This window comes from Mesoplodon densirostris, chromosome 10 (genome assembly GCF_025265405.1).
Source record: "Mesoplodon densirostris isolate mMesDen1 chromosome 10, mMesDen1 primary haplotype, whole genome shotgun sequence".
Taxonomy (NCBI): Eukaryota; Metazoa; Chordata; class Mammalia; order Artiodactyla; family Ziphiidae; genus Mesoplodon; species Mesoplodon densirostris.
Window position 1 is genome coordinate 92,226,409 of NC_082670.1, and position 144,179 is coordinate 92,370,587.

Genomic DNA, 144,179 nt, shown 5'->3' on the forward strand with positions numbered 1-144,179 from the left:
GGAGGTCCAGTATGTGCCAGTAGAACTTGCCAGTTATTGTGACAACCCAAAACATCCTTCCCACAATTCCAAATGCATCCTAGCAGGACGATACCTCACCCTCAGCGGAAATCGATGGATTTTTTTGTGCTCGTTCACCTGCAACATCTGCTGTGCACACCTTGAGCCTGCATCCTGCCATCTCTTAGGTGCCTACTTGGCCAGAGGTTCCAGGTGTTTAAATATTCTCATTCCTAGAACTTTAAATACAATGGGATCTCAAAGAATTAAAATGTAATGCTAATATGAGAACCATTCGGAATATATCTGAATTTTAGATGATTTATAAGGCAACATGGAACCTTGTAGAATCTCAGGGACATTGTCATAACTGCTGTTCCTTGTCCCGTGGCCAAGCAGAAAAGAGAGTTAATAGAATGTTGGCTGTCAGTTCATGGTGAATAATAAGAGGAGGTGTCCTCGTGCTTCACATTTATGATTGGGGATGCCCTGGAAGAAGAGTTAGGAAACTCTGGAAACTTGATCTGGTGATTGTGGCTGTTAAAGTCTCAGAAGAATTCATTTCTACACTGGCTTGTGAATATTACTCTATACCAAATCTATGTCAGAAAGAAAAATGTGCATTTATGTATATATGACTAGCTCTGTTTTATTGTACTAATTATCACAGAGCTTTTTTGGGCACCAATTGTGAGCCAGGCATTGTGCGAGTTTCTTCGAATGCTTTGTTTAATGTAATGTCCACACAACCAACGGCTCTGCGGAGAGCAGCAATACAATCCCAGTTTGCATGTAAGGGAATTAAGGCTCAAGAAATTTGTGCCACTTGCTCATGATCACCTAGCCTAGATCATGAGCGGCAGAGTCAGATTTCAAACCCAAACTCTAGAATTCACTCTGTAACTTGTTTAGACAACGTGGATCTGGAGTGGTTATCCTACAGGTACCCACCAAGTGCCAGGCCCTGCATTGGGAAAACAGGACAGAGATGTCCCTGCCTGATTGGATGTATGGGTAGGTGCACGAGTGCGTGGATAGATGGGTAAAAGTAAATGATGGGGCAAATGCATGGAATAATGAGAGAATCCGATGAAGAGAAGATGGAATGGGAGAGTAAGTGAATGAGTGACGAAATTGAAGTAAACGAGGGAATGGAACGGAGTGGGAGACAATGAATGAATGAACGAATGAATGAGTGAATGAATGGATGAATGAGGAGGTGAGAGGTTTTTAGGCTGCCCTACCTGAAGACGGAGCGCCTGGCGGCTGGCGGGTGGGCGGACGGACGGGCGGCTACTCCACACAGTACGGTAGGCGCGGGCTGCTCCTCCTCGGCCTGGCTCACGCCTCCCCCTCCCTCCCCTTCTTCCTCCTCCGTCGCGCGCCCGCTCGCCTGTCGGCCGCCCGGACCCCAGTCCCCGGCGGGCGGGCTGAGGAGGCGGCCGTCGCGCGCCGCTGCCCTCGCCCCGCCGCCGCCGCCCGGCGCGCCACGATGCGCAGAGGGGCCGCGCCGCCCAGGGGCCGCCGCCGCCGCGCCGCACCATGAAGCTCCGCAACAAGGCGGCGGCGCTGCTCCTGCTCGCGCTGGCCGCGCTCCTGCTCGCGGGGCTGTCCCTGCGCGCCCGCCGCGCCGCACACCCCGCGCCGCTCGCTCGCCTCGCGTCCGACCCGCCGCGCCGCCCCGCGCCGGCCCCCGCGCGCCTCCCGGGCCCGGGTGCCCTCCCGGGGGCCGGCCAGAGCGCTCGCCGGCGCCGGCCTCCGCGTCCGCGCCCCCGAGCCAGCCGTCGGGGCGCCGCGAGCCTGAAGAAGTTGGCGAGGTGAGTCGTGGCAGCCCCAGAATCCCATCCGCGGACCTGTGTCTCCCTCCTTCCACCCGTGTCCGGTCCAAGGGAGGCTGTGGGCTGGAGGGACAAACTCCAAGTTCACCCACGGGCTGCCCACTTTTATTTCTTTCCCGACTAGAAATGAAAAACCGTCTTCGTGGAGTCCTGTTAACAGCGCAGTGCTGGTCATCAGCGTACCTTTTGAAAAGAGAAGTGTCAGGGAAAGTGGTCTGCATGGTACATTTTTAACTGTCAGGGCAAAGGATTTTTTTTTTTTTTTTTTGCATTCTTGCAAACATGCTCCCTTTGTCGAATTTCTCAAAAGCCATCACGATTTAAGAATGCTTTATCTAACTCTCATGTTTCACTGGAGAATTTCTACCCAAAACTTAGATCTGATTGAGTTGGAAAAGTTAGATGTTTACTAAGCACTGGCTGCCTCTCACTGAACCGCGAATCTCCCCCTGTGCTTAGAACAGAAGAGGCGCTCGACCTGAGTGTACTAAGAAGTGTTCTCCTTGGAAGCGTGGGGCTTTCCCTGTTCCTCCTTTTTCAGACTCATGTGTGGTCAGAGCCCTGCAAGGAAAACATCTTAGCCTTCGACATTCTGTTTGATATCCTCTTTATCTGCACAGAGCTTAACCCGCCACAGCTTTTCATCTTTGGCTTTAGGGTTGCTGGAACACCCGCAGGTTAGGGATTTGCGTTCATTTCCTTTGTTGTGGAGAGCTTTTTAACAATCCCCTTGTCTTGTAGCCCTCTGTTTCCTCTACCCTTTGGAGACTGTTGATGTTTCTAACTGCCAGTTGCAACGTCCACATTTGCTGGGCTCCTTAATTACTCGAAACGAGTGGAAGACTTCTTTTTCACCGTAATGACTAAATTTGGTTTGGCGTTTTTACTGTAAGTGAGAGAAAAGTCAGGAAACCTAGTAAGTAGCTGTGTCAGCTTTTGTTTCTCCTCTCCCTGGTAAGAAATGTACAGATGGGTATGGACAAGTTTTAGGGGAAAAAACCCCAGTGATGTATAGAATTGCTTTTAAGTCTATTTAGAACCATTTACAATCTCTTATGGATGTATTCACTCTTTAAAATAAGGATATTTCTGTTAGGAAGTTAATAGGGTTTTCCCTCTTATGTACTGAGGTTTCTTGTAATGGATTCTATTATGGTTTAACTACAAAGTTGCTATGATTTGTAAGTTGATGGGACAACTTGGAAGATAATTAGAATGGACACCATTTATCACAGCTAACTTTTTACGAGGCATAGTGTTAACCACAGTACATTAAAATAGTCATTATTAACACTAAGGTTACGTTCATTAACTACGCCATCTGCACCATAACCCTAGATAGTGGTTCTCCTGGCATTCTCTTTGAACCAGCAGCACCAGAGTTACCTGGGGCTTTGTTGGAAATGCTGAGTCTCACCCCTCCCCTCCTCCACCCAGGCCCATGAAATAAAAAATCAAGAGGTTGAGTTCAGTAGTATGTGTTTTAACAAGCCCTCCTCTTGTTTCTGATGCACACCAAACTTTGAGAGCCTGCTCTGTGAAGTAAGCACTAATATTATTTCCATTTTACAGATGAGGAAAATATTACACAAGGTTTAGCAATTTGTCCAAGGTTCCATGATGAGGATAAAGATCCCAGCAGTCTTGATACAGGTTGAGCCCTTTCGTACTAATGCAGATGTCATACACTAGGCTTGCCTGCATTCATAATTTTCCTGAAATTTTTCTGAAGAAACATCATAGATTTTTGGAACTGTCTTCATCCTTCAAGGTGTTGGGAACATTGGGGCAGCATCTTCTTGTCTCTGTCTGAACAAATTGGCTCTGACTCAGAAGAGATCATGAACAGAATCCAAAAGGTTGTTTTCGGGAAGGACTATTTCCATGAGCAACAGTATCTCCTGAAGCCATTTTTCTTCTAATCGTATCTCTTAGATTATCATGGAAATCATGAGCAACACCATAAGAATAAAGAACAACATTTTCAAACTCAGGAAAGAGGAAAAAACAAAAAGAGCCACAGGAAGTCTCAGGCTCGAATGCATAAACATGAAAGTCTAGCGTCCTCTGGCGAAGTTGACGTTTTCAGGGACTTATTAATGTTTCTTTTGCTACCTGGACAGAAATAGCGACAGCACTAAGGGAGCAGGAGGAAAGATCTCTGCATGGACGCCTTTGTTTCTTTCCTAATCCTGCCTGGGTTAAATTTTTGTGGTTTAGGAGGAATTTCATTTTGGGGAGGGAAAAGAAAGCCTCATGTTTTCAGAAAATGAGCGCTTTAATCTCTTTACATGGCTTGAATCCAGAAGAGACGAAGGCTATGTACGTGATCTTGTATCTCGAGCCTGGGCAGTAGTCGGCAGCAAGCGTGGAGTTGGGTGGGACCCAGTCCACCACCTGCTGACCATCCTCAGACCAGGCTGCACTGCTCCCCCCGGGGTCCTGGTGTAAGTGAAATCCTGCCACGTCAGCACAGCAAGCATGGCACTCTCCTTCCACATCTTGTTTTCATTTTGGAGAAGTTTCCAGGGACTTGCCTAGTTAGCAGGCAGACCCTACAATTTTATAACTAGTCATTTGTATGCAGTCTGTCCTGTGGTGGGCTCTCCTTTCTATAAATATAAAGCTGGGAGGTAAGGTCTGAGTTTTAGGTCAAGGGTGGGATCTGAAAACGTACACCACACTATAAGTAGCCATTCCAGTGCACAAGAGAAATGAAATCTTCCTTCTATTTTGTTTTTTTTTTTGGTGATTTAGACCTGGCTGACTTCCAAAACAAATTTGAGACGACTAACAGTAACAGAGACATATACAATAAGGCCATTGAAGTACTTATGAAACATGAAAAGTCATAAAGAGGAGTGGGAAAGAAGTACTTTTTGTCAAAAACTAAGGCCACTGTTTTTTTTTAATTACTAATTTTTCCAAATCTGAATTCTATTTATTTTTAATTTTTGCTGCGTTAGGCCTTCGTTGCTGCACGCGGGCTTTCTCTAGTTGCGGCGAGCAGGGGCTGCTCTTTGTTGAGGTGTGTGGGCTTCTCATTGCGGTGGCTTCTCTAGTTGCGGAGCACAGGCTCTAGAAACACGGGCTTCAGCAGTTGTGGCTCGCGGGCTCTAGAGCGCAGGCTCAGTAGTTGTGGCGCACGGGCTTAGTTGCTCCGCGGCATGTGGGATCTTCCCGGCCCAGGGCTTGAACCCATGTCCCCTGCATTGGCAGGCATATTCTTAATCACTGAGGCCACTGTTGTTATGAGGATGAAGTGTTCAATTTAGCTCTAACGGGGCTTCACTGGTGGCGCAGTGGAAAACCCGCGTGCAGCAGCGAAGACCCAATGCAGCCAATAAATAAATAAATAAATAAATAAATTTATTTTTAAAAAAATTTTAGCTCTAACCTTCCTGGCAGCCATGTCAAAAAGGGAACGATGATGGGCTGCCTTATTTTCTTTGAATGATAAGGGGAAAAGTTTATCAAGAGGGATCATTTATTCTTCATGGAACTGAATTCTAAAATGAGAATTTTACATTAGTATAGACTTCGGATTTCAGAAGTCTATCTCTCCAGCTTGCTTCTGAAAACTCCTCTTTGAGCCTACATACGGAAGAGGAAGTTGAATATAACTGCCCATCTGTGTGATAGGAAAAAGAATTTGGCATCTGGAATCCAGAGGATTGGGTTCTAGTCCTGAGCCATTTCACCCTAATTTGCTTATCTGTAAACGAGTGGGTCGATCTACAAGTTTTCTAAGATCTCTTCCGGCTCTGACATTTGATGGTCCTGTGATGAGATCAACAAGTTCAGCTGCAAAGTCCCGACAATGACTGTTGCTTAGCCCTTTGTGCCATCTCTTGCAAAATCACTGTTTCTCATTTACTGGCTGTAGCCTAGAGCTCCAACTGATTAGTCAGCCTCAACCCCCTCCTGAACTTTATTCTTTGTCTCTGTGTTAGCCTGGCTATTGCTGTTTTCTCTTAAAATATGGCTTCTAAGGGAGAGTTAGGCTACCTCTGTCATTTTATTCCACAGTCATTCAGCAAATGTTTATTGCACATGTATCCTGGGGCAGGTACTCAGTGTGCAATGGTGAATGGAGTTGCTTCCCTCCCAGAATTTGGGGGAGGGGGGAGGGGGAGGGGAGACAATACAGAAACAGATTACACACTTGGCAGCCTCTGGAGCTGCCCCGAGAGGAAGCGTGCCTATTTGCTCATCAAGAGACAGCACTTCCTGCAGTTCTCTTTGGTCTCTGAGATAAGTCTTCTCAGAGGGTTCAAGCCTGAATTAATGTCTTACTAAAGAGGGATGATGTTATACAGCAAAAAGTCAAGTCTGTGGCCATCCTATAATTAGCTGGTTGCCCCAGAACACATTACAGATCTCTAGATCTTGGGGACCATCTATGATATTTTGTCACTGTGATTCCTGATTCTTGTCCAATTCATTTTTGTTGATTGGTCCATGAGACCCCTCTTTCACCCTCTCCGTGTATTCAGTTAGTAAGCCCTCTTGGTTTTATCCCCAGATATAACCCCAATCCCACTATATCTACCACTTCCATGCTACCACTGAGCTAAACACCATAGTTTGACACACGGACTACAGTAGCTTCTCTCTGGCTTGGGGTTTCCACTCTAGCGCCCTCTACAGTCCATTTTCCATACAGCTGCTGGAATAATCTTAAATATGTAACTGGGTCACTTTGCTGGTTCCAGTGCCTAACTTCCCATCATACAGAGTAAAATTCAATTTCTTAGTGTGGCCTTTGAACCCTTGTTTGATTTCAGCCCATTTAGCTGTCTGACCTCATGTCCTACCCTTCCCCACTTCACTCACTCTGCTTCAGCCACACTGGCCTTCAAATGCACTCATTCCTACCCCAGCACTGTTTACTTTTTCCTGTGGTGGAATGTTCTTTGCTCACATCCTTGTGTGGCTAGCTCCCTCATTTCTTTCAGGTCTGCTTTCAGATTCTGTCCTCAGAGGGATCTTCCCAGCTGCCTTAGAAAAAAGGACCCTGCCCATCATCTTCTACCACCTTACTCTTATTTCGTATTTTTTTTTAAATAGCACTCATCATTGTATGAAAATCCTACTTTGTTTGCTGCTCCCCCCTTCATGCACACTTCATCTCTTATTAATCAATGTACCACTGGCACCTAGAACAGAGATGATTTCACAGTAGGTACTCAATAAATATTTGTCAAATGAACTAATGAATGAGTAAATGCAGCAACACCCCCTTGTGCCAGCACTATATTGTTACTAACACTTTACTTATATTATTAAGTTACATGTTATCTAATAATATTCAAAACAATCTTACACCCTTTAGGAAAATAGCAAGGGTCTCTAATAGTAACATCCTTCCGGGCTTCCCTGGTGGCGCAGTGGTTGAGAGTCCGCCTGCCGATGCAGGGCAGGCGGGTTCGTGCCCCGGTCTGGGAGGATCCCACATGCCGCGGAGCGGCTGGGCCGTGAGCCATGGCCGCTGAGCCCGCGCGTCCGGAGCCTGTGCTCCGCAACGGGAGAGGCCATAGCGGTGAGACGCCCGCGTACCGCAAAAAAAAAAAAAAAAAAAAAAAAAATAGTAACATCCTTCCAAGAGAGGGAATGTTTTTCTTTTTAAGAGGTTTTATTTTTTAGAACAAATTTGTGGAAAAATTGGGGAGTATGTAGTACAGAGAGTTACCATATACCCTGTACCCAATTTCCTCTCTGATTAAAAGCTTACACTGGTATAATACATATGTTATCATTTATCAAGTAATAGTGATACATTATTACTAATGTTTAATGTATTTAGATTTCCTTAGTTTTTACTTAGTGCTCTTTTTCTGTTCCAGGATTCTATCCATGACACCACAGTACATTCAGTTGTCATGTCTCTTTAAGCTCCCCTTGGCTGTGACAGTTTCTGAGACTTCTCTTGTTTTTGATGACCTTGTGAGTTTTGAAGAGCACTGGTCAGATATTTTATAAGATATTCCACTGTTGGAATGTGTCTCATGTTTTACTCATGGTGATAACTGGGGTTATGGGTTATCTGGAGGCAGACCGTAGAGGTAGAGTGCCATTTTCATCACGTCCTATCAAGTGCGTATACTATCGACATGATTTAACGTTGACCTTGGTCACTGGCTGAGCTAGTGTTTGTCAGCTTTCTCCACTCTAGACTTACTCTTTCCGCCCTCACTATACTCTACTCTTTAGAAGGAAGTCACTGTGCATAACTCACGCCTAAGGAGTGAGGAGTTATGTTCCCCCTCCTTGAGGGCGGAGCGTCTCTATATAAACAATTTGAAATTCTTTTGTGTGGGAGATGTTGTGTTTCTTCTCCCCCCTTTATTATTCAGTCATAAATCAGGATGGACTTGTAGATATTGATTTTGCGCTTTGAGTTACAGTCCAGTATGACTTTATTTTGTTGCTGAAATTGTTTCCATCTGGTGATGAGTAGCTCTTTCACTTGGCTGGTCTGCTCCTTTGGTAGACCCCCATCACTGTGTTTCGGCTTTCTGTTTTCAGTTTTGCCTTTCTGAGCACTTTTTAACTCTCTGGCGCTACAAGATGCTCCAGGCTCATCTTGCTTCTCTGGATGAGGGAGTGTTTTTATTTCCTAGAAGCACCAGCAAAAGTTTTCTCCTATCTCATTGGCTTTGGTTGGTTTAAATGGCTCCAGTGTGGATGAGGAAATGGGACGGAATAGAGGGGTGGGATGGGATTAGCTAATTGAAGTAATCCAAGCCAGGGCCACCCCTTGAGTTAGGGATGAAGCCAAGACCACCTAAACCACTGGGGGGAGGGTGATGTAATAGACTTGTCTTTGGCTCCTGACCTCCATTCTCCCACCCCACCCCCAGTTTGACAGTGAACTGTACCTCCAGGCAATGGTCTAAGCCTTCCATGACAGTCCCATCCCTGTCATAGTGTAAACTTTATATATCCAGGGCTAAGACATAATTTCGTTTCTCTGGCAATAGTTACTGGTCTACAGGTGTTACATGACCCAAGCTGGCCCAATCAGCTCCTGATTAAGAAGGGAATGGAATAAGAAGGGAAGGACTTATTTTACATTATTGGACAAAAGACTTTGTCTCTAGATATGAACAAGGAAATAAATAGTCCCAGTTGTCACCACGATCCTTAGAAAACCAGCTTTGGCTGAAGTCATCACTCTGGGCATTAGAGTAGAGAAAGAAGGAGACTATGGGTCCTTGAGGACAGTACTGAGCCCTGGGATCCACAGATCCAGAGGCCTGCCCTATCTAGGGCCCGTCTCTTCCACGCTGGAGTTAAGGTTTCTGTTATTTGCATCCAGAATCCTCTTAACAGAACCAGATGGTTCTTTAAATCAAAACCTCAGTGCTGCTGATGGAGAGAGAGGGGAATGGCTATAGGGGGCACACAGGAAATGAAGGTCCATCACACCCTGGAGTGGCCATTCTGTGCACCTGACCTTGTCCCAGGTGGCAGGTGATTCCGGGATAGGTTCCTAAGCCAAATTAGAGCCTTTTTTTAGGGATTTAAAAAATTGGGGTCAGAGACAGCATAAGGGAAAACTGTTTCTAGTGGCTGCAGCTATGTCTCTGCCAGGTGGAGGAAGCTGGTCTGCATGGAAAGTTCATGGACCCAAGATGAGCTGGAGGGGTGAGAACCAACATCCAGCAACTGGGGTGGGGGTGGGTTCTGATGTTGTGCCCAAGGTCAGCTTCTGCCCTTTGCCACTGTCCCGTCCCTGTCCTAGCTTCCATGAATTGAGTTTCTGTCACTCACCACCATAACGTCCTGACTGATGTGGATATGTAGCACCTACTTTTAGCACCTTTAGAAAATTCCGTAAATAGTGGCCATATTGACACATCTCCCTAGAAACTCCATAGGTGAGAGTCCTTGGAAGAAAATTTGAGAACAGATTTGTTTCCTTTGGAAATACTTCTCTTCATGTTATAATTTACTGTAAGAAAATAAGAGGTAAAGTTTTATGTTATATCTATCTTGCCACCATTTAAAGTATTAAAAAAAAAAAAGAAAATAAGAGGCTTCAGTTGAAGACGGAATTCATTTTATGTTCCCCTCCAGATCTTCCCCAGTGCTTGATTTATCTCATACGATGAAATTTCGAAAACTGGCCCCTGGAAAGAGGAGTTTCTTGACTTGATGCCTTTATTGGGAGTCCGTGATTTTTTTGGCAGCCAGGAGCGACTGTGGTGTATTTGAGGGTGATGTTTGGATGCCCCTCCCCCCGACCTCTTTTAGCAACGTGGAAGACTGTCATCTTCTGGTAAAAATTCATCATGGTTCAATTTAGAGTCCCAGCTTTCCATAAATAGGAGGCAATAGAGAACACATAATCTGAAGCGTGATTTCCTTTTATACAAGAGGAAACTGAGGTCCAAAGAGCTAAAATTGTAATAATGCACATAAAGCCCCAAGCACAGGGCTAGCTCATGGTGATCACTCAGCAAGTGACGTGCTGTTCTGAGTACTGTTAGTGTCCATGGCTGCTTTATTATTTAGAAACTGAATCCTAACTAGATCCAGCTGACTGGCTGTGTGGCTTTGAATGAGTCAGTGCTCCTCAGCCAATCTAGGCTTTCTCCTAAGTTCAACGAGGAAGTGAAACGATGTGAGTCAAAGGCTGGCACGGTACCTGCAACACGAGAAGTTCTCAGCAAATGTTAGCCAGAGCTAAGATGTGGATTTAGGCAGGCTTTTCCCTGGGTTGTGTCTTGAGGAAATGAAGACAGCTTCCACATATAATGAATGCTACCCTAACCCCAGTGTCCTGGTCCTTAGTAAAAGCTCGGGGAATAGATGGGACAGGACCCTTTTCACTGCCTCTGGTTGAGTTGGGCGATGGTTCTGGAGACTTTGAGACCTGGAAGTCAGGCGGTCTGTAGCTTCGGTTTCTACTCAAGGGCAGAGGACTATTGTTTCTGAGCTTAGAAAAGCAGAGGGTAAGTGAAGAGTCTTCGGGAATTAGGAGGTGTCCTCGGGCACCAAAACACAGAATTTTGTTCACAGACAGTGCTCTTCAGGGGCCTGTGTCTCTGCTTGGGCTTGAACCCTTGCTCTGCTTTTTCCTCATCCCAATTTTGTGGGAATTAAAAGGAGCCGGGTTGTCTGACCACTGGTTCCAAAGTAACAAGCCTTAGTGTTCAAGTATCAGATTTCATCCCTCAGGAGGAGTGGGTTAATGGATGTCGGTGTTAATGTCTGAGAACTTTTTAAAATGTACAAACACTTCAAATCTCGTTTGCAATCATGTAGAGTATTGACACTTAAATTTTTTGCTGCTCTGCCTTGCCCATTTTGGGCATGGACATAAAATATTTGGAGAAAAATGAAGGCTTCTGATGCATCTAAGTTAATATTTAATAATAATGATGATAACAACTAATATTTAATGATGACTTAAAACATGTCAGGTACCGTATGAAGTGCTTCACCACGTTATTTCATTTAATCTTCGTAACAACCTAAGGGGTGGGTACTATTACTGGATAGGTCAAATTCTTTTTCATTTGGAGTGATGGAATCCCAGCTCATCAGCTGATATCATTTAATCATAAAAGGGGATTTACTAGCTCATTAAACTGTGATGTGCAAAGGAGGTAAAGCTTCAGCCATGGGTGTGTCCAGGATGTGTGACCATCTTGCCTCCATCTTTTAACTCTGCTTCCTTCTGTGTGGGCCACACTCTCAGGTCAGATTTTTCCATGTGATAGTTCCAACGGGTCTGGGCTTAAGTCCTCCTGCTTTAGTAACCTTGAAGGGGAAGACTTCATCCAGCAAGAGTCCCAGGGCTGCCTCTAACCGCCCTGGCTTGGATCACATGCATACCAAACCCCTGATGGCCGCACCTGGGGGAGGATGCTTCAGTCCATCCAAACCTCATGAACTGAGAACAGTGGTTTCCCCCGAAGAAAACTGAGGTGCTCTTACCAGAAACACCTGGAAATGGACGCTAGTAAGAAACACCAAAACCGAAAGCAAGGGGCCACTAGAATCAACAAGCCCTTTTTACAGATGGGGAAACTGAGGGTGAGAAGTAGTTAAAGTGTTTGCCCAAGATGCGACAAGTGGCAGACCTAGAATTTGAAGCCAGGTCTGTGTGCATCTAGATCCATATTGCTTACAACCATACTGTACTTGGGAACAAATCTTGAAATTTGAAGTATTTGATGGCTTTCCAGAATCCCTTTGAAAAAGATCCCTTTGATAAAATCTCTTTTCTTTTTTTAAATTTGAAAATTGTTCATATTTGTAAGGGAAAAAAAACAGATTATAAAAATTATCCCATTCTTGGGCCTCCCTGGTGGCGCAGTGGTTGAGAGTCCGCCTGCTGATGCAGGGGACGCGGGTTCGTGCCCCGGTCTGGGAGGATCCCACATGCCGTGGAGCGGCTGGGCCCGTGAGCCATGGCCGCTGAGCCTGCACGTCCGGAGCCTGTGCTCCGCAACGGGAGAGGCCACAACAGTGAGAGGCCCGTGTAACGCAAAACAAATAAATAAATAAATAAAATAAAAAATTATCCCATTCTTTAAAAGTTTTTACATATTTATATACACACACCCACATATAGTGGTTATAACTCTGGAAGATGGTATACCAAAACGTTAACAGAGGTTATGAAGTTGGTTTGGTTACCCCTTGCCCGCCTTTGCTTGTCTGTATTTTACACTTTTTTCTGTGATAAGTATATGCATTACTTAAATATTTATAAAATAATTTAAAGTATATTAATTATCATAAAAATTTAAAATCCCTATTTGCCTGAGGCATAAGAGGATGGAAATTAGCTGGGGAGACCACTTTTCCTTCGTTTAAATTGTTAAGTCCCTTATGCTCTTTTTCAGGAAATGAGATAGAGGTGCTCATTCGCAGAATATGTAATCCTCATGCTTCTCCCTCGTATGTCACCAGACATTTATTTCAAACCAGCGCTGCTGGTCCATATTTTTAAAATCTCAATAACATCTTAATTTGAAAAGAAGAGGGAGATAGAGAAATAGAATCCCCTGTGTGTCAGCAACAATTACGGGGGGAAGAATGAAATGAGAATCAGTCCAGGCAGCATCGTAGAGTTTTGGAAGGAGAAGAATTATAAACCCATTTGTGCGTGACCTCAGCTAAGGGCGAGAGGATGGATTATGGAGGTGGAGATGGTGCAGGTGTGCCCTGCGAGTCACACCTGGCGGGGCTGTGGGTGAGGACTGAAATCCAGTCCACCTTCGGATCACTGAGTCAGGAGCTCTGAGTAGAGATAAAGGCTTCATCTGCCTGGAGGAGCTCCTTTTCTGACTCGCTTGTGTGTGACCCCAAATACAGCATCATAACTAAAAGCAGGGCTTCTTAAGTCCAGCCCCCTGAGTTTGAATCCTTGCTCTGCTACTTCCTAATCATAAAGCATGTATATGTGTACAATGATGGCTAAAAGCAGACACACACACCTAGAGACGCACAAAGTCACCAACTTTGGACATTAAACACCTACTGTGTGTTAGACCTAGACTTTGTTTAGGAACACAGCCATGTTTCAAATATCATGATCCAAACTAAATACAAACTATTAGTAATTGGATGCACTTATCAAATGATTTTATCAAGCCTCCCCCTCATGGCAGATATTTTTGGCACTGTGTCAACACTGTTCAATGTAATGCTGGGACTTCAGGCTTTTCTGTCTGTCTTGGAAGATTAAAGATAGTTGATTTAACTCCAAACCATGGGTCGTTAAAAGTGATTTAACTGTTAGCACAGTCCTGAGCATCACGTCTGGGTTGCTACGTGAAGGCTCTACTTACAGCTTCAGTGCGGAAATTTTTTGTCAGGGGTCTCTCGTGTTCCCAGACCTGTGGTTTGTGAAGAGCTTCACTAGTGCCTCTGGCTGCCAGCACTTAAGGCAGATAGAAACACCCATCACCAGACGCTCCTACTAGGGGCTGAATCAAGGTATTTCCACCACTCTGACCGCATTTGCAAACTTCTACATTCAGATAGCCATGGCTTCCTCTTGTAAGAGATTCCACTAGGGGAGAGGGGAGTGGCATTCTGCTAGTCAAGTCTTCCCCTAGGGTGAGCATATTCAACCTCTTAAAATTTGTCTGCCTCCCTCCCCACCCTCACATTTCTGTGTTTCCTTCCCTGTTCAAACTCGTCACCAAATGTTTCAGGCTGTGTTTGAAAGAACTGTGATTTTTTTCCCATCCAGCTCACACTGCCGGCCCGTATCATAGCATCAGGTTTACCTGAGTTAAGTTAGCCTGTCAGTTAAGAAGCAGCCCTGGAAACAGAGGTAGCAGCAGACGGCAGAAAAGAGGGTCTGAGTAGAAGCAATTACTCGCTTTAATAACTCAGTGTGTTTTGCAGTAATAGGCTCCAAAGTAAATAGCATACACACAAATGCCGTATTTCATTATTTATACACTCCAGAAATTGAAGTTTAATTAAGGCACACGCTTGAGACTTTTTAAGCAATTAAGGAGACGCTTCGTCTTGGGCAGTGCGGAGGTGGTGAGGCTGCTTCTGCTCTGAGCCTTCTGTGTTATTATAAGCATCATTTCTCATTGGATCACAGGGCTGGCTTAAGCCAGGACAATGGGGGCGGTGTTTTCCAAGCCTCAGTTGTTCCCACGTCAGTATCATGATTCTTTTAACATGACTACACTACCATATGCTGACTTTAAAAGGAAAAAGTTTAAATCTATCCTTGTTGTAAATGTGTGCCTTTATTTATTTAATGAACAACTTTATTGCAATATAATTCAAATACCCTTAAAAGGTGTATGTACACTGTGGAGGTTTTTAGTTTACTCACAGAGTTGTGCAGCCATCCCTGCTATCCAATTTCAGAACAGTTTCATCACCCAAAAAAGAAACCCTATACCCATAAAAACAGCCACTCCCCATTTGCCCCTTCTGTGAGTCCCTGGTAACCACTAACCTGCCTTATGTCTCTATGGATTTTTCTATCCTGGACTTTTCATACATATGGAGTCATAAAACATGCGGTCTTTTATATTTTCACGAGGTTCACAGTTCACGGTTTTAAAGGTTCGTACATGTTGTCACATGCATCAGTACTTCATTCCTTTTTATTGCCAAATAATATTCCATTGTATGGATATACCACATTTTGTTTATCCATTCATCAGTTGATGGACATTTGGGTTGGACTTTTTGGCTATTGTGAGTAATGCTCCTATGAACATTTACAAATGTACACGTTTTTGTGAGGACATATGCTTTCATTTCTCTTGGGTAGATACCGAGAAATAGGATTGCTGGGTCATATGGTAGTTCTATATTTAAAATTTTGAGGAACTGTAGAACTACTTTCTGAAGTGGCTGCACCATTTTGCAATCCCACCAGCAATGTTTGAGGGTGCTAATTTCTCCACATTCTGAGTATAATTGTTTTTAAAGGAAATTTTATAACATCACCATGAATTGTCAGCAAAAACATAAACAGAAGGTAATTGTCAAATCAAACACTAAGAAAACCAAACAATGTTGTTCATTTCTAACTTGATACTCCTGCTGAAGGTTCTGTATCTAAAGTCTGCTGTCTTTTCAGTTGAAAGGGAGGATTAGGCAACATTAGAAAGGTGTTCATGGGACTTCCCTGGTGGTCCAGTGGTTAAGACTCCATGCTCCCAATGCAGGGGGCCTGGGTTTGATCCCTGGTTGGGGAACTAGATACCACATGAATGCTGCAACTAGGAAGTCTGCATGCTACAACTAAGAAGTCCACATGCCGCAGCTAAGAGTCTGCACACCACAACTAAAGATCCCGCATGCTGCAACTAAGAGCCAGCACAGCCCAAAATAAATAAATATTAAAAAAGAGAAAAAGAAAGGTGTTCAAGACGTATTAGCACCAACTGAGACTTTCTTATTGCATTGTTGAAAAAGAACTGAAAATGGAATAACTTCTCACTATGAGACTCAATGTTATTTGATGCAGTGTCTAAATGATAACTGAAACCTAAGCATCACCGCTTCAGAACACAAGGAATTTGGAGGCACTGATGCCATATGCAAGTGTGTTTCATCTTGTTTCAGCAGTCAGCTACACGGTTACCTCATACAAGGAGCTCAGAGGTGGCTGAGCTAATGTTTATTACGTTTTTTTGTTTTCCTTCTCATGGTATGGTGTTTTCCAAGAACTCTTGGGTAAATTTGAGAAACTGTCAAAATTACTACATTCTTGGGCTTCCCTGGTGGCGCAGTGGTTGAGAGTCCGCCTGCCGATGCAGGGGACGCGGGTTCGTGCCCTGGTCTCGGAGGATCCCGCGTGCCGCGGAGCAGCTGGGCCTGTGAGCCATGGCCGCTGAGCCTGCTCGTCCGGAGCCTGTGCTCTGCCATGGGAGAGGCCACAACAGTGAGAGGCCCACGTACCGCAAAAAAAAAAAAAAAAAAAAAAATTACTACATTCTTGCTAGGATAATAGCTATTAACCCAGTAAATCCATTCCAGGGAATGTAGTATAAGGAAATAATGCAAAGAAAGAAAGAAATCTATTTTTTAATATATATAACTGAGAACAACTGGAAACAACAACACAGAGGAAATGATGATAAGCCATGGTGTTTTAGCTGGATGGAATAAAATGATGGTCATGAAGACTTAAAAAGTAACAAGAAAAATAAAAGAAGCAGATGAAAAAAGTAGGATATAAAATTATATGTACAGCATTACTGCAGCTGTAAAAATATGTATTCAATGGAATAAAGACCAGAATGTAACATTCAAAAACACCCATTTTTTTATGGGGCAAGAAGTTTTTTCATGTACCAGCTTTACTATTTCAACACATGTTTTACATTTTTTAAATTGAAAATGTGCATTGTGTGTTTTATTCCAGTCTTTTATCTAAAGATATTTTCTGTTTATTGATACACTGTCTTATATTGACTGTAAATAATATTGTGTACTTGCTATAAATTACAATGAAAGAATATATAATCACCAGCTGAGGTTCATTTTTGGAATGAAATAAACAAAGACCATGATAGAAAATAAAAGGGACGGTGCTCCTTCAATGAGGTGTCAGGGGAGTCCATTCTACTGTCCAAAAGAGAAGGAGGCAGCTTTGCAAAGAGCTAGGGAAGAACATTCCAGGTGGAACAGTTTGTGTGAAGGTCCAGGATATGAGCCCAGCACTAGGTGCTTCAGGAAGTAAGAAGGAAAAGGCGCAGGGTGTTCAGCTCACAAAACTGAAGGATCGGGAACCATCTTTTTTTTTTTTTTTTTTTGCGGTACGCAGGTTTCTCATTGTTGTGGCCTCTCCCGTTGCGAAGCATAGGCTCCAGGCGCGCAGGCTCAGTGGCTATGGCTCACGGGCCCAGCCGCTCCGCACCACGTGGGATCTTCCCAGACCGGGGCACGAACCCGCGTCTTCTGCATAGGCAGGCGGACTCTCAACCACTGCGCCAGGAGGGAAGCCCAGAGAGCCATCTTCTAAAGCGCAGATGAAGTTCCGAAGAATGTTGAGGAACGGGGGTGAGGAGAAACACTGTGGGCAAGCAGCTCAACTCAGTGAATAAAGAGGAGTAAACCGGCAGCTGAGAGATGACAGCAACACGGAAGGTGGAATAGCTGCATCCACGGACTTCGCCATGGAGACATGGTCCGTGTCTGGGCGCGGCAGCGAGAAGCAAGGAGAAAACCAGCCCCGCCTACTGCCCTGAGGCCCCTAGGACAGGGCAGGAAGAACGGCTGCCCCTCGAGGGGTTTGCTGGGGAGGTGGCGTCCTCACAAGGCAGCATGTTTTCATTAAGGCAAGAGGTGAAGAGGAGGCCGTGAGAAAAGGCAGAGGATAGAATGGGCGTTCCTGAGGGCTCGAAGAGTTTGGGAGAGAGAGGAGAGGTGAGAGGTCAGCTCAGATGATGAGTTCCTGGCTGGCGATGAACTGCAAGTGGTTGTAGTCCAAGTGCAAACTCCAATATGCAAACTCCGGGGCCTCACCCCAGACCCACGGAATCAGAATCTCTGTGAGCTGGGGTTTCAATACTAACAAACACCTCCCGTGATGATGATATGCAGCCAGGTCGGGAATCCGCTGTGCGAGATGGTGTCTGGTGTCTCCTCCACCTATGAAACTGGTAGAGTGATGGAGATTTGATCAAGGTCCTAGCAGTGAGCTACAGAGAGGGAATGGATTCATGGAGCATTTCAAGGATGACTCCTGGTAAGAATATGAGAGAGGCGGAGTGAGTCCAAGGTGATTGGAAACCTATTTTTAAGACCTACCTTAAGACACTTTTGATTGCTAAGTTGTAAGTTTGTTTCAAACTGACTTAAGTAGAGGAGAATTTATTGGCTTGATCAATGAACTTCCAGGGTTAGGGTCAGTGCACCTGGATTCAGGTGCTCAAGTAATGCCACCCGAGATCTGACCCACCATCTTGTAGCTCTGCTTTCTACTCTGCTGACTGCCTTCCAGGCTCTACCAGTGTGGTGGTCAAGGTACCTGCCATCAGCTCCAGCCTCAGCAACAGGTCTTTAAAAATCCTGGACAGCAAATGTCCACTCCAGTCTTCTTTTATAAAGTGTAAATAAGAACATAGTTAACCACCAGTCAGAGCAGGGGAAGTACAGTTCCCCATCTCCCATTTGCCACCAACACCTGGTGACTCAAGGGGTTAAGAAGTCCTAGGTTCATAGACTGGACTTCCCTTGATCCTTGCAGAGCCTTCAGGTGACATTTGAGAGGGGCTGAGTGTGCTGTTGGTAAGATCTGGTGAAAGGCACACCATTTCATCACCCTTAAACTTGACTATTCCGTGTGACCACACAGCACAGACGCTTATTACCTGAAGCCCAGGATTTTTAATGTAACGTGAGAGGTAACACAGTAGGGGCAGCAAAGGTCTCGTTAAACCCCAGCCGCTGATACTTGAACTGCCACCAGGAGAGGCTTTTATTTGTCTTTTTTAGTACCTGTCACCAGACACCAAAAAAGATTGCAGGCCCCAGCCCCTGCTCTGTGTACCGTGCAGTCCCATATCACTGAAGCCTGCAAAGAAAAGAAGTGGCCTGCTGTGCTGCAGGGAGGTGCAAGCTTTTTTAATCAAAAAGAAAAACAAAGTATATGTCAAATAGTTTGGGCATAGGAATAAAACAGACAGTTACGTCATGAATTTCTGTGAACCCTGCACTCATCTTAAGAAATAAAAACTTAAGTCCCTGGAAATAACCACTGCCTTGCCTTTGATGTTTCTCATCCTCGTGCATGATGACTTTTACTCCATATGTCTGTGAACAACATGCAGTGCTGTTTTGCTGGTTTTCAAGCTTCATCAAAATGGTCTCATTCTATCACTGTCCTGCTACAAATTGCTCTTTCTCCTCTTTATCCTTAAGTTGACACGTGACTTTCTGAGTTGTTCGTTTTCACTGCTGTGTAGTATTCCACTTAAACTTGTCAAATATATTCATGATTCTCCTGTGCGTAGACAGAAAAGTTTTTTCCAACTTTTCACTATTATACACAGGGCTGCTGTGAGCGTTCTTGTGTGGGTCCTGTGCAAACGTGCAAGAGTTTTCTTCAGGTCACATACGTAGGGGTAGAACCCGAAGAGTGAGGGCGTATATATATATATCTTCACTCCGGATAGATGTTGCCAAAAGGCTTTCCAAAGTGTTTGGGTCAACTTACACTGCCACTAGCGGCATCTGAGCTGTCCCCCACCTCCATATCCTCTCTGAGATGTGTATGGTCCAACTTTTATTTTTTATGCTTTGCCAGTGCGAAAATAACGTGGAATCTCTTTATTGTTTGAATTAGTATTTCCCTCATTACTGAGGTTAAAACTTTTAATTTATGTAAAAGCCCAAGGTGTAAAGCTAAACTAGGCGGAGTTGTTCTCTTTGGGGGTGGGGTTATGGTTCGTATTTAAGATATCTAAGCTATTGTATTTATTATTTTAATACCTTTGGATACCTGTGTTTTTAAATATTGCACATAATTTTAAGCAAGTGAGTTTGCATTAAATCTCTTTCGTAGCATATTTTGGCTGGTATTTTGACTGTCTTTTTTTTTTAATTGACTGTGATTTTAGCATTATCTGTGACACATCCTTCCCACCCCTTTACATAAATTGGTTGGGAGTTGGCTTTAATAGCAGGTATGAAAACCCATCCATGAAGCTGAGTGAGAGAAGACGTCTGAATCCTGAAGGCAAGGGTTCTTGAGTTCACCAGGCATGCTCCTGATTTAGTGTCTTTACTCTGACTGTCCCCTCTGCCTGGAATCCTCCTCACCCAGAAAAGCACGTGACTCCCTCCTGCCCTCCCCACTGTCAAGTTGTCATCGGGTCTCACTTTCTCAGTGAGGACTTCCCTAACTTTGCACTGTATAATATATTCCAGCCCATCAGCCACTCCTGTATCCCTCCTGGCTCCATTATCTATTTCCTCCTAGCACTTACCACTGGATAACTTTCTATGTAAGTTACTTAGTTACTAAGTTACTATGGAAGTTACAATAGTTTGCTTTGACCATTATTCTTTCTTTGTCTTTTTCCTACCACCTGTAGAATGTAACTTCTGCAAGGGCAGGTTTGTTCACTACTGTCTTCCTGGCACCTAGAACAGCATCTGGCACATAGTAGGCACTCAGTATAGATTTGTGGACTAATAAATGGGCTGCAGTTAGCAAGGCAGAGAGAGCAGAGAAGAGCATTTCTGAGAGACAGTGTATGTGCCAAGGCCCAAAGGCAACCCAGCGTGGTCTCATGACTAGGAGTGAGCTGGAGAGCTGCAATATAAGTGTGACTGTGATTATGCATGGCTGCCCATGCAGGCGGAGTGTGCTAGAGGCAGTTACAAGAGCTATAAGTAGGAGCCACAGTCAGCAGTTCGGACTTGACCTTGAAGGCAGTCGGGAGCCTTACATGATTTTTATCAAGGGAGTAACACGATCCTATGTGCATTTTTAGAAGAACGTCACTCTGGCACCCACAAGAAGGAATCATAGGATGGGGGTTGAGGATCAGACTGGAGACAGGTGGACCATCTAGGGGGCTGTCATAGCGATCAGGTGAGGGAAGATGGTGATCTCATCAGGTAGCAGCAGGGGCATGGAGAGACGTGGACAATTTCAGGAGATACGTAGGACATCTCTACTTGTCTTTTCCTCCGATCCCCGAAATAACTAGAATCTCAGTGACTCCCCGAATCTGAGCTTAACTAAGCCAGGAGGCTGTGCTTCTATTCAGTGTGCTCTTAAGTAATCAAACTGGAAAGCTATCGAAAGTGCTCCACCCACATCTTCAACTTTCCTCTTGGTGAAAGAAATCTGGAGCAAGGCTGCCTTTATTTGAGCGAGCAGTGAATAATGGAGCAGCACGCTGATTGAACTCGAAGCTTTTGGAAGGAAGGTAGCATTCCACGTCCAAGTTCCCCTGGTCTCCAGATCTTTTGTGCAAGTAAATTAGTTTCATTTGTCTCAGGGCACCTTTTCCAGGCCAGCTTCTTCCAGCTTGCCTGCAAATGTTTCTCAGTGGTGTGTTTGAGGCTTGGCTGTGTCTCCTTGTCTGGAACAAATGTTTTATTACGAGGAAATAGCTGGATGATGATTCTGGACTTCTTGGACCCTATTCCCCTCTCAGCTGTTGACTGGATATTTGATACCTTGGTAATTTTCAGCTTAACCTGCCCCTTCTCCTGCCTGCTTCTCGTTAATATGCATTTCACACTGGAAACTGAATTTCATACCTACCAGCTCCGCAGTCTTGAGCGACACAGTTAGGATTAACACCTGTTTCTTTAAGACTCTCCCAAGATGGAATGGAGGCCCACGTGTTGTTTTCTTTGCTCACTTCCCGGGTGTGCACGATTTTCCTTTGGTCGGTGGTCATGCATTCCACTGCAAGCTAAAACCATCCAGATCATGGGAGTATCATGTTGCTCGTTTCACATGGGAAAGCCACCGCCCACCTTCCTCTTGTTCAAGTTGTGTTCAAATCTAATTTCCATGGCCCATGTGAGTGGGAGCTCCACAGCCCTGTGTCAGCTGTCAGAGTTTAGCAATACCATTTCCAAACATGGGCCAGTAGGCAGCCAGCAGGCACTAGACAGCTGAATGCTGGCGGAAAAATCCTCAGACACCTATAGCGGTCCAAACAGTGACTCATCCTGCTATTGCCAGGATAAATATGGGAATAAACGGTATTTTCTCTAAGCAGGAAGAATTGTCAAAATGCTTATCATTTTATAAAATATAACAGATTGTGCCTGTTCATGTTTTGAAATGTTCCAACCCTTCACTAGCTGTTTTTTTTTCTTTTATGAGTTTAATAACAGCTTTCACCTGTTTTTCTTCTTTCTAGGAGGCCTGGAGAACTCAGGAGTTTCCAAGCTGTGCTGCCCCCCGAGCTCTGGATCCACCTGGCCGTGGTGGCCTGTGGCAATCGGCTGGAGGAGACACTGGTCATGCTCAAATCGGCCGTGCTCTTCAGCCACAGGAAGATGCAATTTCACATCTTCACCGAAGAATCTCTGAAGCCCGAGTTTGACAAGCAGGTGAATGTGCAGGAATTGTGGCACGATGTTTACTGAGTGCAGACAGACTGCATTGCGGGAAATGCATATCCTGTTTCCTAATTATTTTGCTGCATACTCAGCTGTGCGCCCATGAACCCTTGACTCCGAGCCTTACTGTTCTCATCTATAATATAGGGATAATTACACCCCCTGTAGAGAGACATGGTGAGGTTTAAATGAGATGATGCGCTTAAAGCACTTGACCTAGGGCTCCATCCCTCCTGGTGTTATTGACATTGTTCTTAGTGGGAGTCACGTAGCTAATTTTTATCGATGTATGTATGTTTTTTGAATGACAAGTAATATACGCTCATCAAAATAAATTCCAACAGTATAGATGTTATAAATTAAAAAGGTAGAAGACCTTGCTACTGTTCTTTCCCACACAAACTGTCAGAGTCAACACTTTTTTGTGTGTGTGTGTGGTACACGGGCCTCTCCCTGTTGTGGCCTCTCCTGTTGTAGAGCACAGGCTCCGGACGTGCAGGCTCAGCGGCCATGGCTCACGGGCCCAGCCGCTCCGCGGCATGTGGGATCTTCCCGGGCTGGGCCACGAACCCGTGTCCCCTGCATCGGCAGGTGGACTCTCAACCACTGCGCCACCAGGGAAGCCCTAACTCCACTCTTGCTGTGTGATCTCGGGCAAGTCTTGTGGGCTTTTTGGGCTTCGGTTTCCCCCTCTGTAGCTTGGGACCAGCAGAAGTGATAGAAGAGATGCTTATCTGTAATCTTGATAGGCTAACTCAGGCTGCAGTGACAGCTTCCAGAAAGCTCAGAGACTTTCCACATGCCTGCTGCATGTCTCATGCAGGCACAGCAGGGTCCCTGTCCACACGGCCCCCTCAGCCTGGGACCACAGTTGACAGAGACCATTCATGCACGTAGCTGCACCTGCTGGAACATTTGGCCTCTGCAGTTCTTGAGATGCCACTAAAGGAAAGATTGGGACTGTCAGGTCCCCACTGTGCTTTTCACTCCCTCAACTTGACAGTGATATTTCTGCTCCTAATAACTGTCCAGAAGCAGTTGGTCACGAGGCCCACCCAACTCCAAGGGGGCTGAGAGGTATCCTACATGAAGGAATGGAGGAAAAGTGGCTATGGGTCAACACTAGTCAGGTCATGTACAATATCCATTGGACAAGTATTTATTGAGTACCTCCTGCATGCTAGAAGTTGGGGCATGAGGACAGAGCAGAACAGAATACAGGCTTGGACTTAAAAAAGACAAGAGAAGGAAGATGTGTATGTGTAACTATAGATGTGTAACAGATTGTGTTTTCCAAAGGACCTCCAGTGGTCCCGCCTCCTGTTATTCACACCTTTGTATATTTCCTTCCTGCACTGCCCCAGGCCTGGCCTGTGTGACCAGTAGCATAGGGAAGAAGTGAGGCTACGTCACTTTTGACATTAGGTTTAATAAGGCACTGCACCTTCCATCTTGGTTGCACTCTTTCTCTCTTGGAGGTCAGCTTTTATGTCAGAGCAGCCCTTGCAGAGGCACGTGTGTTAAGGAATGAGGCCCCTTGCCGACACTCGTGTGCTTGAGCTTGGAGACAGGACCTCTAGCCCCATCCAGCCTTCACATGACTCACCCTCATGAGAAGTCCTGAGCTGGAACAACCCAACTCACAGATTCCTGACCCTAAAAAATGATATGAGTTAATGAATGTTTGTGGTTTTAAGCTACTAGCTTTTGGGGTAATTTGTTATAAGGCAAGGGCTAATACAGATACGTCTATATATATAATATGTATGTGTATATAAAATAGAGTATGCCAAATGTCCTGAAGCTAGATCATTGAAAGGATACAGCTTGTGCCTGGCTCTCTCTTGGGATGCCTGGCCCTGGAACCTGGCCACCATGCAGTGAGGAAGTCCAAATTCGCCCACACAGAGAGGAGCTGAGGTCCCTAGTCGGTAACTGACCTCCACCACCAGACATGTGAGAACGAGCCTTCAGATGATTCAAGCCCCCAGCCTCCAAGCCTTCTAGCTGAGGCCCCAGACATTGTGGAGCAGACTCAAGCCGTCCCTTCTGTGCCTTGTCTGAATTCCTGATCCTTGGAATCTCTGAGCATAATAAATGGTCGTTTTATACTACTAAGTTTTGGGGTAATTTGTTATGAGCCATAGTACCTGGGACATCATAAATTAGGAGCTAAAGTATGGGGAAATATTGCAGATACTTGTGAAGTTGAGCCACGTTTTACGTTGCCCTGCTGACTTTATCCCTCTGATGGCTTATTTCCTCAGTTCTTTGTTAGACCAGTGAAGCTCCATTGGCAAAGGAGATTATAATAGGGTGTTTACATCACGGCAGGGCATATGGAGCCACCCCTTTCTTTTCCATGCTGGGATTATGGTGCAAGTTTAGATGTTAAATATTGGCTCTTCCATAAGTCACCGAACTTTTCTCAGTCTCAATTTCTTCATCTGTATCAAGCAAAAATCTATAATAGATATACAAAAGGGACAAGTGATTCTTGCTCTGCTTATTGCAGAGTGTAATTGTGAGGCTGAATCAGAAAACCTATTTATTCTCTCATTCCACAAAGATTCCTTGGAACATCTCCCTGGGTTGGGCACTGTGTCAGCGCTGAAGCTATAGATCAGTAGCAATTGGTTTCCGCTCAGCCACATGAGATGCTGGTGTGGAGGGGCAGGTTATACCATCCTTCTGAAGGCTGTCAGTTTCAACACTGAGGTATTGTGGGAGTATCTAGAGTGTCTTGTGATAACTTCCGGAGATACTCAGGGCCACATACCTCAGGGTCAAAACAAAACAAAACAAAATGCTAATTGCCATGATTATCCCTCTGGAAACGGCATTGTGGACGAGTTCTGTATATTTAAGTTCTATATATTTAAGTAGACGAGTTCTCTATATTTAAGTAGAAATTTTTTTAAAGCTGCTTAAGTACACTGTCTGGTGGTATTTACTGTCTATGTTGTTGGTATTTAATATTTGAAAGTTTCATTTATTTTTGTCATCTCCCAGTATAAAAGCTGAAAATGCCAGCTGGTTGATTTCTTAGCCTCTCCAGGCAGTTCAGGATCAAATATATGATTTAAGTTTGGTTAATTTGTGCTCTTGCCCCAGACTCAGAATCAGGAAGTAGTACGACACAGAAGCGGGGATGGCCACCAATCCATTCTGGTGATAGGTGGGGCCCCGTGGGGCATTGACATCGTGTGTGTGTGTGTGTGTGTGTGTGTGTGTGTGTCTGTGTGTCTGTGTGAGGCTGTGACATAGGAAGAGGTGTCAACAGGAATTTCTAGTGGCTGGAGTCAGTATACTATTCAAATATAGACATAGAAACAAATATAAATGGACTGAATATTCCACTTAAAAGACATGGATTGGCAAAGGTAGATAAACCCTTCTAGAAGATAGGATGCTAAAGATCAAAGAGTCAAGGAAATCAGTAGACTGTGGGACCTTCCCGTTCTCCTTCCAGGATGATTTTGGGCTGTTGTGCAGCGGCACAGTTGTCCCGGGTATTTGTGTCCAGTGTCTGTTCTGATTGGTTGGTACTGTTGCACTGAATGTTCATGCCCAGTGTCAGTTCTGATGCGTTCGTGCACTTGTATTGGGTATTTATGCCTGAAGATTTCTCTCCCAAATATCCATCTCAAAATTGCAAATTTAAAGCATTACCAATGGTGTGGTTTTTCAAAAAATTTTATGCGACTATATAAGCAATATATGTACACTGTAAAAAAAAAGTTATATTAGTGGACAGAGAGTAAAAATGTAAACTATCAAAAAAAAGTTATAAAATCAGAAATGAACAAAATCAACCATCATATTAATGCTGAGGAGAACAATTTTTGTGTATCTATTTACATTTCTTTTCTTGTCATATCAACATCAGAAATGGGATTATATTCTATATTTTCTATCACTGTTACTTACATTACTGAATTTCTTCTAAAATAGGGGTTGACCAACTTTTTCTGTGAAAGACCAGATAGTAACTATTTTAGGCTTTGAAGGCTGTCTGGTCTCACAGCTACTCACTTCTATTCCTTCTTATGAAAGCAGCCATAGATATACCTAAACAAATGGGTTTGGCTATGTTCCAACAAAACTTGTATTTATGGACAGTGAAATTCAAATTTCATGTGATTTTCACATGTCACAAAATGTTATTCTTGTTTTCATTTTTTTCAACTATTTAAAAATGTTTAACCCATTCTTTGCTTGTGTGCTATTTGTAGCAGGCTGGGTTTGGCTCTTCCACTACCATGGTTTGCTGACCTTTTTCTGCAACATTGTCACTAGTAGCTGCATAGTATTCTGTTGTGTAAGCCTATCCCAGAGCTTATTTCACCAATTTCTTATTTACCTTGTTTCCTATTTTTCACTGTTACAAACAATGCTACAGTAAACAACCTTGTAATAAGTGTGTATGTACTTTTGGAATTTTTCCTTAGGATAAATTCTTAGAAGTGGAGTTACTGTGGCACTGGGAAGGCATTAACTAAAAAGAATTAAGAAGATACACAGATACATATGCAAATAAGCATATGAAAGGATGCTTAAGATCACGTGTCATTAAGGAATTGCAAATTAAAATGATGAGATACAGCTACATACCATTAGAATTGCTAAAATCCATAACACCGATAACACCAAATGCTGAAGGGGATATGGAGCAACAGAAATTCTCACTCATTGCTCGTGGGAATGCAAAATGGTACAGCCAGGTTGGCAGATGGTTTGGCAGTTTCTTAGAAAGTCAAGTGTAGGCTGACCATACAATCTGGTAATCGCACTCCTTGGTATTTACCCAAATGAATTGATAAGTTGTCCACACAGAAACCTGCACATGAATGTTTAGAGCAGCTTTATTCATCGTCACCCCAAACTGGAAGCAACTAAGATGTCCTTCAATAGATAAACAGGCAAGCAAACTGTGATATGTTTATACAATGGAATATTGGTCAGTGATAAAAAAATTAAGCTATGAGGCTACAGAAAGACATGGAGGATCTTTAAATGCATATTGCCAAGGAGAAAAGCCAATCTGAAAAGACTGTATGCTGTGTGATTCCAACCATATCACGTTCTGGAAAAGACAAAACTGAGAGACAGTAAAAAGATCAGTGGTTGCCAGTAGTTCAGAGATGAAAAGGAGGGAGAGAGGAGGGATGAATAGATGGAACAGAGGGAATTTTTAGGACAGTGGAACTATGCTGTATGATACTATAATGGTAGACACAGAACATCATGCATTTGTCAAAACCCGTAAAATTACACGACACAAAGAATGAACCCTAATGTAAACTATGAGCTTTTCTTAACAATGCATTGATATTGGTTCATCGGTTGTAACAAACGTACCACATTAATGCAAGATGTCAATGATGGGGAAACTGGGGGGTGGGAGGGGAAGGAGAGAGGGTATATGGGAACTGTCTCTGTACTTCCTGCTCAATTCTGTAACCATAAAACTGCTCTGAAAAATAAAATCTATAAATTAAAATAATTTTATAAAATTAATTTATGCAGACACAGTAATATACACTGTCCATAAGAGTCTTAAAGAACACAGAAATATAAACTTAGAAAATGAAACCACCGCCACCTCCTCCACAGGTACCCACGTTTAACAATTAGGCGCATATCTGTTCAGAGTTTTCTCTACGTGTAAGTGTATGCATATATTTTTCCCTGTAAGATAGAACCATATTATACATTTCGTATTGTACTTTGCTTTTACTAAAACCTAACTATATGTTGTAACCATTTTCTCATGACAGCACATATAGATCTACTTTAACTGCATCTTCCCAATTCCTTATCGTTGAGCATTGAGTATTGACCAAGGTTTTTTTTGTTTGTTTGTTTGTTTTATTACAAACTATGTTTCGGTGAAAGTCCTTGTGCCTCTGTCTTGGGATTTGTTGTTACTAGTCTCTAAATTGCCATCTTGGTAGTTTGTTTAAATTTACCCTTGCAGTTTAGGTGCCGGTTTCCCATCATCCTTGCCAACTCTGGATGTTATTTTTTAAAATCTTAGCAATGGTCTTTTTATTCAGTGAGCATAAATTGTGGTGATAAAATTAGACTTTCTTTGTATGCTATCTGAATAATTTCCACCTGGCCATGCAGAAGATTTAGGTGTTTTTCATATTTCTGGGGTCTAATCACCCTCCCCTGACCTTCCATGTTTTTCAGCTACGACAGTGGCCAGACTCATATAAAAAGAAGTTTGAGTACAGAATCTACCCCATCACATTTTCGGTTGGAAACCCTCAGGAATGGAAGAAATTATTCAAACCGTGTGCTGCCCAGAGACTCTTTCTTCCGGTAGGAACACCTGCTTTTAATAAGATGCTGCTTGGGAGAGAATTGCTCTTGGAAACATCATGGAATTAACTAGGGTGTGTTTAGAGACATTTAAATTACAGTGGAAAAAATGTTCCTCTTGGATTCTGTAGTTGATGCTCTTAGTCTTCAGGGTGTAGAGAGAGGGTCCCTGTGGTTGAGAAATTGTCTCTCCCAAAGATTGAGGGACTGAGCATCCAAAGCATGTCTTGGATTGTGGGTCTTTGTGACTCTGGATGCACCATTTACTAACTGTGTGGGCCTCACTAAATCTCTTAACTTCTGTAAGCCTCACTTTCCTCCATAAGCTTGGCACATAGTTGGTGCTCAATAAATGTTATTTTAGATTATTATTATTTCTCTTATAATAATAACTATTTCTAGATGTAGCTATGCTAGGGGATGATTCAGAGAAGGTCCAGAGTTCTGGTTCACCTTTCCCATTTTGAATTTTCACATTGAATGTTTTTGTTTCCTTCTTTAAAATTCTAAATAGAAAAGTCACCGAAGATATTCCGAAACTGAGAATATCGCTGAACAAAGATGGCAGCTTTGAATTGTGAATTGCAACCTTGACATTTGTGAAGGTCATGCCTTCAGTAAACATTTATTGAGCGCCCATTAGGTGCGAAGCCCTGGCTTAGTGATGTCAATATGGTGGTGAGCAAGACAGTTGTGGTCTTTTTTTTTTTTTTATTGGAGTATAGTTGATGTACAATGTTGTGTTACTTTCTGCTGTACAGCAAAGTGAATCAGTTATACATATACATATATCCACTTTTGTTTTAGTTTCTTTTCCCATGTAGGTCATTACAGAATATAGAGTAGAGTTCCCTGTGCTACACAGTAGGTCCTTATTAGTTATCTATTGGTCTTGCCTCCTTGGAGTTTGAGTCTAGCAAGGCATTGAACAGGTAATTAGAAATGTGATCCATGCTGAGGTGGAGAACAGTCTCATGGATGTATGTAACATGGGGTTCCACTCTGGTCTGGGGGATGTCTAGAAGGTTCTCTCGAGGAATGGCTTTTATGCTGAGACGTGAAAGAAGGAGTAGTAGGGGGTCACTGAGAGACTAGGGCCTGGGGTGGGTAATGAGAGAAAAGAGTTCCAGGCAAATGGAATAGTAGGTACAAAGGGGCCCTACTGCAAAAGTGGACAGGAACATGTTTGAGAAGATAGAAGGTCCAGTAACCAGAAAATAGAACACGGTAGGATAGAAGAGGTCGGCAGGGGCTGGAGCTTGCAGGCTCTATAAGCCATGTTGGAGTGTGGTCTTTGCGTTAAGGGCAGTGAGACGCCATTGAACAATTCTTAGCACGAAAGTGAGATGATCTGACTTGGGTAATACAGAGGACTCACCGGTTCATTGCAGTGTGGACAGTGGAATTGCTGAGGCCAATTAATACTGACTTCGACTATGGCGGTTGCCTTAGAGATGGATGCAGACCGTACCTGAGAAATAGAATTACCAGTCCCCGTGACTGGCTGGCTGTGGGAGCTGAAGGGGAGAGGAGGTGATAAAGATTTCACCCAGGTTTCTGACCTGAACAGCTATGAAGGTTCATCTGTTTGAAATTGCCAGTATTCAGCTATTTATGACCTACAAAAAAGACAATTTCTGATAGTTCAGCCTACAAAATGGATGGCAGTGCTATTTAGAGATGGAAAAGGCTAAAGAAAGACCATTATTTGTAAGGGAGAAGATGACTTTAATTTGGGTCATATTTTGATTTCGAGGTGCCTGGGAAACACCCACACAGGGAGGTCTTACCATCTGTTGGTCTGAAATCCCAAATGGCAAATGGCAGTTTTAGCATTTCCTGTACAGAACCTGTGAAAAAAACAAGGCCTGGCTGTACTCTTGGTGCTGATTTGCTGCACAAGCCCACTCACTACTAAATGACTTATTTTTTCACATGCCACAGCCTTTTATACAGGTTGTGAGATGGGATTCATTGCATAAAAATGGGAGTAAGGGGCTTCCCTGGTGGTGCACTGGTTGAGGGTCCGCCTGCCGATGCAGGGGACGCGGGTTCGTGCCCCGGTCCAGGAGGATCCCTTGTGCCGCAGAGCGGCTGGGCCCGTGAGCCGTGGCCGCTGAGCCTGCGCGTCCGGAGCCTGTGCTCCACAGCGGGAGAGGCCGCAGCAGTGAGAGGCCCAAGTACCACAAAAAAAAATGTGAGTAAGAAAAGACTTCCCCAAATCAGAACCAAAATCTCCAGATTGGTGAAATGAAAACTAACTACTATTTGAGAAGATGAGAGAAAATCTCAGGCTTCTGCTTCTTATCTCTGTTTTAGGGGAAAAAATATTAGAAATCCCAAGTTATTTTTGGAAAATTGCAAAAAAATAGTAGCAACCCAGTAGAACACATTGGAATTTTCCCTGACCTTGAATTGTGAGTTTATTGACACTACTAAAAAAACAAACCCACCACATGATGGTTTTCATTCATCCCCAGCTAAACAAGTCTATTCCATTTTGAATGACAAATGAGTGCTTGCATTCCTTATCTGCTTTTGATAATGGAAATTAGCCCTCCTTAAAAATAATAAAGAGAGATTGCAGTTGACAGGACATTTACCTTCCCTGAGTTGTATATCATAACAGAAGATTATAAACATGGAGTTTCTGGACATCAGTGAGATATATTGATCCTCAGGGTAATTTGAAATAAAGTCTAGGTGATGTTTTCCTTGAAATTCGTCTCTGTAAAACCAGATCAGTGTGCTGCTGAGGCACTGCAGTGGAGATGGAGATTCTAAAATGCAGGGACTTCCCTGGGGGCACAGTGTTTAAGACTCCGTGCTCCCAATGCAGGGGGCCCAGATTCGATCCCTGGTCAGGGAACTAGATCCCACATGCATGCCGCAACTAAGAGTTTGCATGCCACAACTAAGGAGCCCGCGAGCTGCAACTAAGACCCGGTGCAACCAAATAAATAAAGTAAAATAAAATGCAAACATTCTAGCCCTGGTCAGTCAGTTGACTGAGAATCACAGTTTACCTCTTTTCTTTCTTTTTTAAAATTAAAACAATTTTTTTATTTTTTATTTTTATCTATTTTTATTTTTGGCTGTGTTGGGTCTTTGCTGCTGCGCGAGCTTTCACTAGTTGCGGGGAGCGGGGGCTACTCTTCGTTGTGGTGTGCAGGCTTCTCATTGTGGTGGCTTTTCTTGCTGCAGAGCAGGGGCTCTAGGTGCACGGGCTTCAGTAGTTGTGGCTCACGGGCTTTAGAGCGCAGGCTCAGTAGTTGTGGTGCACGGGCTTAGTTGCTCTGCGGCATGTGGGATCTTCCCGGACTAGGGCTCGAACCTGCGTCCCCTGCATTGGCAGGCGGATTCTTAACCACTGCACCACCAGGGAAATCCTTACCTCTTTTCTGAGGGAGTACCATCTACCACAAACCTGTAGATGAAACCCTTTCTCGGGTAAGATTTTACTAGTCAGATCATGTGTCTTTGCAACTCAAGACTGTTAGATTCTCAAGTACAATTAGTGGAATTCAGATCCCACCAATTCAAGATTTATGAAGTCCTAAATCAGTGGATGCTTACTTTTCTATTTCTGTGAATGGTGGATCTAAGGACCATTATTAGTGCAAAGTAAACAGCAGATGACTTGATTAAGCTCCCTAGACTGCATTATGCTTTCAGGTAATTCAGAAGCTCAGAGTATTTAAAACAATATGCCAATCACAAATAAATCAAATCTGTCAATTAAAATTGACCTTGGAGGACTTTTCCCTTTTTCCTTAGTGAAGGCCAAAAGGCTTTATTCTATAAGAATAATTGAGTTTTGTGAATTCACATCACCTTTTCCTCATTTAATAGGAATTAGTGAGATTGCATGATGGATCTCTACATTTTGTTACACACTGTGCCTGTTTGATTATAAAGACCTGTCTTCTCAATAATGTGCTCCTCTGGAGATGCTAGAGATATTTAAAATATGACCAGAGATCACTGGATTACAGAATCTACAGAGACTTTATTGGCAAGTGGTACCAAACATGGTAATATGAGGTAGGTTAAGGCACCTTCCAGTCATCATCCAGAGAAAGACTTTTTTAACCAGGTTTTGTAAGTTCCAGGATTATAATAATGTCTGATGCCTTGCTCATAAAACTTGTCATAAGTATCCATATTCAAGGAAGGAGTTAGGGCAGAATATTATCAAGAGAGATTGGATAAAATTGCTCACAGTCTTGAACTATAAATACATCCTGAGAATTTCTAACTCTTATGTTTCCAACAAACTTGTCCCATTCTTTAATATGTCAAAGTCGTAGCATGCCAAATAAGCAAAAATCTTAATTACCTAGATTTTCTATATCACATCAAGGGCAACAACATAAGTCTTCCCTCTTTCTACTTCTAATTTGTTAAAGAGGTCTTTATCTGGTTCAAATATTTGGAAAACTGTATGCTTACCAGAAATGTTCTAATAAGTTTGCCATAGACCGATGGAAAAGAGAGGTTTACCTGACTTATTAGAACTTTTTATAATTAAGGTTAGGCTTCTGTATTATTATTAATATTATACCTCAGAATTAGCAATTAACATTGAGACTTCCTTGGAAACAACCCTTTGGGTAGCAACAAATATTGACAGACAAATAGGAATGTATTAAAAATCCTTATTAAGAGGAACATCAATTAGAATCACCATAAATGATGTCTATATATTTCTTCAAGCACTCAGAGGCCATAAATTATCAGGATGAGATTAACTACCTAAATATCACATGAAAATGACCCTAGATACTAATTTTGTTGAACAAGCTTTCCACAGTACTTATCATTTACTCACACATTATTAAAAGTTTGACATTCAGGGTATTAATTACAACTCTTGGTTACATGTGAGAGGAACTCAATTTCAACTAGCTAAGCAAAGAAGGCAATTTATTCACTTATCTGACTGTGGAGTCCAGATCAGAGGGCTAATCTCAAGCACAGCTAGATCCCAAGGCTCCTATAATGTCACCAGGGCTCTGTCTGTCTCTCTCCCCATCCCTTGCAGGGCTCACTCTGTGAGAATGATAGTTACTTGAAGCAGCCTGAGAGACAAATTCTAAAGCTTAGCTACTGCAGCAGAAAAAGAGCCTGGCAGGGTGGTGACATCTGAAATGGTGGCATGAGAGCTCTGGAAATTGTTCCCCAGTGAAACAAGCATAACTGTGAACATTATTTTTAAAACAACTATCTAGAGTCTTTGGAAATTGTCCTAAGGACCTAAGCGCATTAAGAAACAGATTTCTTACTCAAGAAAATCTACTAACACTTAATAAGAAAGAGCAAGAGTCTGTGACACTTGAATCATGACCCACTCCCTCCCTCTCCCCTTCTAGCTCTGTGTGGTGGAAACACAACTCTAGACAATTCAGTCAAGAACACAGGGATCCTCCCAGCTCCCAGTTGAGGGATATGGTATTTCCTTGGGAGGGGCAGGTCATCAGCATTTCTCATCTCTACCAGCTATGTCTAACAGAGCTTAAACTTCAGGTAAGTATGTCCAAGGGTTCAGAGGCTCTGTTCATTAAGAGAAAGCTTCATGAGAGCAGCAAGCTAAACGATAGGCTAGGTGGTTTACAAGGGAGAACCAGGGAAAGAGACAAATAAAAAGTGCCCTCCTGGTGTCAGAATAAAGTTCAAAGACCAATCTCAAAAACTATCCCTGCAAATGGGCCAGAATTTAATGGATCACACTGCAGGATCAACTTGTGTTCAGGCCGTTGTCAAAAACAGTAGAGCAATCAGCTGGCAATTAGTGAAGGCTAATAGCTGGGTGTAATACCAACAGAGATGCACAGCCTAAGAGGATGATTAGAAGAAGAGTCAATCAGAGAGAGCCCTGATAAAACCACTGTCATCCTGGGTGACTGTGGGCATGCACAAGGCTGCACCCACTGAGGAAAAACATCATAGGTTTCACACAGTGGATAAAGTGGACTTCACTGAAATAGTCCAGTCAAGATACTAAACAAATAAACAAGCAAACAACATGAACAAGCCCTGTATGTAGAGTTGGGGCATGAGGTGGGCAGGGGAGAGTTATCCAGAGTTGCTTAAACATCCTAAAATGTATTATCATGCTAAAATATATTAACATGCTAAAAATATGCTCTAAATTTTTTTCAACAAAAAAATATGAGGCAGGCAAATAAACAGGAAAGTGTGATTCATTCACAGGGAAAAATGCAGGCAGCGGAAACTGCCTGGTGAGAGGACCCAGCTGTCAGATTTAGTAGAAAAAGACTTCAAGACAGCCATTATAAATATATTCAAGCAACAAAAGGAACCTGTGCTTAAAGAAGTAAAGTAAGATGTGATGACAATGTTTCATAAAATTGAGACTATCAATAAAGAAATTTAAATTATTTTTTAAAAAAAGAGCCACATGGAAGTTGTGGAGTTGAAAGGTAAAATAACTGAAGTGAAAAAAATCATTAGAGGGTCTCACTATTGATTTGAACTTAAAGTAGAAAGAATCAGTAAACTTGAAGATAATCAATAAAGATTATACAATCTGAAGAACAGAGAAAAATAACAAATAAAATTGAACAGAGACTCAGAGATGTGAAACACCATCAGATCCACCAGGACATGTATGATGAGAGCACCAGAAGGAGAGGAGAGAGAGAAAGGAATAGAAAAAAATTTTTTTTGAAGAAATAATGGTTGAAAACTTGCAAATTTGATGAAAAACAATCTACACATCAGAAATCAATTAACTCCAAGTAAGATAAACTCAAAGAGATCCACACACAGATAAATCATAGTAAAAGTCCTGAAAGACAAAGACAAAATCTTATAAGCAGCAAGAGAAAAATAACTTGTCACATGTAAGGGAACTCCAATGAGATTATTTGCTGACTTCTCATTAGAAACTGTGGATGCCATAAGGCTATGAGATAACATTACTTGAAGTGCCAAAAAGTAGGGGGAACTGTCAACCAAAAATCTTATATCCAGCAAAATAATTTTTAAAATGAAGGTGAAATAAAGTCACTCCCAGATAAGCAAAATCTGAGATAATTCATTTACAGCAGAATCACAAGAATAAAGAAAGTTCTTCAGGCTGAAAGCAAGTGACTCCAGGCAGTGATTCAAAACTCACATTAAAAAAAAAAAAAGAGCACCAATAAAGGCATTAATGCAAAAGGCAATATAAGTGAGTATATTTTACCCTTTATTCTCTGGATTGATTTTAAAAACAATTGTATAAAACATTATGTATATAATAATCATGTGTTGAGCCTGTACCATAGAAATGTAATATAAGTATAAACATATAAATATAAATATATATATAATATATATAATATAATATATATATATAATAGCACAAAGGAGGTTGGAATGGAGGAAAAATGGTATGGAATAAGAAAATGACACCAGATAGTAACTTGAATCCACAGGAACAAATGAAGAAAATTAAAAATGGCATATGAAAAAGTTAATATAACAAACTCCATAAATATATACTTGCTCTTCTTCCTCTCTCAGCTTCTTTAAACACATAAAATTGTAAGAAGTAACAATTATACTGTTGGGTTTGTAACAGTATAGATGTAATATGTACAACAATGTCATAAAATGGAGAAGAGGGAATAGAATTATGTATGACTAACATTTGTATCTCACTGGAATGAAGTTAGTATAAATCTGAAGTGTATTCTGATAAGATATATATATGTTAATCTCTAGGGCAACCTCCAAGGAAATATCTCAAAAAATATGGTGAAAAAATGTATTAAAATGCTACATTAGAAAATACTCAGTGCAGAAGAAAGCAGTTAAAAGAAGTCTACAGGAATAAAAAAGACATGCGATATTGAAAACAAAAAGTAAAATAGCAGACAGAAACTCAACTATATCTATAATAACATTAAATAAGAATAGGTAAAATTCCAATCAAAAGAAAGAAATTGCCAGAGATAGATGGTAAAGAATACAATCCAACTGTGTGCTGTTTACAGGAGACATACCTTAGATTCAAAATACAAATAGGTTGGAAGCAAAAGGATGGAAAAAGATATGTCAATCAAACAGCAACCACAAGAAAGCTGTAGTGGCTATACTAGTATCAGATAAAATCGAATATAAAAAGCAACATTATTAGAGAAAAACAGAAACAGTTTATAATGATAAATGTGTTAGTCCACAAAGAAAATATAACAGTTGTAAACATTCATGCACCTAACAAAAGAGCCCCCAAAATACTTGAAGCAAAAGCTGACAGGGCTTCCCTGGTGGTGCAGTGGTTGAGAGTCCACCTGCAAATGCAGGGGACACGGGTTCATGCCCCGGTCCAGGAAGATCCCACATGCCGCAGAGCAGCTGGGTCCGTGAGCCAAGGCCGCTGAGCCTGCGCATCCGGAGCCTGTGCTCCGCAACGGGAGAGGCCACAACAGTGAGAGGCCCACGTACCGCAAAAAAAAAAAAAAAAAAGCTGACAGAATTAGAGGGAGAAATAGGTAATCCACCAGTAAGAGTAGGAGATTTCAGTGCCTTACGTTCAATAATGGATTAAGCAGTAGTCAGAACATCAACAAGGGAATAGAAGACTTGAACAACATTATAAACCAGCTGGACCAACAGACATCTGTAGAACAGTCCACCCAATACCAGCAGAACACACATCCGTCTGAGCGCATATGGAGCATTCTCCAGGATAGACCATATGTTAGGCCATATAAAAGCCTCAGTAAACTTGCAGAAATTGACAAGCTAATCCTAAACTTTATATGGAAATTCAAGGATCTATAAAGTCAATAAGCCTCTAGCGAAGTTATAAATAAAAGAAATGACACAAATTACTAATATCAGAAATGAAAAAGGGGCATTACTACAGATTCTTTCTAATGGACATTAAAAGTACAATTTAAAAAATGCTATGAACAACTCTTATGACCACAAATTTAATAACCTAAATGAAATGGACCAATTCCTTGAAAGACGCAATCTGTCAAAACTCACCCAAGAGGAAACAGATGTTCTTAATAGTCCTATATCTATTAAAGAAACTGAATCAATAATTAATAACCTTCCAAATAGGAAGCACCATGCCCAAATGGGTTTGCTGGTGCATTCTACCAAACATTTAAGAAAGATGTTATACCAGTTCATAGAAATAGAACCTTAAATAGATCAATGGAACAGGATAGAGAGTCCAGTAATAGACCCCCATAAATATAGTCAATTGATCTTTGACAAAGGCACAAAGGCAATACAATGGAGCAAAGATAGTCTCTTCAACAAATGGTGCTGGAACAATTGGACGACCACATACAAAATAACGAATATAGACACACACCTTACACACTACAAAAATTAACTCAAAATGGATCATGTAAATGTAAAATGCAAAACTATAAAACTCTTACAAGATAGCATAGGAGAAAACCTAAATGACCTTGGGTATGGTGATGTCTTTTTTTTTTTTTTTTTTTTTTTGCAGTACACGGGCTTCTCACTGCTGTGGCCTCTCCCGTTGTGGAGCACAGGCTCCGGATGCGCAGGCTCAGCGGCCATGGCGCACGGACCCAGCCGCTCCGCGGCATGTGGGATCTTCCCAGACCGGGGCACGAACCCGTGCCCCCTGCATCGGCAGGCGGACTCTCAACCACTGCGCCACCAGGGAAGCCCGGTGATGTCTTTTTGCCAACAGTAAGGACACAATCCATGAAGGAAATAATAACTAGATAAACTAGACTTCATTTTAATTAAAAACTTCTGCTCTGTGAAGGACAATATCAAGAGAATGAGAAGACAAGCTACAGACTGGGTCAAAATATTTGCAAAAGACACACCCGATAAAGGACCGTTACCTAAAGTACACAAAGAAGTCTTAAAACTCAACAACAAGAGTATAGATAACCTGATTTTAAAATGGGCAAAAGACCTTAACAGATGCCTCATCAAAGAAGATATACAGGTGGCAAATAAGCATATGAAAATGTGCTCCGCATCATATGTCATCAGAGAAATACAAATTAAAACAACAGTGAGATACCACTGCATACTTATCAGAATGACCCAAATCTGGAATACTGACAACACCAAATGCTATCAAGGATGTGGACCAAGAGGCATTATCATACATTGCTGGTGGGAATGCAAAATGGTACAGCCTCTTTGGAAGACAGTTTGGCAGTTTCTTACAAAACTAAATCTGTGCTTACCATATGACCCAGCAGTAGTGCTCACTGGTATTTACCCAAAGGAGCTGAAAATTTATGTCTACCTGCACTTGGATCTTTATAGCAGCTTTATTTATAATTGTAAAAACTTGGAAGCAACCAAGATATCCCTCATGAGGTAAATGGATAAATAAAGTGTGGTGCATGCAGACAGTGGAATATTATTCAGTGCTAAAATGAAATGAGCTAGCAAACCATAAAAAGTCACAGAGGAACCTTAAATGCATGTTACTAAGTGAAAGAAGCCAATCTGAAAAGACCAAATACTATATGATTCCAACTATATGACATTCTGGAAAAGGCAAACCTATGGAGACAGTAAAAAGTGTTTGCCTGGGGTTTGGAGAGGGGGAATGGATGAATATGTGGTGCTCAGAGGATTTTTAAGGCACTGATAATATGCTATATGATATTATAATGATGAATATATGTCATTATACATTTGTCCAAACCCATAAAATGTATAACACCAAGAGTGAACCCAAATGTAAACTATGGACTTTGGGTGATTATGATGAGTCACTATAGATTCATCCCTAGTAACAAATATACCACTCTGGTGAGTGACATTGATAATAGGGGAGCCTATGCTTGTGTGGAGGCAGGGCGTGTATGGGAAATCTCTGTACCTTCCTCTCAATTTCGTTGTGAACCTAAAACTGCTAAATATATATATATATAAAGTTTTTTTAAAAATTCAAGACACCCAAAATATCCAAAACAATCTTGAAAAAGAAGAACAAACTTGGAAGACTCTCACTTCCTGATTTCAAAATTTACAACAAAAGTACAGTAACTATGCCAGTGTAGTACTGGCATAAAGGTAGAGGTATAGATCAGGGGAAGAGATTTGAGAGTCCAGAAATAAACCCTCATATTCACAGTCCATTTACTTTAGACGAAGTTTCCCAGGCAATTCAGTTGGGGAAAGAGTAATCTTTTCAACAGATGGTGTTGGAAGAACCGGATATCCACATTCAAAAGAATGAAGTTATATTCTGTACCTTATACTATATGTAAAATTTAATTCAAATGGATCAAAGACCTAATATAAGAGCTGAAAATATAAAAGTCTTAGAAGAGAATATAGGAGTAAATCTTCAAGACCTTGGATTAGACAGTGGTTTCTTAGATGTGATACCAAAAGCACAAGCAATAAAAGAAAAACTAGATAACTTGGACTACAACAAAATTGAAAACTTTTGTGCTTCAGAGAGCACCATCAAGAAAGCAAAAAGATATCTACAGAATAGGAGAAAATATTCACATATCATATATCTGATAAAGTACTTTTCTCTAGAATATACAAAGAACTCTTACAACTCAGTAATCAAAGACAAATGACCCAACTAAAAATAGGCAAAGGATCTGAATAGACAGGTCTCCAAAGAAGGTTCAAAAATGGGCAATACACATGTGAAAAGATGCTCAATATCATTAGTCATCAGGGAAATGCAATCAAAACCACATTGAGGGGCTTCCCTGGTGGCGCAGTGGTTGAGAGTCCGCCTGCCAATGCAGGGGACATGGGTTCAAGCCCTGGTCCGGGAAGATCCCACATGCCGCGGAGCAACTAAGCCTGCGAGCCACAACTACTGAGCCTGCTCTCTAGAGCCCATGAGCCAAAACTACTGAGCCCGCGTGCCACAACTACTGAAGACCACACGCCTAGAACCCATGCTCCGCAACAAGAGAAGCCATTGCAATGAGAAGACCACGCACCGCAACAAAGAGTAGCCCCACTCGCCGCAACTAGAGAAAACCCGTGCGCAGCAACGAAGACCCAACGCAGCCAAAAATAAATAAATAAATAAATAAGTTAATTAATTTTAAAAAATGCAATGAGATGCCACTTCACACTACTAGGATGACTTTAAACAAAAAGACATAGTAACAAGTGTTGGCAAGGATGTGGAAAAATTGGAACCCTCATGCACTACTGGTAGGAATGTAAAATGGTGTGGCTGCTTTGGAAAACAGTCTGCCACTTCCCCAAAAGATTAAACGTAGAGTTACCATATGACCCAGCAAGTCTACTCCTAGACAATGGAGAGAAATGAAAACACATGTACACAAATATTCATAGCAACATGATTCATAAGAGCCAAAAGATGGAAGCAACCCGAACATCCATCAGCTGTTGACTGGATGAATAAAATGTAGTATATTCATACAATGGAGTCATATTTTGCTGTAAATAGGAATGAAGTACTGATGCAAGCTACAACATTGGGTGTGCTTCGAAAACATTATGCAAAGTGAAAGGAGCCATTCAAAAAAGGACACATTTTCTATGATCTTATTTATATGAAATCTCCTAAATAGGCAAATCTATTTATAGAGATAGAAAGTAGATTAACAATGGAGAAAAGACAGCCTCTTCAATAAGTGGTGCTGGGAAAACTGGACAGCTACATGTAAAAGAATGAAATTAGAACACTCCCTAACACCATACACAAAAATAAACTCAAAATGGATTAATGACCTAAATGTAAGGCCAGACACTATCAAACTCTTAGAGGAAAACATAGGCAGAACACTGTATGACATACATCACAGCAAGATCCTTTTTGACCCACCTCCTAGAGAAATGGAAATAAAAACAGAAATAAACAAATGGGACCTAATGAAACTTCAAAGCTTTTGCACAGCAAAGGAAACCATAAACAAGACGAAAAGACAACCCTCAGAATGGGAGAAAATATTTGCAAACAAAGCAATTGACAAAGGATTAATCTCCAAAATTTACAAGCAGCTCATGCAGCTCAGTATCAAAAAAAAAACAAACAACACAATCCAAAAATGGGCAGAAGACCTAAATAGACATTTCTCCAAAGAAGATATACAGATAGCCAACAAACACATGAAAGGATGCTCAACATCACTAATCATTAGAGAAATGCAAATCAAAACTACAATGAGATACCATCTCACACGGTCAGAATGGCCATCATCAAAAAATCTACAAACAATAAAAGCCAGAGAGGGTGTGGAGAAAAGGGAACACTCTTGCACTGTTGGTGGGAATGTAAATTGATACAGCCACTATGGAGAACAGTATGGAGGTTCCTTAAAAAACTACAAATAGAACTATCATACGGCCCAGCAATCCCACTACTGGGTGTATACCCTGAGAAAACCATAACTCAAAAAGAGTCATGTACCACAATGTTCATTGCAGTTCTATTTACAATAGCCTGGACATGGAAGCAACCTAAGTGTCCATCAACAGATGAATGGATAAAGAAGATGTGGCACATATATACAGTGGAATATTACTCAGCCATAAAAAACAACGAAATTGAGTTATTTGTAGTGAGGTGGATGGACCTAGAGACTGTCATACAGAGTGAAGTAAGTCAGAAAGAGAAAAATAAATACTGTATGCTAACACATATATATGGAATCTTAAAAAAAAAAAAGGTTCTGAAGAACCTAGGGGCAGGACAGGAATGAAGACACAGACATAGAGAATGGACTTGAGGACACGGGGAGGGGTAATGGTAAGCTGGGACGAAGTGAGAGAGTGGCATGGACATATATACACTACCAAAAGTAAAATAGGTAGCTAGTGGGAAGCAGCTGCATAGCACAGGGAGATCAGCTTGGTGCTTTGTGACCACCTAGAGGGGTGGAATAGGGAGGGTGGGAGGGAGACACAAGAGGGAGGGGATATGGGGATATATGTATATGTATAGCTGATTCACTTTGTTATAAAGCAGAAACTAACACACCATTGTAAAGCAATTATACTCCAATAAAGATGTTTTAAAAAAGAAAAGAAAAACAGAAAGTAGATTAGCACTTGGCTAGGGCTAATCAGGTTGGGGGAAATGGGGAGTGACTGCTAATGGGTACAGAATTTCTTTTTGAGGTGCTGAAGATGCTCTAAATTTACATTCTGATGGTGGTTGCACAACTCTGTGAATATACTAAAAACCACTGAATTGTTTACCATGAATGGGTGAATTCTCTGATGTGTAAATTATGTTTCAATAAAGCTATTAAGAGAGGATAAAAGCATGGTCCCTAATAACTCTATCATAAAAATCGTGGTGTATATTTTGATTGGCCCCTCATGGTTCATGTTCTTGTCCCTGAACAATTACTATGGCCAGGAAAATAGGATACTCTGATTAGCCCAACTTAAGTCACATTCTCTCCTTTGGACGACAGGGACCAATTGCATCTGAACCACGTGGATTCAGTTTTTCCACAGGAGAGAGGGTAGATATAACGTTTATATATATATATAGATAGAAGTAACTTTTCTTTGCCTCAATTTACTTATCTGTAAAATGGGAATAAGAATATTACTAACTCATAGTGTGGTGAACACTTAAATTAGTTAATAAATGTAACACCCTTAGGAATAACGCACAGCACATAATAAGTGTTATCTGTAATTATTATTATTATTGCTGTTTTTATGAGTACTGATAAGTAGCATCAAACTACTGAGATCGTTAACTGTTTTCCCCAAAGGACCTTATCTTGCTTAACAATAGCAAATTTTTTTTCAGTCTATTTGGCCAAGCCATAACCAACACAGAACAATTACAACATGCCCCAGCAGAGGATGCTCCTATTTTGATATCAGACACATTGTAGTCTTTTTGACCAACATGATTACCATCTTAGTAATTCTGGAATTACCATGTTTGTTATGAAGCATAGTACAAGAATCATGACTAATATTTGTTGATTACCTACTGTTACATAATTCTTTGATTGCAAGCAATTATAATTGACTTAGGCTGAGTTAATCAGAAGAGGACTTGATTGGAAGGATGTCAGGGACTCTCAGAATGGAAAAGAAGTTTAGCACACTAGGCTTGTGTCTGATTAGAGACTGCAAGCAAAACATTTGATTTATATTCATTCTTTCCCCAAACTATACTAAAATGGATAATTAATTTTTTAAGTAGCATAAACCTTTTATTCTAGGATAAAAAGTATAGAAGAGGGGGCTTCCCTGGTGGCGCAGTGGTTGAGAGTCCGCCTGCCGATGCAGGGGACACGGGTTCGTGCCCCGGTCCGGGAAGATCCCACATGCCGCGGAGCGGCTGGGCCCGTGAGCCATGGCCGCTGAGGCTGTGCGTCCGGAGCCTGTGCTCCACAACGGGAGAGGCCACAGCAGTGAGAGGCCCGCGTACCGCAAAAAAAAAAAAAGTACAGAAGAGGAGGCAATTAAAGCTTGAAATAGATTTTACCACTAAGTTGGTGGTAGCCAACTTAGTCTGCTTGAGACATCTGTATCATTAACCAGCAATGGAGAAAGCCCCGGAGCAAATGACTAACAAGACACAATCCCAAAAGGCCAGTGAACTGGTGGCATCAGCTGGAATTGGCGGTGAAAATATTCCTAAAACCAGTGGTTTCATTGCAAGATTCTTTGAGAAACGCTTAAGACCCCCAGATTGCCAATTTTATATCATGTAACTGGGATTCTGCCTCTCTCTTTCCCTGGGCAAAAGATTGGCGGTCCCGTTTCTAGAGAAGATAAAATAGATTATTTCTGGACTATAAGAATCCAGGCACAGTGGTGGTCATCATGTTGAAACACGAGGTTCAATCTAAAACTTAAATATGAATGCTGAGACCACAGACCTTTCTTCCCATATAGCTCTCAGAACCTCGCAAGGAAAATTATGTCTTCCAAACAGGGATTTGGAAGAAATATCTTTGGGGATTTAAGGACACTGACATCAGGAGTTTCCCCATTAAAGTGGCCCAGCCAGAGCTTCCTACACTGAAGCGTACAGCTGACAAGTTCCCTCCACATACCTCCAAACTCTTCTTAAATCTTAATGGAAATCCAGAAATCACTAGATATTTGGAGAAACACTCTACTAGGAAAGACAGAGGTCAAGACAAATAAAGAGAAAAACATCCACATAGAGGAAGACCATCTATGAAGGATGAATGAAACTTCTAAAAAAAATTATCATCAGTATTCTCAGAGAAATAAAAGAAGGTATTACATGAAGAAGCCTAGGATTCTATTTTAAAAATGAAACATTTAGAGGATTTTAAAACTTCATAAATTTAAACTGCGGTAGTAGCAATGAACAAATCAATAGAAGAACTGGGAGAAAAAGGTTTTTATTCAGAAAGTAGAATTAAAAAACAATAAAACCAATGATATGGAGGATAGCAATACAATGTTTATAAAATTAGAGGATAGATCAAACATCTAAAGAACAGGAGCCCTGGAAAGAGAACATAGAACACAAAGGATAGGAAATCAACAGTGAAACTAATTCAAGAAAATTTCGGGACTTCCCTGGTGGTCCAGTGGGTAAGATGCCACGCTTCCAGTGCAGGACACCCAGGTTCGATCTCTAGTCAGGGAACTAGATCCTGCACGCATGCCACAACTAAGAAGCCTGCAGGCTGCAATGAAGATCCCGAGTACTGCAGCTAAATTCTCTTCCAGGGTAAGAAGTCAGTAGATGAGGCATATGTGACATAATGAAGAAATATATATTTGGTCTCTGGTCCCAGTTCCTGACACAGAGTTCCTAAAACCCTTGTAATTTCTTGAATAATGGGTGTGATAGAGGCATCTTACATAGAGCTTCTTAGTCCCTTGGGATTTCCTGGTTAATAGGCGTGTCTTTTTTTTTCTAATGAGGTGACTCTTGGTGGACTTCTGGATGGGGGCCGGTCACTAGAAAGACCAAGCCATGATTGGAACTTTCAACCCTACTCCCCATCCTCTAGGAGGGGAGAGGGAGATTGGAGATGGAGTTAATAATTGATCATGCCTACGTGATGAAGCCTCCATTAAAATCTGTAAACGATGAGGTCCAGAGAGATTTTGGATTGGTGAACACATCCATGAGCTGGGAGGGTGGTGCAAACTTTATGGAGACAGAAGCTCCTGGGCTCAGGACCCTTCTGGACTTCACCCTACATAGTCAGTGTCATAATTGAATTGTAGGACACCCAGTTGGTGTCTGGAGTGTGGGCGAATTGGTTGGTGTGGGGAAAAGCCCCACACATTTGGTGCCAGAAGTTGTGAGTTCGGAGAATTGTTTTTCTTTTAGCATGTTATTTAGAGATGTGGAGGTACATACCCAAAGAATCAGTTTAAAGAATTGGAATTGGTTGTTTTTGATGAGAGAGGGAAATGTGGTGGGAGATGTTGAGGACATTTTTTATGTATTTGTTCATATGTCTGTTTGTCTGTCTATCTACATTAAATTATTTACCAAGCCTTTGTTAACAGTTCGACCCTTGTGTTTCTCAAATACTAGAAAATTACTCACTGGTAACTCTTGGAATCAATTTAGTGGCTAATGATCAGCTCTTTAAAAAATTAAATAACTAAAGTAGTATCGGATAAGGGACATGCGTTACTATAGTAAGGACAAATATATATATATATATATTTTTTGCGGTATGCGGGCCTCTCACTGTTGTGGCCTCTCCCGTTGTGGAGCACAGGCTCCGGACGCGCAGGCTCAGCGGCCATGGCTCACGGGCCCAGTCGCTCCGTGGCATGTGGGATTTCCCCGGACTGGGGCACGAACCCGTGTCCCCTGCATCGGCAGGAGGACTCTCAACCACTGCGCCACCAGGGAAGCCCAGGACAAATATATTTTTGAAAATGTTTCTGTTTTATATATTTATGTGTGCACGTACTACTAGTATCATGATATAAATGCATTTCTTACTGTGGGGTGCAGTTGAAAACAGTGTGAGAAATGAGGCTTTAAGACAGGTCTTCAGGACATACCACTGAAAGGAGAGATCTGAATGGTTGGTGGTCAATGACCAGGCAGTGACTGTCACACTAGTACATTCTGGGATCCTCAGGTTCATGATTTCATCAACTCTTCACTTTTTGAGGAACGTACTGATTGGTACCATTTTTTTCTAACGAGGATACTGAAGTTGGGGGAAGTTAAATCATTTTCCTGGAATAAATCTTAGAGCCTGGATTGGAGCCCAAGTTTCTCCCATAGTATAGTCTTTCTGCCCTGCTTCTTGTAGTTTCTAAATGCCAGAATTTTCTCCTGTGTTTGTAGAAAAGATTCCCAAAATTTTTCAAAATACCTCCTTTGGAAGATTCCCTGGAACCTTCCATCCTTATCTGTTAAATGGGTATAAAAATAGTACACATGTCTTTGTTCACACTCACTTGTTCAGTGAAGCTATTGTATTTAAAATTGCTCCCCTCCCTCACTTTATTTTTTCCTCTATGCTACTATCTTTAAAGTTAGAATACTATATACTTTACTTATTCATTTTATTTTTGGGTTTCTCTCACTAGCATGTAAGCCCTATCATGGGAAAGGTCTTTGGTCTCCAACAAGGAGAGTAGTGCACTGCACATGTTAGCAGAGGGCACTCAATAAAACTATTGGGATGTTTGGATGAGAAGGAAGGAAGGCAGGAAAGGAAGGAGGGAAGGACGGGAAAGAGGGAGAGAGGATGGACGATCGGATGCATGAATGAACGGACTTACAATAAGGGCTTTACCAAGTTCATCAAAGGGTCGTAGAGAGGATTTGAAGATTTAACACTTATAACTTTCTGGACTTGAAGCCAGTATATATTCAGTACATGTTAGTTGGATTTGATTCTCAAATACAAGGAAAATGAAAACATTTGTTGAAAACCAGTCCAATTCGAGGGAAGAGCTACAGTTCCTTGTGACCCAATGATCCTGTTTCCAGCAGCTCCCTAGCAGAGAGCACGTTCTCTGGGAAGGCATCATCTGACTAAGAAACTGGTCTCTGCTTTAAATGACAGTTGCCAGGGCTAACAGGATGTCTACAGCCTGCAGGAGAAGATAGTGTGTACTTGCTGGCCGGGATTGCAACACCTGATAAGAGGAGGAAGCAAGCCAAAGGGATGGAAGCAGATGGAAGATCTGAGAGAGCCATTATCTCAGAGCATGCCAGAGAAACCAGACACCTTCAGTAACGCAAGGCCTGTGGAAAACGTCCTGCATGCAGTTATAACAGCTGACCCAACAGCTGAGATGATGAAATCAAAGACCAAACACAAGCTTGACGAGCCAGACTTTTAGGAGAAGCGTCCTGAACAAAGCCATCATTGATTTGCCCAACTCAGAGGCAATCTGAATCTTGTTTGCATGGAGATCAGAGATTAAACTCATCAGAAGAGTCTACTTCGTTGATGGGAATATGTGTGAATGTAGTAGCCAGGACATGGGTACAATCTGCTCTTTGTTAAAACTTCACAAAAATGAGTATGTAAGTTATATGTCATTCCACAAGAGGGCACAATAGAAGCAAAAATTAAAATTGATGTAATTTTTCTCCTGGGCCACTGCATTTTAAGCTAGCAATTTAGTGACCCTTAAAAATCTCCAAACAGTTTAAGTGGTGACTCACTATTTAATCAAGAATGGATATTTATTTTTGTACAAGTTCCCAATGGAACGGGGAAGAAAACACTATATGGGAATGATACATTTCAAGTGTTCATAATTCTCTCCCCTGCCTTAAACTATTTTAACATTATAAAGGATGTTTGAGAATATATAGAATCAAACAGAAAGTTCTTTGTTCTCTGCACATCCAAAACAAAAGGGAAACATCTCAAAGTAGAAAATTAGAAAGTATGTATAGAGTGAATCCATTGGTATTTTTAAAAATCCAAAATATGTGTTGGTGGGAACATAAATTGGTGCAGCCACTATGGAAAACAGTATGGAGGTTCCTTAAAAACTAAAAATCGAGTTACCATATGATCCAGGAATCCCAGTCCTGGGCATATATCTGGAGAAAACTCTAATTCAAAAAGATACATGCACCCCAATGTTCATAGCAGCGCTATTTACAATAGCCAAGACATGGAAGCAACCTCAGTGTCCATTGCCAGATGAATGGATAAAGAAAATGTGGTACATATATACAATGGAATATTACTCAGTCATAAAAAGAATGAAATAATGCCATTTGCAGCAACATGGATAGACCTAGAGATTATCATGCTAAATGAAGTAAGTCAGAGAAAGACAAATATATGATAGCACTTATATGTGGAATCTAAAAAAATGATACAGATGAACTTATTTACAAAACAGAGACAGACTCACAGACATAGAAAACAAACTTATGGTTACCAAAGGAGAAAAGGTTGGGGAGGGATAAATTAGGAGTATGGGATTAGCGGATACAAACTACTATATGTAAAATAGGTAAACAACAACATCCTACTATATACAGCACAGGAAACTATATTCAATATTTTGTAATAAACTATAATGAAAAAGAATATATATGTGTATATTTGAATCACTGTGCTGTACACCAATAAAACACAACATTGTAAATCAACTGTACCTCAATTTAAAAAAATCCAAAAGTATGTGCATTTGTGTGTGTGTATATATACACACAAACATTCATATACACAAACATTCATTCAGTAATACTTATTCAGCCCCAACTATGTGACTGGCCCTAGAAATATGACTGTGAAGAAGTTATCCAAATTTCCTGCTTTCATGGAGCTTACATCTTAGTCAGGGAAGAATGACAAAAACAATTAAAGTTCATTTCAGGTAGTAATAAGAATAATGGGGAAAAATTCAAGTGTTTAGAGAGTGATGGGGAGTGGGGCTCTCTGAGGAGGTAACAGTTGAGTTGGGATCTGAATTCCTGGCCTTGCAAAAGTCACATATATAGATAAATGTGTAGAAACTGTCTGGGGTGATATTCACTGAACCCTTATGGTTAGTTAATGCAAAAAAGAGGAGAGAGGGTTGCAGGGGCATGGAGTGATGGTGTGGTGGGGATAGGCAGAAAAAGAAAAATTTGAATTTCTTATTCTGTGGATTGCTAAATTGTCCATACTTTTATAACACACAAGCATGAATTTGTATATTGTATAATTTAGACAATTTTTTAAAATGGCAAACCAGTCAGAAAAAAAAAGAGCATCAAAGCTTTTCGTAATGTATAGAAACTTTTTGTTCACATTTGCAAATACATACAGGCATGCCAGAATTACAGAAGGTGCTGGCCTCTTTCTGACCAGGTGTTCTGGTTCTGGGTATATTTACATTAATACAAACAGTAAATGTGGCAATGATAACAGAGAAAATGATGATGGTACTGATCTATTTATTTGTCTCCCTGCCATCTGCGTCCCTTCCCTCCTGCATGCCACTCCTGGATTTTTGGCTTCTGAATGATATTCTCATATGGATTCTCAGCCCAGAGCCTTCCCAGAGTCTCTGTAGGATCAAGTCGCACCCCCTCAGCCTGGTGTTCAGGGCCCTTTGCATTCCGACCGAGTGCACTTATTAACTTTTCAGCATTACTCCAAATCATGAATTCCCATTCTAGCCAGGCTGCTCTGCCATTGTCTTTCCGAGATGCTGTGTGTATTACCCCCCTCCATACTGTTGCTTGGGGACCACGCCCCTCCATTCTTCCACCTCCAGCCTCACTTATTAAAATCATGCCCAGTAATTCAGAACTCAGCCCAATACCCTGATAATCTAAGCTCAGAATTTTCTGTTTCTTTCAAAATTATTTTTCAAAGGCACATACAGGCTCGTGAGATCAGGTATCAATGTGAATTCATGTTTTTTTTTAATAGATAGTTAGGTAGTTAACTAGATAGATAGAGATATGTATGTATACTACTTGGGTAGTATACATACATGTACTTCCTAGAGACCCACTAAGAGAGGCTAGAAGCAGTGACACCCCAGTAGCAATGAGCACACCTTGCACCCAGATCTTGGTTTCTAAATTCCATCCTCCAATAAAAGGAACCAGGGCTCCTTGTAGAACTTGTTGATTCTAGAACAGAGGGCAGGGAAAGTGCAAGACGAGCCTGGAGTGTCTTGTGGTGGTAGAAAGTAAGGATGTGGAAAAAAAGGAAGGGTGTGCATATTGAAAGCGCACAGGAGCCAATCTGAAAGAGCTCCAAATGACCAAAGTTGAAACAGCTTGAGCAACAAAATAAATAATTATTTATTTTAAAATATATATCAAATTTTAACCCCCAAACAAAATAATTTTCCTAAGTCCATACTAATACAAATAAATAACTGAACAAATAAATGGATGGGGAGAAATGACAACTCTTTCTTACAGAAGAATTCAATTAATACATGTAGAAAGAAATGTGGGAAATAGAAAATCACCATTAGAATACTACAGTACTAATTACTGAAGGTAAGATCTGCCAGTGAATACTAAAATTAGGGGGTGTAAGTTTAACCAGAAACAGGATATTTTCATGGTTTCAAAGTGTCTCCTTTACAATATTTAGTAATTACCAAGGAGAAATGGTAAGTTTACTGTGAAGAATACTGATAGACAGAACCTTAGCCAGCCAAGGGACCAAGGGTCACGTCACCAGTAACGTATTGATATAACAACATCATGTACACCCAGAGACGGGCATGCACAGAGAAAGGACACTTCACCTCTGTAGTATTTTTCCTGACAGTGCATACCCTCATTCTACTCATGAGAAAACACCCAAATTGAGAGACTTTGTACAAAATAGCTGACCAGTATTCTTCAAAGCTGTCAAGCTTGTGAATAGACAAGGAAAGACTGAAGAACAGTCACAGACTGGAGAAGAGTAAGTACTCCTAACAGCTCAAGGCACTGTGAGATACCAATTGGATTTTGGAACAGAAAGAAGACATTAGTGGAAAAACTGGTAAAATCAGAGTAATTCTGTGGTTCATAGAATTGTACCAAGGTTAATTTCTTAGTCTTAACAAAGGTTGGGCGGTTAAATGAGATATTAACACAGGAGAAGCTTGGTGAAGAGTACACGGGAGCTCTCTGGAGTTTTTGCAACTCTTCCGTAAGTCTGAAATGATCTCAAAATAAAAAATTTAAAAAACACATGCATACATACATACAGGCACATTCTAGGGGTCCAGGTCAGACCTAATAATTCAGAATCTGGAGGAATCTGAGGTAGGGCCTAGGAATCTGCATTTCAACCCAGCTTCTTAAATGAATCTCATGTACGCTGAGGTTTAAGAACAATTGCTCTAGCACTAGTCACATCCATCATTCCCGTTGTGAACAAGCACAATTACTGCTTTGCGGTGGATGAAAAACAACATGGTAGAGCACAAGGAGTGTGAGCTTTGGTGTCAGAGAGCCCTGGTTTCATCCAGGTGCTACCATTTACCAGTGCTAACCTTAGGTAAGTTATTTAAGCTCATCTATTAAATGAGAGTAATAATACCACTCTGGCAGGGTTGTTGAGGCACTGGAAACAATGTACTATGTATAGGAAATGGCTGGAATGATGCTTAGCACATAACACATGCTAAAAAAAACAGAGGGATTATTATTCCTTTATGTGTGTAAGTTACTTTATTGACAAAAATATCTGCTGATTGGGCTTCCCTGGTGGTGCAGTGGTTGAGAGTCCGCCTGCCAATGCAGGGGACACGGGTTCGTGCCCCGGTCCGGGAGGATCCCACATGCCGTGGAGCGGCTGGGCCCGTGGGCCATGGCCGCTGGGCCTGTGCGTCCAGAGCCTGTGCTCCGCAAAGGGAGAGGGCACAAGAGTGAGAGGCCCACGTACCGCCAAAACAAAGCGAGGAACCTAAGTGTCCATCAGCAGATGAAGGGATAAAGCAGATGTGGCACATATACACAATGGAATATTACTCAGCCATAAAAAGAAATGAAACTGAGCTATTTGTAGTGAGGTGGATGGACCTAGAGACTGCCATACAGAGTGAAGTAAGTCAGAAAGAGAAAAACAAATACCATATGCTAACACATATATATGGAATCTAAAAAAAAAAAAAGGTCATGAAGTACCTAGGGGTAAGACGGGAATAAAGACACAGACCAACTAGAGAATGGATTTGAGGATATGGGGAGGAGGAAGGGTAAGCTGTGACAAAGTGAGAGAGTGACATGGACATATATACACTACCAAATGTAAAATAGATAGCTAGTGGGAAGCAGCCGCATAGCACAGGGAGATCAGCTCAGTGGTTTGTGACCACCTAGAGGGGTGGGATGAGATGCAAGAGGTAAGAGGTATGGGAACATATGTATATGTATAACTGATTCACTTTGTTATAAAGCAGAAACTAACACACCATTGTAAAGCAATTGTACTCCAATAAAGATGTTTAAAAAAAATGCTAGCGAGGTAAGGAAATGGGATGATATACATATGAAGCGACTTAGCTGTACCATCAACAGAGGCCTGGAGGGTGACGCATTGGACTACACCAGCAAAAGAATGATATTCAGCATGGTAGGTGTTCTGTTGGTTTTCTCTTCAGGAACTTAGGTCTTCTATTCTTCAACTATTCACAGACCTTCTTATTTCTCAGGACCTGTCCTTTCTTCTGTAATCAGCCTTGAAACATATTTAAAGTTACAATGTTTCTGAGACAGTTCAGCAGTTGAATTCCTTACTTTGTGTAAATATTTATTGGATGCCTAATGTAGCTATTAGGCATTGCATTAGGCACATAAACTTTGAGGAGTTAACTAGACCCAGAAGGTCCCTGTCTTCATGGAACTTCTATTGTAATTGGAGGAGGCAAGCAACAGACGAGAAAATAATTTAACAAAAGGCCGCTGGTTGCAGAGAGAGGTACATAGCGTGGTGTGATGGGGAGCCTGGAGGGAGAGAGGAAGGAGGCTCTTGGGTAAGCCTTTCTGAGGAGGTCACACCTGAGCTCAGATCTACAGCATGAGTTAGAGCTGGGCATTCGAGAATGGTAAGTGGAAAGCTCTGCCTCACATCCGGGAAGCTGTTGGTAGCACTTCCCTCACAGGCCGGGGAAGATGCTTATCCTAAATCACAGGAGCTCCCTAGAGCTTAATCTCCAGACCCAAGGAAAGGGGGAGAAATATGAAGTTACTGCTAATTGATTTACATCAACAGATACAATTTGGGGACATCATTTTCACCCTAATCATAGTTTTGATACTTCAGGCAATTATCTAAAATGAAAGCTCACACACAATGAAACTGAGTAAAGCATCAGGGCTGCACATGTATTTCATAATTGATACTGTTTTTCAGCAAATTTGAGCACATTATCTTCTTCACCTTGGGTGCATTGAATTTCCGGAATGAAGTGAGAAAGAACATTCCAAAAGATGATTCCATTATTAAATGAGATAGTTTCTACTTTGTTTTCTTTCTGAAAGGGGGAAACTAACTGTGTTAGTTTCTATCTAAAGAAAGACTTAAGAGCATCTCCCACAGAGGAAACCCTGGCTGTAGGCAGGAAGAGAAGTAGGAGCTCGTTAACTTCCTATTAAGTCCATTTTCCTCCTCACCCTCTGTTGACTTCGACAGTAACTGAGCCATAATGGAAAGTTGTGCTAGGAGGTGAAAGATCACCACTGATAGGAACTCGGTCCCCTGTGGGGACAGAGTGTGTCCATCCTGCAGAGCCTTTTAGGGACCATGGTTCATGTGTAAGGAAAGCACAGTGAAAAGTCTTGAAGGGCTTTAAAGATGAAAGGGGCATCCTCTAATGTAAGTTTTTTTAAAAAAGCCCTCTGGATCTTTCATAACAATAAGGCTCAGTCCCTCAGGAAGGTGTATCTACCCTAAATGAGTATGCACCTAACAACAGAGCCTCCAAATCTACAAGGCAAAACCATGCTTAGAGAAATAGACAAATCCACACTCAGAGTGAGAGACTTCAACCCTCCTCTTTTGATAATTGTCTGTTAGTGTGAAAATAAATGATGGCTCCCAAATCATATCTGTTTTTTGTTTGTTTGTTTTTTGGCTGTGCCACGTGGCTTGTGGGATCTCAGTTCCCCAACCAGGGATTGAACCCAGGCCATGGCAGTGAAAGCCCGGAATCCTAAACACTAGGCCACCAGGGAACTCTCCCAAATCATATCTGTTGATGTACATGAATTTGCAGTAACTTCATATTTCTCCCCTCTTTCTTTGTGTCTGAAGATAAAACTCCATAGAGCTCCTGTGGTTATAATAAGCAAACAGAAGATCAGTTAGCACCTAGAAATCCTTGACAACACTGTCAACCAACTGACCTAATTGGCAGCTACAGAATTTACAGAATGCTTCACCCAACAACTGCAGAATAATAAACATTCAGCATTCACCAAGATAGACCATATGTGGGCCATAAAACAAGTCTCAGTGAATTTGAGAGGATTGAAATCATGCAGAGAGTGCTCCCTGACTATAAGGAAATTAGATTAGAAATGAATAATAAAAAATTATCTGGAAAATCCCAAATATTTGGAAATTAAACAACCATCCTTGTAAATAACCCATGGGTCAAAGAAGAGATGACACTGGAGATTAAAAATCCCTCTGGCCGCTCTGTGAGGAATAGATTGAAGGGGAAAGTGTGTACACAGGGAGGCCAGTGAATGGACCCTTCCAGAATTCTAGGGGAGCTGTAATGGTGCCTTGAACTCAGGGCAAGGCAGTGGAAAGGTAGAGAAATGGGCAGATTCAGATGTATTTTGGAGGAAGAACACATGGGACTTGCTGAGGATTGGATGTGGGCAATGGGGATAGGAGAGGAAACATCAGACCTCAAGGTTTCTGGTTCATGTCATTTCACATCTCCCCATGGCTCTTAGGATCACATCCAAATTTGTCAGCATAGCTCTTGATCGGGCCCCTGCCCACTTGGCCAGCCTAATCTCTCCCCACCCCTGGCTCCTGGCTCTCCCACTGTAAGCTCTGGCCCCACCAACCAATTTGCTATCCTCCCTGGTGTGTTGCTCTCTCCTGGTCTCTGGGCCTTTTCACATGCTGTTCTATTTATCTTCAGGACTCTTTGCCCTGCTCTTCACTTGCCTATCTCTCAGCTTAGTTGTCACTTCTGTCCTTTTTTCACTCCAGAATGGTTTAGTAGCCTTGCCAAGTGCTTCTGTGCTGCTCCTACCATTAGGCACATCTTATTTTGCTTTGCCTCTTATCTGTCTGCCCCACTAAAGTTCTCTGAGAACAGAGCACATGCCTCACTCTTTTACTAACACCACTACTGCAGCCAGTTACTGGGCTATGAATCAAGGAACTAGCCCTCCTGAGAGTGAGCCCATAAGAACGTCACATAGCATTTATTGAGTCTTTACTGTGTGTATGTCAGGGGCTCCACATGCATTATCTCATTTAATCATCCTGACAGCACTCTGAAGTGAGTGACCAATCCCATCTACAAGATGAGGAAACAGGGAGTTCCCTGGTGGTGCAGTGGTTACGACTCCGTGCTTCCACTGCAGGTGGCACGGGTTCGATCCCTGGTCGGGGAACTAAGATCCTGCATGCCGCACAGCATGGCCAAAAAAAAAAAGGTGAGGAAACTAAGGCTTAGAAGGCTTAAAGCAGCTTGCCCAAGACCACAGTTTGTAGTGGAAACAGAATCCAAACACAAATGGTTAGATTTCAAACCCCGAACTTTCAACCACAAAGTTGTACTGTCAAAGTCAGAACAAGGTTGCAGCAAAATGAACTTGAAGGAGAGCCAGTGGCCCCTGATAATCTTGTTGCCCGTGGCCAGAGGCAGCTGCCCAGGTTGGGGTGGTGAACGGAGCCAGAGCAGCATCGTATACAAATAGCTATTGTCTGTCCTCTATTGCCCTTCTCTAAGAAAACAGAGGCCTCATTTCTAGTGCTAATTTCCATAAGGGAATTAGAATGGCTAATTTTATATCCTTTTGGTAAATATTCCTCTGCCCATTATAAAGTGGCCACAGTGATCCTCTTCAAATTAATACCACCAATAATTGCTGCAGAATTAGCCTCCAGAGACACAATGTTATAAGAAGAGTGGAGTTTTTCTCCTGGTCTTTTATTTTTTCAGTTAAAGAGTAAAAAGCCCTGGTGCTCTTGTTTTCAATCGAGGTAATATGTGGATTATGATACTAGAAATGTTCGAAAACTTCAACTTTTCTGAGCTTGACTTTGTTTATATAAAAGACACTTTGTGGTCGACACATGCTTTGAAGTGCTGTGAGCATTGATGTGCATGGTAACTAATTACACGTGAGTTTTAAAAGAAAAAACACGGAGACTTCTTAGAGTAGCAACACCGTTATTTATTGAGTACTTACTACGTACCAGCCACTGTACCGAGTTCCCTGTGTGTGTCTTATTTCACTGGATGTTAGTGACAACCCAAAGACAGGGGACGTGGTGGAGGTCTTGCTTTCCACTTTTTATATATGGGGAACTGAGGAACTTGTCCAGAGTCACAGGGCACATGATGCCAGGATTTGAACTCAGGAATGCCAGACTCAGTATTCCTAAGGACTATCATCTATTCCGTCTCTGAGATGTACCATTAGGGCTACTTTTGTGTGTCAGTTTTGAAATATGATCTACCTACCAAAAAGAGACCACTGAAACGCTGTATGCTTAGTTTAACACGCTCACACCTGTGTAACCACTACTGTGGTCAAGAGCTAGACAAACGACCATCACCCCAGAAATCCGCCATCAACGCATCCCTTCCTAGGACCACTACAGTCTTCTTTCTATTTCAGGAAGGGCACATGCAGAGGAGGAGGGAGGGAGCGAGGCTTTAGCATCTGCCAACTCCAGTACATATGTGCCAGGGCCAGGCAGGTAACTCGGGAATGACACACATCAGGTGCAATCTCAGTTAAAGGCGATTCCATCATACCTGTTGCTCAGGTTAAAATCCATGGAGTTGCCCTTGACTTTTCTCTTACTCTCACATTCCACATCCAATCTGTTGCGGAAATCCTGTTGGCTCCATTTCAAGCTGTGTTATGGATCCAGCCACTTCTCACTCCCTGGGTTGTTACCACCTGGGCCAAGCCGCCATCGCATCTCACTTGAATTATTAAAGTAGCATCCTAACTGGTCTCCCTGCTTCCCCTGTGTGACCCAATTGTCCTTTCTCCGTGTAGCATCCAAAGTGATCCTTAAGCTAAGTCAGACCATGCCACTCCTCTGGTAAAAGCCCTTCAATGGCTTCCATCTCACTGACAGTGAAAGAACAAGTTCTTTCAAAGGCAAACAAAGCCCTAAGTGAAGTGACTGGCCCCCACTCTGCTCCATCCTCATCCCTGGCTCTTCGTTGCCCACTGTGGTCCAGCCACCCTGGCTCCCTGCTGTTCTAAGAGTGGTCCAGCCTCCGCTATTTGTACTTGCCCTCTTTCTTCTCAGTGAGTCCTTCCCAAAGTCCCTAATTAAAATTGCAAGCCCCTTCCTACCTGGGACCCCCGCCCCTCTCCCTGCTTTATTTTTAACCAGCTTCTATACTGTATAATCAATATATTTATCTTGCTTATTATTTCATGATGGAATGCCTCCATCCTGAAGGGTTTTTTAGTTTTCCCTTTTCCAGACCTTTTTTCAAGTCTTTTTGTTTTCTTTTTTGTTTTGATGAAAGATGGTAACACTTTTATTTTATTGAAGAAAGTGATGATAACTTTAACAATAGCATTGATTTAAGACTGAGAAAAAAATTAATCAAGCCAGTGAGCTTGAATTTAGGGACTAGATGTCTGCATAACCCTTAATTGATTAAAACATTAATATTAATACAGTTTTGTTTAGGCCTTGTTAGATAATCAGCCATAAAGAGAAATCTGTTCTCTTTCACATGGGTTGAAATAGCTTTCTCGTCCTCTGATTCTCTAATTCTAAATTAGCTTTTTAGTGAAACACTGTGCAGTCTCTCATTTCCTTAAACACATTCTAGAAAGTGACTTTACCGTGTTGCAACTTTATTAGCTCCAAATCCAGCGATTGTTAGCATTATTTGACACATTAACTTGGACAGAACACTTTTCGGTGCATTAGTTTTCCTTCCCAGTAAAATAGGATTGGCAGGATGTTGAGTTCTCTGGGTGGTCTTGAGCATGCAAAACATCAAAATTGTATTTACATGTGATAAGTAACTTGTGTCATGATTGTATAATTTACTATTACTTTTTTTTTCTTTTTTTTTTTGTGGTATGCAGGCCTCTCACTGTTGTGGCTTCTCCCGTTGCGGAGCACAGGCTCCAGACACGCAGGCTCAGCGGCCATGGCTCACGGGCCCAGCCGCTCCGCAGCATGTGGGATCTTCCCGGACCAGGGCACGAACCCGCGTCCCCTGCATCGGCAGGCAGACTCTCAACCACTGCGCCACCAGGGAAGCCCACTATTACTTTTGAAGAGAGTTTGCCCTTCTTCCACAGTACTCTGGAGTTGTGATTTTAAAAAAAAACAACAACAACTCAGCAGACTAGTGCTAATCTGTGGCAAAGTTTTTACCTGTCCATGGTTAAATAAGAAAAAATAAGTATAGTGTGGTAGATGTTTGTTTAAGTTTGTGTATTCATTTTAAAGAATTCATCCTAATTCTGGAATTAGGATCTTTAAACTGTTAAGACGGATGTCTTCTTTTATGACATGGTAGATGATCATTATTTTTTTAATTTCATTTTATTGATTTGTAAATTCTATTCCTCTAGTAGATGAGGAAGGAAAGATAAATCCTGCAGTTAATCATGTAAGTTTTGAAATTATTCAAGACTGAAATCTCCATGATGCCTGTACCATACAGTGCCCGTGTTCATCAGTTTTAAATATTAGAATCTCAATGGAGTGGTGTCTTAACTTGCCATAACAAAATACTGTAACCGGATGGCTAAAACCACAGAAATTTATTTTCTTATAGTTCTGGAGGCTAGAAGTCTGAGATTAGGGTGCTGACATGGTTGGGTTCTGGGGAGGACACTCTCCCTGGCATGCAGACTGCTGCCTTCTCACTATGTTCTAATGTGGCAGAGAAAGAGAGAGAGAAAGAGAGAGAATATGAGAGCAAGCTGTCTGGTGTCTCTTTTAATGAGGACATGAATCCCATCTTGAGGGTTCCACCATCAGGACCTCATCTAACCCTAACTACTTCCCAAAGACCCCATCTCCAAATACGCTCACATTGGGGAGTTAGGGCTTCAACATATGCATTTTGTAAAGACACATTCAGTCCATAACAAGTGTTGTTGTGATTTTAGGATGATGATCCTTCTTTGGTTAAGCTACCTCTAAATTGGGGGAACAATGGCAAAACAAGGCAAATAACTCTATTACTAACTATGACTTTAAGGTCTCAAACCCGGGCTTCCCTGGTGGCGCAGTGGTTGAGAATCTGCCTGCTAATGCAGAGGACACGGGTTCGAGCCCTGGTCTGGGAAGATCCCACATGCCGCGGAGCAATTAGGCCCGTGAGCCACAACTACTGAGCCTGCGCGTCTGGAGCCTGTGCTGCGCAACAAGAGAGGCCGCGATAGTGAGAGGCCGGCGCACCGCGATGAAGAGTGGCCCCCGCTCGCTGCAACTAGAGAAAGCCCTCGCACAGAAACGAAGACCCAACACAGCAAAAAGAAATTAATTGATTAATAAACTCCTACCCCAAACATCTTCTTAAAAAAAAAAAAAAGTCTCCAAGCCAAAAAAATTTAAAAAAATAAAATAAAATAAAAAATAATAAAGTCTCAAATCCCAGGGCAAAATTCTGGTAAACGAAGCATTTAGCATAGCAAAACTTATTTACTTAAGGTGGCTGGCTTGAATGATCTACAACAGAGATTGACAAACCACAGCCTTTGAGTCAAGAATGGATTTTACGTTTCAGATGGTTGAAAAAAATCAAAAGAAGAAGGCTTTGTGACATCTGAAGATTAAATGAAATTCCAATTTTATTGTCTCTAAATAGTTTTATTGGAACCACCCATGCTCATTTGTTTATATATTGTCCATGGCTGCTTTTATGCTAACAGCAGTTAAGTAGCTGCAACAGAGCCTAAAATATTTACTCTCTGGCCCTTTAGAAAAAAAACATTTGTCAATCCTTGCAGACAAATCTGGCCAATGACTTGTTTTGCCTATTTCCAAGTCTAAATCTTAGCTGAAAATACTATTTCAAAAAGATGCAGAGCCATATGCATCAACACTAAAAGAAATGGATCCAGAGACAGAGTATTTACCCTAAAGCCTGGCATGAGCTAATCTACGGATTGTCCACTTCAAGTAGTCTAATGCTAGCCCTAGCTTTTCCAAGAAAAAACTGAGAAAGACAGATGGCCTTATTGGAGGAGGGAGGAAAAGAAAGCCACAGTCATTTGCTAATGTTTTCATTCCTTGCAACGTTCAACCCTTAATAAACATAGTCCAGGGTCCTGGAATTGGACCAATCTGAATCAAGATGGATCTTCCTTTGAGTCTCTACCCTTTGACTGACCCTTATCCCTGAAGTCCAAGGAGAAGGGAGGAATGGAAGCTAAGAGTGGGACCCTTTCTAGAATTAACATTAATCAACAAAATCATTGGCAGTGTTGACTTATCAGGCTACTTCCCTTTGTTTCTTGTTTTCCCCCTCCTCACCCAATACACACAAAGGTGATTTTAAAGGATGTGGACTCCCTTCTCTACGTGGACACCGATGTTCTCTTTCTGAGACCTGTTGATGACATCTGGAAGCTTCTGAGGCAATTTAATTCCACGCAGCTTGCGGCCATGGCCCCCGAGCATGAAATCCCCAAGATCGGCTGGTACAGCCGCTTTGCTCGGCACCCTTTCTATGGCTCTGCAGGAGTTAACTCAGGAGTCATGCTGATGAACTTAACTCGGATAAGAAGTGCCCAGTTCAAGGTAAGGAAGTATGTTATATTTCCTTGTTTAAACATCGGGATTTTGTCTCCTCAACAGTGACGTTCCAGGAGTTTCAGTGTATTGATTTTGGAAGTAGCTGGCTTGAAGGTGAGAATGGAAGAAGCCAGGGAAGAGAAAAGTATTTGGAGAGTTATGGAATATTTGTTGGCTTAGGAAAATTCCAGGTGATTATGGAATTTAAACTGTTCAGCAGAGTTACTATTGGGGAATATTATGTTGCATTTCTGAATTCCATGTTTAAACACTCTGTGTATCCCAGGCTTCAAAAACCCTGGAAAACTTTGTGGAGTTACCCTAGGGATATATTTATGTAAATGTACAGAGATAAACATACGAGGCTGTTCATGGCCTTGTCTTTTTTTTTTTTTTTTTTTTTTTTTTTGCGGTATGCGGGCCTCTCACTGTTGTGGCCTCCCCCGTTGCGGAGCACAGGCTCCGGACGCGCAGGCTCCGGACGCGCAGGCTCAGCGGCCATGGCTCACGGGCCCAGCCGCTCCGCGGCATATGGGATCCTCCCAGACCGGGGCACGAACCCGTATCCCCTGCATCGGCAGGCGGACTCTCAACCACTTGCGCCACCAGGGAGGCCCATGGCCTTGTCTTTTATCCTAGCAAAAAACTGGAAGAACTTAAGTGAACATCAGTAGAGAACAAGTCAAAAAAATTATCCTCCTATTAAAAAGAATTAGATCAAATCTACAAGTGAGATAAGAGCTCTAAAAAATATTAAGTGAAAAAATTAAAATGCAACAGAGCATGATGCCATAGAGGTGATCCCTTTTATGCCTTAGAAACTTCCAGAAGAATATCTAAGAGACTGGTCATTAATTGTGGATACGTCTAGGGAAAGTGGGAATGGGAATTGCAGGAGGCAGGAGGAAAACTATTTTTACTTTTTACATCTTTGTGTGCTGGTTGAATATTTAGTCTGAATATGTTGCTTTTGTCTTAAAAGTAAATAATTTTTTAAAAAAATGTTTATTGGAGTGTAGCTGATTTACAATGTTGTGTTAGTTTCAGGTGTACAGCAAAGTGAATCAGTTATACATATATGTATATCCACTCTTTTTCAGCTTCTTTTCCCATATAGGCCATTACAGAATATTGAGTAGAGTTCCCTGTGGTCTACAGGAGGTCCTTGTTGGTTATCTATCTTATATACACTAGTGTGTGTATGTTCATCCCAAGCTCCTGATTTATGCCTCCGCCACATGGGGCATGGTTTTCTGAGCAGAAGCCGTAGGCCCAACTGCCAGTTTCTGGTCCACCTACCATCCATGGGTACACCTATAATCGCCAGCCCTACTTCTGCTTTGTCCTATGCCTTGAGGCCAACAGGTCCCCTCCTCTGCTGATTTCATTTTCATTCTGGGGAGCGGGGCGGTGAAGGGGAGAACCCATCCCTGTACATTGATTCTCAGCGGATGAGATGTATTTGCCGTGCCTTAGCCACTCTGATGGTTTTCTCTTTTCCAGAACAGCATGATTCCAACAGGCTTGGCTTGGGAGGACATGCTGTACCCTCTGTACCAGAAGTACAAGAATGCCATCACGTGGGGAGACCAGGACTTATTAAATATTATCTTTTATTTCAACCCAGGTAGGTTCTCTTTCAAGAATGCAGTTCTCAGAGGAGTCCGCCCACCTCGCCCCACAGAGCACATTCCAGCCTGGGCTGCATTGGCGAAGCCTGAATTGTGCCTGTGTCCCCTGCAAAGGGTGCCTTTTCATCGCCCACCCCACCCCCTCCCCGGGGTCTCACGCGGGCGGTCCTTGCGCCGCTGACACAAAAGGCCAAATGTTGAAACCCCCAACACTGGGCTCCATTCTTCGAGAATATCTTTTAGGTTTTGCCACGCCATTCTTCCAAGAAGTACAGGCAAAATCAATGGGCGGCACAGAACTAAATGAAAACATTATAATCTAGGCACAAGGCCCGCCATAGCCTGAACAATTGCTAGACTGAAGGGAATTGATTCTTGGGATCCTTACAATAAAGTGACTTGTTCAGGGTTAAAAGGGCCTAGAAGAAGGACTCGGATTCCCACATCCCTCTTTCTTTTCACCTAGGGCTAAAGAAATTCGTCTTATATTGTTAAGTCAGTGTTTGGGTAGTTGGGGAAGGAAAGAGATGTAAATTTCTGGTCTGTGTTTTTGTATGAACACCTAAAGCTAAAATTTTTCCTTCTTTTCTTTCATCTTTGCTACAACCTTATTTGATGGTATTAAAACCAAAAGCATGTTTTCTCTTTGAGAAAGATCTCTAGGGAAAAAAAGCACTCTTCACCCCAACCTCCTCAGGCCTCTCCTGTGTCTTTAAAAATCCTGAACTAGAGACTCCTGTTTATAAAGACTTCTCTGTACGTACCTTTTTTTGTTTTTTAACAGAATTCTGAAATAAAACCTAATCTCACATGCCCTTGGATCAAAAAGGAGCAAATCCTGGAAAAGAAAAAAAGCAGGTTGATATGGAACGGGGTGCATTTCTGGCAGAGTCCCAATACCAGTTCATTTGATGAAGGGGATGTGTTGGCTGTTCGTTTGTGACATGTTTTAATCCATCTCACTTTGATAGCACCAGGGATCAACGGGGATTTGAAAGTCTGCCCCTCCTTTTTCTTCTAAAGCGGATTTCATCTTTTTTTCTAGGTGTAGTTATACTGAGTAGGACTCTTGGCTACAAATAAAAGGTCCCTGGAGCTAGTCTAAGCACAAAGGATACTTTTTTTTTTTTTTTTTTTTTTTTTTTTTTTGCTGTACGCGGGCCTCTCACTGCTGTGGCCTCTCCCGTTGCGGAGCACAGGCTCCGGACACACAGGCTCCGCGGCCATGGCTCGCGGGCCCAGCCGCTCCGCGGCATGTGGGATCTTCCGGGATCGGGGCACGAACCCGTGTCCCCTGCATCGGCAGGCGGACTCTCAACCACTGCGCCACCAGGGAAGCCCAGGATACTTTTTTTTAATAAGCAAACTGGTGTCCTGTAGAAAACTAGGGCAGAAAGGCCAGCAGGCTGGGCCCAGGACCTAAAGCAGGAGAGGGAAAAGGATGAGGAACCCAGGTTGGACTTTCCTTCTCCTGGTGAGACTGTGTATTCCTCTTTGAAGGTTCTCATTCTGTACTCAAAGCAAAGTACCAAGGTTTCATGCTCCACGTCCAGCCATATGGAAAGACTAACTTCATCCCAGTTCCAAATTCCTGGGGGAGAAATCAGATGTTGGCAGTGTGGGTCCCCTAGGCCAGGAGCGTGGAGCTAAGGAATAATGGCTGACATTGATTATTTACTGAGTGTCAGGTGCTGTTCTGAGCATTTTCTTATGTAATCCTCACAACAACCCTGAGAATACAATCCCCATTTTATAGACAAAGATACCAAGGGAAAGAGAGTTAAATAATTTGTGGTATAGCTAATGAGTGCCAGAGCAGGGGCACACACCCAGGCCACTCCAACTCTGGCCCCGTGTATTTGGGGGTGAGGGGAAGGTCCCAGAGAAGGGGGGCTTCTAGAGAGCTGGGCAGGTTTCCCCAAATGTGTCTCTCTCTCCTGCATTATTTCTGCTCTTTAAATATTGCATTTTTTCTTCTGTGTTGTGTGGCTTAAACTCTCTTCCATAAGCCTATCTGTCCATATTCCCAAACTGAGGAATTCAAAACATTTGCATAGTTGCCTCCCCAGAAATCCTCTTAGCCTGTTGCAGATTATTTGAGGACGTGACCAGTGAGTAAATAACACTCAAAGACGGTCGCAAGCAGCTCTGCCATTAGATGCGAGCCCCTTGTCTTTAATTAGGGCTGAAAACCAGCTGAGTTTAATGGCGTCACACTGCCCATCTTAGGTCCACTGAGTACAAGGATATTATAAAATAATTATGAAGTTGTTCTGAATCTTGGGTCTGAGCAGTAGCAAGTAAATAACCGAGTTTCCTAAATTTAGATCAGTGAGTATTAGGTAATTCCTTTATTGTTCTTTGTATGGCCTGCCTTTGATCTTGCATGCGTTATCCAGGTACTTTATCAAACATGAGCTCTTTGACCTGAAATCCAGTGATATCCATCATTGAAAGGTTTTTCTTTGTTTATATTGATTGGGAGCATTTTCTATAAACCAGAAATAACTATATTTGAAAAAAAAAAAGTGTGTCACCTTTATCCCTGGAAAGGAGAGAGAGAAAATTAGCCATGACTCAGGAGATAAACATGCTTATTGTTATGATTCTTTGGGTTGCCATTAGTGAAGCAGTAGACACAAAACCCAAGCCCATATCTAGAATGTTTTTATTATTATAGCCTCTCGTAGCCAATCACATCGCTTTTTTTTTTTTTTTTTTTTTTTTTTTGCGGTATGCGGGCCTCTCACTGTTGTGGCCTCCCCCGTTGCGGAGCACAGGCTCCGGACGCGCAGGCTCCGGACGCGCAGGCTCAGCGGCCATGGCTCACGGGCCCAGCCGCTCCGCGGCATATGGGATCCTCCCAGACCGGGGCACGAACCCGTATCCCCTGCATCGGCAGGCGGACTCTCAACCACTTGCGCCACCAGGGAGGCCCTACATCGCTTTTAAAATGTGTTTAAAAGCCATTAGCTTAAAAATGTTTTAAAACTCTTGCTATAATTAGATAGTAAATGCCTGTGGGTGTGTAATTGCCGTGCTGGGTACTAGACTGACTCACAAGAAGACAGCTGAAGCCCATGGGGGACATGCAGGTAGCTCATCCCACAGGACATTTCCTGGCAGGTGAGCCAAGGCAGCTTCAAGGGGTGAAAGACTGAACTCACATATTTACAGGTGAATTTGAGTCAAGAGCAGACTTCTGTAGAAAGGGTAGATTTGACAAGGGCTAAAAGAGAAGCCTATGTAGAAAGGTATGCTTGGATTCATGCACTTAGGTTGCAGGGAATAAAACTTAACTCAGATCACCTAAGTAAAGGTCCAGGTGCCAGTCCCATGAACACATGGGTCAGATCATGCCAGGCCTCATGAGAACCATCTCTGGGTGGCTGCTCAGGATCAAAGCTCATTTCGTCATCCCTCAGAGTCCTCGTGGTATATGTTGTGTTGCTTCTCTTCATGCCCATCTGATTCCATTCCATCTGTCCAGCAATAATGTCTGCTTGTACGTGGTCCAACCCCAAGTCAGCACAACCTTACAAGCCCATGCCAATGCTGATGGGTTGTCTAGGTTTCTTAATTCAGATTCTTGAAGGTAAGAGAGAGAGGGGGACGAGGGGTTGGGCTGTCCCGGCCTATTAACTGATTCCCAGCCCAGCTATGAACTGGTTCTCTTTCGATGGGGAGACCACCCTTGATCCAGTCATCAGGGACCAGGAGAGCAAGATCACATGGCATTTTCCTCTCTCAAACATGAACACCGAGGTCTGTCCCTTCTTTCAAAGCAATTTCTAGAAAATTGGGGGTGACCAGGGGAAGAAATGAAACCAGCCAAGTATAGATGACAAGGCAGGGCATCCAGCCAGATGAGAAGCACTAGGGCTCTGTCCACGAAGAGAGAGAAGAGCTGAAACGCGCATGGAAGGTACATAGATCGTCCGTGAGTTGAATGTGATACTGGGGAGTCGGGAGGGTTTGCTGGGGCCACAGAGAGCAGGACACACAGTCACACGGAACAGGCCTCCTCAGAGGCCCTGTCAGGCCTTGTTCTCATCCTGCCTGGGTGTGCAACCACACTATCTACTCACCTCACCAAAAGCTTCCAGCAGCTTGTAGTTGTGAATGTGTTTTGGGGTGGACAGGCCCAATTATTTGGTTTTAGGACTGTCCTGGAAAACTGGAAACAGATCATTGTTTTGGGGGTCTGAGAAGTTCATGAGCTCTGATACGAAGCTCAAGAATGAAGATAGGGGCTTCCCTGGTGGCGCAGTGGTTGAGAGTCCGCCTGCCGGTGCAGGGGACACGGGTTCGTGCCCCGGTCCGGGAAGATCCCACATGCCACGGAGTGGCTGGTTCCGTGAGCCTTGGTCACTGAGCCTGCACGTCCGGAGCCTGTGCTCCGCAACGGGAGAGGCCACAACAGTGAGAGGCCCACGTACCGCAAAAAAAAAAAAAAAAAAGAAAAAAGAATTAAGATCGTAGGGTCCTTGTGAGAAGAGGTTACATCTACTTTGTCTTCATTGAGTGATTCCAGTGTGAGGGTTAGTGCCTTAACTGGAGTTGATCTTCAGAGGTGTTGGCTGGTTGGAGGAATGGAATTAAGAGACTGGAATGGAAGAAGGAAGGAAATGGAAGAGAAAGAGCACAGCCAGGAAAGTGAGAGGAAGGGATGTTGGGGAGAGAAAGGAGAGGGAGAAAGCAGAGAAAGGGGAAAGATACAGAGGGTAGAGGAATGAATACGCTTTGATTCTCCCGTTCCTTCAGTGGATATCTTTTGAGCACCTACCTACTAGGTGCCAGCCACAGGGCTAGGCAGAGGGGATATGGCGGCATGCAGAGGAGACAGAGTCTCTACTTTTACAAAACCTACCTTGTATTGGGAGAGGTCAACTTCCAAAGAGTAACAATGAGTCATTCAAAATCACAAATTGTAATCAGTGCTATGAAGGAAACAAATGAGGGGTTGAGAGAGCCACGGTCAAGGCTGGGGAGAGAGGGTTCCATCTTTCAATTGTGTGATCAGAGACATCTTGGAGGAATGTATTGCCCTTTTCTGGAACAAGGTACATTCTGGAAGAAGGAAGAAGAGGAGGCTGGGAAAGCTCCATTCCAGAATGAGACATTAAAAAACAAAGCAGGGGGCTTCCCTGGTGGCGCAGTGGTTGAGAGCCCGCCTGCCGATGCAGGGGATACGGGTTTGTGCCCCGGTCCGGGAGGATCCCACATGCCGCTGAGCCTGCGCGTCCGGAGCCTGTGCTCTGCAATGGGAGAGGCCACAGCAGTGAGAGGCCCGCGTACCGAAAAAAAAAAAAAATGCACATCAAACAAAATGCTATGAGTCATGCAAACAGCCTCCGTTCTGTTGATATAGTGTAGTAAGTAGCAAGCCTATTCCACCAGGAAGTTAAAATGATCAGACATAAACTATTCCATAATCTTAGAGACCCCAAGAGTAGGAAATGATCAGAAATGTAAGGAGAAATCAATTCACACAGTACTTTGCAAGTAGTTAGGAGGCTCTGGAAATAAACATAGACTCCGGAAAAGGATCACTAAGGGATTTCAGACTCATAAATAATCAATTAATGAGCTGCTTTATCTACGTAAAATGGAGAGGAAGAATAGCAAAGACCCAGGGTTTGAAGAGAGATTGGCTTGAAAAATAATTTTTTAATAAATTGCAGTGTTTTGAGGCTTTGGAATTTAAAAACCATTCACTGTATTATTTCCTCAGCAGCAGAAAAAAATAACCTGCACATTTCACCATGCTGTCATTTTTAAACATTAGATTTTGACAGCCATGATAATCTTGCTTAAACTAGATTCGTTTCAGTATAGTTATTCATCGTGTGCCAAATAACCATCATTAATCCACGCCCCGTGTTCATCAGCTGCTCTACAGAGGTTTTCCATCTTCAGCCCAGCCCAGGGTGCTGCTGTAGCCCCTCTCCTCCTCCTTGCCCCCATGGAGAAGGAGATTTCACAGTGTAACCCACGCCAAATGTATCTGTGAATGAAAAGTCACATCTGTTTTATTCACCTATGCACTCTTTTTTTTTATTGGAGTATAACTGCTTTACAGTGTCATGTTAGTTTCTGCTGTACAGTGAAGTGAATGGGCTATATGTATACATACATCCCCCAGCCTTTGACCTCCCTCCCCCGCCCATCCCACCCATCTAGGTCATTACAGAGCACAGAGCTGAGCTCCCTGTGCTATACAGCAGGTTCCCACTAGCTATCTATTTTACACATGGTAGTGTATTTATGTCAAACCTAATCTCCCACTTCATCCCACCCTAACCCTTCCCCTCTGTGTCTACATGTCTGTTGTCTATGTCTGTGGCTCTATTCCTGCCCTGCATATAGGTTCATCTAAATGTCCACCTGTGCACTCTTGATTGCCCTTTCTTTTAGTAATAGCACGCAGTTCTCTCAGGGGAATTACTCTTCCCCCATTGCATGCAGTCTTAGAGCCCTGCCCGCCTCTGACTCGCACTTAACTAGTCACACCATCTCCTGGGAACCTGAGTCTGGGAATCCAAGAGCAGAAAGTAGGCAAGGCTGGTCCATCCTGGCAGCAATGCCAAGAAGCTGACATTAATTAGTCCCCACACCCAGATCCCAGGAGCCACCCCACTTCCTGCCCCAATTCAGCTTTCCCTCTGATTTTATGAGCTACCTCCTCTCTTTCCAAAGGAAAAAAAAATATTTTTTGCCTCACATGCTAGAATCAGAGTTGATTACTTGCAACCTAATATAGATTTATATTTCTTGAATATTTTAGGGCAAAGCAGTCTATTTATATAACAACTTTCCTAGCATTATCTTACCTCTTTGAAGAAATCGAGTTTGCCCCCCACCCCCGCCAAAATTAAATGCTTTATCTTTTCTAAAATACGCTCTGATTTCCAAACTCTTTGCCATGATCAGGCCATTTTCTCCTCCTCAAATGCTCTTCCAGGCTTCTATTTCTAACTGTCAGAATCCTATCCTTACTATATAAGTCTAAGTTTAAGTAAAGCTTTACCAAAATGCCTTCCTTTCTATAAACTCTGGAAAAAAAAAGTTCATTTCTGTACTATCTCCCTTAGAAGAGTATAAATTCCCCAAGGGCAGGGGCAGTGCCTTATCACCCAGTGACACCAATGCCTTGCATTGTGGTGAACAAATACTTGTTTCAATTCTATTCTCGCGGTATTTCGCGTTTCTTCTTCTGGAAAATTCTGAAGGAAGGTAAACACGTGAATTGAATTCTGTCTGGGACCGAATTTCACATGGGATATTCAGTAGCTGTGGTTTCTAGCTGATCTTTGGGAAATCTACAAACCCCTAAATTTGTAAGCAGATATTCTTCATATATTTTTCCAAAGACAGAGTCTAAAGCTTTCATTAGATTCTCAGAGAGATCTGTGACTCATAAAAGGTTAAGAAAGTCTGGCCACCTGCATGTCTAGAGGCAATTGCTGTAAAACATTTACCACCAATGTGCTATGTGTCTGGAAGGATGCCAGGCTCATTCCATTTAAGTTATCTTGTTTTATCCTTCTAGTAGCCTAATGCAATAGTTCTTGTTATGGCAATAGCAATGATAATAGTAATGATCACAGCTTACATTTACGGGGTGTACCTTCTGTGTGCAGCGAGCACTGTTACAAGTACTTCTAGATATGAATTCATTTAATACTTCCCCAAATCCTACAAATGATATTTACAATTCTTCCCCCTTTTACAGTTAATGAAATTGAGGCCCAGAAAAATCATGTAATTTGCTTGAGTTCATGCAACTAATGGCAGAGTTCTGTACTGAAACCCAACAGCTTGACTCTAAAGCTTGCTCCTTAGCCACTCTGCTGTTAGGTCACGGCTAACACATGGTACAGCTGGGATTCAAATCTGCATCATTTAACTTCTCTTTAGTGCTTCTAAACTGAGGCTAAGGGTTTCAGCAACTCACCCAAGTTTTTAGAACTAGGAGGTGGTAGAAGCCAACTTTGAACCTACCTGTCTTATTACAAAGCCTTTCGGAAGAATTTCAGTAAAGTAGGTGTTAACTCTTCACTAAATGTTTGACAGAATTCGCCTATGAAGCCATCTGGTCCTGGACTTTTGTTTGTTGGAAGATTTTTTAATCACAGTTTCAATTTCAGTACTTGTGATTGGTGTGTTCATAGTTTCTATTTCTTCCTGGTTCAGTCCTGGAAGAATTTGTCCTTTCTAAGAATTTACCCATTTCTTCCAGGTTATCCATTAATTGGCATGTAGTTGCTTGTAGTAGTCTCTTATGATCCTTTGTATATCTGTGGTGTCCATTGTACCTTCTCCTTTTTCATTTCTAATTTTATTGATTTGAGTCCTCTCCCTTTTTTTCTTGAGGAGTCTGGCTCAGGGTTTATCAATTTTGTTTATTTTCTCAAAGAACCAGCTTTTAGTTTCAGTGATCTTTGCTCTTGTTTTCTTCATCTCTATTTCATTTATTTCTGCTCTGATCTTTTTGACTTCTTTCCTTCTACTACCTGGGTTTTGTTTGTTCTTCTTTCTCTAGTTCCTTTAGGTATAAGGCTAGGTCGTTTATTTGAGACTTTTCTTGTTTCTTGAGGTAAAATTGTATTGCTATAAGCTTCCCTCTTAGAACTGCTTTTGCTGCATCCCATAGGTTTTGGATTGTCATATTTTCGTTGTTATTTGTCTCTAGGTATTTTTTGATTTCCTATTTGATTTCTTCAGTGATCCATCGGTTATTTAGCAACATAAATTTGTTTAGACTCTATGTCTTTGTGTTTTGCCTTTGAGTGATGCCCTCATTGGGCTTGGTCCTCTAAGGAGGCTGCAAAGAGAGGAAAAGTTTTCTTTTTGTAGTGGAGTCCCTAAACTACTTAGGAAGAGGCAAAAAACCTTCATCACCAATCTTAAACTCAGTGAAGGCAGGACCTGTACACATAGCAGGCATTTGATAAATATTTGTTCATTCCATCAATCCGTGCGTTTACAAAAACAGAGGTAGTATCTAGGGCAATTCATTCAGGAGAGAATACTGGCAGGTGCTTAAGCAGGGGCTGTAAATCCAAATGACTGGGCAGGTATCAGAAAGGAGTGAAGTGACTCATTGGATTAAAAAAAAGGCAGCTAGGGCCTCCCTGGTGGCGCAGTGGTTAAGAGTCCGCCTGCCGATGCAGGGGATATGGGTTCGTGCCCCGGTCTGGGAGGATCCCATATGCCGCGGAGCGGCTGGGCCCGTGAGCCATGGCCGCTGAGCCTGTGCATCCGGAGCCTGTGCATCCGGAGCCTGTGCTCCGCAACGGGAGAGGCCACAACAGTGAGAGGCCCACATACCGCAAAAAGAAAAAAAAAAAAAAAAAAAAAGGCAGCTATTGGGCTGGGGTCAGGTCACAGTTCAGAAGCACAAAAGCATGTTTAGATATTTTCACTCCCACTATCCTCACATCCACCCTCTTCACAGAAGTGCAGAAAAGTCACACAACTAATAGAGGAGTTGGGATTCAGACCTTGATAGTATAACTTCATGATGAGCACTGCTCTCTCCCAGCTGTGGATTATGTATGCGCAAGCGTGGAGGTGAATGCAAGTAAGGGAAACATCCTGGTGGAATGGAGTTCTCCCAAGAAAAGGAAAATCTCATAGTGTGTTGTGAGGAATTAGGAATTAGAGGGTGCTTGGATGTCACAGCAGTCTGTGAGTTTTATGTTTTGTTTTGTTTTGTGGCCGCGCCACGCGGCTTGGCAGGATCTTAGTTCCACAACCAGGGATTGAACCTGCGCCCTCGGCAGTGAAAGCTCCAAGTCCTAACCCCTGGACTGCCGGGGAATTCCCCAGTGGCATGTAATTTCTGAGTGGTAGAAATATTACACGCCGTCTGCCAGAGGGGATGTGCGATGATGTCTTCATTCTTTGCTTTCCATCTTGAAGGTTTCTGTAAATAACCTCTAAGCAGGGGTCCTTTCCACGAGAAGGGAATGCCATCAACCCAACCAACAAGCACATCTTTATGATGCTCTTCTGACACTGGTAATTGATTTGCTCTAAGCCTTCTGTGCTGTCACTGACCTTTCTCATGGTCAGTGGCACACGTTTGCACTTTGATCCATCCTCCTCTAGCCCCAGCCCTTAAAGGCACCAGGAAGGAGGAGCCAGGAAGCTCAGGGGTTATGAGCTTATTGCTGATTTTATAATCCCTAGTCACCAAGAGGAGTCCAACAGGATTAGAGCAGAGTTCTCGACCTTGGCACTACTACAGTGGTGGGGCTTACTGTTCACTGAGAACATTTACAACATTCTTGGCCTCTATGCACTAGATGCCAGTAGCAGCCTTGTCATGTATGATGAACAATGTCTCCCTCCAAACACTGCCAGGTGGTCCCCGGAGACTGCGGGGTAGCGTCACCCCTGGCTAAGAACCACTGGCTTAGAGATGCAAACACACACAAGGACACGTGTGCACATGCTCACCCACAGTGTATATAGTCACCTTGACAGGGGGACTTCTTTTTGTGTTGCTTTTTGTTGTTGTTGTTGTTTTCCTATTGTAGTATTTTGTTTGTTGTTTTTTTCCTTCACTTTGTTTCTGTTGGTCGGTTGCTTTTTAATCTGAAGAAGAACCTTTGCTTCCATCTTGACTCTAATTTTTCAAGTTGGTCCATTTCACAAAACCTTTTCAAAGAGTTGATTTTAACAGCTGATGCTATGGACCACCGCCGTGTGCTTGTCAGTCTGCTATGCATTTTACATGAGCTTTTTAAAAATTGAATCATCAAAATAACAGGGCAATCCTGTTACATCCATCTTGCGGATGAGGAAATTGAAACACAGGACGGTTAAGTCACTGGACCCAGGTCACACTGATTTTGAGTGACAGGGTTGGGATTCTGATCCAGGTTGTCTGCTGCCCTCATTCGCCTTCTTGTCTAAGATGCTATATTGCCCTCCTCTTTGGGGTAAAACCTCCAACATCACTAATGTGTGCTCCTTCAATTCCTGATCTCAGAATATCGACAAACGTGGTAAAATCTGAGCTACAAGTCACAATCACAGTCACGCGCTTTGAAATCCTGTGTGGTGTGCAGTTTATGGAAACGTTGGTTTCATCGCTGACACTGATTGTACACACATACCTTTCTCTTGTCACCACCAGAGTGTCTGTACGTGTTCCCCTGCCAGTGGAACTACCGTCCTGATCACTGCATGTATGGAAGCAATTGCAGAGCGGCCGAGCGGGAAGGCGTGTCTGTCCTGCATGGGAACCGAGGCGTCTACCATGATGAGAAGCAGCCAACTTTCAAAGCGCTCTATGAAGCAATCCGAGATGTAAGTGTGTTCTCAACCCCCATTCAGCAGACATGTACTTATCAGCATGAAGCAGTGCAGGCGTTTTGGTCACCCATCCCTTTGAAGGCCAAATAATTCCCAGAAGCATTGAGTTCTACCACTTTTCCCCAACCTCACTCACACTATGTCACTCCATCCACTTGCCACCTGATACTATACTTTGTCCACTCTTGACTTAATATTTCCAAGAAAGTCACTCATTTTTTTTTCTCTGAAATAAATTTGCTGAAGGAGGAAGTGTCCTATCAGAAAGAGAAACCCTTGGTAACTGACTATACTGTTGAACTGAATGAATAAGCATTTTCAGAACTCTAATGGAAAACTGATGAATTCATAAAAGTGTTAACAAAAGATCAAGATGAAAAAAAAATTAATTACATGGGACTGAGTGAACTGATGAGGATGATTATAATTTTTGTGACTTTCTGTTTGAATAAAAAAAAATTCCCCCCCCAAAAAAAGAGAACAGTAAGCAAAAAAAAAAAAAAAAAAAAAGAAAGAAAGAGAAACTCTATGCCATTTGCCGTAATAAAGGGTCAGAAGTTAGGATATAGGTAATACAATAAAAATAAAATATTATTCAGCTCAAGCTAAGTGTGTTGCCTGGTTGCCAGCTCCACCCTATTGAACAAGCAGGTGTCGCGGTGGTCATTTAGGACAGCGGTCCCCAACCTTTTTGGCACCAGGGACGCATTACAAGGAAGACGATTTTTCCACAGATGGGGTGGGAGGGTGGGAGGGCGTTGGGTATGGTTCAGGCAGTAATGCCAGCGATGGGGAGCGGCACATGAAGCTTCGCTTGCTTGCCCGCTGCTCACCTCCTGCTGTGCAGCCCAGGTCCTAACAGGCCGCGGACCGGTACCAGTCCGAGGACCAGGAGTTGAGGACTCCTGAGTTAGGACCAGGAGTCAAACCAAAGTGACAATCAAGTCTTTATTTATGGACTGCCACAGTGCAAGCAAGAGTCAAGAAGAGGCACCAGCTCTCGGTGGTCCATTTTTATACACCAAAGGATGCTGGCTGAGGGTCAAGTAGCTGCACCACGGAGGCAGGAATATCTCCTGAATAAAAGGCTTTTGCATCTTTATGGACCCGTGAACCTTGGGGAAGAGGAGAGAGAAGGAAGAGGGGAGGAAGAGAAAGGTACCCCCCCACACACACCTCCCAAAGGAGGCCTCCACATGGAGGTGCTTGGGGCAGGGATGCAGATGTGCGTATAAGCCAGGGTGGCTTATACACACAAAGAAAACTGCAGCTCGCTGCCATGCACCAAGTCTGGGAGGGCAGCTTTCCCCCGAGACCTGCCAGACAGCCTTGTAATTGCCTCTGGCTGAGTGTGAAGATCACACCAACTATTCTGGCATGGAGCTGAGGCCCCCTCTTACTCCCTTGAAGAGGCTGATTTTAGCAGGAGCAGTTAAAGACCTATGTGAACTATCTTCTTGCAGTAACTGGGAAGGTCGAAAGGACCTTGCTTTGTGGTTCACCACCTAATATCACGTCAAGTACTGCCTGCTGGAACCTGCATCCCTCACTTTGGGAAACACTGCTTTCCACATTGCCTTTCACCTTGAAGTTGCTGGGGCAGAACCAGCAACAGCTACTTTCAGAGATTTCCCTTTTGAAACTTTCATTCCAAAACATAGAGTGTAGGGGTCGGCCAACTTGGGCCAAATATTGGGCCAAATCTGGCCTGTTTTTGTAAGACATGTGGGGTAAGAATGGTTTCTTAAATAGTTGGGAAAAAAATGAACAGAAGAATATTTCGTAACACAGGAAAGTTTTATGAAATTCAAATTTCTCTGTTCATATAGTCTTATCGGGACACAGCAACAACTGTTCATGTTATGTATTGTCTGTGGCCACTGGTATGCTACAAAGGCAAAGATGAGTAGCTGTGACAGACAGTAAGGCCCACAGAGTCTGAAATATTTACTATCTAGCCCTTTACAGAAAAAATTTGCCAACCCCTGACAGAAGGCATGTAGATTTTATTAGAGGCTTTTTTCCTTGGGGATCTGGGAACCCTCATGATTCATGAAATGGATTTGGCAGGAGTGAGGTGAGGGTGAATCCTGCAACATAGTAATGCATTTTTGCACGTATGAAAGTATGCATTTTGCTAAGGAGAATCCCAGAGAATTCCAGTTCTGGAGTCCCCAGAATTGTCTTCTGTGGAGGGAAAGAATTTCACGAGCCAATAAACTAACACCTCTTTCTTCTCCTGGGATTCCTGCTGTTGTTTCTCAAAAGCCAGGTGATTTAATTACATAGAAAATTTGTTCTGTACTTAGTGATATCACATTTAGATATTCAAACACTGCCTCCAGGCGCAAACCCATTCAGGAGTACAAATGGAAGTTAAATAAGAATGCAGCAGACGTGGCCATCAGAGCCATGCCCCAGGTTGTTTCGTAATCTGTCAGCCCTGGCCTGGGATTGAGCAACTACGCTTCTAGAATTACAATCGGTCTTGTTTGTTTTCTGGGTGGATCAGAAAGAAGGCCATAAATGATCCTGCAGACTACACTCACTGATTTTCCTCAGTTGGGACTAAAAAGACAATTTTCGTTCATACATTTCAATCAGGACAATCACTAACCCCATCCTGAAACTCGAGTAAATATAGACAGACTTCATCATAAAAGACCTACTTCTCCACTTGCCACTGTGCACCCCAGTGCAGTGGGGGTCAGGGCTTGGCTTTGGGCATCGACAGACCTGGGTTCAGGTCCCAATTTTGTCACTTTCTGGTGATTAGTCATTAACTCTGTGCTCTTGACTTACTGAGCCTCAGTTTCCTCATCTGTGAAATGGGAATAAGAATATTATCTACCTCATAAAACGTGTTGTGAGAATTCAACAAAATGATTGTTTTTACACTTTTAGTACAGCACCCGACATAGAGTTGTTCTCAATAATTAGAAGTTTCACACTCTTTTCTTTTCTTATCTTGTCCACATTTTCTCATTTGCTCTCTCTCTTCCCCTCTATAAATATTTTTCCTCTCTCTCTCTCTCTCTCTCTCTCTCTCTCTCTCTCTCTCTCTCGCTGTATGTCTCTTTCTTCCTTCATCTCTCTCTGAAAATATTCCTCCTGTCCCTCCCTCTTCCTTCTCTTCCCTCCCCTTCTCTCTCTCTCTCCCTCTCACACACACACACAAACACACATACTCACATACCCTAACCCTGTGTGTATGTTTGTGTGAAGGGTAAGTGTGATCTCCCCCCATCATGACCCAAGGAAAATTATATACGAGGCAGATATTCTGCCAGTAATTTTTTCAACAATCATCTCTGAAGAGCTTATTTTATGCAGGAACAATTCTAGGTTCTGGGAACTCAGAAGTCAACAAGACTGACAAAGTGCACTCCTCATGAAGCGTATATTTTGGGTGAGGAAGCCAGACAGTACTCACATAAACCAAGAAATCAATAAAACTCTTATCAGATAGTGGAAGGTTAAAAGGTGACCAGAGTAGGGTGATGGGCATCCAGGATGCAGAGGAAGGTTCACGAGCTCGGGTCCTCAGGGAGGCTTCTGCCAGCCTGAGCCTTGATCCCTGGGACAATCTGGGGAGAGATCCTGCCAAGTAGAAGAAATAACCTGGGAAAAGTCCCTGAGTCAGGAGTAAGTCTGTGTGCCCGCCGACTGGGAAGAGGCCACAGTAACCAGAATGAACAGAAAAGGGAAGCGAGGAGGAGATGAACAGGGAGAGTTCCAGGTCACATTGAACCTTTGGGGACAGGAGAGGGGTTGGAATCTTACTCTAATTGCAGCGGGAAGCCCCTGTAGGAAAACGACCTGCTCTGATTTATGCTTTAAAAATATCTCCATGGGGACTTCCCTGGTGGCGCAGTGGTTGAGAGTCCGCCTGCCGATGCAGGGGACAAGGGTTCGTGCCCCGGTCCGGGAAGATCCCGCATGCCGCGGAGCGGCTGGGCCCGTGAGCCATGGGCGCTGAGCCTGCGTGTCCGGGACCTGTGCTCCGCAGCGGGAGAAGCCACGGCGGTGAGAGGCCCGCCTACCGCAAAAAATAAATAAATAAGTTAAAAAAAAATCTCCATGGTAACTTGGTGCAGGGGGTGCAAGAGTGAAAACAAAAAGGCTAGCTATGAGACTTACTGCAGCCTTCCAGGTGAGAGATGGGGCTGGCGTGCACTTGGGTGGTGTCGGGAAGATGAGAGGCCGGACTCGGGATGTGCTGTAGAGGTAGAGTTTACAGTACTTGCTGTTGCACCGGGTGAAGGATGTGGGGGAAAGAGGAATCAAGGAGGGCTCCACGGTTTTGACCTATTCTGTTCCTGTCACTGGGGATACAGTGATGCAAAGGAGTTTATCAATGGTCTAAATATGAAAGAAAAAGTGTTCCAAACATGGTCTCGGACAGAACCTTTTTTTTTGCATTACATAATGTGTAATCTTCTGGGAAGAAATTCACATTTCTGATAAACATGCTTAAGCAATATTTCTGACGAACTTTAAGGGATTAAGACTTGTTCTAGGAAACTAGACACCTACCCACTCTGCTGTCAGGCAATAGTATCTGACTTTGCATCATTCTTACTTCCCTTTTGTTTTTTTCTCTAGTCTTTTTGTTTAGAATGTCCTTGCCAACAATGAATCTTTGACTTGACCTACTAGAGGCCTTTTCCTCCTCATGAAGGAGGAAAGACTGTAATAAAGTCTTTCATTCGACAAGACTGTAATAAAACTTTGACTCTTGCTCATAATTAGGTGGTCTGAAAGATTTATTTTGGGAAATACAGACACATTCCATAGGAAAACAAGAAAATTTCTTTTTAAAGTCCAATATTAAGTGGGAAAAAACCAACAACCAATATTTGGTACCTGAATTACTAAAATAAAGTTCACTGATGATACATTTCACTAGTAGTTGTTAAACTCTGAACTTCATGAGATTACCATAGTTCCTTCATTAAGATTGCTACAAAGGCAAGATATATGAACAATCCAGTGTTTTGTTGTAGTAGATTTCAAGTATCTACTTGAGTCTTTTTAAAAAATTTCATTGAAGTATAGTTGATTTACAATGTTGTGTTAATTTCTTCTGTACACCAAAGTAACTCAGTTATACATATATGTATTCTTTTTCATATTCTTTTCCATTCTGGGGTTCGTCACAGGATATTGAACATAGTTTCCTGTGCTATACAGTAGGACCTTGTTGTTTATACTTGAGTCTTGCTTCTACTCAGCAAGGGCATGCTATAGGATATCCTGACCTGGGAAATATACTTCACTCTTAGATTTTAAGAGCTTTTAGAACCCAAATAAATCATCTTTTTTTTTTTTTTTTTTTTTTTTTTTTTAAGAAGTAAAGAGACAGGCCCCCAAAGGGTAAGTGATTGCCTGGGGTTGCACAGGACTGAATCAGGATTTGAACCTTGAATCAGGATTTGAACCTCGGTCCTGGGAGGTCCCTTCCTCTGTATCTAAAAACGTACCAAGCTGTGCCTGCATGCTTACAGTAATACCCTGTGTCATTTCTCAGTAAGTTATTTGCATTTTAAATGGCATTTCAGTAACTAAAATACACTTTTCTTTTTTTTTATTTTTAACTCATCTTTCAGTTTCCCTTTCAAGACAATCTCTTTCAATCCATGTATTACCCTCTTCAGCTGAAGTTTTTGGAGACTGTGCACACTTTATGTGGACGAATCCCACAAGTTTTTCTGAAGCAAATTGAGAAAACCATGAAAAGGGCTTATGAGAAACATGTCATCATCCATGTTGGCCCGAACCAGAGGCGCTGAGTATTTCCTGTTGTCGCAAGTCAATTAGGCATCTCATGAACGAGGAAATACTCATCTTCAAGCTGCCTGGATCTCTTTTATGTGAATATTTCATGGTGCTCTATGACAACGAAGTTTAAAAAGACTTGTTAAGTGTTGCTAAATCAGTTGCCCCTAAATGGAAATATGCTTTAATTTTTTTCTAAAGTGCTATTTATCTCTCTGTTTTTTTTAAAAAAATGATATTATTGCTCACTTAACATTGTTGAAGTAGGTTGAGCTACCTGTGAAAAGGAACTCTTGTGAACCTTCTGATTCCCAAGTGTCTGAGGCAATGTCAGTGGCATCTGATGTGGCACATTTTATCCACTTTTCTTGAGACTCTTTCTATGCAATGGGTTCGCCCCACCCCTTGTTATAAAAGTAATACATGCTTGTTGTAAAACAAATTTTTAAAACTTATAGAGAATATATAGGTCATTGGACCAAAATCAAGATGAGATTAGCCATAATCCTATCAACCAGGGAAAAAGATTTTTATTTTAGTGTAGTCCCTTCTAGCCTTTTTTCCCCTACTTCTGTATTTACTTGCGGGTTGTCTTTTCCATCGTATAAACATGCATCTAAAACAGGTAGTCTAAGTGAAAGTGGGACCCTATGCTGAGATTTTTATGTAGGAGACTAAAAATTTAGACGAAATGATGGTGCCTACAACGCTTTATTTAAAATACGTCTGGGACAGAGATCAAGATTAGTAGACCGACCACCTGAGACGAGATTAAGGGAGCACAGGCCCTGCTCACACCCTAATCTTGTCAGAGGTCCCACCTCACCATTGTTATAAAGCCCCTCATCAAATCCTCTGGGGTGGGGACACATAGTTTTTCAAGGCATCCCCTTTGCCTGGCTAAGCAATAAAGCTATCCTTTTCTACTTCAAAAAAATACATCGGGGAGAAGCATTCGGATTTTAGCTAATTGGGCAGTGATAAAGGATGAAACATATCTGGGGGTGTTTTTTAAGAAAAACTGTTCAGATTTTTCCAAATCGTAAGACATGTCTATGCAGCCACAGCTTCTGAAAGGAAATTCAGTAATTGTGTTAAACCTAAGCAGTCTATTTAGCAGAGATGTGATTTTGTGCTGACCCAGAGACAAAAGCATTTTATCTCTTTAGTAGGTGTGGCCTTCTCTCTTTAAACTCTTGGGCAATAGGTGGAAATTAAAGGCCGACTTGGAATGTAATGTGTACAAATAAATAGTTCAGTGGATTCCACTGGCAAGAAAATTCATCTTCCCACCAGCCTTAGAAAGGTCTCTCAAATTTTTTTTTTCTTCTCTAGGGTTATCTGGCTGATAGCCAAGGTGTGTCTTATCACCTAGCTACAGTAGAGGAAGTTCGGTATTCTTTCCCCAAAGGAATCAAAGTTAATCCCTAGTTGCTCCTGTAGCTGCTATTAGCATAAGGGCATTTTGCATAATGCTTTATTTATCTCAAAAAACGTGTGCGTAAATGATCTCCTTGATGATTGCAACAACTTAGTGAACTTAGTAGGGGCTTGTACCATCTCCACTGGGCAAATAAGGAAATTGTAATACAAAGAAACAAATATATTCCATATAATTACTGTTCTATCAGACGCACAGATGTGTATAAGATACATCCCGTTGCCCAGAGAAATTTTTGAAAACAAAAATATTAAATATTTTTCATCATATATAGCCAGTGATCTGAAAGTATAAAAGGAAAATTTTTGTTTTGGTAATGCAAATATGGTATCCGATATATTGGAATCCAGTAGGATATCATAGGTTCTATAACAGCAGAAAAAGTCTTACCCTGAAAAAAAAAAATGAAAGTCTCAGCACTACCAAAGAATATATAGGTATCAATCAATATTAGTATGCAGCACCATTATGGTAGTAACAAATGTAAATCTAAAATGGTTGAGTAATACCCATACTTTCCTTTTGATAAGTTGGGTGACCTGTGGTTTGTTATTTTTGTTAAGGGAAATTACCATTATGATGTGAAACTCTTATCTTTGCTGTTGTATTTTCTATTTCCTCATTTTACCTCTGAAGGTGACATCATTCATTATTTGATTTCTAAAGCATGTGGGGGGAATTTCGGGATTGTGTTTTGGACTGGGAAAATGCATTCTGTATCCCACAAATAGGATTTTGGTGAAAGAGCCAGGATGTGAAGATGATTCCCTGACTTCCATTCCAGTTTTCTTTCTACTTGTTCAGCACAGCCAGCAAACCCCACAGATGTCACTCAGATTTGCTGGTGGCTCACAGACCGAAAGAAGTTCCTTTCCTCCTTTGGCAAGTCCCACAAAAAATCTGCTTGTAAAGACATGGCATACAGCGATTCCTTGTCTTTTATGAGAGTCAGGTTTACCCACAACTCTCAATTGGGGGTCTAGTCTGAAGATGCACAATAGGATTTCCAGCAAAGGTCAGTGATAGAACTCTAGAACATTCTAGAATGATGCATTATGAGACTGTGAAACCTTAGAAATTGGTGTGGTTTTCTGCCTGGGAATTCCTTTGCTGTATCCTGAAATGTTAGGTGAGTTCGGTGGAGAATTTAGAAAAACTCTGATCTTCTAATCCCCATGCCAAAAAGTGCTAATTATTTTTTATAGTTAGGATGTTGCCATGAGGCAGTATTTTCTCTGCTTGTGATAATTTCCAGAAAGCTACTACATTAGCGCCTTTGAAATATGAAAACCACAATTTTAATTCAGTGGACTCCTGAAACATGCAGTCTGTGGTCTGAAGTTTGCCAGAGGTTACGTTTCCCCCTATGGCACATCGAATCTGTGGGACGACCATGAGACTGGGTCTCTTCTGTCCTCCTATCTTCTCCTGTCCTCTCCTTGTTTCCTTTAAAATTCTGTTTAAGACATGGCTACAGAGTTCCACTGGAGAATGAAAGAACACTTTCTAATAGCAAAGTGTAGTATTTTTGTGTGCGTGGATATTAGAACTTTCAATAGCAGGGTCACTAGAAATGCTGACCATATTTTTCTTGCTGAGTTTTTCTTTTCCCAATATAAATCTCTGGAATTCTGACTTACATCAGAAATTCCAGTATTTGAAAAATTAACTGGCTAGAAAATCTAAGTTTTCTTTCAACTTCCAAGACAATTTAGCATTTAGGGTATATTGCTCCAAGCTTAACTATTTATTTGAAATGTCTATTCCATATTCAGTGTGTCCACTGCAAACTGTGACTTTTACTGAATTTATTCTTGAAATGGATATTTATACGGACGTATAGAAGTTTGTGAGTATTTATTTCATTGCAGTTATGGTGTTTATAAAACAAGCAAACTGTACAAAACCTTACTCACAGTCACAAAATAGTGATCCAATAATGGAATAATCACTCCAACCCATCCTGAAGATGCCACAACATATATACAGATTTAGGGTTATGTATAAATATTTCCTGATACTTATACAAAAAAGATAAATCACATGTATTGGATAAACCAAAATGAATATGATTTCATGACTGAATTCAGAAATATGTTGAATTCAGAAATATGTTGAATGCCATGAGAGTACAAATCATTATCTCCTCATTTATTAGTATGGTAAGCAAGCTTTTTTATGTGTTTCTGTTTCTCTCCTACTTTTTCACCTTCCTCTTTTTCATTTTTCCCTTTCCCTTCCTGTCTTTGATGTTAGCTTCTCAGTGGTACCAAGATGCTTGGCATTAGTGGTAGAGCCAGAGCACTTGGGGATCCCTGTGCAGGCAGAAGTAACTTCTAATCCTAAAATCAGATCTTTAGGATGAGAATTTTCCAAAAATTAAAAAAAATTACACAATACGTACAGACACACACACACACACACACACACACACCCCTCACATGCTTTTTAAAGAAAGACCCAGCATCTATGTGTGCTCTGTGAATTGAAGAATCATAGATGGTGACACCTTCGGTGAAATCATTTCACAACTGCCGTGCTGGCATTTAAAAAGCTGATGAGATTTCTCTGGCAAACAGAGAAATGTTCACAGGTCAAAACTGGAAATATTCTCTTGAGTCTTCAAGATAAAGCACTTTGTTTGTATCACCATATGCATGAACATGTAAGAATCAGGTGCAATTTCTGCTTCATCAGTTTTACACGTTTGTGTTGTCACTGAAAAGTGCACCAATTGTTTATAGCTCCCAAGGAGAACCTGAATGCATTTTTTATGTTGGAAAACTTATTTTTTAGTGATTTTTCTTTGGGACAAAATGAGCATATGAAAGAACACTCCAAAGAAAAGGAATTATTACAGCAAATTAAAAGGAACATAAGTATTATGATTTAATTACTATCTTGTCTTTTTAAATGCCATCTCCTGTTTTACTTTTTTTTAATTAAAAGCTTTTTAAAAAGTCTTGTCTTTTGGTGTTATTTTGGAAGTGTGTTACTTTTCTTTTGTAAGATTTCAAGTTTAAGATTTTATAATATTAAATAGCAATATTTAAGTCGTTCCAGCTAGTAAAGAGATATTTGGTTTAGCAAGTAGTTTAGCCTATTGCGAAAAATCATTAAAAATCTTCTTTGTTTATAAAATACCACACTATAAATTATGTTATTTGTCTTTAAAGGTGTCTGGTGTTTGAGATACAATGAAGAAAATTTGGAAAATGTGAAATTAGTTCTTGCGTTCTTATATTTTATTCAGCAAAATTGAACCTGACTTGTTAGCTACTAACATAATCAAAAATAACATACCAAGGGTTTTGAGTCTACATAAAGGTTTTTTTCCCCCAATACCTAGACTCTTAAAAATCAGCACAAGGTATTCTGTTCATCTACTGAGTTTCCTCCTCATATTTTAAAACTTTTTAAAATGCTAAGGTATTTGGATATGGTTTTCTGGAATAACTGGGAACCCACATCAAATTATTATGTGAGATATGAGAGTCAGGTACCATATTTAGACAACATTAACTTTAAATCCTAGTTCCACCATTTTCTGCCTGCATGTGACCTAGGCAACCGTTTTGACCATCTTTGTGCTTCAGACTTCCCACTTACTAGAACAGGACAAGGATTCCTCATAGGTTGTTGTGAGGAACAAACACAAAAACATGAAATTCCAAGATTCTAAAAATTCCTTGTTTGTGGCCCCCTTACCTCCAGTAAATACATGGCTGATGGATTTCTTAAAGAGTATCATATTGAAAAAAATGGCATTTTTAGGAACTTCCCTGGTGGCGCAGTGGTTAAGAATCCGCCTGCCAATGCAGGGGACACGGGTTTGAGACCTGGTCTGGGAAGATCCCACATGCTGCGGAGCAACTAAGCCCGCGAGCCACAACTACTGAGCCCGCATGCCACAACTACTGAAGCCCGCGTGCCTAGAGCCTGCGCTCCACAAAGAAGAGTAGCCCCCACTCACGCAACTAGAGAAAGCCCGTGCACAGCAGTGAAGACCCAACACAGCCACAACAAACAAATACATTTTTTTAAAATGGCATTTTTATTTATTAGTCTGCTATGGGGTCAGATGTTTACTTACCAGAGGGTCCACATGCTGAAGTCCTGCCTGCCTTGTCTTTTTAGAGGAACATAGGTGGAAAAGTTTGAAAATCTCTGGCTTCAGTAGTTTTATGGTTCCCAAAGCTATCCTGTTTCTGTTTGGTTCCTATCACACCCTTTAGCTCTTCATAGCTTACAAGTAGCCCTCCTGCCCTTGATCATGATCTCATAATGTTCCCCCTTCTTCTCCTCCTTCATGGTTCCCTAAGTCAGTCAGTGTCACCAGTCCACCCCCTGCCTTATCCTAGAAACCTGCTCATTACTTTTTTCGCCCTCTGTCACATTTCACATCACCCTCATCACTACATCGTCACATCCCCATTGACGCACCCCACTCCTGATACCGATTTCTGTACATCTCTTCAAATTGCAAGTGACAGCATAAACAACTCAAACTAGTACCAAAAAAAAAAAAAAAAAAAAAAAAAGGGTATTGCTTCTACCTCCAGAATATTCACTGAGTCAGTCAGAAATTCCTCTATTTTCACTGTTGTCTCCACTCAAACCATTACTCCCTGGATTCCTCTCTTCTCTGAGCTGGATTGTTGTTCTAATGCCTTTCTTATTTCTCTGCATTCAGTCTGGTCCCCTCCAAACCCTAACCCATCCCCACCCTGTGTAAAGCTCCTCAGTGTTTCCCCTTTGCTCCTAGAATAGCGTCCAAAGTTCTCAGGAAGTCCCTGTGTATCTACCGCCTACCGATCTCCCTGGTTTCATTTGAGTTCTTCCTCAGTTCGCTAATGTTCACTTAATGCTAGTTTATTTTTCTGTTCCTTTAGGAAGCCGAGCTCTTTCCCATCAGGGGGCTTTGCACATGCTTGGAATCATTTACCCTAGAAATTCACCTGGCAAATTCTACTATTCTTCAGGTATCGATTTAAATATCCTTTCCTTGTGGAAGGTTCCCTGGATCCCCTACATAAAGGCAGTTCTGCCTCTTATATTCCCTCATATAATCCTGGCCTTTTTCTTTGCGGTATGTGTTATCACAGCAACAATACTTATTTGCGTGAAACTCTGAGTTAATTGACTGCCTTTCCCACTAGATACAAAGTTCTTTGAGGGTACAGTCCTTGGTGTTCTTTTCCCCTGCTCTATGTGCATCACCTAACTCAATGGCTGATACATTTCTGGTGCTCCAAAAATATTTACTGAAAAGAAGTAAAGTGATTCTGCTGCACCATGAACTGGGACCAGTTCCTGTCAGTGAAGCTTCGTAACACACTATACTTATTTTGAGTGTTGTTTCCAAAAACTGTTTCTCCTACAAATGTTCAGGGTGCTGGGTTATAATAACCCATTCTCTAAAGTATCATTAACTAAAAGTATATTTATTTATTTAATTTCTTGGAAATTTATTTACTTGCCCATAAAATGACTTGGTTGGGTCAGACAGTGCTTAAGTTCCTTTCTACCTGAATGCTCTGTGTTCATGTAATCTCTCTTTTATGTCTCTGTTGTGGACATTTGTGGGACTTTGGCTGCCTGGAAACAACCCCACTCCTGGTGCCAATTTCTGCATTAGTTAAAAACTTTTTAAATTGCAAGTGACATCAAATACAACTTAAATTGATATAGAGGGAGAGAGCATGTATTGGCTCATGTAAGTGAAAAATCCAGAAATAGCTCTGGATTCAGAGGCTTAATTGATGTCAAGGGAAATGTGTTACTCTAAAATGCTTTTTTTCATTAATATTTTATTGAAAACTACACATCCTTCTAGGATTCCAGCCATAAAATTTTCATGTCATTTCAATAGAATCATTCCATCTTTGGAAAAATACATTGTCTCTGCGTGCAGCCAAAAAATGGTATTGTCAACTTGGGTCAAAACATCAAGGGGACTTTCCTGGTGGTCCAGTGGGTAAGACTTCAGTCCCAGTGCAGAGGCCCAGGTTCGGGGAACTAAATCCCACATGCATGCTTCAACTAAGAGTTTGCATGTTGCAGCTAAGAAGTCTGCATGTCACCCACATGCCACATCTAAAAAGATCCCACATGCAACGAAGAACTGAGTGCTGCAACTAAGACCCGGTGCAGCCAAAATAAATAAATAAATACATAAATAAATATTTTAAAAATCAAGTTTAGGGCTTCCCTGGTGGCGCAGTGGTTGAGAGTCCACCTGCCGATGCGGGGGACACAGGTTCGTGCCCCGGTCCAGGAAGATCCCACATGCCTCGGAGCGGCTGGGCCTGTGAGCCATGGCCCCTGAGCCTGCGCATCCGGAGCCTGTGCTCCGCAATGGGAGAGGCCACAACAGTGAGAGGTCCGCGTACTGCAAAAAAAAAAATCAAGTTTAAAACTTGATAGCTATTTATAATGGTTCCCCTGATATTCTGCTGTTCTTTGCATGTGCATGGTGATTTAGGAGAAAGTCAACATAAAATTAAGAGTTTGTGTTCAGTTGAGATGAAATTTAGATAAAGTCAAGAACTAATTAGGAAAATAGTTGGTGTATTACATGTTGAAATGTCAGCTTCTTAAGGTTGCTGTCTATTTAAATACCACAGTATGTGGCATGTAATGGATGACCAGCACAGCATGCCCTGCCTTATTTCCTTAACACGCATTATTTCCATGAATGCCAGCTTAGAATCTAATTTCCAGCCCCTGTGACTCTCTGCCTGAAGACTCTCCTTTTCCACTGCAGCCTGCTCTCCTTGCCTATGGGCAGGCTGGAAGTGTTGGAAAATTAACACATCTGGAAGTAGCTCTCAACCATTGAGTGACGGGAATTGGTGGATTAATACCCCAGCTCCTTTGCCTCTCAACTCTTAGTTGTCTGTTCTGGAGTTCCATCCCAGAATTCTACACTGGGAGCAAGCTCAGACTGCCCACACTAGTAACTTCCTTGATAATATATTCTTTACTGGCTTCCTTCCCTTCTCTGTCTCACTTCCCCACTCTTCGACCAGCCTTTCCTTGGATTTGGGCCCCACTGTACTGAAATCTGTGTTTCATCATCTGCAACTGATAATTTTTTTATATGAGAAAAGTAATTGAATTTCAGTAATGCTTATGATCTTATTTTACTTATTATGAGAATTCTTCTTCTTCCTTGTCCTCCTCCCTCTCCCCCAGCTTAGATCCCCAAATGCTTTGAATTCTATTATCCATTATTTTCCTTTTTAAGCTATGCACTTTAAATGCATCACATTTTAGACTAGGATTTTTGTTTTGTTTTTGCATTTATGACTTGTGTTTAGCTACTCATTAATATTTTTGTACAACTTTGTTAGGGTATAATTGAAATGCAATAAACTACTTATATTTAAAAGGTACAACTTGATTGATTGTAACTTATGTATGCTCCCTTGAAACCATCTTCACAGTCAAGATAACAAATAGTTCCATCACCCCTAATAGTCTTTTCATACCCCCTTCAATCCATCCGTTCCTCCACCCCTGTTCCCAGCTACCTGTTGATCTAATTCTTGTTACTATACATGAGTTTGCATGTTCTAGGATTTTACATAAAAGGAATCATACATCATGTACTCTTTTTGCTTGGCTTTTTTCACTCAACATCATTGAGATTCATCCATATTATTGCATGTATCCATAGTTCATTTCTTTTTTTTTTTTTTTTTTTTTTTTTGCGGTACACGGGCCTCTCACTGTTGTGGCCTCTCCCGTTGCGGAGCACAGGCTCCGGACGCGCAGGCTCAGCGACCATGGCTCACGGGCCCAGCCGCTCCGCGGCATGTGGGATATTCCCGGACTGGGGCATGAACCCACGTCCCCTGCATCGGCAGGCGGACTCTCCACCACTGCGCCAGTGGGGAAGTCCAGTTCATTCCTTTTTATTTCATCCTCCTATTGATGGATTTGCTTGTCTCCAGTTTTTGGCTATTACAAATAAAGCTGTTATGGACATTCTTGAACATGTCTTTCGACATATTTTTCCATTTCTGTTAGGTAAAATTTAGGATTGGAATGTCTGAGCTCTATGGTAAATGTATGTTTAACTTTTCAAGAAACTGCTAAACTGTTTTCCAGGTTGGTTGTACCACTTACATTTTCACTAGCAGTTCCTGTTTCTCCACATGCTTGCCAAGATTATGTGGACAATCTTTTTAATTTTCACCAGTCTAGTGAGTATGAAGTGGTATCTCATGTGGTTTTAAGTTGCATTTTCCTAGTGACTAATGACATTTAGCATCCTTTCATGTGTTTTTTTGACATTCATATGTTTTCACTGGTAAAAAGTCTGTTCAAACCTTTTGCCCATTTTAAATTTTTATTATTTATTTATGGCTGTGTTGGGTCTTTGTTGCTGCAAGTGGGCTTTCTCCAGTTGCCTTGAGCAGGGGCTACTCTTTGTTGCACTGCGCGGGCTTCTCATTGCAGTGGCTTCTCTTGTTGTGGAGCACGGGCTCTAGGCATGTGGGCTTCAGTAGTTGTGGCACACGGGCTTAGTTGCTCTGTGGCATGTGGGATATTCCCGAACCAAGGATCGAACCCGTGTCCCCTGCTTTGGCAGGCGGATTCTTAACCACTGCGCCAGGGAAGCCCCCAAAGCTGTGTGTTTCATACCACAATCAATTTAAAAAGTCACAGCCAACTTAAAAAAAAATAGAATAGCAGAGTGCATGTTAAGGTAAGTATTATTTTATAAAATTGTATGTTAATTTTATGTAATATATCAGTATATGTTTATTGGGTTGCAATATAAAATGAATTTTTTCTACTGGTTTTGGTCAAAAAAGTTTTCATGCTCCTATGTTAGAGATATGTACAAAGTGTCAGGCAATCCTGGGGAACACTCAACACAGAAGGGATAACATTTGAGCAGGGTCTAAAGGGAATGCTTGGGGGAAGGGCATTACAAGGAGAAGGAACAGCATGTGCAAAGGCCAGCAAGTGCACAGTTATGACAAGTTCTAGCAATGATGAGAACTTTTCTGTGCCAAGAGCAAAGAATGCTAGGGGTTGGCCTAGTGCAGAGAGTGGGTGGACCAAGATGAGGCCAGAGAGGCTGGGAGATATTAGGAAGAACACTTATGGAATAGTAGCAAGATTAGCTTTAGTCCCTGGGCCTGTGTTTCTCAAAGTGTGGTCCCAGGGATCACCTTTATTAGAATCACCCTGGACCGTGGTTCTTAAAACATGGTCCCTGGACCAGTAGCATCAATATTACTTGGGAACTTGTTAGAAATGAAGATTCGGGGGGGGGGGGCTTCCTTGGTGCGCAATGGTTAAGAATCTGCCTGCCAATGCAGGTGACACGGGTTCGATCCCTGGTCCAGGAAGATCCTGCGTGCCACGGTGCAACTAAGCCCACATGCCACAACTACTGAGCCTGCGCTCTAGGGCCCACATGCTGCAACTACTGAGCCCACATGCTGCAACTACTGAAGCCTGCGTGCCTAGAGTCTGTGCTCTGCAACAAGGGAAGCCACCACAATGAGAAGCCCATGCACCGCAATGAAGAGTAGCCTGCGCTCGCTGCAGCTAGAGGAAGACCATGTGCAGCACCGAAGACCCAACGCAGACAAAATTAAAAATTAAACAAACAAAGAAGAGTCAAAGATTGTGGGGCTCCACTCCAGGCCTACTGAATCAGAAACTTTACAAGTGGGGCCCAGTAATCTGTGTTTTCATAAGCCCTCCAGGTAGTTCTGATGCAGACTGATGTGAGAACCACTGACCTGGGAGATTGATGAAATGGAGATTTCTGGCTCCTACCTCCAGCCTACTAAGTCAGGATCTTTGGGGTAAGGGCCTAGAATACCCATTTTTATCAAGCTCCCCGAGTAATGCTAACTCACTCCAAACCATGAGAATGACAGTCTAGGTGGTGTGTCATCAGTTGTAGATTTTAGGATGCTAGAGGAAACGACAGGAACTGGAAATCCCTGAAAGAAGAGAAGGCAGCGCTTCCCTGGTGGCGCAGCGGTTGAGAGTCTGCCTGCCGATGCAGGGGACACGGGTTCGTGCCCCGGTCCGGGAAGATCCCTCATGCTGCAGAGAGGCTGGGCCCGTGAGCCATGGCCGCTGAGCCTGCGCGTCCGGAGCCTGTGCTCCACAATGGGAGAGGCCACAACAGTGAGAGGTCCGTGTACCGCAAAAAAAAATAATAATAAATAAAAAAAGAAGAGAAGGCACTGGGCGCTCCTAGAAAGGAAGACGAGACAAGAAACTATGGTGATTTTGACAAACACACATTGGCGCATGCCATTTCCTTGCTTAAAACATTCTACTTTTTATCACCCTAAAGATGAGAACCAGTGTCGTTAACATGGCTTAGAAGGAATCACAGTTTCCAGATTCTGGCTTCCTTATCCTTGCTGTGCTCTCCCTCACCCACCATTCTCCAACCCTCCTCCAGTTTCCCTGAACACATCTTCCCCTCTACTGTCTGAAAGCCTCTGCATCTTTAATTTCCTCAGCTCTTCCCCAACATGGCTCATTTTCAAGTCTCAACCCAAACATCACCTTTCAGAGAGATCTCCCCTGATCACCCCACCCGAAGTGGCTTCCCCACATGGCTTTCATACCATATTATCCTGTATATTTCCTTCTTAGAACTTACTACAATCTATAAATCCTGGGCCTTTACTTAGTTGTCTACTTCCTTTACGTTTCTCGGTCCCACGAGACTGTAAGGTCCAGGAGACTGTGACTTGCTCACCACAGTCTCCACAGACCAGTTTCTGGCATAAAATACACACTCTCAGAATTTCCTGGGCTCAGCTTTATGTTCTAAGTCTGCGATTTTGCTGACCAAGGCTGACTCCTTCCCCACTTTCCTACTCCACACTTCTGGGTGGTGACACTAACAAAATCTACATATAATTAGGCCATTGCAGAAGTGACATAGCTTGTGACAACCCAGAAGATAGAGCCCATCAATGTGATTTGGGGTTGTCTGGAAAGTCTTTAGGGACTGAGTTGGAATAAAAGATGAAATTACACTCTTGGCAGAAGGGAAAAAATATTCCAACTAACAGATACATCTTGGAAACAAAAAACAACACAGAGGTATTATTTTTCATACTCATCAGATAGACAAAAATTACTGAGTCCACAAGTGGGTGTACAGTGACATACTTTCGGAAGGTGACAGCTCTGTTTGACGAAGTCCATAGGCACTGCTGATTAAAAACGTGCCTCTCCAACAATTAGTGTCCTGGAGAAATGGTCATGAGGAGGCTTGCAGTAGCACAGGTAATAATAACAGCATAAAAATGCAATAAAAGATTTGCCAAGTCCTGAGCTTCCCTGGTGGTGCAGTGGTGAAGAAAATCCGCCTGCCAATGCGGGGGACACGGGTTTGAGCTCTGGTCCGGGAAGATCCCACAAGCCGCAGAGCGGCTGGGCCCGTGAGCCATGGCCGCTGAGCCTGCGCGTCCGGAGCCTGTGCTCCACAACGGGAGAGGCCACAGCAGTGAGAGGCCCGCGTACCGCAAAAAAAAAAAAAAAAGTACAAAAAAAAAAAAGTACATCATGGAGGTCACTGAGGCCCAAGTGCTTGAAGAAGGGCTGGGGGCAGGGGAGGTTGGGGGAGGGAGGGGCAGACTGTGCATAGAGGCCCCAGGGCAAGGACTGTGGCTTTTACTCTGAGTGGAATGAGGGGATTGGCGCAGGATCGGATCTTCTTATTAAAAACCCTGGCTGCTGTGTTGAAAATAAATTGTAGGAAGGCGAGGACAGAAGGCAGGAGAACATTTGGAGGCTGTTGTAATACTACAGGTGAGACACGTAAACACCTAATAAACATCTGGAAAGATTTACCACAAATTCATAAAGCTCCATCTAGCTGTGGTGGGTATTGGGTGAGGGAGAGCATCTTAAGGGAGGTTTGCTTGCCCTGTAGTCTGTGAATTGCTTTATAAAACATTATTTATCAGTTATTTGAAAAGTTTAAAATTACTATTATTATCATTATAAATACTAGTAATATTTACCCTTCCTTCTGGAATAATTCAGTCTCAAACCAGTTAAGTGTGGCCAAGAAAAGCAGGAATTTGCAAGGGGGTGGGGGGAAGCAGCCTGGTGCAGGGTGTCAGAGCCCAAGACAGGTGAGAGAGGCAACTGTTAAAGGGACTGGTGCTAGGTCGCTTGCATAACAGGGAGATTGATAGAATAAAAGACTATATTGAGGAGAATGGCAGCCAGGTTCAATGTTGGAGAGTTATGTATATGGAAAGGGAGAAAACTAGAATGAATCCTCCTGTGTTGGATTGGAATTGGAAGCTGAGAACTCATAGTTTTCACTATCTATCTATAGATAGATAGATAGATAGATGGATAGATGGATATAGCTAGATATAGAAATAAATATATATGTGCAGGGCCTAGAAGCAAGGACATCCGAATGGTCATGAACATCCTAGCAGCCTCATCTAGTTTTCTAAATAGCATTCTCCACGAAAAGGAATTGGGACTTCTTGGAGAAATGGCTAATTCCAAGGCTGGGGAAGGAAGATGCAAGATGAGCCTGGAATACCTTTTTGAACCCGAGTAAAGAAGTGCTCCAAGACTGATGGGGATATGTCAAAAGGATGCAGAAGCCAGCTTGAAGAAGGTCCCGCTGGCCAAGTATAGGACAATTTAGGTATCAAAATAAATAATGATAGCAATGAATCATAACCCATTGAATAAAATAGGAACCAGCGAGTCTAAATTATTATAAATAAAACATGAATAAATGACAGGAGATGACACTTTCCTTTTGGTAGGATGCCAACTAATAAATGTAAAAGGAACGGTGGAATTACAAAACCACCATTTGGCAACCATCATAGTCATAATTAATTCAGCCAAGAAACTCAATGGAGGCGAGAACTCAGGAGTGAAAATTTGATGAGAAATGGGATATTTACAAAGTTTCAAAGGACCTTCCCACAAAAATCGTTTAATTCCTATAGTGGGCTGGATGGTAGCCCCAAAATGATTATGTCTGCATCCTAATCTCTGGAACCTGTGCCTGTTATCTTGCTGGGAAAAGGAGTGTTGGTACATGTAATTTAAGTTAAGAATCTTGAGCAGAGGAGATCAGCCTGGATAACCAGATGGGCTCTTAATCCAATAACTAGTGTCCTTTTAAGAGTAAGGTCAAGGGAGAAGTGATAGACAGAAGAGGCAACGTGACTGCAGGGGCAGAGATGGGAGGGATGCATGCAGCCACACGTCAAGGAATGCCGAGGTAAAGAACAGACTCTTCCCTAGACCCTCCAGGGGGAATGTGGGCTGCCTTACCTCCTGATCTCAGACTCCTGGCCTCCAGAACGGAGCATCCCTGATCCTACGGCGTACCCTTCCCTCCTCATAAATTCCCATTTCGTTCACACAGTTTGAAGCGCACCCCCATGACTGCAGTCAGACTTCATGCAGGCATCCACCCAGGCGGTACTTACTACTGTCTGCCAGCCTCCTCTCTTAAGGCTGCTCTTCAGCCCAGAGTGGCTGCCAGTGGCCACCACACTGTCATGGCACCACAGAAAACAACCCTGGGTCTTTCGGAGCACACCCTTTGTTGCTCTTATTTCCAGTAAAGAAACAGTTAGCTTTTGAAAGTCTCTGGAAAAAAGTGAACCTTGCGGATAGGTGAAGCTATTCTCTTATTTGTTTAGAAACCTGGATTCGCCCTAATTTGTCCACCTTCCAACCTCAGCTTCATCCTGGCACTCGTTGCGATATACAACTAAGGACTAAAAAGCATGGATAAAAGGCCATGAAAATCAAAGAGCCTCCAAGTCTTTCTATTCGTATTTTAACGCAGCCTGTTCTGTGCCCTTCAGCACTTGTAGACGGTGTGTGGATTTTTCTAGACTTTTCCTCAATCTCCCATTCTTGTCCCTCCCCACTGTAAGGCCAACTGGCCCGAGGCAGGGGAACACAATCAGATTCACAGGTTGCATCAGACTGAAACTCTTCCGGACCACCCAGTTCCAGAAACTGACCTGGGGGCTTTCCACCCGGCCCAGCCTTCCCGCCTTTCGAGGGGCGGGACTAGCGTTTCCAAGACTGGTGCAACCGGCACCAGATATTGCCATGATACCCGAAGAGACCACCAAATAAGGAATACCCTGCGCCCTCCCAGATTCACCACACCCCTTTCCCTTCTTCCCCTATAAAACCTTGCCCAACCCTTGCCCGGGTGCGCCCCCTAATAAAGCTCACTTGAAGCTTTCCTCTGTTTCGCGATGTTAAGATCCGACCTTACACCCACAGGCTTATCTCAGAGGGATGGCCCAACTCCAATCTTTCTCCCTTTATTTGAAGATCCTTGCACATTTTTTTCTGACACAGTCCTAGCTGTTTTCTCTTTCCCGTTCTTCTTCTGTCTCTATCTTCTACCTTCTCCTCTGTGTCATCAGGCTTTTCCCCTCTTGTGTACCCTCAGAGGAACGGGCCAGTCTTCTTGCATGTTTGCATTTAAGGACATCTCTTCCATTACACCCTGACTCTGCGGGGGAACAGATTCCAAGCACGTGTTCTCTGTGGTACCTAGGAGGCCCTCACGGACAGTTTGCCTGGTTAATAGCGTTCCCTCTGCCTGGAAGCCTCTTCTCTTTTGGTGCAAATCCTTTCCAGTCTTTAAGTGAGGCCCTTCGAAATAGTAAACTTCTATCTCTGCCTGAAAGAGATGTCACAGGCCTCTGACCACCTGATTTGCATACTTGCCTTCTACTTTGCATCAGAGTCTATGTCTTATCTCTCCTGGTCGTTTGCAAACTTCTTGAGGACAAGAAACAGTCTGAGCCTCTGAAACCAGTCTGGCTTTGAATCATGGGTCAGTCCCTTGCCTGTGTAGTTGTGTGACCTTGGACAAGTTAGTTCACTTCTTTATACCTTAGTTTTCTCTTACGTTAAGTGGTGATAATAATATCACATATAGGGGGACTTTCCTGGTGGCGCAGTGGTTAAGAATCTGCCTGCCAATGCAGGGGACACGGGTTCGAGCCCTGGTGCCACAACTACTGAAGCCCACATGCCTAGAGCCCGTGCTCCACAACAAGAGAAGCCACCTCAATAAGAACCTCGTGCTCCTCAACGAAGAGTAGTCCCCGCTCTCGCTGCAACTAGAGAAAGCCTGTGCGCAGCGAGGAAGACCCAATGTAGCCAAAAATAAATAAATAAATATTTTAAAACATATATCACTTATAGGATTTTTGCAAGGATTAAATTAAATACTTTTTTTTTTTTTTTTTTTTTGCGGTACCCGGGCCTCTTACTGTTGTGGCCTCTCCCGTCGTGGAGCACAGGCTCCAGACGCGCAGGCACAGCGGCCATGGCTCACGGGCCCAGCCGCTCCGCGGCATGTGGGATCTTCCCGGACCGGGGCACGAACCCGTGTCCCCTGCATCGGCAGGCAGACTCTCAACCACTGCACCACCAGGGAAGCCCTAAATTAAACACTTTTATACAGTGCTTAGAAGAATGCTAGACACATAGAGAATACTTAATATTAGCTGTTATTATTAATATTCTCCTTTGTGCATTATTTATCTAGTGCTGTGTAACAAATTACCTCAGAATTTAGAAGCTGAGAACAATTATAAACATTTGTCATCTTTCATAGTTTCTGTGGGTCAGGACTTGAGGTGCAGCTTAGATGGGTGGTTCTGACTTGGGATCGCTTATAAGGTTGCAGTCCAGATGCCAGCTGGGGCTGCAGTCATCGGAAGGATTTCCTGGGGCTGGAGGACCCACGTTAAAGCCATCAATCCTTTCCATTTGGGCGTTTCCACAGGGCTGCTCTGATGTTCTTGTGACATGGTAGCTGGTTTCCTCTAGAAAGAGCAATCCAAGCACCCAGAGCAGAAGCCTCAGCACCTTTTATGACCTAGCCTCAGAAGTCAAGTACCATCCCTTCCACCATGCTTATTGTGCACATGGACCCGCTCTCCCTGATTCACCTGGGAGAAGACTACACTGGGGCATGAACCCCAGGAGGCTAGGATCTTCAGGGTCATTTGTGGAGGCTGGACGTCACATTTTATTCTGTTTTTTTTTTTTAATTTAATTAATTTATTTATTTATTTATTTATTTGCGGTATGCGGGCCTCTCACTGTTGTGGCCTCTCCCGTTGCGGAGCACAGGCTCCGGACGCGCAGGCTCAGCGGCCATGGCTCACGGGCCCAGCCGCTCCGCGGCATATGGGATCCTCCCAGACCGGGGCACGAACCCGTATCCCCTGCATCGGCAGGCGGACTCTTAACCACTGCGCCACCAGGGAGGCCCTCATTTTATTCTGTTTTGCTCTCAGGGAGTTAATACCAATAGGAGGCTCTAGCAATCGCAGACATTGGGAAGCATGCTGGCTAGAGAAGAATTCCACGGAAGAAGGAAGAAATGAACCAAAGAAAATATTTCTTCAGCCTCATCCCTTGCCTCTTCTGACCTTGCACTCTCAGCTTAAGCCAGACTGAACCTACCTGGCTCTCCTGTCTCATTTCAGCGCCCGTGCACCTAGTTTTTCTCTTTGAAAGCATCTCCTCTCCACTTCACTTGCTTCCCTCCTCTCAGAATTCAGCTCTCAAGCTTAAACGCTTCTACTTCCTCTAGGGAAACTTTCCCTGATTCCCTTCGGCTCTCACTGCTGTGTGTACTTTGTCTCCTTTCATGGACCTTATCCAGTTTTGGGAAGTTGAGGCATCTCCAAGTGAGGAGAACAGCTGATGAAAAGGGACAGAGCAAGGTGGAAGAAATTAGCATGGTACGTTCTCTAACAGAAAGTTCCAGAAGAACTTTGGGCGATCATGGAATCTTCTCTCAGTGCAAAAGTCACTAGCCACATGGGCCTGTTGAACACATGTAATGTGGCTAGTGTGACTGAGGAACTGAATTTCATTGACGGACTCAGGAACTGAATTTTAAATTTTATTTAATTTTAATTAATTAAATTAATTAAATTAAATTAAATTAAATTAATTTTAATTAATTTAAATTTAAATACCCATACATGGCTAGTGGCAACTGTATTGTCCTGCACAGGCCATACGGGAAGACACCTGCTTAAAGAGAGTAGCGGGTGGCAGAGAGGGTGGCGGCTAAGCTTTGCTATGTAGGGGATGGGCCCCTTCAGACTGGAAGGGCCCATAATAAACTAAATCCAGGGCATTGAAAGTGTTGGCCCACTGTGGTGATGCCACCCTAATACATCCCCTGCAAGGCTATTTGTAACTGAGCAGGATGCTTAGAACAGTGAAAGGGTCTCAAGATACTAGGGACTGGTTGGTTCTCTGATGGCAAAATCCAGAAAAGTATTTTTTTGCAGGGGGGCCTTTTGCCTACATCTGCCACCCAGGTTCAGGGTCAGAGCCACTATCTTTGAAGAGGGTCAACACTTGTGATGGCTGTGTCCAAATTTGCACCTTCTAACACCAGTCAAGAAATAGCTTTCTGTCCTCCCTCTCTCCCTCTCTCCCTTCCTTCCTTCCACAGATTTGTGTTAGGCTTTGAGAAGAGAAGGTGGAACAGTTCAGTATCTTTTTCTTGAAAAGCTCACAGACATGAGAGGATAATAAAAATGTCCACACACTAGCTAGTTGCCAGATGTTCTGGATTCTGCTGCCAGACTAGCTCTCCGTGCCTCAGCTATCCCATTTGTAAAATGTCAGGGCGGGAGAGTACTTCTGAGGTCTCTGCCCTCTCTAACTTCCTGGGCGCTTATGTAATGCAATCAAAATCATAATGATAATAAAAACAGCAGCCACAGTAACTGAGTGCTTAAGTTCCAGGCACCCTGTGTGCTCAGGGCTTCATCATCGCCGTTTCACTCAAGTCTCAGGGCTGTTTTACAAACTTCCATTTTGCGGATGAGGTAACTGAGGCTACCGGAGTTTAAGTACGTCAGACAGGGAGCAAACAGTTGAGTTGGGCTTTAAATCCAGCTGGTTCCATTGCCTAAGCTTTTCATCCCTTTGCTGTGTGCATTGCTTCTCTTCAAGGGTGGGTCATCGACGAGCTTTGGATTCAGGCAAGGAGGTATTTTTGCTACGATTACTAGTAATACTGAGTGCTTTTAAAATGCGTACTCTGACCTCTAAGTGTACACACTCTCACTTGATTTTCGCAGCCACCTTGTAGGGTGGTCCATACTAGTGCTTTCATCGTACAGATGGGGAAAGTGAGGCTCAGAGAGGCTCAGTAAATTGCTCAAGGTCACACAGCTAGCAAATGGCAGGGACTCACATCCAGGGGGTCTGCGTCCCACCGCCCCTACCTAGACCACTCCGTCTTCAGGTCGGCGCAGGTAGCTAGGGCCATCCCGGGGGAGAGGCGGGGCGGCCGCCCCTGCCGGGTCTGCGGGGGACTGCCGTGGGCGGGGGGGGGGGGGGGGGGGGGTGCCACACGCCTCATCGCGCACGCGCTCTCGGGTTCCGGGTCTGGGCGCGCCGCGGGCGCGAGGACGGCGGCGGGGAGCGTGCGCGTGATGACGTGCCGGGCGCCATGTTGGAGGGCTGGTGGTAGCGGCTCGGAGAGGTGCTCGCTCTCTCGGTCTCGATCTCTCGCTCGCTTCCCCCGGCTCCCTTCGGTGCCCCCCCCGGTCGCCTGCGTGCCGGAGTGTGTGCGAGGGAGGGGGAGGGCGTCGGGGGGGTGGGGGGAGGCCTTCCAGTCCCCGGGAGACCCACGGAAGGAGGCGGAGGCTGTGAGGGACTCCGGGAAGCCATGGACGTCGAGAGGCTGCAGGAGGCGCTGAAAGGTGGGGGTAGCTGCCCCCTCTCCCTTCCTTCTCACCCTCCGCGGTCCTATCTCCCTTCGGGGCAAGTGGTTCCGCGAGGCCGGGCCGGGCTGGGGCGGGGGGGGGGCGCGCTTCCCCAGCTCCCATCCCCCTCCCGCTTCCCCGGGGGCGGGGAGCCCCGTGGGCAGCTCCCTCCCGCCCCGCTCTGGGCTTTGTGTCGGCCGCCGGCGCCTGGGCTGGGGGAGGGGAGCCGGGAAGCTCTCGCGGGGGCCCCGGCCCCTCTCCCACTCCCGGGGCACGGGTCTTGGGCCCGCAGCTCCCTCCCAGGCTGGCTTCGTTCTCCATCAGGCCCCCGCACGCCGGGCCACGGGGCGGAGGAGAAAAGTGAAAGGTTTCGGGGGGTGGGGGAGGAGAGGGGGCAGCAAAGCAACTTTGAAGTGTCTCAGGGAGCCTTTTTCAGGGCTTCTGAAGTCATCTTTCCACGCGCCCTCATTCTCAGGTGGTCGCCTTCCCGGCTCTGAATTGCTCGCCTTCCAAGCAACAGGCTTGAGAACAGTGGTTCTCAAACTTAGGAGAGCATGATTTCAGCGTTCTGAGAATTAGGCTTTGATACCCAGGATCATTGGGGGACAGCTACGAAAGGGAGCTGGTGTTTTCTTCAAACGCAGATTTATGAACTTCACGTAAATAAACAGTGTGTGGGGTCGGGATCTGGGGTTTGTATTTTAGCCGGTCTCTGAGATGAATGTGGTCCTGGTGTTCCCCCGGAGCACACTTTGAGAAGCACTGCGTTAGGGCTGGTTTGTGGCGAAGTTGAGTGCCCCCTTTACGAGGGGTCTCCTTACCTGTGAAGAGTGACATTTGAAATTGAAGAGTATGAGGTGGCTATTTCATTGAGAGGCTTTTCTAAATTAAAAAAAATTTTTTTAATTGCTGCTTAATATGAGGAAGGACTGAGAGGAAAGTTTGTTGTTGGAAGGCATTGGAAATGGTTGGTGGACTTTTAGAAATACTAATAACTTTTCTTTCTTCCCTTGTCTAGATTTCGAGAAGAGGGGGAAAAAGGAAGTTTGTCCGGTCCTGGATCAGTTTCTTTGTCATGTAGCCAAGACTGGAGAAACAATGTGAGTTGAAAACATGTAATGGTTGTTATAGATCTGTGGATCCTTCAGAATTGCTCAGGAAAGGACAGAAGTGTGTTTCAGAAGCAGTGAATACTCCATCTGTCTAAACTGCACAAGCTCCAGTAATTTAAAGCATTTACTAAGTGTCTATGCTTTATTTACTTCGTATGTGCTCTGTAACGAATTTTAAAGCTTTGTTAAAATTTTCTTTATGCTTTTGCGCATTTAGAATGTGTTAGTCTAGAAGAGCCAGCGAAAAAGAAGAATGCATATTCCATTATGACTGTTTTTGGCCATAACAAACAGACTTATTTCCAGAATTTTGTGGATTTGATTCTGTTTCAGATTCTTTTATTGGTGGTATTTTTCTCATATTGTCCTGTGTCCAACCTTTTGTTGTCATATTTATATATGTGGGTGCTTGAAGTGTCACTTATATTTATTCTCTTGAGCACTCAGGGTGATTATCTGACAAATTCCAGATGCTACAGCCTTGACTGTCCTGTAAACTTTCTAGGATAGCTAACTTGTTAACATACGCTTAGCATTTTATTAGGCTTGTTTCCAAATGCTGTGATTCTGAAACTTATGAAGTTAGCACTGTTTTCAGAGGAACATTTCAGTTCATTGTTGTGTGTGTAGTTGTTTGGCAGGAGTTGTTTTCACACTCAGGCTAACTTTATTTGTAGAGAGCAGTGCAGATTGGGTGCCTTGTAGTCTTTGTGTAGGAGGCAGGGAACAGGAAGGGGAGAGGGTTTTTTGGGGGGTGGTTTTAAAAAGTGGGCTTTCTTTTGGCTCCTCTACGTCATGCCTAGTTTTAAAATTCTTTTTGAGGCCTAATAAAAGAGTGTAAGCTTCAGCAAATGATGTATACTTTCTTTGGCTTTATTAGCAAATGTTCATTTCTCACAAGATTTGCTTATGGTTGCAGCGTAGCCGTCTAATAAACTGGCCTGATTTTAGAAAGGAAAAAAAAAAACCCTCTTTAATGGTCATGCAGACGAGCTGAAACTCCTTGCTGCTTATTAAAATCACCAGTCACCTTAGGAATATGACTGTGATGTGTTCAATCTTAAATTTCTATTTAGTGCTTTTAAAAAATGGAACCCTTCAGGAAAGAAAGGTAATTTTCGCTTCTGAATTATAGTCTCTTAGAACATCTTGATTTTAAAAAATTGATGCACAATAACTAATTTGTGTTTGTATTGATTGCTAGTTGGTCCAAACTTACACCTCTCTACAGTATCAAGAGGAAAAGCATGTTACTTCTTAGTTTTGATAAACAAGATTATTTGGAGTTAAATACTTAACACCTCTTACCAGGTGTGTACAAACTGCCGTCCCTTTTTGATAAAATACTTTGGCTGTAAATGTATAAACAGTTGAAAGTTTCTACAAGAAAGCTCTTTAATATCCTGTTTGACTGGATCACTAAGTGGCTAGGGTAATTCAGCCTGATTTTTCTGGACAATTATTTGTCCTGAGAGAGGACTTAAAAAGGTCATCAGTTGTCCCATCCCTGTCCGCCCCTCCCACCCCCCCAAATCTTTAGGTCTTTGTACATTTACTGAGGGTATTTTGTATTAAAATGATTGGTGGTGTTAGATTCTTTATGGAGTTTGGAAAATATTTTTTAATTTATGATTCAGACAGCTGGTGTTTTTACATTTAGCTTTATTTAGCCTTTGTTGGGTTTTTTTTTTTTTTAAATCAACATGGGCATGCCTTAACTTTTGATACTGAAATTTGCAGTTTCTGTCATCATTTATGGCTAAACTGAGCTTTGTCTAACTTCTAAGACTGTAAATAAAAGAATGAAAATCTAAAAGATAGCAGTTTAGATCTTTTTGATGTTTTAGGATGGATGAGTTTCTTAAGGTAAGAATTCCTGGATTTTTTTCCTCATTTCTGTTTTTAGAAAATAGCTTTACTTAATAATGCTTATTTTTAAAAAACTTCATTTATTGAAAACAGTAAGCTTAGTTTACTAAAAATGTATAGTTTGGTAAATTTTGACATCTACACTCATGAAACTATCACCACACTCCAGATGGAGAATATATCCATTACTCGCAGTAGTTTACTAAAAATGTATAGTTTGGTAAATTTTGACATCTACACTCATGAAACTATCACCACACTCCAGATGGAGAATATATCCATTACTCGCAGAAGTTTCCTCATGTCCTTTGTAATCTCCCCTCCCTGTGTGTGCTCTCCTCCCCTCAGGCAACTAAAGATCTGCTTTTTGTCACTGTAGATTAGTTAGCATGTTCTGGAATTTTATATAATGGAATCATACAGTATATTCTTTGTCTGCCTTTTTTTACTCCACATAATTTTAGATTGATCCACGTTGTTCAGAAATCAACAGTTCATTCCTTTTTACTTCTGAGTTTTATTCATTACATGGATATCCTACAGTTCTTGCTTCATTCACTGGTCGATGGGCGTTTGGGTTATTTCCAGTTTTTTTTTTTATAAATTTATTTTAGGCTGCATTGGGTCTTCATTGCTGCGCACGGGCTTTCTCTAGTTGTGGCGAGTCGGGGCTGCTCTTCATCTAGGGGCACAGACTTCTCATCACAGCGGCTTCTCTTGTTGCGGGGCATGGGCTCTAGGCGCGCAGGCTTCAGTAGTTGTGGCACACAGGCTCAGTAGCTGTGGCTCGCGGGCTTAGTTGCTCCGTGGCATGTGGGATCTTCCCGGACCAGGGCTCAAACCTGTGTCCCCTGCATTGGCAGATGGATTCTTAACCACTGTGCCACCCCGGAAGCCCCAGTTTTTTCTTTATTAAACAAAGCTACTGTGAACATTTGTGTATGTGTCTTTGTATGCATTCTTTTTTTTCTTGGGTAAAAATCCATCCAGGAGTGGAATGGTTGGATCATATGGTACATGTATGTTTAACTTTACAAACTACTGAATTGTTTTCTTGAGTGATTGTGCCAATTTGCTTTTCCACCAGTATCATGGGAGTTGATATAGTTTCTCCATATCCTTTCCAACACTTAGTACGGTCAATCTTTCTCACTTTAGATATTCTAATAGGTGCCTATTGTATAGTGGTTTTAATTTGTATTTGCCCAATGACTAATGATGTTGAGCATCTTTTCATGTATTTATTTGCTGTTTGTATATCTCCTTTAGTAAATTGATTCTTCACATTTTTGCCCATGTTAAAATGGGGTTGTTTGATTTGTCATTGGGTTTTGAGCGTTCTTTATATGTTATGGATACAAATTCTTTATTAATGTGGTTTGCAAATACTTGCTACCACTCTGTGGCTTGTCTTTTTATTCTCTTAACAGTGTCTTTTAAAGTGAAATTTTAAATTTAATTCCATTTTGATTTTTTAAAATTTCCTCTTTTGAGGGATTCTTACTGCACTGTGTGTTTTGATCATTTGTTCTTGTGTGCTTTCTAGTTTAGTCTTTATTTCCTGAAGTAATTCTTTTCTGATTCTTTTCTGTATTCTATTGCTTCATTTTCTGAGTTTCTCTAATTCTGACTTGTATCATTTTTCTCAATGTGTTTAGCTCATTTTGAAAATAGCACAAGGTTTTGATCTGTTTCTGAGCAAGTCTTTCTAGCTTCCATTTGCTGTCTTGAGGGATGTTATTTTGCTCCTTATTCTCCTTTTTTCTTACAACAATTTCATATTAGATTTGATCTTGATATTTTTCTGTTTTGCATTTTTATGTGAAAATAGTTTTTCTGCACTTTGAGGAGGAGGTTTGGTTCAGAGTAGCTGTCCTAACTTCACAGAGTTTGCTCATTATTTTTGTGAAGTGTTAGAATATAGAGCGTTCTTTCTGAAATTTCTAGGCTCTGTTCTATCAATACTTTTATTTGGACCTTGTCTTTCCTTCATCTCTGTTGTCTCTTTCTCTTGTCTTTGGGGTCTCCTCGGGATGGGAGCTCTGGTGGGTCACTTTCAAGAGCTCATGAAGCAAGACTTTGTCCCTTTCAGCCCTCACTGGAGGTCCTTTCTCTTCACTTATTACTGTGCGTGGGCAAAACCTATCTCAGTTTCAGCTACTGTTCTCACATTGACCTGCCATGATTTCTTGTGAACACCTGTTGGCTATTTTGTGGTTCTCCTATTTGTAGGCCCTTCCGGTTCACTGCGACTTCTGTTTTCTCTTGTACAGATTCTGATAATGGTACAGGTCATGTGACCATAAGTTCTTCCTCATTAACTTACATTTTGGGGTTTGTGAGATAACCTTGTCAGGGAGTTTTGTTGTAAATGTTTTTGCTTATTGGTTTTGGGTTTGCTGTCTAGTTACGTTTGACATAAGGGGTTTTGGAGAAATGAAAAATTGTAGCACCTCTGCCATCCTCTCAGAATTACACTATTTAGGAGCACTTTTTCGTTTTTTTTTAAATTTATTTTTGGCTGCATTGGGTCTTCGTTGCTGCATGCAGGCTTTCTCTAGTTGTGGCGAGCGGGGCTACTCTTCGTTGTGGTGCGCGGGCTTCTCATTGCAGTGACTTCTCTTGTTGCGGAGCATGGGCTCTAGGCGCGTGGGCTTCAGTAGTTGCGGCACGCAGGCTCAGTAGTTGTGGCTCGCGGGCTCTAGAGCGCAGGCTCAGTAGTTGTGGCGCATGGGCTTAGTTGCTCCGTGGCATGTGGGATCTTCCCGGACCAGGGCTTGAACCCGTGTCCCCTGCGTTGGCAGGCGGACTGTAAACCACTGTGCCACCAGGGAATTCCCTAAGAGAACTTTTTAAGTCAGTCCCTGTTAAGTTAGTTTCCTCATCTATAAAAGGGAATAATAATACTACCTCATAGCATGAGTACATAATATATGGAAATACACTGCTTCATAAACAGTGTTAACATTATTAGTTTAGTCAATAAATAGTAGCTGTTATTGTGTTGATAATGCTTATATCGAGTCTACTTTTTTTTCCTCCTTGCAGTTTCAAACTTTGTGTTCAACAATTTTTTTTTTTTTTGCTGTACGCGGGCCTCTCACTGCTGTGGCCTCTCCCGTTGCGGAGCACAGGCTCCGGACACACAGGCTCCGCGGCCATGGCTCGCGGGCCCAGCCGCTCCGCGGCATGTGGGATCTTCCGGGATCGGGGCACGAATCCGTGTCCCCTGCATCGGCAGGCGGACTCTCAACCACTGCGCCACCAGGGAAGCCCATGTGTTCAACAATTTTGAAATACTACTAAGAAAATAAAAGTTACTTAAAAAGTAGTAGTAATCAACAACTGAGATCTGCATTATTATAAATAAAATCTCCTTAAGTCCATGTGACTGTTAGATCCCTCTTCTGTGGCTTTCTTTGGGGAGGGAATTTTGTTTTGTGTAACGTAGTATCAAACACTTGAACATTATTTCTAAAATGTCAGTTTCACATACTATCTTTGGGATTTTTTGCCACATCCTTGTAGCATCTGTATAATTATTTACTTAATGTTCTTTTTGAGGTCAGCTTACTTTTATTCAGATTTTTTTAAGATGGAAGAATACTACAGATAGAGATTAAGCCCTCATTTGATCCCTCCCCAGAAGTATAATCAACGTGTTAATTTCTTCCTCTTAGTCTTGTGAGAGATAAGGAGGTCTGAAACCAGTGGTTTGTTGCATTAGTTATATTTTTCTATGTCGTTTTAAAATCTGTAAATACTAAAATATTAATATGAATTACCCATGTGCCACCTAAATTCCTATCATGTACCATTATCACAGTGGTACACAGAGGAAGCACAGTAGATTTTCAGTAGATATTAAATGGTTGCCCTTTTGCATCTAAATATAGTAACTGCAGTGATTAAGATAGGAACATGAAGAAAATTGTAGTTGTTTTCATTTGTTTCATCACATCAAACCTGTAAATCTGATGTGTCATGTGCGCTGTACAAAATCTACTGCGTGATGCACTGGAAGCTAGATGTGTCAACTCTGTTTTCTGACTGGAATTAACTTCAAATCGTCAATCTTTTTGGTGTGCAGGTGAGTTCATATTTTCCATGTTCAGTCCAGTTTTTACTAGTAGTTGGCTAGTCCTCTAATTTCATGAGAGTTAGCGTGTGGTAACGTCATTCTGGGAAGGAGCATGGCTTGATTCTGAAATTAACTTGTCAGAATTAGCTGTGTGAATTAGGGCAAATAATTTGTGAGCTTGTTTCCTCACTTCAGAAATGGGGTTTATACCATGTAGTTGCTTCAGCTTTTGTGAGGACTTGAATAAATGAAAATATGTAGCTATAGATGCTAAAATTTGGGAGAGGGTAAAAGTTAGAATTGTCTGTGTGTTGGGCATAAACAGAGTGCATTTGGCTCATGAAACAAGTCTGAGGTCCTTAATCTTGTGGAACGAGCTCTGGTTGGAGAGTCACGAGAGCACAAGACAGACCTGGGGTTGAATTCCCAGCTCTGCCACTGAGTTACTCTGTCACCAAGGCCAACTCCTCTGTGCCTTAATGTCCTTATCGTAAGATATGGGAAATAAAGTCAATCCACCTCAAGGGATGTTATGGGGATTCACTGAGTTTATACTTTATAAGTGCTTAACGCTGTGACTAGTGCATAGTGACAACTCCCTCCTCCCCATAGCTACTATTTTAGTCTCCAGTAAGTCACTTAAATTACTGTGGGCCACACTTCCCTCAGGTACTGAATGAGGAGCTTACAAAAGATGATTTCCAAGTTTCCTTCCATTTCAGAAGCCTGTGGGAGTCTGTGTTGTGGCAGGAGTTACCAGGGGTGGTATTGCAGTAACAGTGGTAAAGGGTGGGGCACAGGCACAGTGGTTGTCGTTAAATGTCTGCTGTTGGTGAGGATGTTACCTCTTGGGAGTATGTTACATAGGTTAGTGGTTTGGAGACAGTAAAAAACTTGAGAATCACTTGAATGAGAGAGACCAGTCTGTGTTACCACTAACGCACGAGAGCCACAGAGTGGTTCCCAGAGTGTCTGTCTTAGTGTTACCTACATGTGTGCCTTTTTATCTATACCCAGAGATCCTCTTTGTGCCTGCCAGTAAATTGGAGTTCATAATGCTTACGGACTGTTACTGAAAGCCTATCACCAACTTCATGTGGCTTCAAAACATCTTATTAGTAAGAAGATGAGGAATTTATGGTCCAGATTTACAGTGGTTTCCCTCTGTTCTGTGGACTGTAGGTCTTTTACCTTTCTGATATGGGAGTTTATTATTGGGGGGAATGGGGGGTGAGTGAGTGAGTGTGTATGTTTGTGTCTGTCTACCTAAATCAGTATCAATAGCAAAAAAGCTTAAATCACTTACTAAAACAGAGTATAGACAGTTGAAGGGGAGCACATTGACTGTTATTTTATTTAATACATATGCCTGTGAAAGCATTGTACGTTAAAATACCTGATGAATGTGAGAAATGTGTTTGAGATCTTCATTTGTGCTAGGTCTTCCGATGTGTTCAGTTGCTCATCTTTGTTCTCTCTGGTTTCACCTACAGCGATCCTTTTCGTATATCAGGCTGCCTGGGTTTGACGCTTGTAACCACCCTCCAAACTCCATTCCTACCAAAATAGATTGAATATTATTGAGAACGTACACCATTGACTGTAAAGTGTATAAGAGCTAATTTAAGTCTCAGTAAAAATGTAAAATAATAGTAATAGTGACCCATTGCTTTTAAAAAATGTGCCATATATGTGGTAGTTCAAGTAGAGCTTTTTTGTTACCACTTACCAGTTTGACTTTGTTGGGGGGGGCGAGGGGGATAGCTTTATTGTAGAGTGAAGACACACTTGGAGCTGTGTATGTCAAGGTATCTCTGTTGTCTCTGTGCTTATAATCTGCTTGACTCTAGGTTAGCAGGCTGTCCTGGTTAAAATTCTAGTTTCATTGTAACCTATTTGAATGACCATGATGGAACAAGTTAGTCACCTAGGCCCTCTTTTCTTCTGTTCCCCAGATGAAAATATGAATAACAACACTTAGGTCGCAGAGCTTTTGTGAAATAGCAGGCATTCAACGGATCTTAGATGCCTTGTTTATATACTGTGATATAAGAAATAAAAATTCATAGTAAAAATAACATGTATTTAATAGCAGTTTTGATGCTTAAAAGTTTTTGCAGCTTACTGAAATGAAATCCTAAGAATGAAAACATACTGACGAGTAACAGTGATCTGTTTTCAGGTCCAAGAGTTCCCTGATCTCATCAAGCTTCTTTATACTTGTGACTGAGCTAGCTGTTCATTTTACTTGCCAAAACTTTGCTTCAGCTATTATCGTTTCCTTCTTTCCTGTAGCCAGGTCTGACTTAGACTGTGCATACCTGTACCTGTACTATCTCCCTATGATTTGTCTGGGCTCCCTGCAGGGAGTGGAGCCTCTTGAGTATTTTGACTCTTTAAATCTTATTCTCCTAATGTTATTTTTTGTTGCATGTGGTGCTTGTGAGTACTCCTACCTAGTTAGAGTCTTTGATTGATTTTAAAGTGGTGAATCAGAAATCTTTAAGGGACTAGGACTTTCACATAATAACTTCTGTTTTGGGTTACCGGGTTTTTTTCTTCCTAAAAGGCAAACTTTTAATGAACATTTCTTTTGTGCCAGGCACTATCAAATGTTTCATATGCCTACCCTAATTTAATCTTCACAACTACTCTTTGAAGTAGTTGTCTCCTTTTTAAAAATAAGGATACTGGGGCTTGCAGAACTTAAATAATTTTGATTGTGCAGCTGGTGGGTGACAGAATTGGGATTTAAACTCAGCCATTCTGACTTCAGATTCTCCCATAACCAGTACTTTATACCACTTGTCACTTGTTCAGTTGTCTTCTCACATCTTTCCTGTTTACTGTAGCTATCTTAGAATCCTTACAAAACTACTTAGAATTTGAAGCTATACATTTGGTATAGCTTCAAATAGGAATCTATTACCACTGTTATTTTTGTAAATTCTAAGACTTTCATGCTGCTTACCTAAGCCAGATCCCGCATAGCTGTCCACCCCTCCTTTCCTTGTGCTTTGGTATAATGTGGGTAATGTGACCTTCTAGGCACTGACACCACAGGTGGTTTCCTGGGGGAGGGATTGTGGCAAGTATGGGGAGGTTGGGTGTGGTGGTTTGTGGTTTAAGAAAAACTATGTTAGGGGATACTTCTTGAAAGGGTCAGTAAGGTAGGTGACTTGATGTACCCTAACATTTGCGATTTTGATCATGTTCTGGTGACCCCCAATGCTGAAACCTTTCAGTAATTTTAATTTTGCAGTATACATATGAAGCATATAGGTGATGAGCTGATGTATGTATTTTAGGTGGAATGTGTAAGCCTCTTTAATACATGCATCTTGGATTTGTTATTCTGTCACTCCAAAATCTTACCTTTAAGGTATTGGGAGATAGGTGATAATATTTACAGGTGATGAAACGAGAAACTACATATTATAGAAGGATTTGAAATTTGAGATACATAAGAAGTCTTACAGGTGTATTTGTAATTTTTGCACTGTTGTGTACTGCTGGGAAGGCGGGTGAGGTAGCTTTTTTATTAACAACAAAATATTTCTATTCAGAATTGTTTGTGCTAAAGTGAATTTAATATTTCTGGAGATAGTTTTATTCTGGTCTTATTTTAGGGATATTATTCATGAGGACTCCAGGATAACTTTTGAGATTGTAGGTATTTCTTTTCTCAAAGTGGTTCTTTAAGTGGAGACTAGTCCGCCTTTTCTAGGGCCTTTGCACATTAAGAGTATTTCTGCAAGGAGTAATCTTAAATATGGATAGAATGTGGCCTGGTTTTCTTTTTTCCCCAGTGAAGACTGTTGGTGAACCCTGGGTTTTCCTGTTAATCTGTTGTAAGACAAGTTGTCTTTCTCTTGCTCCTGTATAGCTATTAATACCCCTCTAATCTTATCCTAACTGTTCATGTTAGAGGGTTCATGGGGATAATACCTTGTTACCTTGTCATCCACTTTTCTTGTAAATATTGTCTGTGGCATTTGGTTTTGCTATCTTAGTTGCTCTAGCACATGGCAGAAGTGAATGCCACAGCTAGGATTTGGCCACTTTAAAAAATTCCAAAAGGGGCTTCCCTGGTGGCGCAGTGGTTGACAGTCCACCTGCCGATGCAGGGGACGTGGGTTCGTGCCCCGGTCCGGGAAGATCCCACCTGCTGCGGAGCGGCTGGGCCTGTGAGCCATGGCCACTGAGCCTGCGCGTCCGGAGCCTGTGCGTCCGGAGCCTGTGCTCCACAACGGGACAGGCCATAGCAGTGAGAAGCCCGCGTACCGCAGAAAAAAAAAAAAAAAAGAAAAAAAAATCCAAAATATTGATATTAGGTGAGTATATGGACAGGTGGTAAATATAAATACTTGTAGAACTTTCAGTGTTTCTGAAAGTATCTTAAATATGGAGAATATCATATATATGCTTTTAAAATTCACATCTCCATATTGGTTAACAAGTTTGGTGAGAATAACTGCATTTTGAGTTTAATGGATCACATAAATTAAATAATTATTATTGTGCCCATAATATGAAAAAGCTCATGTACAAAGATTATGGAAATTAATACTCCTTTAGATAAGCCTGTCTAGTTTTAAAAGTTTTTTATTACAAAAGTGCTTACAAGAAAAAAGAAAAATCAAACTAGACTGTTGTTAACCTGTTTCATGTATATTCTTAATAGAATTTTTCTATGCATATATGTTAATTCTTTTAAAAAATATTGTATCATACTTCTGCAATTTGTGTATGTCTTATTGAAACACATCATTTTTTGGGTGGCATAGTATTCCATCATTTTGGCTGTATTGTAATTCATTTAACCTGTCCCCTTTGATGGTCTTAAAGATTGTTTACAGTTAAAACAATGCTTAAGTGAGCATAATTATGTTGGCACAGATGCAAGAATGGGATTTATGGGTTGGACTTTATGTGCATTATTATCTGGCCTTCAGAAATCCTTTTGTTTCAACATATGTCTATAGAAACAGTGTATCAGAGTTACCTGTCCAGTATCAGTACTGAACATTATTAAGCTTTTAAGTCTGAAAATCTGATAGATGAAAAATGGTATCTCATTTTAATTTGCTTTCTTTTATTTTATGCCAGCATCTTTCCATTTGTTTATTGCTATTTGTAGTTTTCTGTTTCCCTCATTTATTAAGCTATGATTTGTTCCTTAGTTTTTTTTGCTAGATTTTTATTGATAAAATAATAGAGTACCTGGATAAAGTTAACTTCTAAATAAGTTATACTTTTGTTGTGTTAGGAATAATTTTTTTTTTTTTTTTTTTTTTCTTCTTTTTGCGGTATGCGGGCCTCTCACTGTTGTGGCCTCTCCCGTTGCGGAGCACAGGCTCCGGATGCGCAGGCCCAGCGGCCATGGCTCACGGGCCCAGCCGCTCCGCGGCATATGGGATCCTCCCAGACCGGGGCACGAACCCGTATCCCCTGCATCGGCAGGCGGACTCTTAACCACTGCGCCACCAGGGAGGCCCAGGAATAATTTGAGTTTAAGACAGTCTCAAGGACTTCGCTGGTGGCGCAGTGGTTAAGAATTCACCTGCCAGTGCAGGGAACCACGGGTTCGATCCCTGGTCCGGGAAGATCCCACATGCCGTGGAGCAAGTAAGCCCACAAGCTGAAACTGCTGAGCCCGCGTGCCTAGGCCCGTGCTCTGCAACAAGAGAAGCCAGCACAATGAGAAGCCCGCGCACCGCAACGAAGAGTAGCCCCCGCTCGCCGCAACTAGAGAAAGCCTGCGCACAGCAACAAAGACCCAACGCAGCCAAAAATAAAATAAAATTAAAAAAAAAATCTCATTCTAAAAAAAAAAGAAAAAGACAGTCTCAAGCAGCAAGTTGTTTAAAAAGGATGGTCTAGACTGTATAGCAAAGGATAGTCTTTGTTATAATGGGTGGATTGAATTGTTATTTCTGGCATGTATCTTTTTATTCACATTCCAAAGACAGGTAGGCATATTTATCAGTAAAAGAAACTTCAGATACAAAGTATGAGCAATGTCTTTCATTTTTATGACTGTATTTGAAATTTTGTCCTGGTAAACCACACCCCCCCCCCACATGTGGTCCTGGTCTATTTATTTGTAAATAGGCCAAAACAACCAGTTAGTTTGAGAGGAAAAAAAACAAAACAAAACTACATTCTGTCCTTAGGTTGGCTGAATACTGAGAACTCGCTGAGATCTCAAAAGTGTCATAAAGTTCTAGTCAAGCAGAAGAAATGAAAATACTACCCCAAAAAAGGGATGTATCTTAAGATTGTTTCCTACTATCTTAAAATTAGTTTTGAATAAATACATACTTTTATTTAAATGTAAGTAAAATACTGATGGTGTCTAAGTAAAAGTAATTGAAGATGTGTGAGATTTTTGAGATGTGGGATTTTTCTTCGAATTTGCATTTAATTCTGTAATATTTATTTCACTTTCTGTTTCAGTCATTCTTAACAGTGGTTCTCAACCAGGGGTGACAACGTCTGGAGACATTTTTGGTTGTTACAAGTGGGAGACGCAACTGGCATATAGTGTGAAGCCAAGAATGCTACAGTGCACAGGGTAACACCCAACAACAAAGCGTTATCAGACCCAAAATCTCAGTGCTGAGGTTGAAAGATTCTGCTTCATAGGAAAAAGCATACGTTAAGCTTTAAAAAGTGTCTAATAGTTTTGTTCTGTGACCTGTGAAATAAAAATAGTGATGGGTATGATAAGACCATCAAGGTCTTTAACCAAGGCTTCTAGTTTTATTGATACCTTTCAGGATTCTATTTGACAAACTTAGAAAAGTCTGATTGTGGGAAATAAATACTACTTATTGAAGATTTGATAGTTTAATTAAAGTGTTCTCTTTCCTGACTTTCAGTTAAGATGAAAGTCCCAAATGTTTTGCCTTTTATCTAATCACATATTGTCTAGAACTCTTTCTCCTTGCTGGTCATACTCACAACACTTGACGTTAGATATGTGCTACCACCTGAGTCTCTGACAATTCAGTAGTGCCATTTTCTACTTGGAGTTAGCATCAGATCTCACATGTTAAGGACTTAGTCCCACAAAACTGCCACCTACCTACCCCCTTCGGACACCAGTCACAAGTCCAGGTTGTTATACGTGTGTTTCTGACCAGCAGGCTAAAAATTAGAGGTTTCTATGACCCCTTCCTCAGGTTCTGTTAATTTGCTAGAGTGGCTCGCAGAACTCAGGAAGTTTACTATCTAGATTATTCGTTTATTAATATTACACAGGATGTTCAAGGTTATGAAGGAGTAGCCAGATGAAGAGATACATAGGGTGAGGTCCAGAAGGGTCCTGAGCACAGACGCCTGTGGAGTTTGGGTGCACCACCCTCCCGGCAGGTGGATGCATTCTTGCTCACCAACCCAGAACCTCTCTGATCCCCATAGTTGATAGATGTTTATGGAGGGGTCATGAAGTGGGCATGATCGATGATTAACTCCACTTTTAGCCCCTCTCCAGAGAATGACAGTGGGAAGTGCGGTTGAAAGTTCCAAGCTTCTAATCATGACTCCATCTTTCTGGTGACCAGCCCCCATCTAGGAGCCTACCAAGAGTCAGAGTTGCCTCATTAGAATAAAAGACATTTCTATCACCCAGGAAATTCCAAGGGATTTAGTAGCTCTGTGTCAGGAACTGGGGCCAGAGACTAAATATTACAACAGAAGATTCTCTTAGGACCTTTATTTTCAAGGGTTTTAGGAGCTCTGTTAGGACCTGGGAGCAGACAGTATGCATAGTTCTTTTTTTTTTTTTTAACATCTTTATTGGAGTATCATTGCTTTACAATGGTGTGTTAGTTTCTGCTTTATAACGTAGTCAATCGGCTATGCATATACATATATCCCCATATCTCTTCCCTCTTGCGTCTCCCTCCCTCCCACCCTCCCTATCCCACCCCTCTAGGTGGTCACAAAGCACCGAGCTGATCTCCCTGTGCTATGCGGCTGCTTCCCACTAGCTATCTATTTTACGTTTGGTAGTGTATATATGTCCATGCCACTCTCTCACTTTGTCACAGCTTATCCTTCCTCCTCCCCATATCCTCAAGTCCATTCTCTAGTAGGTCTGTGTCTTTATTCCCGTCTTAACCCTAGGTTCTTCATGACCATTTTTTTGTTTGTTTTTTAGATTCCATATATATGTGTTAGCATATGGTATTTGTTTTCCTCTTTCTGACTTACTTCACTCTGTATGACAGACTCTAGGTCCATCCACCTCACTACAAATAACTCAATTTCGTTTCTTTTTATGGCTGAGTAATATTCCATTGTGTATATGTGCCACATCTTCTTTATCCATTCATCTGTTGATGGACACTTAGGTTGCTTCCATGTCCTGGCTATTGTAAATAGTGCTGCAATGAACATTGTGGTATATGACTCTTTTTGAATTATGGTTTGCTCAGGGTATATGCCCAGAAGTGGGATTGCTGGGTCGTATGGTAGTTCTATTTGTTGTTTTTTAAGGAACCTCCATACTGTTCTCCATAGTGGCTGTATCAATTTACATTCCCACCAACAGTGCAAGAGGGTTCCCTTTTCTCCACACCCTCTCCAGCTTTTATTGTTTGTAGATTTTTTTTTTTTTTTTTTTTTTTTTGCGGTATGAGGGCCTCTCACTGTTGTGGCCTCCCCCGTTGCGGAGCACAGGCTCCGGACGCGCAGGCTCCGGACGCGCAGGCTCAGCGGCCATGGCTCACGGGCCCAGCCGCTCCGCGGCATATGGGATCCTCCCAGACCGGGGCACGAACCCGTATCCCCTGCATCGGCAGGCGGACTCTCAACCACTTGCGCCACCAGGGAGGCCCTGTTTGTAGATTTTTTTTTTTTTTTTTTTTTTTTTTTTTTTTTTTTTTTGCGGTACGCGGGCCTCTCACTGTTGTGGCCTCTCCCGTTGCGGAGCACAGGCTCCGGACGCACAGGCTCAGCGGCCATGGCTCACGGGCCCAGCCACTCCGCGGCATGTGGGATCTTCCCAGACCGGGGCACAAACCCATGTCCCCTGCATCGGCAGGCGGACTCGCAACCACTGCGCCACCAGGGAAGCCCTGTAGATTTTTTGATGATGGCCATTCTGACCGGTGTGAGATGATATCTCATTGTAGTTTTAATTTGCACATAGTTCTTATTACTGCACAAATATATCCATTAGCTAGCTTCATTGGACCATTCTTATATGTGTAGGGGAGAGAGAGAACCTTTAATTTCTCACTTCATTGGTGGATTGCTAGCTTTGTGTCTTAATTAACTGCTCTGCATATACCTAATCCGTAATTACCCGTGAACTCTGCTGACTGATAGCTTGGCAGCTATGTGTATCTCACAAAGTCACAGGCTACTACACAACTGGCCAGTACACCAATGGGACATTAGTGGCAGCAGTGTTGACCACTTCTCCCACCTCCAAAGGAGTTAGCTGCCATAGCCACCCCCTGCATACTGTCTTTGAAAGGGAAGGGTTAAATTGAGCCTGGAACAGGTGAGAAAGATTTCTGTCATTTTCATATTTAACTGTGTGTTAAAGTGAGGACTCTCTTCATTACTCATGCATTTCACAAACAGTCTGACAAGGTGAGAGAAATTGGAAGTACGAAGTAGAGAGGTCTACCAAACCTGCATATTTTAATGTAATTATTAATAATACTTCATTAAATATGATACACATGGTAAACTGGGCAGAACACCAGGTGTAGACTAGGACTGTTCTAACTAGGGTGTATTGTCTCTGTTTCCTTTGAATTCTCCCTTGTATAGCATTACTAGTTTGTATCATTCATTCTTATACTTTTATCCTATTAGTTAGGCGAATACTGTTTTATTCTTTAAACTGGTTTCTTGATCTGGGCTTTTTTTTACCTCCAATTTGTCTCTTGCCACCGTATGTAACTTTGCCAAGTGACTTGCAGTTCACTGAGTATGCAGTAATCTGTTTTGCTAGTATTCTAATGGCATCTGTTTTTTAAAAAAATATTTATGTATTTATTTTTGGCTGCATTGGGTCCTCGTGGCTGCACGCGGGCCCTCTAGCTGCGGCGAGCGGGGGCCACCCCTCGCTGCAGTGCGCGGACCTCTCACCGCAGTGGCCTGTCCCTGTTGCGGAGCAGGGGCTCCAGGCTCCCGGGCTTCAGTAGTTGTGGCGCAAGGGCTCAGCTGCTCCCCGGCACGTGGGATCCTCCCGGACCAGGGCCTGAACCCGTGTCCCCTGCATTAGCAGACGGACTCCCAACCACTGTGCCACCAGGGAAGTCCCTCTAATAGCATCTTTCTGTTTCTTGCCTCTGACATTCTTCCTCATGGGATAACTTCAACTTGTCTTTGAAGACTGTTCAGACAGCTCCATTCAAATACATACGGATCCCCTGAGAAGCTCTCTTGGATTTCCTTTTCTCCATAGAAACTACCATATTTATGACATGCATTGATCATATTTTCTGTTAGTCTGTTTCCACTTGTGGTTCTGTAGGCTTTGAGCGTGCTGAAATTGCCTTGCTCAAAACGTGGCTCAAAGTTAGGAGCTGGATTAAATATCTAAATGGGAGAAAAATAAGAATCTTCATCTATTAAAGAAATATCCTTTTCTTTAGGAAAAAAATAGAAAATATTATTGGTATCAGAATTTTGAGCTTTGTATATGTGTGAAAATTCTGAGTTTGCTTGCTTTCTCTCTTCCCTTTTTTTTCTGTGTCCAGATTCTATTTATCCTTTGTCAGTTTTGCTTGTTTTTACGCCTCCCTAGATTTTATTTTATTTTATTTTTTTTATTTTTATTTATTTATTTTTTTTGCTGTATGCGGGCCTCTCACTGCTGTGGCCTCTCCCGTTGCGGAGCACAGGCTCCGGACACACAGGCTCCGCGGCCATGGCTCGCGGGCCCAGCCGCTCCGCGGCATGTGGGATCTTCCGGGATCGGGGCACGAACCCGTGTCCCCTGCATCGGCAGGCGGACTCTCAACCACTGCGCCACCAGGGAAGCCCACGCCTCCCTAGATTTTAAAACAAAATAGTAATCTTGCCTTTCTATAGTCTTCATTTTACCATTTTCTACTCTGTATGGGTACCTTTTTTTTTTAACGGTTTCATCAATTGGCTTTTTTATTTTAAGTAAATTTATTTGTTTGTTTATTTATTTTTGGCCACGTTGGGTCTTCGTTGCTGTGCGTGGGCTTTAGTTGAGGCGAGTGGGGGCTACTCTTCGTTGCAGTGCGTGGGCTTCTCATTGTGGTGGCTTCTCGTTGCAGAGCACGGGCTCTAGGCACATGGGCTTCAGTAGTTTCAGCATGCGGGCTCCATAGCTGTGGGTCGCTAGCTCTAGAGCACAGACTCAGTAGTTGTGGTGCACGGGATTAGTTGCTCTGTGCATGTGGGATCTTCCTGGACCGGGGATTGAGCTCATGTCCCCTGCATTGGCAGGCAGATTCTTAACTGCTGTGCCACCAGGGAAGTCCCTGTATGGGTACTTTAATATAAGTATTATTTCTTCTACCAAGCTAGGCCCTTAGAGGCCATAATTTGTTTTTTGATCATTATGTGCTTCTGTATCATATGTCACTGTTCCTTCAAAGTAGTAGACTTGCTGTCTTAGCTTGGGCTACTGTAGGAAAATACCGTAGACTGGGTGGCTCAAACAACAGAAATTATTTTCTTACAGTTACGGAGGCTGGAAGTCTGAGCTCACAGTGCTGGCATGGTTGGGTTCTGGTGAGAACTCTTCCTGGCTTGCCCAAGGTCACCTTCTTGCTGTGACCACACATGGAGGGGGTGGGGCCTGGGAGACCTCTCCTGCCTACCCTCCACACCCCCCATTTTTTCTACTAAAAGTAGTAGTCCCATCAGGAGGGTGTTACTCTCAGGACCTCACTCATACCTAATTGTCTCCCAAAGGCCTTATCCTCAAATACTGTCACACCGTGGCCTAGGGGCTTCAACATAAGAAATTTGGGTGGACACAAACACAGTCTGTAACATTCGCCAATGATTTGTATGTCTTTTTATATTTACTGATTACATTTGGATATGGATTGTTTTATGCAGATGTATTCTTAAAAATTTTGATGTTAATTGAGTTTTATGAAGTAAACATTTTAGGTGTACACTGTTAAAAAGAAAGTGGAAGGAAAAGGGGCTGGGATTTATTGAATGCATAGTGTATGATAGTAAATGCATATTATGTGACATTTTATGTAAAAAATGCTGGTGTGAAGTTTTCTGAATGCAGAGGTTTCCTTGTTATATACTATTCTTCAAGTTAGTTTCTGTGTAATTTCTTTGTATCAAGTTTGCTTAAGTTCCTTCAAATCTTTATTGAGATGTCAACAAATGATTATTGAGCATATATTCTATACTGGGTACTGTGCTAGGTACCTTGGGATGCACTGGTGAGCACACAAACCACAGTCCGTTATAGTGTTTATTATTTTAAAAGTGTTATATTTCATTTAATATTTTTCTCACTTCTTTTATCAGTATTTGCCAGTATCAACTATGTTAAGTTTATCTTTAAAATTAGGACTGGGGAAACTTAAATATGTAGTTCCTTAAGAGAGTAATTTTTTTCAGTTGCTCCTTAAGTCAGCATATGCTGTAAGCCTAAGAGTAATCTGATATCAATAATCATTTTTGATATACATTTCTATTTTTAAGTTTCGGGTGGGGGAGGTGAAAGCTTTAGTGTCAAGTAATACTAGCTTCATAATGTGTGAAGTGCAGTAGAACTTGGTTAGATTAGATGGGAATAAAATTGAAATTGCTTTAAGATTTTGCTTTTTGAATTTTTTCTGCTATGTATATAAATTCCAGATATACCTCAAATTTTTGACATAATTACAAATTGTATTAAATTAGCAGTTTAACCCTAGAATCTCTTTGCTACCCAGAAAGACGTTTTAAAATTAATTTTTTGTAAATATTCCTCATCAGCATGTGTTTTTTCCACGTTTTAATGTCTTTGAAACTGGATGTCTTTCAAACGTCAGTAGTGTCCTAGTTTTCTTAAAACAATGGAGAGTCTTACAGTTGCTCCTGATTTAGGTTTTATTAATACAGTGTTGTTAGTTCTTTGAAGGTTTAGGAAAAAGTACATATTTAAGTGTTTTGGATGGGTAGTGCAGACAGTTTGGAAGAATTATTTTAAAAGAAAGGCTTCTGAGATTACAGTGTAAGTAGATTGATGTAAGTGTTGGTATGTTTCAAGTAAGAAAATGTTTTAAACATTTTAAAAGTATATTCCTTTTATATTTAGTTGGTAGTCTTTAAAAGTTGTTGGTATGAGGATTTGTGGATCAAATCATATTCTTGTTTGTGATTGTTTGAAAGGTTTTGCTTTTTGAAACATTTGTAGTTGAACTGTACAAAAACTTCAAATTATAGAATCGCATTAATGGAATGAAGTTTTCTAAATGTGGTAATTTTTAAAATTACTGAATTTGGTATTGGTGTGAGGCATAGTGTTGAGAAATGTGGCCGAGTATTTAAAAAATGTTTTTTTTTTTTAATTATAAGATCAGGATAACGTACCTTATTTAAAACAATTTGAACAGTGCAGTATTTCATAAAAGAAGTGAAAGTCACTCCCATTTCTGTGCCCCCAAATATGCTTAATATTTATATACTTCAGTAAAATAAAAAAGGAGAATTTAATAGTAGCTTTAAAAAAAGTCATCAGAAAAAACTAAAGCACACTTGAGCAAACCTTTGTGTTCTGAGGAATTAAATTCAGATTTTTCAGGCATATGTGAAAAAGAAATGCCAGTAGCTCTTTACAAATGTAATTGGATCAACTTTGCTTTTTAGTTTCCAGTTTGAATGGTTTTATTAGAAAGTTTCACCATTCGTGGTTTAATTTTTCTAAATTTGTAATTTCACTGACTTGAAGCAATTAATTACACCTTTTAAACCTTTAAAAGGTGAAAAGCTCACATTGAAAAAATATTTGAAGATATGATTGGCTGAAAGTAACCTTTAGTCTTTCAAATTCATAAATACATACATTTATAAATTCAGATCTAATTTCTAATGTAGGAAAATCAAGCTTTAGGGGGCCGATGCAGGAGCGTTTATGTATTTTGAAGGCCTAGGATATTTATATTGGAAAAAGATAAAATTCACCGAACTATAGTCAGTGTTGAAGTTCTGATAAAGAAGAAAATAGCCATAAAATGATGTGTCATAAAGAGATTTTCAGTGTGTATAATGACATGCCAGATCTTTGACATTCTGGAGTTACATGTGGAGAAATTTAAAACCCAAATTCTCTGAATACCATGGGTATTCTGCTAGATTGAATATTTAAATGGCACATTTGGGAAAGCCCACTCAGACTTAAATTAATTTACTAGGATCACAGCATTTTAAATAAGAAAATACAAGAAATAAACTTTTAAGTTGTAATTTGAAAATCCAGAGGAGCCTTTTTTTCACAGCTCAGATTTCTGCTTAAAGCTAGGACATTAAAGATGTAATTCTGAAGGTATCTTTAGCTTTTTGAAAGCATCAAATTAATTTAAAACTCTTTTGTTTGCAAGCAACACAAACTGATTTTGGTTCACGTAAGCTCAAAAGAAAACAAGAAGAGAAAGAAAGATTTATTGGAAGAATATTGAGGTAGCACTTGGAATCACAGTTTGATCTCTATCACCAAGCCAGTGATGAGGACGGGGTACTTCAGGGCATCAGCAGTAGAAGTTGCTGGACATGTTTTTTAGGTTCCTGCCAAAGGGGTGACTTAGTTCCAATAAATTCCTGTTCCTCCCTATTTCACATTTCTGGGTGAGAACATCCAGTAGGCCCACCCCAGGATTAATTCACTTTTAGAAGGGGAGCAGGTGGTGTGGTTAGGGAAACAGCTGGCTACTGGAGGTCCATCCTTGTATTATTCTGGGAAAGTGGGGAACCAATTCATTGGTATACGCTGTAACCAGCATATATGCATATACAGTACCCCCAATTCATCATACAGGTAAAGTGTATTAAACTTATCTCACTGTTGTGCGGTTATAACTGTGACTTACATGTCAGCAGGAAGTGTCCTTGACCTTTAAGGATCTAGGTGAAGTTGGAACTAATCCCTGTTCTATTATTGAGAAATTAGTATACTTACCAACCTCTCTGAATTGCTGAAATGCTTAATAATGATTTAAAGCTATAGCTTTTGCTAAGTTAGTTTCAAAGTGTTTTCATGACAAAGACAGTTCCCTCCCAAAAGAGAAATTCTGTTATATGATTCTTAGCTTCCTAAGTTTCCTAACCTGATCTTCTAAGGAAAAAAAGACGTAGAACTAGTGATTGATCATGGTCGGGGGCAGAATTTAATAGTTGTTTTAAGGGAGTTACAAATTAAATGCTTTGGGAACAGTAGAGTCAGGTTGATTTCTGGCAAGGAGAATTAGGAAGAGCTTCATGGTATGAGAGACATGCTTAGTCCAGCTAGAAGAAACAGTGAACAAAGAAATAGATAAGATGCAGGGGGCTTCCCTGGTGGCGCAGTGGTTGAGAGTCCGCCTGCCGATGCAGGGGATGCAGGTTCGTGCCCCGGTCCGGGAGGATCCCACATGCCGCGGAGCGGCTGGGCCCGTGAGCCATGGCCGCTGGGCCTGTGCGTCCGGAGCCTGTGCTCCGCAACGGGAGAGGCCACAGCAGTGGGAGGCCTGCGTAATGCAAAAAAAAAAAAAAAAAAAGATGCAGGGCTATGAAGGTAGATTTGTGATAGATCAGAGAGTGTCTTGCTGTTGTATAGAATTTTGCATTTACAAAGACTTTACACAAGTTATTGATGATTTTTGAGCAAGGGAGAGATAGAGCTTTGCCTTGGCAAACTTGGGAGTTAGGGCCGTCACTCAGGAGGCTATTACAGGAGTTTAATCTAGAGGAAATGAGAACTTGAAATAGGGTAGTGTTAATGTGAATGGACATGAGGATTCACAGACCACGTCAGGTTATGGTTCTTTAGACATTGTCCATCATTCCCATCTTGCTTGAGTTTCTGTATAGGCTTTCTAAATAGTTTCCTAACTGGAGTTTTACTTGCCCTTTCTAGAAAGTCTGTCTAATCTGTGCTCTTAGCAGTGGTTGTGCTACAGTGTAAATATGTTCTTCCCATAATTAAAATCCTTATGCACTTTTCCCCTTGCTCAAATTAAAGTTTAAGATAATTATAATGATACTTAAAATGATCATGTCTCTACTTGTTGTCCCCCAGTTTTGCTTCCTTTGTTTTTCTGCTCTCCTAAACTACTCAGTTCTCTGGTGGACCATGCTCCCTCATCTTAGTGCCTATGCCCATATTGTTTCCTCTCCTTGGAACAAAGACCTTTCTTTTCCTTTTTGCTCATCTTTTAAGATACATACTAAGGGTCTGGGAAGCTTTCCTTGACCCTGGGTTAGGTGTGTCTTAGTCTGCTACAGTACTTCATGATTGCTTCTATCATTGTATGTGTATTTTGTTATGTTACTATTTTTTGTTTAGATTGTGAATTCCCTGAAAGCAAGTAGACTTTTTTTTTCTTTTTTTTTTTGCGGTACGCGGGCCTCTCACTGTTGTGGCCTCTCCCGTTGCGGAGCACAGGCTCCGGGCACGCAGGCTCATCGGCCACAGCTCACGGGCCCAGCCGCTCCACGGCATGTGGGATCTTCCTGGACCTGGGCACGAGCCCGTGTCCCCTGCATCGGCAGGCGGACTCTCTTCCACTGCACCACCAGGGAAGCCCAGCAAGTAGACTTTTAAAAATCTTTTCCCACTACAGTGTAGCTTAGAGATGCATATTTGTGGGGGTTTTTTTCCCCTTATACTTTTCCTATAACTAGATGTATTGACTTATTAAGAGTATAGATTCTGAAGCCAGAGTGCCTGGGTTGAAATTTTGGCTCTGCTACTTTCTTGCTGTGAACCATGGGCAAGTTGTTTAACCACTTTATTCTTAGTTGCTTTATTGATAATACAATGGGTGAAATAATACTACCTGACTCGTGGGTTGTTGTGAGGATTGAGTTATTAAGTACAAAGTGCTTAGAACAGTGTTTGACATTAGTGGTTATGTGCTTGCTGCTATTACTGTTAAGCATTGCAGTTCAAATATGAGTCTGTGCTCCTATTGCTAAAGCAATTGCACATATAATACTTCCCAAATCTGCTTGGAAAGTGGTATTTTTCTTTCTGATTTCTTTTTTTCCACTGTAGGTGGGTTGTGAATATTATTCCAGAGTAGGCTTCAGGATGTTTACCAAATAATTATTGAGCACTTATTTTTTGCTATACATATTGTTGGTACTTGTGATATGTACTGGTCAACAAATATGTGAGCAGATAGATAAATATAATAAATAACGTTTTGTGTTATGTTACTAGATTGTAAGGGCAGTGGAAGAATAAGAAAAATGGTAAGGGAAATGAGAGTTTAAGGGTGTAGAGGTAGTTGTACTTTTAAATAAGGTGGTCAGAGTAAGCCTCATTTTGAAGGTGACAGTTGAGCGAGACAGGAAGTTGGCCATGCATATATTTAGTAGAAGAGCATTCCAGGCAGAGGACTTCCAGTGCAAAGGCCCTGAAAAAGGAGTGTGTCTCACCTTTTTGCAGACTAACAAAGGTGGCCACTGTGGCTGGAGTAGACTGACCAAGGAGAGGAAATCAGAGAGGTTAAAGGGGATTGGGGTCAAATCATGTAGGCAATGTGGATCATGGTAAGGACTTAGACTTTACTCTGAGTGAAATCAGGAGCCAGTGTGGGGTTTTTAGTTGAGAAGTGACATTGTCAGACTTAAGTGTTAAGAGAGTTGTATGAACGGCTGTGCTGACAATAGACTTTAAGTAAGTAAACTAGAAGCAGCAGTTATTGAAGATAATAATGTTTTCGAAGAGGTGGATTAAGTGGTAGCAGGAGGTGGTGAGAATTAGTCAACATTTTAAATACACTTTGAAGGTGCAGCTGGCAGGATTTCCTGAAGAGAGGGTGTGGTGTGTGAGAGAAAAAATGGAGTCAGGAATGACTCCGGTTTGCCATAGCAGCTAGAAGGATGGAATTTCTTCACACCTGAAATGGGAAAAGGTGTGGGAGGAGCAATTTGGACTGTGCTGAATGCTATTTTGACGTGGAGCAGGTGGTTGAATGGGTGAATGTGGAGATCAGGAGATTTCATGGGCAAATAGTATTTAAAATCTCCAGACTTTACAGTATCACCAAGTGTAGACAAAGAATTGATTGGTTGAGCTTTGGATTACTCCAGCATGGAGCATTTTGTGAAACCAGAAAAGGACAATGAGTAGGAAAGATCAGCAAGTTAAAAGACAGTATCAGAAAGTAATTAAGGAAAAAGGATCAACTGTGTGAAGTACTCTTTATATGCTCTTAAGATGAGGTGTGAGAAACGATCATTGGATTTAGCAATATGGAGGTAATTGATGACCTTGATAAGAACAGATTAATTTTAGTGGTGGGACTGAAAGCTTGTTTGGGGTGGGTTTGAGGGATAGTGGGAGGAAGACAACTATTCCAAGGAGTTTTCCTTCAAAGGAGAGCAAATAAATGATGGAGGAGCTAGGAGGGTAAGTGGAGGGAAGAACAAAATTTTGAGATGGGAGGAATATAGATGTATTTGTAAGGTAGTGGAAATGATCCATTAGAGATTTTAAAAGTTGATGTGGTTGATAGAAGAAAGGGGAGAATTACACAAGTGATGCTCTTGAGTAGGTGTGCAAATGGAGAATCTGGCATGTAAGTAGATGCGAACATGGGTAGTTTATAACAGGTGGGAATTTGGGGTGTGCATGAGCCCACTAGTAGGTGGATAAATGTGGTGGGACTCTGGAAATTCAAGGTCATTAAGTGTGAGAGTGAGGGAGAACTCAGTGGGGGTTTGAGGAGAGAAGATATGAAATAGTTACCTAGAAGAGTCTGGAAGTGAATAAACTAGGGAAGAAAATATTAATCTGGTAGTGTACTTGAAATAAGCGAGCATGGTGATGCATTTTTCTTTAATTTTGTGTTTGTGCCCATGTGTGCTGCTGTATAGGCACAGATTTGGTGGGGATTGCATTTTAACCTACTAGTGAAGTTGATTTTGTGAGTACAGTGAAGCCGGAGAGGGGCTAGAGAATCAGCTGTATGCAAGGGGATGACTAATGGTTAATGATTAACTATAATTTAATCTTGATAATGAAGGTGGTGAGGGACAGTAAAAAGGTGGTAGGATCAATGGATTGGAGGTACTGGTAGAGTCAAAGAACTTTTGCAGTAACTGCAATATATTTAAATATCTTCTAGTTTAGAACTATTAAAAATATGACTAGCTAAGGTTTGACAAAGCTGGTTGATGTGTAGGTTTTTTTTCCTGTTCTGAATTCTTAACGTTAGCTAAAATATTACGTTAATTTTGTTTGTTTGTTTGTTTGTTTTGCGGTACGCGGGTCTCTCACTGTTGTGGCCTCTCCTGTTGTGGAGCACAGGCTCCGGACACGCAGGCTCAGCGGCCACGGCTCACGGGACCAGCCGCTCCGCGGCATGTGGGATCTTCCCGGACCGGGGCACAAACCCGTGTCCCCTGCATCAGCAGGCAGACTCTCAACCACTGTGCCACCAGGGAAGCCCACGTTTAGTTTTTAAAAGGAAATAATTTTGTGAATGGGTGAAGAAGGAATATTGGGTAAATTTTCTCCTTTCTCTAATAGAAGGGAGTAATTAAAGAGGCTCTAGAAGTGCTCTTAGGCTGCAGAGATTGCCTCAATTTGTTATATATCTGTTATGTGAGAGTATATAAGATAAGCCCAACCATCTTATGTGCTAAAAGAGGTCTTTCTCACTGTCCCAATCCATTCTTACACCTGGAAAGCCGTCTGGAAAACTCTGCATATTTCTACAATATTACTCAGATGTTCTCCACATCCTGAGTTTCTTGAGGACAAACAGCCATTGGTTGAGTGCTTACTAGGTGTCAGCCACTTTGCTAAGCAGTCTGCTTACACTAATGTAATCCTCACAGCAGTTCTGTGAAGTGTAGATACTGTTACCTCCATTTTAGAGATGGGAAACAAAGGGAGTCTGGAGTTATCTCTCTTAGGTCATACAAATGAAAAAGTGGCTGAACTAAAATTTGAACCCAACCAAGCTTTCAGACTCTAGCACCAATGCTTTTTAATTTTTTTTTTTACCATGTGATTTTTACTTTCATCGAAGTTTTACATGCACAGGATTTAGTGAGTTTATTAATACAAAAAAGGGAACAAAAAAAATCTTCTATGTGCTTTCCTTTTTTCCCCCTATTCCCTAGAGATAACCACTTTAAAATCATTGTTTTCTTGGGGGAATGGGTGTTAATCTGCCTATTTCTAAGTTACAGTGTTAGAAAATCACTTTTTTCTTTAAATTTTTAGAATTAATTATTGATTTCATAATAATTGCAGTGAGGATTTAGTTTTTTTTACCTCCTCTCCTTCACTCCGTACATACATCTCACTTCCATTGCCCAATGTCTTCAGTATAATTATATTGCAAATTTGGTCAGTTCAGCATTTGTTTCATACATGTCTTAGTGAATGCTGTGTTTTCCATTTAATATTCTGTATACTTATGGCTAATTCCACCCCAAACTTTAGTTGTTTAGATCTCATTGCAAAATATGACATATTAGGTCTTCTACCAATTTTGTATTTTTAGAAAATCCCTTGTGGAGCCTTCTTAACTGCTCCATTCTGGAGTGGTTGCTCTTAGACCTGCCTTATTCCTCCACTCTTAGAGTCTGCCTTTATCATTATTCTGAAATTCACTTTCTCGTCTTGGGTTTTTAGTTTCCTTGATTGCATGTCACATGCTCTTTCTTGGTTTACTTCATTGTTTTGGTGGACTGAGAGAAAGCATGATAGGAAATACATCTTTTTTTGTACTTTCAATGAAAATGTTTTTTTTTTCCTACCCATTTACTTAAATGGATAGTTGGGGTACAAAATTCTAGGTTGAAAAGAGTTTTTTTTGAATTTTAAAGGCATTTTCCTGTTGCTATCTTCCTGCACTGTTGTTAAGTCTGAAGCCCTGTATGTGACCTGTTTTGTATCTCTAGAGTTTTGCAGGATCTTCTTTTTGATTCCAGAATTATGCAGTTTTACTATGATGTCTGATCCCTTATCTATTTGTCAACCTTTATGAGGCTCTCTCAGTTTGAAAAGTAGTATCTTTTAAATATGGCAATTTAAATTTATATTCTAATTTACTGCGGTGAGACATACATAATATAAAATTTACCGGGCTTCCCTGGTGGCGCAGTGGTTGAGAGTCCGCCTGCCGATGCAGGGGACACGGGTTCGTGCCCCAGTCTGGGAAGATCCCACATGCCGCGGAGCAGCTAGGCCCGTGAGCCATGGCTGCTGAGCCTGTGCATCCGGAGCCTGTGCTCCGCAACGGGAGAGGCCACAACAGTGAGATGCCCGCGTACCGCAAAAAAAAAAAAAACAAAACAAAACATTTTAATCATTTTCCACTAGCTTTATTGAGATATAATTGACATATAGTCATTTTTAAGTGTACAGCTCAGCATTAGTGGTGTTGAGCACTTTTTCCTGTACCTGTTGGACATGTGAATGTCTTGTTTGCAGAAATCTCTGTTCATATCCTCTGCCCATTTAAAAATAAGGTGTTTATTTTTTTGCTATTGAGTTATATGAATTCCTTGTATATCTTGGATATTAACCCTATCAGCTATCTGCTTTGCAAATATTTTCTGCCATTTCATAGGTTGCCTTTTAATTTTATTGATGGTTTCCTCCACTGTGCAGGAGGTTTTTAGTTTGATGTCCCATTTCTTTATTTTTGCATTTTTTGCCTTTGCTTTTAGAGTCAGATCCAAAAAAACCATCTTTAAGAGTTTTATGGTTTTGGGTCTTACAAGTCTTTAATCCATTTTGAGTTGATTTTTGTGTAGGTGTAAGATAGTGATCCAGTTTCATTCTTCTGCATGTGGCTATTCAGTTTTCCCAGCACCACTAATTGAAGAGACTTTCTTTTCCCCATTGTGTAGTCTTTGCTCCTTTTCCAAAAATTAATTGACTGTACTTATACATGCATGGGTTTATTTCTGGACCCTCTGTTCTGTTCCACTGAGCTGTTTGTTTTTTATGCCACTACCATACTGTTTTGATTACTATAGCTTTGTTATATAGTTGAAATCAGATTGTGTGAGGCCTCCATCTTTATTCTTGTTTCTCAAGATTGCTTTGGCTATCCAGAGTCTTTGTGGTTCCATACGAATTCAGGATTTTTTTTTTTCCTGTTTCTCTGAAAGATGCCATTGGCATTTTGGTAGGGATTGCATTGAATCTGTAGATTGCTTTAGGTAGTATTTGGCCATTTTAACAATATTACTCCATTCCATGAGCATGGAATATCTTTGCATTTGTTTGTGTCTTCACTTTCTTTCATCAGTGTCTTAAAATCTTCAGTGTACTGATCTTTCACCTCCTTGCTTAAATTCATTCCTAAGTATATCATTGTTTTTGATGCTGTTGTAAATGGGGTGGTTTTCTTAAGTTCTGTTTACAGTAGTGAATTATTAGTGTGTAGAAACACACTTGAGTTTTCTATCTTGAGTTTGTATTCTGCAACTTTACTGAATTCATTTGTTTTAACAGTCTTTTGGTTGTGTCTTTGGAGTTTTCTATACATAATATAATGTTACCTGCAAATAGAGATAGTTTTACTCTTCCTTTCAGACTTGGTTGCCTTTTATTTCTTTTTCTTACCTAATTGATGTGGCTAGGACTACCAGTACTATGTTGAGTAAAACTGGTGAGAGTGCACATTCTTGTCTTGTTCTTGATCTTAGAGGAAAAGCTTTCAGCTTTTCACCACTGAGCATGATGTTAGCTTTGGGCTTGTCAGTTACTTGTTTTAAAAACATTTCCCTGAAAAAAAAAATTCCAGTTAATCTTCTTAGTTTCATCTTACTTAGATGGAGATTCTCAGGAAGGGTTATCCATTTCAGTGTTGATGTGTTCGTTTTTCACATGTTCAGACAGTTCTTGGACTAGAGTACAAATTGTTTTCTCAGTAGATACTGTGCTTTTAGTGGTTATTATTTTTTCTTTGTTTTGAGAGTATGTAGGTAGAGAAAAATGCTTTCTAAATAATTATATCTTTATTAGTAATTGTAAGATAGCATAACTCTGGGTCATACTTCAAAACACTAATAAAAATAATCTTTAAATGGAAAAGCACAAAATAGACACATACCACACTATAAAAAGCCAGTATTGCAAACACTATAAAGATAGTTTGAGCTTCACCTTCAAACTCTAAAAGGATTCTCCAGGATGAAACCTGTGTCCTAAAGTGTACAGTAATCTGCCACCACTGCTGTGTTAACTCATTTTATATTTCATTAACAAATTATAAAACCATTTATGTATGTTCATTCAATCTCCTTTAAACACTTGAGTATTTAAAACTTCCTTTGCACCACATGAATTGATATCTGGGTCCAGGTGGAAGGACTTTTTGCTGTTGTTTTTTTTCCTTCACCTTTCTCAATGAACAGAAGACTACACCGGAGGAAAAATAAATTCTAGATCATATCTCCACAGCGCATTTTCTTGTACGACTAGAAGTGATTCGTGAGATAGATTTTAATGCTAATGAGCATTTTTTGAATGACTCATGTACATTTTAGAATTTCTCCTCTGTCTCTTAAAATATATATATTCATACTGTTTTATTCTTCAAATTTTTTGAGAGTTTGGTGTTGCACCTCTGATTTTGCCATCCTTACTGTTTTTCAGGAACCAGTGTAATTCTCAACAAAAGAGATTGTGTATTGCAGTGCTTTTCAACTGGGAGCAAGCCTCCCTTCCCCCCAACCCCAGGGTTCATTTGTCAGGGTCTAGAGACAGTTTTGATTGTCACCATTTGTGATGGGGATTACTGGCATCACAGTGTAGGGGTCGCACATGTTGCTGAACATCCTACAATGCACAGGACAGCCAACTACAATACAGAACTCTGCAGCCTAAACTGTCAGTAGTGCTGAGTTTGAAAAAGTCATTTGTCCATATTAAAGTCCTTCTATGTTTAAGTCCTATACTTTCCCACTTCCTTTTTCATACTCTACTCATGCTTTTCAGGTTCACCTTTTAAAGTCCCACGTTGTCCTGAAGGCTTTTCTTGATGGCTCTAAACCTGCATTTCATCTCCTTTTTCTTTGTTCTATTATACCATCACTGAAATCTTTGCATCTGATAGTTTATGCTGTTTTATTTCTCTTTGTTTATTGTTTATGTATCTTGTTTTTCAAACTAATTTTGTTAAGGATCAATGTCTTACATTGTTTCTGGGCTTTCTAACTGCTGTTGACACTGACATTACAGTGTGAGTTTGTAGAATGAAAAAAGGGCCCATGGCCTACCTAGGCTCTGGCAAGTGTGGTAAAAGAATGGACTCGTCTCCGTTGATGGCAGTTTGGCATTAGTATCAAATGGATTATGGAAGAAGTGATAGCATCAGTGGTGAATGGGATGAGAAGAGTGACTCTAGTAGCAGGGAGGAGGGTAGATCCACTGCAGCCATTAAACTAAGTGCTATTTAAAAAAACCTAGTACCCTCTGAATTCTAAATCGGCTGTCTTCAGCCTGAGTCATACTGTTAGAGGAGATCTATCTTTGGTTCATACTTGTTTGGTTCAACTGTCTGTGTGGAAGGGAAGGATCCATGCTGATCTGTTAATAAATTTTGAGAAAGATTTTCAAAAAAGGGTCAAAGGTTAGCTAAGAGTTAAGCATAAGTCAAGCTAACCAGAACACACTGTTTCTTGAACTTTTTGTTTTAATTGGTAGAGAGAGATGGGTGAGTAGAGGAGTGTAACTTGAATCTTTAGACATGTTAGAGTCCTTATCATGAATATACAAGTTGCCAAAGAAGAAACCCAAGTTTGCACTAAGGTATTACGTGAACGTTAGCGTTACCTGCTGAAGCTTTCTTTTCCATCTGATTGGATCCTTTTTGTGTACAATTATCATTAGATATTTAGCACTCTTAATTTGAAAACTTCACTTCTAGTGCCAAATACTTTCCCTTCAGAATTTGTGTCATAATTTTATTGCTTTGGAGCAGGTACCATTCCATCTTCAGATATGAGTTTCTGAGCAAAGAAATGTATGGCATTTCAAAGATAATTTCAACATAGGAACAATTAGATAAATATTTTAGTGTCACTTCAACATTTATATGAAAACAATTTTTATTTTTGCAGCAGTCGGTACAAAATGAGAATTCAAAAGTTCTGTTCATACTTGTGTTACATAGTAATTTTACTTTTTCTGTAATACCATGAGAGTAAGAAAAAGACAATTTTAAAGGGGTGGAGTAGGCAGTGGTTTTTAACTGGGGATGCTTTTTGTCTCCCAGGAAACACCTGGCAATATTTTATAGACATTTATTATTATTGTCAGAATTTGGGGGGCAGTTGAAGGTTGGGTGCTAATGACTTCTAGTGGGTAGAGATCAAGGATTGCTGCTCACCATGCTACAGTTCACAGGACATCCCCCTTTGACAAAGAATTATCAGGCTTACAGTGTCTTTGGTGCCAAAATTGAGGGACTGCAGGATGAGGGATTGCAAAGGACCTATTCAGACCCAAAAGAAATGTTTTGTGGGTAGTAAACATAGGTAAAAATACTCAGTTTCACTTGCAATGAATGAAAGGCAAATTAAAGTGTTCTTCTACTATTAAATATACAAGAGTTTTGAAAAGCGTGTAATACTGGAATGAAATAGGTGTTTCTATACTGATGACGCTATAAAGTGGTACAGCATCTCTGAGGGGCTTTTGAATATATGTATCAAAAGTTCTTATATTTCATACTTTTGACTCAGTAATTCCACTTACAAGGAATTTATCCTAAGGTAATAAACAGATGCCTACAAAGTTTATTATTGGGATATTAAATACAATTATTTTTAATTGTAATGAGCTGGAAGCAAGCCTAAATTCTTTGTTTAAAATGGTGGTTATTAAATAATGGTACTCTACCATATGTGATACATATTAAAAATCTTACTTTTCAGAGACTACTGGTCCCGTGACAATACCCACAGTGAATGAGGTAGGGAAATAAAGGGATATTAATCAAGGATACCCAATTTAAATAAATAAATATTAGTGAAAAAATACACTAAACATGTACTTTAGTAATGATTACTGGGCACATTATGGACAATTTTCATTGTTTCTATGTTGTGTAATCTTTTTTCCAATGACTGTCCTATTTATATAATCAGAAAGGGGGGGAACAGACATCTTTAAAATTTTTAAACTCTAGTAAAATTTTGTAGTAGCTCTGTCATTTCTTAGACTATTTGCTGAAAAATCTGTCCTTTACCATGTACTGAGTTTGCATTTATGTATGGGTCTGTTTCTGGGCTCTCTGTTCCACTGACATTTTAATGCTTGCTCAATTAATTGATAAAGTATAATGTATTTTAAAGGTATAATTATGCAAAAGAAATTATGCAAGGAATGTTCTCTTGGTTGGGACCCCACTTGTAGAGGCTTTCTGAGCTAGTGATTTGTATTTTTTTTTTTTTTTCTTTTTGCGGTATGTGGGCCTCTCACTGCTGTGGCCTCTCCCGTTGCGGAGCACAGGCTCCGGATGCGCAGGCCCAGCGGCCATGGCTCACGGGCCCAGCCGCTCCGCGGCGTATGGGATCCTCCCAGACCGGGGCACGAACCCGTATCCCCTGCATCGGCAGGCGGACTCTCAACCACTTGCGCCACCAGGGAGGCCCTAGTGATTTGTATTTTAAAGGAAGTTCTTAAAAACATTGTCAAGATTTTATGTAAGCAGTTGTGTTCTGATTTTTGCCCATCTTTATCACTCATGTAATTCAGTATTCAGATTAAATTTACTTGTCTTCGTTTGCTCCAGTCAGATAGTTACGACTGAATTCTATGGCACTTTTAAGTCTCCTGATTCAAAGCCTGTCACCTTGTGTCAGTGATCAGCCCTATTAATTTTCTTTTTGTTTTCATTCATTCATTTTTTCCACATTCCCCTTTGTTTACAAATGGTACAGTATCTGCTCTCCGTTGGAGATAGTGTAGGGCTCTCCTGTGCTCTCTTCTGTTAGCTTCCCACACAGATTTTGTGTGGAAAGCAGTTAGTCTGAGTAGGAAGTAATCTTAATAGAATTTGGAACTGTAAGGGGCAACAAGTTAAGATGTGGCTACTGGCCACTAAAATGTTCTAGAACTAGCTGGGAGATGGATTTTCGGCTCTTGAGTCTCTGAAAAATACCTTTAACCTGAGAATTGTGAGGGAAACATGTTTGTTTTAGTACTTGAGAGTTCCTGTGGAAGAAAAAGGTCAGTGTGGTGTTTGGAAGGAGGATATATTTATTAGTGATATGAGTTGTTTTGCCTTCATAGAGGAGAAACTGCATAAAGGGAAAAATGGAAGAGAAAGAGAAGAAAAGGAAGTGAAGGGAGGTGAGGTTACTTAAAAAAATTAATGAGTAATGAATTTCAGTAAATTTTCCAGTTAATTTTAGCAAAGTAGATTTAAATTCTGAGTATGTATTTTATTTTTGGAGGAAATTTTTATGTGGAAGAGTTGATTCTAAAGTTGAAAACGTGTTTATGTTTCATGAGCATCTGTTTAGAATAATTTTATTTTCATGTGAAAAATAAGGGGTTTTTTGTTTTGTCTTTGTTTTGTAGTTTCTTGTCCTGTGAGTACATTCCTAAGAAAATTATTTCTGTTGCCAAATTTTTAGTTGATTTACTCTTGGCCTGTTCTTGTGCTCAAATTACATAATTTTCAGGGAAGCATTTTCTGCTTTTGTTTTTATCAGTTGTGTTACATCAAATAGTGTTAGCTTTCACATTTTGTAGAAGCATTTTTTCAATTATATATGGCATAGGAATTTGACTTGCATCTATTGGATCTGATTTAGAGTAACTGTGCTTGATACATTTGGAAGTTAAAATACAAATTGTACGTAATTCATTTCATTTTATGGGACTTAATTACCGTCTGACCTAGAATTGGTGACCTAGAGTCTTGGAAGCTCCTCATAGTTTGCTTTACCTGGTCTCTATCACTCCTTGTCTCCCTATTCCCATTAATGTGTTGCTGCTGTTGTTTGGATGTCATGGGTGGATTCTCAAGCAGTTAGTGGAAAGGTGGGTTAAAAAACCCATGTGTATATGGAAATTCTAATTCATGAAACAGGTTATGACTTAGTGGGTGATTATTAAAACTACAAAAAGATTCTTAATTTTAGAAATGAAAAGTGTAAGACTCCTATTTCAGTACCCTCCCCTGGTGTGTTTAAGTATTAGTTAAATGACTGTAGGGAGTCTAGTGAAATTTAAAGATAAATTTTAGTAACCATTGACAATTGTATACTACTCAGAAATTAATATTAGGCATGTTAGAGATTATAATATGCTGCCTCTGCTTGTTCAACCTCTGATTCCCCTTCCCAAAGAAGACTAGGGAAAGGAGGGAAAGCGTAGTCATGCAGATAGCTTTAGATAATCACCCTCACCATATTTTAAAAATAATAGTAGTAAAATTTACCTACCATGTAATTCACTCATTTAACAGAGTAAGTTGTCAGGTCACACATAAACTCTCCTTAATTTTTTGAGGAACTGCCAAGCCAAACTGTTTTCCAAAATGGCTACACCATTTTGCATTCCCATCAACAATGTATAGGTTGCGTTCCTATCAACACCATTTTGCATTTCCCGTTAACAATTGCCCTGCATCCATCAACAATGTGTAGGTTGCATTCCCATCAACACCATTTTGCATTTCCCATCAACAGTTGCCCTGCATCCTTCCCAACACTTGTTTGTTTTTTAATTTATTATTTATTTACTTATTTCTGGCTGCGTTGGGTCTTCATTGCTGTGCGTGGGCTTTCCCTAGTTGTGGCGAGCGGGGGCTACTCTTTGTTGCCGAGCGCGGGCTTCTCATTGCGGTGGCTTCGCTTGTTGCGGAGCACAGGCTCTAGTCACGTGGGCTTCGGTAGTTGTAGTGCTTGGGCTCAGTAGTTGTGGCTCACGTGCTCGAGAGCGCAGACTCAGTAGTTGTGGTTCACGGGCTTAGTTGCTCCGCGGCATGTGGGATCTTCCCGGACCAGGGATCGAACCTGTGTCCCCTGCGTTGGCAGGCGGATTAGTAACCACTGTGCCACCAGGGAAGTCCCCCAACACTTGTTTATTGTCCATGATTTTCTTTTTAGAAGTATTTGCATATACCTTTATTGGTAATATAAATTGGTATGCACAAGAACGTTTACCAGAATATAGGTTTTAGTGCATTAATTGTGAAAGATAAATGAAATACACGCCCGCACACACATATATATATCTGTCAGTAAGAGATTGTCTTACATCTACTCAGTGGACTGAACCATTAGAATAACGAAAGTCAGTATATTTTGAAAATGGAAATGTGAATGACACATTGTTGAGTGGAAAAAAGTACATAATTCAAACTTCATTTACATAAAATGAAAGAAGTAGTGCATATGAAAATTCATAAATACTCTCTGGAGGATCTTAATAATATTAATGATGGTCATGTTGAGGTGAGATTGCAGATGATTTTATATTTTTCCTGTTTTGCTGACACATCTACAATGAGCTTTATTACTTTCATAATCAGAAAAAAAACCGTAGTTTTTTTTTGTATTTCTTTATTTATTTATTTATTTATTTATTTTGCGGTATGTGGGCCTCTCACTGTTGTGGCCTCTCCCATTGCAGAGCACAGGCTCCGGACGCGCAGGCTCAGTGGCCATGGCTCACGGGCCCAGCCGCTCCGTGGCATGTGGGATCTTCCCAGACTGGGGCATGAACCCGTGTCCCCTGCATCGGCAGGCGGACTCTCAACCACTGCGCCACCAGGGAAGCCCTGTATTTCATTTTTTAATACAGCAGGTTCTTATAAGTTATCTATTTCATACATGTTGGTGTATATATGTCAATCCCAATCTCCCAGTTCATTCCCCCCTGCCCCACTTTCCCCCGCTTGGTGTCAATACTTTTGTTCTCTACATCTGTGTCTCTATTTCTGCCTTGCAAACCGGTTCATCTGTATCATTTTTCTAGATTCCACATATATGTGTTAGCATACGGTATTTGTTTTTCTCTTTCTGACTTACTTCACTCTGTATGACAGTCTCTAGGTCCATCCACGAAAAATATGGAACGCTTCATGAATTCGCGTGTCGTCCTTGCACAGGGGCCATACTAATCCTGTTCCTGTATCACTCCAGTTTTAGTATATGTGTTGCTGAAGCGAGCACTGTCTGTCATTTTTATTATAACAACTTTAGTGGGTGTGAAATGGTATCTTGTGGTTTTGATGTGCATTTCCTTAATGACTAATAATGTCAAGCATCTTTTCATGTGCTTATTGGCCATTTATTGATCTTTTGTAATTATGTGCCCCTTTAAGCAGTAACATCTCTCCCATCCCTTCTTCAGGACCCTGGCATATGCCTTTCTGCTGTCTCTTTGAATGTGACTATTCCGGATACCTCTTAAAAGTAGAATCAAAATACTTGTTCTTTTGTGTCTGGCTTATCTCACTTAGCATAATGTGTTCAAGAATAATCATTGTTTTAGTATGTGTCAGAATTTTCTTCTTCTTTAAGGCTATATCCTATTGTATATACCACATTTTGGTTATCTCTTCATTTGTTGAGGGACACTTGGGTAGTTTCTACCATTGTGTATGAGTGAGTTTCATGCGATTGAGTTTCTGTTTTCACCTCTTTTGGGTGTCCAGAAATGGAATTGTTGGATAATATGGTAATTCTTTGATTTTTTTGAGGAACCGCCGTGCTGTTTTCCACAGTGACCCCACCATTTTACATTCCCACAAGCAATGCACGTGGGTTTCAGTTTCTCTACATACTTGCCAGGCAGTAGTTGTTATTTTTTGTGTGTGGGGTTGGTTTGTTTGTTTTTTGGGTAACAATCAATCTGATGGATGTGGAGTTCCGTCTTACTGTGATTTTTGATATTCATTTCCCTAAATAGTTATGTTGAGCATCTTTCCATTTGCTTGTTGGCCATTTCTATATCTTTAAAGAAATGCCTATTCAAGCACATTTTTACTTATTTTTAATTTATTTATTTTTGGCTGTGTTGGTTCTTCGTTGCAGCGCGCGGGCTTTCTCTAGTTGTGGCGAGCGGGGGCTACTCTTCATTGCGGTGTGTGGGCTTCTCATTGCGGTGGCTTCTTCTGTTGCAGAGCACAGGCTCTAGGCGTGCAGATGTGTCAGTTGTGGCAAATGGGCTCAGTAGTTGTGGTTCACGGGCTCTAGAGCGCAGGCTCAGTAGTTGCGGCGCACAGCTTTAGTTGCTCCGTGGCATGTGGGATCTTACCGGACCAGGGCTTGAACCCGTGTCCCCTGTGTTGGCAGGCGGATTCTTAACCACTGTGCCACCAGGCAAGCTCTGCCCATTTTCAAAATAGAGTTGTCTGTTTTTTTGGTGTTGAGTTGTGGGAGTTCTTTATATGTCCTGGACATTAAAACCTTATCAGATAGATGATTTGCAAATAGTTGCTCCTATTCTGTGGGTTGCCTTTTCACTCTTTGCTGATAGTGTCCTTTGATACGCAGCTTTTTGACTTTGATACAGCTCAATTTATTTCGCTTGTTGCCTGTACTTTGGGGGGGGCGTGTCACATAGTTTTTATATCAACAGTGGTAGGTTTTGAAATTTCTTGGGAATGTATCAGGAACCTTTGAAGCTCACAGTGAAGAACAAACATTTTCTAGATTTTACATTTTTTATTTTGAAGTTGAAATTTTATCAGTGGCCACCAATACTGCAGTTGATTTTCTTCAAGTGATAGACTCACTTGTTCATTTTTGAGGTAATGTCTAGCAATTTCTCTTGGTCTGAATAAGCATTGTTTGTTTGACATTCCTTTCAAGTAAAAATGGCTTTCATTCAGCCGGCAGCAGTATGTAACTTTTTGTGACTTGAGATGTCCATAATGTTTTGTTATGCAACAGAAGTCCTTTATGTGTACTTCTTATCTTGTTACACGGGATATTAAAAAGATGTGTGTTTTCAAAGGTTCAGATTTAATTAAGTTAGTAAATTTGTTTTATTAAACTTTCCAGTGAAACAGGTTTTTTCTTTTGTTTTAAACTGTGAGTCTCTGGTGATAAAGAAGGTAACGACTACTTCTAGTATGGTTGGGTACTGCTGCCTTGATTAGTGCTGAAGTGTTGTCCATTTTACCCACTGCTGCTTTTGCACCTACTGTCATTGCAAATGTCAGCTCAGTGAAAAAGTCAACTCTATTCTTATGAAAATAGCTTTGACCTCTTGGGCCTCACTTTGAGAACTGCTGCCTTATTTGTAGGGTTGCTGGATGGGATGGAAGAGTGATTGCAGACTAGCAGTCTTGTCTTGCCTAAGTCATCTCCTGTGTAAGAGATCTATCCGCTGCCAGTAATGGTTATAGTGTTTGGAGGAATGGTTGGCATTCCTGACTCTTGCATCTCCTAGACTTTAGGCTATTTAGGCAGGTATCACAAAATATCCTTATATTAATGGTAAAATGAGAGGGAGCAGGGGTAAAAAGATGTTTATATTAAAAGTTCATGAACATGTGAAAATTACACAAGGATATTATGTATATTTTTACTTTGCAGGCTACATCTTGGATAGAACCTATGATATATACCTTTTAAATGACAAAATACTAAAAATTTTAGTTGAAAGCAAAAGAAAAAGGAGAAATTGAAGTTTATTTTGCTATTTAAGAGGTAAAAAACAAGAAACATTTACTAGTCTATATAAGCATTATACCTTGGATATTAAGAGCTTAGGGTATGGAGTCATTCTCATTTGTCCACTTAAATTTATAAATGTAAGGTTGGGCCAATTTCCAATAGCCTCTTTTAAATGGGGGCAGTAACGCCTCCTGGGTTAGGTTTGTTATGAGGGATAGAGTCAGAACAAGATGATGTTTTAAAAATGTGGAGAGGGGGACTTAGACAATAAGCTTTCAGCCAGAAGTGGTTAATTTTAACGATTTTAATCTGATTTACGTTTTGTTTGGGTCAGGAGTTTGGGAGAATTGGATGGAACCAAGTTGGACCTTGTGAGTCAGATTGATCAGGCGTGGTGCAGGCCACTGAACAAAGACATTTTCATGACTACTTTTCCAGATCTTAATTTTGTTAGCATTAGTGTCATGGTAAATTCTGTATTTGTGCTTTTTGTTCAAGAATTGTGACCCTACATGGTATTATATATTTTTAAAATTTTTTTCTTATAGGATTCAGTGGTCCCAGTTTAAAGGCTATTTTATTTTCAAACTGGAGAAAGTGATGGATGATTTCAGAACTTCAGCTCCTGAACCAAGAGGTCCTCCCAACCCTAATGTCGAATATATTCCCTTTGATGAAATGAAGGAAAGGATACTGAAAATTGTCACTGGATTTAATGGGTATGTTCTACTTTAAAAGTTTAATTTTTAGGAGAACATTAGATTTTTCTCTAAGTTTTGATGTGTCTGTTTTTTTGATAACTGATTATCCATTAGAACAAGTTCTGTGTCTTGTGATCTATATAGTAGTTACTGATTTCCAGCTTACAAGTATTTAAAATATTGACAGCTTTTTTTAAAAAAAACTTGAACCACCTTTATATGGGTCAGTGGCATTTAGACTTTAAATGTGTATGACAGTGGAAACATTAATCAAATATTTTTAAATTTTTTCTTTCTGTTTTATATTTGATAATATAAATCTTTATACTTTGTCTAGAACCTGTCTATCACTGAAATAAGTAACATTTCTTTTAAAATGAAAAGTAACAATTTATGAAAAGATTCTACTTAGTGACTTTTCGTTTTAAAACATTTTTTTAGAGTCCCTCTTTTCCCTCCAGTAAGTAACCATTTTTAGCCCTTTGTAAAACATTGTACTGAAAAGTTAGTCTCCACTAAAATGAAGCTGACCTTTAAATTGTGTGTCATACTCTGTGTTATTTTAAATACTTTCTTTTCAGGGCTTTGTATTTTTAGGGTTCCCTTTATTGAAGGGAAGAAGTATTTGTTAAGTTGAATTGTTCAGTATTTAATTAATAAATTTTTATTTTTGGCTGCGTTGGGTCCCTGCCGCTGTGCATGCCCCCCACCCCCCAGCTGCGGTGAGCAGGGACCACCTGTCTGCCGTGGAGCGTTGGGGGGCGGTGCACCGTGGTGGCCTCTCCCGCTGCGGAGCACAGGCTCCAGGCACGCAGGCCCAGCAGCTGTGGCTTGCAGGCTCCAGAGCGCAGACTCAGTTGTAGCGCACGGGCTCAGCTGCTCCGCGGCATGCGGAATCCTCCCCGACCAGGGGTCCAACCCGTGTCCCCTGCACTGGCAGGTGGATTCTCAGCCGCTGTGCCACCAGGGAAGCGCGAATTGTTCAGTATTTAAATTGGCATTAACAATTTGGAGTGTGGAGTGACAATACCTAATTTAATGAATTGTGGGTATGTTAACCATGAATTCATGTTTAGGGGCAGTTTTTATTTGATCACATTTCATTTGTGAGTATTTTTAGGTAGCATAAATGGTCTCATTTTTTTCTTCAGTTACTTAATCACATGGGATTTGCAACAAGATAGTGTAATTCACCTAACCCTTTATTATATGTTATGTTCTCCTGCTTAACAGTTTGGTTTAAAATATCAAATTCTTAAGCTTTGGTTTTAAGTATGCTGCCAAAATACTTTCCTTTTGGGAGAAATTAGAGCTTTATCATTGAGCTGCTCTTGGGGGTTTGGGATTGGAGGGAGACTTTATTTTCACTGTGTACCCTATTGTACTGTTGAAAATTATTTTAACTGTATGTGTATGTTTACTTACCAATACTAATTTTTTTTTTTAAAGCACATGCCAAGATGAAGACATGCTATGTATTAGAAGTATACGTAAGATTTACTGTTGAATTGAATGTGGTTAAGCATACTTCTTGGGGATGTTTATAAATAGTGCAGAGGTAATTAGATAGTACTTAGACATTATGGTAACTCATCTTTTACTTCAATAAGTTATGGCTCTCATTTAAAATTACGAGTTATGGTGAAACAGTTTAAGTTATACCACTGCTTTGTGAATGTGAAGCTCCTTGTGGTTCTGAATTTAGTAATACCATTTTCAATTCTTTCAAATTAACTTGGATGAAATACATATATGTAGGTATTAAATTAATCTAAATATTTGTAATGTCTTAATTTGCTAAATAGGTAGTCGACCTACCTCTGAAAATGACTTGAACAGTCATTAAATGCCTAAGCATATATAAACATAATTACTTTTAAAATATTTTTCATCTTTGAACCATAAATACTTTGAACTTATGTTTTTTTCTCTGATTTTTCAGAAAGGCAGTTTACGAATTATTTTTCTTAATCAGGCAGAATCCAAGTCTTTTTTTTTTTGGCCACACTATGTGGCATGTGGAACTTCCCTGACTAGGGATTGAACCTGTGCCCCCTGCAGTGGAAGTGTGGAGTCAACCACTGGACCACCAGGGAAGTTCAGAGTCCAAGTGTTAATCAGGGATACATTAATATTTTTCATTTCAGCCATTTTTGTCTATATCATAATATATTGGTACATGGTACATAACAACATGTCTGTAGTATTTTTCAATTTTACTTTTGTGTTTGAATAGACATAGATAAGCTGTTGCTTTAAAAATTTTTTTTGCTAAGAGTGGTGGGTAGAGGTAGCATTTTGTTCTTTTTTAGCTAGTTTGAGAGTATATCCTTGCCGGTATACCTCTCCTGCTATTTGTAATAGATCATCTTAAATTATAAAAGTGACATAAGTATGTTCATAGTTTTAAAAAGATCCCCAGTTGTCCTAGGAATATATAAAGAAAATAGGAACATGTTATATGCTAGTTTTATTTTACTTTTATTTATTTTTTATTTTTTATTTTTTTTTCTTTTTGCGGTATGCGGGCCTCTCACTGTTGTGGCCTCTCCCGCTGCGGAGCACAGGCTCCGGATGTGCAGGCCCAGCGGCCATGGCTCACGGGCCCAGCCGTTCCGCGGCATATGGGATCCTCCCAGACCGGGGCACGAACCCGTATCCCCTGCATCGGCAGGCGGACTCTCAACCACTGCGCCACCAGGGAGGCCCTATTTTACTTTTAGAAGAGCTTTGAAATCTTCTTTATATCAGTACATTTACAGCTGTGTCTTCTGTTTCTGTTTGTCTGTATTGGAAATAGCATTATTTTCTGTTATATGAACAGATTATATATATATAGTTCATTTTCTCTGTTCCCACTGGTGATGGGCATTTATTTTTTTGGCTGTTACAAGTAGTGCTTGTAGTGAGCCTCCTTGTAAATACATTTTTGTGTTGATGAATGTCATATGTTGAATATATGTATAGATTTATTGTTTTTTTTTTATTTTTTTTATTATTTATTTATTTTTTTTAATTTGTAGAAAAGGAGTTGCTAGGTCATGGTGTATGCACACTTAAAATTTTTATTAATATTGCCAAATTCACCTCACAAAATGTTTTCATGTATGCTTCTATGTTTATATAAATGCAGATAGTTTA

General features: G+C 41.6%; 2 protein-coding genes and 1 non-coding gene across 5 annotated transcripts in view; 2 read left to right on the top strand and 1 right to left on the bottom strand.

Moving 5' to 3' along the window:
- Nucleotides 1-1,520: 1,520 nt before the first annotated feature.
- GXYLT2 (glucoside xylosyltransferase 2) lies at nucleotides 1,521-84,640 on the top strand. Its single transcript, XM_060109171.1, has 7 exons — nucleotides 1,521-1,817; nucleotides 22,181-22,373; nucleotides 28,581-28,712; nucleotides 61,298-61,549; nucleotides 63,047-63,170; nucleotides 74,324-74,496; nucleotides 80,112-84,640. The coding sequence occupies exons 1-7, from the start codon at nucleotides 1,543-1,545 to the stop codon at nucleotides 80,292-80,294; spliced, it is 1,332 nt and encodes a 443-aa protein (XP_059965154.1). The 5' UTR covers nucleotides 1,521-1,542; the 3' UTR covers nucleotides 80,295-84,640.
- Nucleotides 84,641-100,350: 15,710 nt separating this feature from the next.
- PPP4R2 (protein phosphatase 4 regulatory subunit 2) overlaps nucleotides 100,351-144,179 on the top strand; it is a 58,794-nt gene continuing 14,965 nt past the window's right edge. Inside the window, exons 1-3 of one of the 3 annotated variants that reach the window (XM_060109174.1) lie at nucleotides 100,351-100,494; nucleotides 101,516-101,597; nucleotides 140,886-141,056. In XM_060109174.1, coding sequence (XP_059965157.1) covers nucleotides 100,461-100,494; nucleotides 101,516-101,597; nucleotides 140,886-141,056 — 287 coding nt within the window. In that variant the 5' untranslated portion in view covers nucleotides 100,351-100,460. Of the gene's footprint in view, nucleotides 100,495-101,513; nucleotides 101,598-114,018; nucleotides 114,137-133,629; nucleotides 133,668-140,885; nucleotides 141,057-144,179 lie in introns of those variants that run through there. The other 2 variants (XM_060109172.1, XM_060109173.1) reach the window with 2 other exon arrangements.
- Nucleotides 137,775-137,883, bottom strand: LOC132498121 (U6 spliceosomal RNA). The gene has a single exon (XR_009533733.1). It is a non-coding gene; the product is annotated as a U6 spliceosomal RNA (small nuclear RNA).

Excerpts from the sequence above, each read along its gene's own strand:
- GXYLT2 (XM_060109171.1), top strand. The coding sequence starts at position 1,543 with ATGAAGCTCCGCAACAAGGCGGCGGCGCTGCTCCTGCTCGCGCTGGCC. Across the intron at positions 1,818-22,180 it reads AGCCTGAAGAAGTTGGCGAG|GAGGCCTGGAGAACTCAGGA; the intron begins GTGAGTCGTGGC and ends TCTTCTTTCTAG. Across the intron at positions 63,171-74,323 it reads TATCTTTTATTTCAACCCAG|AGTGTCTGTACGTGTTCCCC; the intron begins GTAGGTTCTCTT and ends TGTCACCACCAG.